Source organism: Grampus griseus (genome assembly GCF_964374135.1).
Source record: "Grampus griseus genome assembly, chromosome: 14".
In the NCBI taxonomy this organism is placed as follows: Eukaryota; Metazoa; Chordata; class Mammalia; order Artiodactyla; family Delphinidae; genus Grampus; species Grampus griseus.
In genome coordinates this window covers 49,784,957-49,929,135 of record NC_139008.1, presented here as the reverse complement: position 1 = coordinate 49,929,135, position 144,179 = coordinate 49,784,957, and positions in this window count along the sequence as shown.

Below are 144,179 nucleotides of genomic sequence, written 5' to 3'. Positions count from 1 at the left end.
ACTAAAATAGTTAAGCGTTATTAGACGGCTCACACAGGTGTGTTGGTAACTCACAGAAAAGGCTGTCTCAAGGGGTTGTAAAAGGCATCCTGAGGAATGTGATTTCTGAGAGGAGGCAAGAGGTGTTAAGAGAAGTGAGACAGGACAGTGGAATGTGGGGCAAGAGGAAGGGGCTCCCCAGCTGAGGGCACATCTTAGGAAAAGGGTCTGTGCCAAGAGCGTGGAGCTCTGAGTGAAGAGCATGGAAAGCCCCAAAGGGTGTGAAGAGAACAGAGGTGCCACTCGGCCTGCTCCCAGCCCACCACCCACAATAAATGACCAAGGAAGAGGAGCTGGAAGATGGAAGATGGGCACCAGCCTGAACACAGCAGTGAGAGAAGTGGAGTTTGGTGGAGAGCTAAGACTGTACTTAGCTGTACTGCAAGCAATCAGGTAGAGGGCACAGAAACTGCCAGTGAAGAGCGGACTGCAGACGGACATAGTCAGGTAAAGCAGTAGAAAGTAACTTCCTCCTGAGGCACACCAGTGCCCAAAGGAGCTACAATCCTGCTCCTAATTCCAGCGTGTACCTCTTCTCCCCACACCAAGCAGTTCTCCAATACCAGCTAGGTGTCCAACAATTCAGTTCTGACACCATCCACCTGGAGACAGTGTCAGATCCCACAGGCAAAGGGCTCAGTCCCACAAGACTGTCCCCTCCCCCAACTTGCCAATCGCAAGTCCAGGTTGTTACCTGTGCTTCTGAGGGACTGGCTACAGATCTGATGTTCCAGTGACCTCCCTCCTCGGGTTCAATTAATTCACTCACAGACCTCAGAGAAACATTTTACTTACTACGTTATTAGGAAAGGAACTCAGGAACAGCCAGATGGAAGAGAAGCCTAGGCTAAGTTAAGATGGAACGGGCCCAGAGTACCCACTCTCTGAGAGCACCACTCTCCCTGAATCTCCCTCCGTTCACAACCCTGAAGGTCTCTGAAGCCAGTCCTTTTGCATTGTTATGCAGGCATCATTACACAGGCATGACTGATTAAATCATTGGCCATTGGCAATTGAACTCAACCTCTAGCCCTTCACTGCCCCCCAGAAGGTCTGCAGGGTAGAGTGGGACTGTAAATTCCCACCCTCTAATCACGTGGTTGGTGCTCCTGGCAACCAGCTCCCATCCTTAGGTGTTTTCCAAAAGTCACCTCATTAACAAAACAAAAGACACCTTCTATTGCGCTTATCAAAGGAAATTCTATGGGTTTTAGTAGCTCTGTGCCAGGAAAGGGGACAAAGATCAAATATGTATTTCTTATTATGAATCACAGCATCTCAGGAGCCCTGCAAAGAAACCACAGGTCCCAGATCAAATTTACTTGACAACATTTCTGAGATCTGTTAGATATAAGCATATGTAAAGATAATTTGTCATGTGTAATCTGACTTATTACACAGAAAACTCAAGGTAATCTTAAAAGATTTTCCTCAAATTCCTCTGGAGTTCAAAGAGTACACATTATCAGAGTAGTTTATGTTGACCAATTATAAATTTAGTATATAAAAATATATTACCATTTTTCAGCCATATTCTACAAATATTTTAAATAATAGTGACCCAACAATTAAAAGATCCCACTGGTCTTCAGCTTTTGTTTTAACTACCAAGAAACTAGACTTGAACAATTCATTAGGGAAGAAAAAAAGAAAAAGATAAACAACTTGAAGGTCTCAAGAAGTCATTTTGAAACCATGCACCTCAGACTGGGACTTGAACCCCCGTGCCGGGACTCAAACCCGGCCAAAACCCACAGTCTTCCAACTGAGATCACACACCTGGTTTTAGGACTTAATGAAACTCAGGTTCTTTTTTTTTTTTTTAATTTATTTTTAGTTTTTTTTGGAGGTACACGGGCCTCTCACTGTTGTGGCCTCTCCCATTGCGGAGCACAGGCTCTGGATGCGCAGGCTCAGCGGCCATGGCTCACGGGCCCAGCCACTCCGTGGCATGTGGGATCTTCCCGGACCAGGGCACGAACCCATGTCCCCTGTATCCACAGGCGGACTCTCAACCACTGCGCCACCAGGGAAGCCCAAAACTCAGGTTCTTGATGTCTCATCGCAGAAAGAATTCAGTGACAAAGTGATAGGTAAGAAGTGGATTTATTTAGAGAAACACAGACAGACTTTGGGCCATCTCAGAAGGTGAGAGCAGCCTAGGGAGAAACACATTCCACAGACAGACTGTGGGCCATCTCAGAAGGTGAGAAAAGGCACCAGGGTAAGGGATTGTCAGTTTTTATAGGGGTGGGTAATTTCATAGGCTAATGAGTGGGAGGAGTATTCCAGCTGTTTCAAGAAGGGCGGGGATTTCCAGGAATCGGGCTTGCTGATGTGTTTTAGTGAGCATATACTAATGCTCACGGTCTAGTGGAAGTTGATTTGTCAACTTGGACCCATCTTTGATCCGTTCGGTTCTAATCAGTTTATGTCATGTCCTTGGGCTATGTCATTCTTTCAAAGGTTGTGCCCTGCCCCCTTCCCTCCTGTTTCAATTGTGTTTATTTTTGTATCTCTTTATGGAACCTGGGACCAGCAAGGAGGGTTCCAACTTTCCAACATTAAGGGAGGAGAACCATAATTCCTGGATAGCAATCCAATTGATTAATTCAAGAAGATGACCGGAACTGCAAGAGCTGGAGAAATGTGGAGTTTCTGGCCATAAAATTATTTGCCAATACCAGCCCAGTGCACCCTGCTAATGGGCATGTGTCCAGGACTAGACATGAAACAGGAGGGAAGGGGGCAGGGCACAACCTTTGAAAGAATGACATAGCTCGAGGACATGACATAAACTGATTAGAACCAAATGAGTCCAAGATAGTGGACAAGTCGACTTCCACTAGACCTTGAGGAGCCTCAGTATACGCTCACTGTAACACATCAGCAAGCTAAATGACACACCCACAGCAGGCATGACAGTACCAAGGCAGACCATAAGGATCAAAAAGTGGGCAGTGGCCCAATTCCTGGAAATCCCCACCCCTTCCCAAAATAGCTGGAATACTCCTCCCACTCATTGGCCTATGAAATTACCCACCCCTGGGCTTCCCTGGTGGCGCAGTGGTTGAGAGTCCGCCTGCCGATGCAGGGGACACGGGTTCGTGCCCCGGTCCGGGAAGATCCCACATGCCGCGGAGCGGCTGGGCCCATGAGCCATGGCAGCTGAGCCTGCGTGTCCAGAGCCTGTGCTCCTCAACAGGAGAGGCCACAACAGTGAGAGGCCCGCGTATCGCAAAAAAAAAAAGAAATTACCCACCCTTATAAAAACTGACAACCCTATACCTTGGTACCTTTCTCACCTTCTGAGATGGCCCACAGTCTGTCTGTGGAGTGTGTTTCTCTTTAAATAAATCTACTTCTTATCTATCACTTTGTCTCTCACTGAATTCTTTTTGCGACGAGACATCAAAAAAACCTGAGCTTCATTATTCCTGAAGCTCACAAACCTGAAACTAGGTATGTGATCTCAGTTGGAAGACTGTGGGTACTGGCCCAGTTCGAGTCCCAGCCTTGTGGGTTTGAGTCCCAGTCTGAGTTTTGGCCGGGTTCCACTCCCGGCACGGGGGTTCAAGTCGCAGTCTGAGGTGCACGGTTTCAGCCAGACTAACCAAGCAAGGGAGCCTACAAAGCTCAAAGATCTCACCTGGATTACAATGGAGCAAGCGTACCACATATATTCAGCTGGTTTGCAAACTGAAAAAAAAAAACCAAAAAACATATATATATATATATATATACACACACACTCACACACACGTATATAAACTTCTTCATCGTTCCTATTGTAAAAAGAAATCCAAAAGGGGAGTCTTGGCAAATCTAAAATATTATGAGTATATGACTCAATGTACTGTAAGAAAATCAAGTGTTTTAAGTGCAAAAATATCACCCTAATGCCATTTGTTGCAATGACAACTTGGAGAAATGCCGCCATGGGGGATGGGTAGGCCACAGAAGCACACTGGAGAGATGAAGGGCAAGAGTCGCCCCTCTATGGCTGAGCAATGGGAAGCCAGCCAACACTCTGTAAAGCGCAAGGTGAGTTTAGGGATTAGGCTTCTATCTTTAACACACAACTGAATACGACATAGTTTTCATCTTCTTGGGAGATTTTGTTTTATGTGGGGCTAGACAAATGAGAAGCTCTATACGGGCTGATCTGAAGGCCCTCCTTGCCAATATCATCTCCCTCTACCTCTTCCCAGAGAGCCTGGATCTCTTCCTCCAGACTGCTCCTTTACATCCACACGTTGTCCCAGGCAGGTCCTCCTTTAAAGTGCTAACATGTTTCTAAACTAGAGTCTTGTGCACATTATTTTTTTCTCTACAGGAAAGAAAAAAAATCGTGTAGGATACCTGACTTATGTTCCAATCTTTCTAAGAACTTCCCCTGGGGAGTCAGAAGTTATTTGGGAGCCTTCTCAGCAAGTCATTCTTACGTATTTTGGACCAGTACTCACAGCAGCCTGCACCCCACAGTACTTGATGGATTCACTGTGTTCCCTGGCCAGGAGCTCTCCTAGCCAGTGGGGGCATCTGGGCATGGATTCTCCTTGGTGCTGTCCAATCTGGAAGTGAGGCCAAAGGGAGGAGCGGCAGGGGGCAGAGGCTAAAGTTTCACTCTGGGGCATTTTCTCCACTGTAGATCAGTGCAGGAGGATGGAGAAGGTGAGGGACAGCAGCCAAATGGTAACAGAAGCAAAAAGAGGAAGGAGAGGGTCTGGGAATTGTTCAGGGGGAGCGGGGGTGTGGAAGTTAATAAAAATAATACCATGATGACAGAAACCGAAGGTGTCAGAGGCTCATATTAATGGAAAGCCATCTTGAGACTTGAGAATAAGCCTTGAATTTATTTTTAAAATTGGAAAACAGCCATTTCATGTTTCAAGAGAATTCTGCCTTGAGACATTAATCGTGTTAAGAGTTATTTCTTTTGTGGCCTGAGAGTCACAGCTTCCAAAGTGATTAAAAACCACCCCTGGCTGAGCAGTAACTAAAAGAAGAAAAAATCCATCACTTCTAGAGCACACGGGAAAGAGGAAAAAAAGTTGGGGAAATTTCCTTTGTCATTGAATTTCCTGCTGGATAGAATTACTTCTGCATCACGGTCTTCTAGGTATCACGGCAAATTTCCTTTGTCATTGAATTTCCTGCTGGATAGAATTACTTCTGCATCTTGGTCTTCTAGGTATCACGGTGCAGAACAGGGACCAGCTCTCATTAGTATAATGGCATGCTGAACCAATTAACTTGGATTCTTGGATGATGGAAATCTAAAACCTCTAAGCCTGATTACTGTACAAAATTTCCAAAGGAATAGTTTTTCTTCATCTATTTCTGGTAATATCCAGAGCATTTAAGGCAATCTGCTCATGTTTCTCTAATATACTTGACTTTTTACCAAGAAAGTAAAAGGCAGTTATCTCCTCAAAAAGTCATCTTGAATCTGAAGCTGATTCATTAGTCACCCAGATGTTAGAAAAGGAATATCTAAATGCTGTTGTTCTCATTTAACCTGTAGGCCATACTGAAGGCAATGACCAGCATAATTAACAAATGTCATGAAGATAATTAGTGCAATTTTAAATGCAAGTGGTAATTTTATGGAATTATTTTAGGTGATTGAGAAATCATTATTTTTGTAGAATCACATAAAGCTTTCTCTTAATGTTCTATCCAAATATTCGTATGCAAATTTCTAAAGAAAATAAATGCTTAAAATCCCCACTTAAAAGAACTCAACAGATATTTCTTAAATTTTAATAATTTGACTAAAAAAATATGTTTAAATCCCAAAGAATGGAAAACAGCATGCCTTGGTTTGAGGAATGCTAGTGTTCTTTCCACACCAGCCTCGCTTGGGCCAAGTGAGTATAATTACTTCAGTGGAGCCCGTCTTTTATCAAAGGCTTGATACGTCTCCATTGCCTCCTGGAATTGCTGAAAACTACAGTGATTCACTTGGGTACAATTAGAAGCACTGTTTTTCAGAGAGTGTTATATAAATACTACTTGGAAGAAAGAAGTTAAAAGGATAAGTCAGTAACTGAGGAAACTCAGAGATTTTATTTTCACCATTTGTGATTACTTGGTTATGGACTTATAGGTAAAAAAGTACATGCTTCTTTTGTTTTAAATTTTTATTGAAATATAGTTGATTAACAATGTTGTGTTAGTTTCAGGTATATAGCAAAGTGATTCAGTTATACATATATATATATATACACACACCCACATATATATATATATATATATTCTATTTAGATTATTTTCCATTACAGATTATTACCAGATATTCAGTATAGTTCCCTGTGCTATACAGTAGGTCTTTGCTGAAAAATCACATGCTTCTGTCGCTACTGTCTATAGCAAAAGTCAAACAAAAATACTGACATGTGAGTGCATGCACACACAGACATGCATACCACTAACATCTGTAAGAAAAAGGTAAGTGAGACCCACGTGGTTATTCTGCTGGCTAGATCTGATCCCTTGTGAGAAGATAGGAGAAGTTTTGTCACCAGCAGGGTTTTAGGAAGGTGGTTAGGGTGTTCCCTTTTCTCCCCAGAGCCAGGTTGCCTCCTGATCCTCCTCGTTTTAATGTGCCCCAGTGATAATCACACTGACTCATGAAAAACTACTCTTACAAGAATACCAGGACCACACAGTCAGGCTCAGCATCCAGAAGTCAATTATTGGCTGGGAAAAGCCAAATTTTGAGAAAAAAAGAAAGCAGTTCTGGATTTTCCTACTTTTCTCTGTGGCCAGAACCTACCATTGGAGGGAAAATCCTGCAGATACTTCAGCTTACTCTCTGGAGTTCTTTAAACAGATCTCCACCCTTTTCTCTTTTATTCTAACATGTTTTGTGGAAGGGCAACATTCCAGTAGTGCCATTTAAACATAAAAGCAAAACCACAAAAATGCTCTCCCTCAATTTGAATTCCAGAACATAAAATTGATTCTCAGTTTACCTTCAGACCTTCGCTGTCTGTGTATCAAATATGCCTATGTAATTCCTGCTGGTGGACAGGTACTAGAGCTCTCTCGTCCAGGACCGGGGCATCTCCTGTTACCCTCCTTTTCTCTAATCACTATTTTTGGTTGGTTGCAGTGGAAGCTCAGCTGAGTTGGAAGCATTCTACTGGATTCTCAAAAAATAAACCCAAGGAACATTCTACAGCAGTAATTCTCAAACTAGGGTGCATCAGAATTACCTGGAGGACTTGTTTATTTTTTTATTTTATTTTTTTATTAATGTATCATCGCTGTATAGTACTAGATAAGTTACAGGTGTACATAACAGTGATTCACAATTTTTAAAGGTTATACTCCATTTATAGTTATTGTAAAATATTAGCTATATTCCCCATTCTACAATATATCCTTGTAGCTTATTTTATACCTAATAGCTTGTACCTCTTAATCCCCTACCCCTATTTGGCCCCTCCCCCCTCCCCTCTCCCCACTGGTTTGTTCTCTATATCTGGGAGTCGGCTTCTTTTTGTCCTATTCACTAGTTTGTTGTATTTTTTAGATTCCACATATAAGTGATACCATATATGTGGAGGGCTTGTTTATACACAGATTTGCAGGTCCCACTCTCAGATTCTGGTTGGTGAAGGGTGGGGGGTGGGAGGAGGAACAAGAATTTGCATTTCTCCAGGTGCTGCTTTTGCTGCTGTTCTGAGATGCACACTTTAAGTAGCACTTGTCTAGAACTGTTCAGACACAAAGTCAGGCAATAAAAGAACTCATTGATTCCTGCATTCATTTCTCCAGCATTAGTCATGTACGGCCATATCCCAGGTCCTCTGCCAGGCTCCAGGATGCACACTTGAAAAAGCCCAGGGCAGTAAGCCAGGCACATAGGTTTAATAATAGGTAATGGGTCATACAAATAATGCACAGAAAAGGATGGAGTGGACACAAGGCTCAAGGCTACCTGGATGCATGGGTGGAGCCAGGAGCTGGCATTAAAAGTTTGAGAAGATGACATTTGGACTGCGTCTTGAAAGGGGGTCCAGAATCACCAGGACAGCAGCACCATGAACAGTGGCCTGCAGCAGTAGTAGAGAATATTATATGTAGATCTATCAGGACATACAGCCTGAGGAAGAGGGAGAGAAGGTTGCAAAAGAGATACAAGATTTGAAATGTCTCAGACAGTCAAGGCTTGGTTAGAACATGAACACTAAAAGAAGCAATGGCCTAGAGGATAAGAAGGAAATGAGAGTGCTAATAAGACAGATTCACAGGAATTATATGATCACATTGAATGAGGAGAGTAAAGGAAGGGAGAAAATCAATGACGGAAAATCAGAATAGATGGGGGAACAAAAGGGGTTCATTTCTGGACACATCAAATTCGAGGTGTCTGTGGAGCACAGAGGAAGCTCTCTCTGCTAGGCAGCTGAACATATAAGGCCTGGAGCCTAGGAGACAGATGTGGGCTAGAAGTCCCCAACTTTGACCTACGAGTAGTTGAATTCTTAGAAGCAAATGAGATTGCCCATTTGTCCACTCATTCAATGTTTACTGAGCACTTAGTACCTGTCAGGCACATTTGAGGAGTATATTAGCTTTCTGTGCTAACAAATTGCCACAAATTGAGAGGCTTAAAACAATACACATTTATTATCTTCCAGTTCCCTTAGTCAGAAGTCTGGGTTGGTTGGGGATGGTTTCTCTGCTCCAAATTTCACCAGGCTGAAATCAAGGTGTCAGCAGGGCTGTGTTCCCTACTGGAGCCTCTGGGGATGAACCTACTTCCAGGCTCATTCAGGTTATTGGCAGAATCCGCCTCCTTGTGGATTCTGAAGGCCCCAGTTTCCTTGCTGGCTGTCAGACAAGCTTTCGTCTCCACCCAGAGGCGGCCTGCATTCTTTGTCATGCTTTCTATGGGGCACACTCAGCATCTGTAGGTGGAGTCCCTCTCCCTCTCATGTTTCAGATCTCTCTGACTTCCTTTCTGCCACATCTCTCTGCTGTCTCCCTCTTCTGAGGTGTCTCTTGGAGAAATGTCTCTGCTTTTAAAGGAGTCATGTGAGTAGACTGGGCCATAACCTTAATTAAAACTGCAAAGTTTCTTTTGCTGTGTAAGGTATTCACAAGATCCAGAGATCAAGGTGCAGGCATCTTCGAAGGCTATTCTGCCTATCACAGGTAACTGGAAATTTGGTATTAGCAAAGCAGACAAAATCCTTGCCTTCATAGCGTTTATAGAGTTGGGGGACATTTAGATCTAAATCAAATGATTATCCAAAGAATTATATAACTATAAAATATGTTGAAATCTCTGAAGGAACACCATAGTATAAAAGGTATGGTGAAGGAAAATGCAGGTTGATCTGGTCTGTGGAGAGAAGGAATGTTTTGCCAAGGGCATGAAATTGAGTTGAGAGCTGAATGATGCATGGGAGCTACCTAGATGAAGAGGGTTAAGGAAACAGCATTTCAGAAGGAAGGAACAGCATATACGAATGTCTTGAGGTGAATGTGGTATTAAGAACTGGAAGAAGGCAGGAGTGTCTGAAGCAGAGGGGATGAGGGACATGGTGTAGGAGGGAGAAGTCGGACATGGAAAAAAACATGGGAAAAGTTTTTGTTTTTACCCTAAAGGGCAATAGGAAAACATTGAAAGGCTTTCTGCTAGGAAATGCCATGTTCAGATTTTCTTTTTACGTGATTATTTTGACTGCAGTTTGAAGAAAGTAATGCAGATGCCAAGAGAGCTAGAGTATTATGGATACAGTTCTGTGGTCTCAGAATGAGATAGTAGGAGCTTTACATTGTGGCAAGATAATGAAAAGAGAAAAGTGAATGGGTTTAATAGATGTTTAGAAAGTCTATTAGTCAGGATTCCTTGGTTACATGTAACTTGAACTGTCATATGGGTGAAAAGAGAGAGGTAGGGAGAGTACTATTATCTCACAGTTTCCCCAAATTCAGGAAACCCAGGGATGGCACTGACTGAAGCCAGGGACACAGTGCCCAGGGCCTTCTTGCCATCTATCTCTCAGTACAGTGGGGTCCTTGCCTGCAAAAATAATAGACTAACCGAGAGTGAGGACTGAGGCAGGGGTCGGGGGAACATCCTGCCAGCAGTCCAAGGTTCCCATCTTTACAGTCAGAGAAGAAAGAATCTTCTTTTAAATTTAACTCCATTTAAAAAAATTCCCTGATTAGTTAAACTTCAATCACTTGTCCATCCCTAGAAAAAACATTATGGTTAGGGGTTAGGGCCTACTGGGAGGCACTGCTATTTTCTAGGCATATTTCTCAGCAAAGAGGGCATGCTGTTCTGATAAAACAGAACAATAAATGCAAAAAGCAAAGTTGATAACGTGTTAGCATATGTAGGACATGGTACATGATAGAGAAAGGGAGGTCCAAAATAATTCCTATGTTAATGGCTGGACCATCTAGATCAGTGACAGCCAGACTATGGCAGGAAATCCTAAGTCCTGGGCTATTGCCTGTTTTTGTAAATAAAGTTTTATTGGAACACAGCCATGCCCATCTCTTTATGTACTGTCTATGGCTGCTTTCATACTTGAATGGCAAAGTTGAGTAGTTATGACAGAGACTGTGTGGTCCACAAAATTTAAAAGGCTTATTATCTGGCTCTTTACAGCAAGTTTGCCAACTCCTGATCTAGATGGATAGATGCGTCTTTCAAGAGAAGAATCAAGTTTGCGAGGAAGAACACGCCTTTGGTTTTGGGCATGTTGAATTTAGGTGTTTTTGAGATATCCAAATCGGAACAACATATACACGTTTGGAGATTTGAAGTTCACTTTTGTTTCTTGTGTTTTTAAATAGTTCAAGGAAGAATTTAATAATTCCCATACTCGTTGGAATAGACTCATTGTTTTGTAGCTATGGTAACTAGTTACCATTACAACCAGTCTTAAATAGGCTTAATCAATCAATGAAAACATGCTCAGAGAACAGGTTTTTGAAAGCAGGCCAATGAGCAACAGGGCCCCTCTTTTGAAAGACAATCAGTTGGCAAGAGCTTCAGCCCAGTGAACACACTGAAAAGTCAACCAGTTTCAGCAGCCTTACCCAAGCAGCCATGCTTCTCCAGCTGATGTCAGCCCATTCACTGAACAGGATACTTCCTAAAACTCGAAGGTAAAATCAGTAGTCTGCTTTGTTTGGAGAGACTGTGTCTAAAAGGATCATAACTCTCCCTTATGAGTGAGAAATACATTCAGCTTTGTGTTGCCATTAATTAATGGTGAGTTCTTCCTTCAACTGAGCCTGAGATTTTAAAAAAGTAAATGTCTCCCATGGTAGTTGTGGCCATGGGAGAGGGAAAATACACTAAGTGAGAAGTCAAAAGTGGCTAGGGTGAAGCTACACAAACTCCAACATTTCATGACTATGTAGAGAAGAAGACTACAAAGGAGAAAATGAAGGCCATGAAGGTGGGAGGATAATCAAGACAATCTGTTGCCACAGAAGCTGAGGCCAGAAACTGTTTAAAGAATTAAGAAACAGTCAAGAGGGACTTCCCTGGCAGTCCAGTGGTTAAGACTCTGTGCTTCCACTGTAGGAGGCACGGGTTCAGTCCCTGGTCAGGGAACTAGAATCCTACATGCTTCGTGGTATGGCCAAAAAAAAAAAAAAAAAAAGGCTGAAATAAAGAAAACTATTTGAAAAAGAAGGAAGAAAGGAAGGAAGGAGGAAGGGAGGGAAAAGAAAAGAAAGAAAGGAAGAAAGAAACAGCCAAGAGAGTAAAATGTCACTGATAATCTACCTAAGATAGGAACTGAAATTTGTCTACTGGGTTTAGTAACAGGGAGATCATTGTGACTTTGGTGAAATCTGCTTGCTTGTACCAATGAGACTGAAATTAAGGTTGGATGTTGAGATGTGAATGGAGATTAGGAAATGGGAATGAAATGTATAAACAGTTCTTTGGTAGATAGAGAAGAAATAGTTTAGTGTCATTTTGTTTTGTTTATAAAATGGGAAAGTCTTAACCATGGTGACATACTGATGTCAAAAATTCAGTAAATACACTGAAGACATAAGAAAGAAAAGACATAATCAATAATATGGTGAAACAGTAAGAGGGGAAGAGACCAGGGTGGTAGTGAAGGAATTGGGTTTAGATAAGAAAATAAGAATCTATAACAAAACAAACTAAAAATGGAAGCAAAAATGGGTACAGATAAGATTAAGTTATAGAATGCATAGCATAAAGTTGCAGGAGAACCCATCTGATTATTTCTTTTGTCTCTTTGGAGGAGGAAGGCAAAGTTATTTTCTGAAATTGAAAAAGAAAATGGAAAAAGTTGGTTCGATGCTGAGGAAATTTAGGACATCAATAGGAAGAAGACAGGGAGAACCAAGAATAAGACATTGATAAAACCATATTTAAAGAGACAGGCAAAGAAGAGGAACCAGCAATTTGGACTAAGAATGACTGAAGAAAAAGGAAAAAGGGAAAACCAAGATGGTGGTTTAATAGAAACCAAGAGAGAGGAAAGTTTTATGAAAAGAACAGACACTAGTTGCAGAGGACAAGTAAGAAAAACGGAAAACAGTACATTAGATTTAGGAACTAGGATGTCATTGGCTTTTACATGGAGACTGGGGCCAGAAATCTGACTATAATAGATTAAAAGGTGAATTGGGAGATTTCCATTTAAACATAGTGGATTGAACATTATTTATTTCTGCTTCTTTGATAACTGAGAGTATTTACTCTCTGTTATATTTAGTATAATGAGCGTAAAGAAGTTAAAATTTCCATACTACAAGAGTAAAGGACAGGAGAGGACACAACAGATGATAGTTGTCAACAAACTTTTAGAAGGAAAAAGTCAGCAGAGATCAGAAACGTAAATAGCAACTGTCTGTAAGTACCAAAGAGAAAAAAATTATTTCAGTGCTATGGGCTGAATGTTTGTGGCCCCGTAATATGCATCTATTGAAACCCTAATGCCCCATATGATGGTATTAGGAGGAGGGGCCTTTGGGAGGTGACTAGGTCATGAGAGCAGAAACCTCAGGAATGGGATTAGTGCTCTTATAAAAGAGACCCCAGAGAGCTCCCTAGTCCCTCCCACCATGTGAGTATTCAAGAAGTCTACTACCTGGAACAGGGCCCTCACCCAACCATTATGACACCATGATCTTGGACTTCCAGCCTCCAGAACTGTGAGAAGTAAATTCCTGTTGTTTATTAGCTACCCACTCTGTGGTATTTTGTTATTGCAGCTCAAATGGACTAGGACAAATAACCGTGAAAGGGTTCAGATGCCAACCATGAAAGTTGGCATCAAAAGGTCATGACATGGGCAAAAAGCCCCATATACGTTAAACAGCTAAATCATTATACTAACTGCTGAGCTCTCTGGGTCCCTTGACTGTTTATGGGCCCTAGAATGCTAGGGCTTAGACATACACACAATTTAGAGTTTGAAGGATTCTGTTCCATAAAATGTCAGATACACTAACATCTGATCTTCCTCATCACCCCAAATAGGCAGGCTCCGGCCCAATCACTGACCAGTTGACACAAGTCTGTCCATGCCACAAAATTTCCAAGGAGCTGATGGGTGACTCTTTCTTAAATGCAAATGAATAAGAAAAGACCACCAGTCATGTGAGGAAAGCCCCTAACACAGCAGAGAGAGACCGACACCACGAGGAAAGGTCAAACAACAACACTAGAATTAATAGTTTCAGAGAGATAAAAAAAATATGTAGTTAGGGCTTCCCTGGTGGCGCAGTGGTTGAGAGACCGCCTGCCGATTCAGGGGTCGCGGGTCCGTGCCCTGGTCCGGGAGGATCCCACATGCCGCGGAGCGGCTGGGCCCGTGAGCCATGGCTGCTGAGTCTGCAGGTCTGGAGCCTGTGCTCCGCGGCAGGAGGGGCCACAAGAGTGAGAGGCCCGCGTACCGCAAAAAAAAAAAAAAAATGTAGTTAGACATAGATATAGATTATTTCCAAGAAATAACAGGGACATGAAGGGTGGCTTAATGCGAGCATAGTTTTAGAGAGGAATATTTGAAGAAAAAGATAAAAATGTTTGAGAATGGGAAAACAAGGGTGGGGGGTTGAGCAGCATTCAAGAGAATAGTAATTTCATCATTATCTATGGACACTATTCAACTTTTAAGTTTTTGCGCACATGTTTGATAAGAATAGTAAACAGTAAAAATAAGCAAATTCGGCATAGGACATGTGGACAAAGAATATAAATAATCTTCTTTAAAATTCTTTACTCTAAAGAGAAGGAAAGATAGCACAACAGTAGTAAGAAAAGTGTAGGATCACGGAAGGTTTTCTATTTTATTATCTTAAGTAGGAAATATTTGAGTATATTTGTAGGTTGGAACGAAGAGTGAGAAGGAGAGAGAGGATCAAAACACAGATAACAGAGAAAATTAAGGGAGGCGATGCAGGGAGGTAACAGGGTCCACAATGTAGGTTAAAGACTGATTTCAGGGACAAGTTCTTCTCTTCTCTGAACTGCAAGAGTGGAACACTGATGGAGTTATGCCTGGTGGCTCTCATTTTCTCAGAAAAGGAGAACCAAGGTCACCATCATTGATGCCAATGAAGAGTAAGTGGGTAGGTGAGCATGAGAAGAGTGCTAGTGATTTGGCATATCCTTGTGGGTAATCGAGGAAGCAAGCAAGCCAGAATTGTGTAAAAGAACTTTCAAACCAGTACCTACTGTATAGCAAAGGAAACTCTACTCAATACTCTGTAATGACCTACATGGGAAAACAATCTAAAAAAGAGTAGATATGTGTATCTGTGTAACTGATTCACTTTGCTGTACAGCAGAAACTAACACAACATTGTAAATCAATTATATTCCAATAAGAATTAATTAAAAAGAAAAGAACTTTCAAACCAAATGGAGGCTCATTAGAGATTGGAGACCATGAGCTGTAGTAACAGAGCTCTATACAGCTGAATGACTGGGGGTGAGGGTGGCATTTATCAGCTAATTTCTAGGAAGGGTAAATGAATGGCTGGATTGACACTGATTTGCAAGGCCATGAGAATGCTGAGAAGACCAAAAAGTATAATGAAACATTAAGTATTTCATCGTGGAGAGGCTGGGCTACAGAAGGAAGGAAGTAGTGGACTGAACGAAATAAAAGGAGTTGATAATTAGAAGTCTTAGACAACCTGCATATAGGGAACAGGGGAAGGAGAAAAGTGTAGGGATAATTATGGTCAGAAGTAGGAATATTGGAGTTTAAGATTTCCCAACTTGTGCCAATGTCCTGAGTGTGATCCTGTAGATAGTGACTCAGGGGGTGGGACAGACATTGTTGGGGTGTAAGAAGGCAAGAATCTCTCCACGTGGAGAATGAAGACAACCAGGATGGTGGCTGATGACAGAGGAGTAGAAAGAAGAGAGTATACCGGTACCAAAGCTTGAGGAATGATGAGGTGGTGTGGTTACATGGGGGCACCACCGAGGAAGGAGGCTGCCGAAAGGTAGAAGTTTATGGATCTATAGGTAATAAAAGGCACCAATGTCCTTCCAAACAGTTCTAAATCTTTCCCTGTCTCTTTACTCCAATGAATGTGGTTACCTGGCCATACCAGCCAAAGAATCCAGTGTCAGTAAAAAAGCAAGTTGGATTAGATTAAGAATTGCTGCAAAAGGAAAAACTATCAGAGAAAAACGCTGGAGGTGGTGCAACAGAAGGGAATCCAAGTCAGCCATAAACAGGTACCTGCCCAAATGCTTAGGGCCAAGACAAAATCAGGATGGGCCCAACAGAAGGCAATCAGGATACCAGGGCCAAGTCAAAGAGAACAGCTCCTTTAAATTCCAATTTTTATATACCTGTATATTTGAGACATATGAAAGCTCCCTATTAAATTGTCAGCATACAGTGATATTAAGGGCATGATAAATAGAAGGATGTAGAGAGATAAGAGTGGACAGTGAGGAGCTGATTCTGGACAGCGTGGAGAGGACCAATACAAACCTGCTCCAGAATGACTAGCCCACGGATGTTGGTGAGACGACCATTTGGGGTGTAGGACACTGGCCGTTGAGGTCTCTGTTTTGCATTTGCCCATGAGCACAGCATGGAAGCCTTTGCTATAGGTGGTAAGGTGATTCTCAGAATGTGTTCCCTGCCTTCTCCTCTTCTCTAATATCAAATGTGGAATGTTTTCCAGCCCCTGTGGTGTGTCACACCAGGGCACCATGATGACTCCTCTTGTTTATTACTTCCCTCTTCTGTCTTCCTGCTCCTTGTTTCTACTTTTATAATGGCAGGCTCTTTCTTGGCAATTTTTATCTCTGAGCTTAGAGCCCCTCCCCATTTCCTCTGCCTTTTTACTCCCCATATGTGCTTTGATTTATTAACAAACCTACAGGGAGCCTTGGAATGAAGAGAACTAAAAAATGATTGCTGCATTCCTCCAATCTTCCTGAGCCCACAGGCTCGAGGCATCAACCGCCTAAGTATTCACAGAAAGTTATTTTAGGGAATGAATCTGGGGCCATTGTAAAATTCCAATGGCTTTAGTTTCCTCACAATTTTCTGATATTGAAGCTTTTTAGACAGGATTGTCTGAAGCTATGTAGTTTAAGGGTCTCTAAGTTATAATTATAATCATGGATCTACCTCTAATGCCCTGTATTAGAGCAAGACTCCATACCTCTCTGTTGTATAAAATAGGGAGCACAAAAATAACCTTCCTTTAAGAGCTGTGGTCAATAAAAACTAATAAATACTGCCATGAAACAGCCAGGATTTGGATGCAGGAATGGGGTGCTTGAGAAACACTAAATAAAATAATGTAGTGAACAATGTAAGAATTGAGAACTCAGGGTACTCTGCCAGCTGAAAATATTAATGTCAAACATGAATAAAGTCAGGCTTCTCAGAGGCAAAATTCTGCTTTAGGAACACAGTACCACTACCCGCCTCCACTTTTCCTCCATTTGGGACCTTGTTCCTGACCTCCAGGGCAGCAATGCCCTTTTCATTCCTGTTAATTGCCTGGACCTCTCCATCTCTGTATTACCCACTCTGGCAACCATCTGCACAGTGTTCTACCACTTTCCCCTACTTCCTTCTCTCCAAATTTGATCTGGCCTATGCGCAAACCTCCAGGACTTAGTTATCTGCTGGATGACAGTTGATAGCAAGGGGATGAATAAGGGCTATCTTCCTAGCAAAGTGTTTGATTGGGTCTAAGTAGCAATGCCTCCATCAGTACAAATGCATAGACTTTCATAAACTGCCCTTAATGTGTTCACTAGCCCTGGAAATTTCAAGCCATGTATCTCACCGTGTGGAGGAGAGATTTTAGATTATTTGGGGTTTTCAGCATATTTCAGTTGGCATTATGAAAGCAGTTGCCAATTCTATCTACAACCTTGAAGGAGGGCCATCTATTAATAAGAGAAATCAATATCTCAGGGCAAAGTTTCTACCTCACTTCAAGAGGTAGAAACTACCGATTACTAAGACAACTTCATCTTCCATATCCAACCAAGCAAGAGGAACCTCTTTGATCCTGACCCAACTCCTTAACATTTTAGGTAATGCAGATAAAGCTGACTTCCAATAACCCCCAGGTGGATTATCTGCAAATATGGTTTTTACCTTCTTATGTTGACATTGTCATTTATTTTGTCTATTTAAGCCCTCTAAAAGCATTACTGTTGCTTCTGTTTACTCTTATCCCCTGCATGCAATAACGATAATTCCTAACATTTGTTTGGCATTTCATGGTTTTGAAGCATTTTCACATGCATTATCTTATTTGATGTAGTTTCTAACTAATCCAAAGTTGGAAGGAAAGTCTCCGAAATAACATTTTGTCATTAATTTTTTTCCTTGGGAAGATATATGCTAACATGTTGCAAGTCAATTAAAAAACAAAACAAAACATAACATGTATGAGATAGTGCTGATCTTTTGCACAAGTCTGAGTAGGTTGCACTGAGTATGCCAGTGACCATCCCAACAAATGGGGAAGGGGGAGGAAGTAAGCAGATAGATGATCAGAAATCTCCAGTTCCTTGTCACACTGTCTTATTGTTGGGCTCAAAGGCAAGATCAAAGTCACACTGGAAAGTGGATTTAGGCCCTTGTATTTATGGTCAATTGACTTTCAACAAAAGTAACCAAGCACATCAATGAGGACAGGATAGTCTTTTCAACAAATGGTACTGGGACAAATGGATATCCACATGCCAAAAGTTGAACTTAGACCCTTACCTCACACCACACACAAAAATTATCTCAAAATGGATCAGAGACCTGACTGTATGAGCTAAAACTGTAAAACTTTTAGAAGAAAACATAGGATAACATATTCAAGACTTTGGGTTAGATACAGCTTTCTTAGATATGACAATAAAAGCAGGATACATAAAAGAAAAAAGCAATAAATGGGACGTCACAAAATTCAAAACTTTTGTACGTCAAGATATCATTGAGAAAATAAAAAGACAACCCATAAACTGAAAGTAAATATCTGCAAATCATATCTGATTAAAAAATCTTATATTAAGACTATCCAATGAGCTCTTACAGATCCATATACAGATCTTCCTTGATTTACGATGGGTTTACATCCCAATAAGCCCATCGTAAGTTGAAAATATCGTAAGTCGAAAATGCATGTAATACACCTAACCTACTGGACATCACAGCTTAGCCCAGCCTACCTTAAATGTGCTCAGGACACTTACATTAGCCTACAGTTGGGCAAAATCATCTAACACAAACTCTATTTTATAATAAAGTGTTGAATATCTCATGCAATTTATTGAATACTGCGCTGAAAGTGAAGAAGAGAATGGTGGTGTGGGTACAGAATGGCTGTAAGTGTACTGGTTGTTCACCCTCACGATCGTGCAGGTGACTGGGAGCTGTGGCATCAGGAGAGCGTGTGGTACTGCCTATCACTAACCTTGGAAAATATCAAAATTCAAAGTACAGTTTCTATTGAATGCGCACTGTTTTTGCAGCATAGTAAAGTCAAAAAATTGTAAGTCTAACCACGGTGAGCTGGGGACTGTCTGTATAAGACAAACAACTCATCATAAAATAGGCAAAAGATCTGAATGGACATTTCACCAGAGAAGATATACAAATAGCTAATAGTACATGAAAAGATGGCCGACACCATTAGTCATTAGAGAAATGCAACCATAATGAGGTACCATTTCACATCCACTAGAATGGCTATGATTTTTTAAAAAAGAAATAATAACAAATATTGTTGAAGATATAGAGAAAAAGAAGCCTTAAATGTTACTGATGGGGTAAAAAAAAATGGAATAGCCACTTTGGAAAACACTTTGGCTGGGTCTTAAAAGTGAAACTTTAATTTACTACATGGCCCAGCAATTCCATTCCAGGGTATCCACCCAAGAGAATTACAAGCATATAACCACACAAAAACTTATACTCCAATGTTCATAACAGGATTATCATAATGGACAAAGTGGAATCAACCTCTTTTCCACCAACTGGTGAATGAATTAAACAGACTGTGGGATACAGATGACCCTTGAACAACACAGCTCTTATACACAAAAATTTTTCAGTAAATTTAGTACTGTGTTTATGGTCCGAGATTGGTTGAATCTGTGGATGCAGAGCCCGCAGATGAAGAGGGACAACTATGGGACTTGAGCATCCACGGATTTTGGTATCCATGGTGGGTCCTGGAACCAATCCCTCACAGAAACCAAGGGACAACTGTGTCCATACGACAGAATACTATTCAGCAATAAAAATGAATATAGTTCTGATAAATTCTACAACATAAACTTCAAAAATATTATACTAAGTAAAAGACAACAGATGCAAAAGACCAAATACTGTGATTCTATTCATGTGAAATGTTGAGAACAGGCAAATCTATAGAAACAGAAAGTATATTAGTAATGCCTAGGTCTAAGGCAGAAGGAGGGATTTAGGAATGGGATGCGGGTTAACTGTAAAAGGATATGAGATATCTTATTGAGGTGATAAAAATGTTCTAAAAGTGGATTACGATGATCGTTACAAAGCTCAGTAAATTTACTAAAAATCATAATATAGGTAAATTTATGTTGAAAATTATATCTCAATAAATTTGTTTAAAATTCATTTAGGAGTTATAGTCAAATCTCCATTTCCCATCTTGATTTAAGAGAACTGTAAGCAAAATCCCAAACTCTAGATTATCCAAGGAGATTTGTCATTGCATTTTGCTTTAAAGCAAGCTTTCTGATTTATAATTGAATTTGAATTTGCTCTAGATTTAGTTAATTCACTTCCAACAAATTTATGATGGAAAGAAAACCTCATTCAAGAGGAACTTGGAATTAACCCTGTTTCATCTTTCTCTGTCTTTCCTACTCAATTGTTTTCTGCTCCCAACTGCAGGCAGACTTTGTTTTATTGCATTCTGCTTTATTGCACTTCACAGACACTGTGTTTTTTACAAAATGAAAACTTGTGGTAACCCTCCGCCAAGCAAGTCTATCAGTGCCATTTTTCCAACAGCATTTGTTCACTTTGTGTCTCTGTGTCACATTTTGGTAATTCTAAGAATATTTCAAGCTTTTTTATTATTATTACATTTGTTACAGTGATCTGTGATCAGTGATCTTTGATGTTACTATTATAATTACTTTGGTGTGCCACAACTGTGCCCACATAAGACAGCAAGTATAGGTGATAAATGTGTGTCCTCTGACTGCTCCACTGAACAGCCGTTCCCGTCTCTCTCCTCCTCCTTGGGCCTCCCTATTTTCTATGCTACAATATTGAATTTAGGCCAATTAATAATCCTACAATGGCTTCTAAGTGTTCCAGTGACAGGAAGAGTTGCACATCTCTCAGTTTTAATCAAAACCTAGAAATGATTAATCTTAGTGAGGAAGGCATGTTAAAAGCCAAGATAGGCTGAAAGTTAAGCCTCTTGCAACAAACAATTGGCCAAGTTTTGAATGAAAAGGGAAAGTTCTTGAAGGAAATTAGAAAGTGCTACTCCAGTGAACACATAAGTGATAAGAAAGCAAAATTATTGCTGATATGGAAAAAGATTTAGTGATCTGAATAGATCAAACCAGCTACAACATTCCCTTAAACCAAAGCCAAATCCACAGCAAGGCCCTACCTCTCCTCAATTCTATGAAGGCTGAGAGAGGTGAGGGAGCTGCAGAAGAAAAGTCTGAAGCTAGCAGAGGTTGGTTCATGAGGTTTCAGGAAAGAAGCTGTCTTGATAACGTAATAGTGCAAATAAGGTGAAGCAGCAACTGCTGCTGTAGAAGCTGCAGCAAGTTATACAGAACACCTAGCTAAGATGTTTGGTGAAGGTGGCTACACTCAACAGATTTTCAATGTAGATGAAACAGCCTTCTCTTGGGAGAAGATACCATCTGGGATTTTCATAGCTAGAGAGAAGTCAATGCTTGGCTTCAAAGCTTCAAAGGACAGGCTGATTCTCTTATAAGGGGCTAATACAGCTGGTGACTTTAAGTTGAAGCCAATGGTCATTTGCCATCCCCCAAATTCTACGGCCCTTAAGAATTGTACTAAACCTACCCTGCCTGTGCTCTCTAAATGGAACAGCAAAGCCTGGATGACAGCACTTCTGTTTATAATATAGTTTACTGAATATTTTAAGTCCACTGTTGAGACCTACTGCTCAGAAAAAAGATTCCTTTCAAAATATTACTGCTCATTGACAATGCACTTGGTCACCCAAGAGCTCTGATGGAGATGTACAATGAGATTCATTTTGTTTTCATGCCTGCTAACACAACATCCATTCTGTAGCCCATGGATCAAGGAGTCATTTTAACTTTCAAGTCTTATTATTTAAGAAATATATTTCATAAGGCTATAGCTTCCATAGATAGTGATTCCTCTGATGGATCTGGGCAAAGTCAACTGAAAACCTTCTTGAAAGGATCTATTATACCATTCTAGATGCCATTAAGAACATTCATGATTCATGAGGAGTCAAAATATCAACATAAGCAGGTGTTTGGAACAAGCTGATTCTAACCCTCACAGATGACTTTGTGGGGTTCAAGACTTCAGTGAAGGAAGTCACTGCAGATATGGCAGAAAGAGCAAAAGCATAGAATTCGAAGTGGACCCTGAAGATGTGACTGAATTGCTGTAGGCTCATGATAAAATTTTAATGGGATGAGGAGTTGTTTCTTAAGCATGAGCAAAGAAAGTAGTTTCCTGAGATCGAATCTACTCCTGGTGAAGATGCTGTGATGATTGTTAAAATGACAACAAAGGACTTAGAATATGACATAAACTTACGTGATAAAGCAGTGGTAGGGTTGAGAGGATTGACTCCAATTTTGAAAGAAACTCTACTGTCGGTAAAATACTGTCAAACAGCATCGCATGCTACAGGGAAATCGTTCGTGAGAATCAACCCACGTGGCAAACGCCATTGTTGTCTTATTGTAAGAAAGTGCCACAGCCACTCCAACCTTCAACAACCATCACCCTGATAAGTCAGCAGCCATCAACATAAAGGCAAGACCCTCCACCAGCAAAAAAGAAATGACAACTTACTAAAGCCTCAGATGATGGTTAGCATTTTTAAGCAATAAAGTATCTTTTAATTAAGGTATGTACATTGCTTTTTTAGACATAATGCTATTGCACACTTAATAGACTACAGTATAGTGTAAACATAACTTTTATATGCACTGGGAAACCAAAAATTTGTGTGACTGCCTTTATTGCAGTGGCTTGGAACTGAATATCTCAGAGGTAAACCGGTACTGTGTAGAGAGTGTGGTTTCTCAAACACAACCAAGCAGAGAGGATCTATTAACTTGCAGAGTTTCTCTGAGCAGAGACACTTAGATGTTTGTGGTTCAAAGTTTAAGCAGCGTGACATGTTCAGAAATTTCACAGGCGTGAGAGATCTTTATTCTAGTTTCATTTTTCTCTTCAACCTTGGGGCTATGAACCTATCTCAATTTCTTTACAGTTTTATTTAATGATACACCCGTCATCTATAAACTAGAATAGATCAATTCTTCTCTAGGCAGCTATAGATGTATTGCCTGAGGTTATAAAAATCTGTGTGTTTCAAGAACTGCTGATAGATGGAATAAATTAGATTATGTATAATTATATATATATATAAAACTATATATTATAAAACATTAGGTTTTATATATATCACACACACACACATACACATCTCATACACTACTAGTTCTTAAATGTCTGTGGATATTTGTGATTCATAAAATACAAGATTAGAATGTTATTGAATTCATTGTAGATCTATGCTTTTTATTTTTTCAATTAATAGTTTTATGTTTGTGTGAGATGATTATACATATTTTTTTCTGATGCCCCCAAATTTGGAACCACTAAATATTTCTAAAGTCACTTTTATCTCTAATCCATGCCTTTAGGCTTCTCTGATATGTACAAGTTAGACTGAATCAAGGTGATGTGATATTAACAAAACTTACAATTAAGTGTAGAGCTATAAAAGTATTCTCAATGAATGTGACATGCCAGTTGAGGAGTTTCTAGTTTGAATTTCTTTCATTACTGGACAAACAACGAAATGCTTATAATACCTCGTTAGGATATCCAAACCAAAGTAGCAACCTGCTGATTAGAACATAAAAATTTTCACTAGGAAATAAAGGGAGAGTTCTAATCAGTGTGGCAGGCAGAATTCTCCCAAGAGCCCTAGTCCCTGGGGTACATGCTCTGTATAATCCCCTCCCCTTAAGAGTGCACATGTCATGAAGAACCTAGGGGCAAGACGGGAATAAAGATGGAGACCTACTAGAGAATGGACTTGAGGATACAGGGAGGGAGAAGGGTAAGCTGGGACAAAGTGACAGAGTGGCATGGACATATATACACTACCAAATGTAAAATAGATAGCTAGTGGGAAGCGGCCGCATAGCACAGGGAGATCAGCTCGGTGCTTTGTGCCACCTGGAGGAGTGGGAGGGAGGGAGACGACGTAAGAGGGAAGGGATATGGGGATATATGTATAACTGATTCACTTTGTTATAAAGCAGAAACTAGCACACCATTGTAAAGCAATTATACTCCAATAAAGATGTCAAAAAAAAAAAAGAGTGCACAGGACCTCTGAATAGGATAGGATATCATTCTGTGATTAATTATATTATCTGGCAAGAGTGAAGGGATTTTGGAGATATAACTAAGGTCCCTAATTATATGACTTTAAGTTCATCAAAAGGGAGCTCATTCTGGACCTTTCCTAATCAGGTAAGTGCCTTAAAAGGGGTATACAGGTCAGAAGAAGAGAAAGTCATCAGAGACACACTGCTGCTGGCTTTGAAGACACAAATGGTCATGATGTGAAGAAGGTCACCTGGCAGGGAAAGTTCAAGTCCTCCAGGAACTGAGGGCCTCAATTCTACACCTGTAAGGACTGAATTTGGCCTCGGCTGTGAACTTGAAAGAAGACCTTAGGTGAGACTGCAGCCCTGTCTGACACCTTGATTTCAGCCAGGTGAGAACTTGAGCAGAGGACCCAGTTAACCCATCTGGACTCCTAACCCATGGAACTGACTTAATACTTTCACCTTGTTTTAAGCCACTATTTGTTAGAGAGTGAAAATGACTACAGTCAGATGTGGTAAAACAAAAGGAAGAGTCGTGTTCCTGAAGGGACCCCAGCCCGATTCCACTCCCCGCAAACCCACTGTCCCCTGTGCACTGTCAGACGTCCTGGTTGACCGAAGCCCCGTCTATGGCCAACCGTGGACTTGACTGAATAAGGCCTGAATTCTCAATGTCTCAGCTCTTAGACAGATGCATGGTGGGGAGTTGGCGTGGGGGGCATGGAGACTGGAGATAGAGTCCTGCCACCCTCTCTGATAGCCTCTGTCACAGGGAGGTGAGAATACTTTCTATCTGCCTTTGTTCACCTGGAACCACCCACCCCCCCCAAAAAAAAGAACTCCCTTTACATGACTGTCCAGAGGAACAAATACCAGTTTGTCCCCTTACAAAGAGCAAATTTGGGGCTTATTCCCGAAAGAGCTGAGTTTTCTATGTTGACTTGGTTACTTCACTCTAGAAAGACCAGCAACTGGCAACTTGAAATAACTAAAAACAAAACAAAATTTCTGCTTGAGCTGACATCCTGATTTTATAATATGTCTACCCCTTTGGCCTCACTCCATGCTTTGTTCCCTAAAGGTCATGGGCAATGCTTACTCCAGTGTCTCTAAAGAAACTCAGCCCAATCACAAGTTTCTGACTCAACACCTGATCCAAAGAGCCATCCCTCCTACCCTTCCCCTGGCCCCTCAGTAGTCCACAGCCACACTGGCTGGGGCAGCCTTGCAGGGTGACAGCTTTCGTCCTGAAGGATGGATGCAGTGCTCTGGCTGCCGGTCCACTCGGCATAATTATCCCGCCTGGGGTTTTGCCCATCATATTGTAACGAATTGCTTTGGAGAGAAAGATCAAACAGCAGGGAAAGCCTCAAGAGGAAGAACACATCTGTTAAGAACTCCCACTGAAAATGTTATAAAGCATTTTTGCTTACTAAATCTTTCAAGTCTGAAACTAAGGGCAACTTAGCTGCCTTGCTTTAAGGAAAGAGAGAGATTGGGAAAGAGAAAGGTGGTGGGGCCGGGGTGGGGGTGAAGATTGGAAAACAGACTTAAGAAGTCACCAAAACTAAGTGAAAAATAATACACACACACACAGAAAGCCATACGAAATTAAAAGTGCTTTGTGCAGCATAAATATCTAAAACACGCTTTTAAATATTATAAATACATACCTTTAAGATACCTCAAAGGTACCTTAAATATTATAAATACGTACCTTTAAGATACCTTTTGTGTATGCATTTAAGACACAAAGGTGTCAACAACGCATAGGACTGCTTTATACACAAACACATGTGATCCCAATTTACGAGTGTTTCTGAAGGTTTTAATTCTTGGCTCTGTACCTGATTGCAGAGATTCAAACCAACAAGGTCAACAATTTCTTTTTGTTGTACATCCTTGGAATTGTCTCTGCCCTCTAGCAAATACTCTGTAAGTTTCAGCAATTACTAGACCTTTGTGTCACTCACTGTGATTTTATAAAATAAAATATCCATTAGACTAAGGAGGGGGAAAAAGCCTGAAATTTCACAAGGTTTGGGGGTCCCAGATTGGGCACCTGCTATATCATACATCACCATGTGTTAATGCTTTTATTCCTCTGCATGATTGTAATGATACTTATGTAGGACACGGTTGTCTATTCTATGACTCTTCCACAGCCACCGAATGCGTATTTGCTTAAGCTGTGAAATGAGACTGGAATTTATAGGAAGTACAGCAACTACCTCACAAACCCATAACCACGATGTCTGGGTCCTAATAGTGTTCTCCAGAAGGCACAACTGTGTTTTCCTTTCCTCTCCTCTCCCTCACCCGCCCCTCCTCCTGCCCCCTTCCTCTCTATGCAAAAAGACAAATAGTTGTGGAGACCCCCGCAAAAGCCCAGGAAACTGGACAGAAGAGTGACAGGCTAGGCGCAGGAAGGGGGGCCCCTGCCACAGAGTTGCAAATAGGTCTCTTTCTTGGGTTTGCACAGAAAGTCCTCTGAATGAGCTTGCTGCTCCCTGTCCCCTACCTTCTCCCCGATTGTTAATACAGGCAGGAAAAGTACACATTGAGGAGTTTCGAAGGGTGGTGGAGGGGGGGACTCTGGGAAATTTGCTAGAAATGAGTGACTCTCCATTTGGTGGAATACAGTCAATTCCTAACTGTCTGCACCAGTGCTGGAGACAGTGCGGGGATGGTCCAAGGCCCAGAGGAGGTTTCCCTGTAGCCACAGTATGGAGGTCAGCTGCCCTCATCAAAGCCAGCCCCTCGTTCCTAACTGCTGACTCACTCACGGGCTCGTTCAGACCAACCAGCCATCCACACCAGGCCTCTGCCAGGAGCAAAGCGTGGCTTCTCTGCACAGGGTGGAGAGGATGAAGGTACAGGAAGATGTCCCGAGATGCCTGCCATGTCTCAGGGCCACGGTGTTGGTGCTGAGCCTTGTGAGGCCACCCTGTTTCCCCGGAGGCACAGACCATGCTGACCTGGGCTTATTTGTGTTTTTGTTTGTGAGCAGGATTGAGTGGGTGGTGATCAGTGTTCCCTGAAAACCACCTGGGGCTGAACTATGGGGAGAGCTTCCCTTCTCTTAACTCTGGCCCTCCTCCCCACTGGGCACATTTGGTCTGAGAACTCTTGCGCTGCTCTTTATGATTCAAAAATCTCAGGAGAGCTGGCACTCTAGCAGTCTCCACTTTTACTTTCAAGAGGAATTCTAGAGGCCAGCATTTTAGCCAAAAGGAATAACTCTCTAAGGGTCCCAAGTCAGACATGGTGCTATTTTACAGGAGGGGAAAGCTCTACTCTTGTATCACCAATAACACGTTTTCTCGCTAAAAAAGAGTCTTATTTTAATAACAAAGCTACCAAAAAGCCACCTCTAAAATTCATATAACTCTTATTAGTCGCTTTAAGTATTTAAGTACTTTTTTCTTTTTTAATACTCCGAGGGTTGTTATGCTACAGAGCCATGGGATACGATAATGCCTTCATTTTGAGAAAAAATAAACTGAGGCTGGAAACACAACTATACACAGCTTAAACTGTGCATCTGTACGTGTCTTGTATGTTTCTTCCTAATCAAAAGTACAGAGCCATTAAAATTGCAGCGGGGGGAATAATAGGGAAAAATTTTTTAAACTAACCAAAACACCACTCCTAAGTGTTTCTAGTATGGAAATATTAGTACATTTTCTTCTAATTTTCTATGAAATTATTTTAAAATCTATGGTGTTTTAGCATTCATACTGTTTGTACAACTCTGTATCCTTACATTTACAAAAATATTAAGAACATACATGATCACGTCAATTACCTATTCTAACAATAAAACATCTTCATGAATGAACATGCCTTCATTTGCTAAATGATTTCCCTAATTTTTAACCTTTATATGGTTTCTAGTGCCACATTAATATAACAAGTACTGTGTTCAAATCTTTGCTTTTTTTTGCTTAAAAAAATGCTTAAATTCAGTCAACCAATGGTCTACAGAATATTTTTTTAGATTCCGATTTTTTAAAGATATTTGGAAGTTAGTTTCAAATCAGATGCTTTGAAATTATCTATGTTTTATATTGATTTTCTTCAGTTTTTTTTCCTTATGTAGCCACATCTATAGTTTTCACACTTCCACAAATAAGTAGATGTTACAGGTATATTGTTTTATGGCTGGCTGCTTAAAAACTTACTCAGGATATTCAATGAAGACATCAGCTGGAATAAAATTACAAAGAATTAATCCTAAAACTTTTCATTACAAATTTGTTTTGGGGTTTTGTCTGTTGTTTTGTTTCTCGATACCTGCATTAACTGGATGAATATAACTAGCTAGATAACTGGAAGGATTTTGTGAGGGGACACAAACGTCCTTCATTTAGATCGCGAAATAACAGCAAGCTTTAGAGTGGAGCCAAAACCTAGAAAACTGCCAGGCGTATAGGATCTGTGACACAAAGCGAAGATAAGAGGGTGGGAGGGAGGGAGACGCAAGAGGGAAGAGATATGGGAACATATGTATATGTATAACTGATTCACTTTGTTATAAAGCAGAAACTAACACACCATTGTAAAGCAATTATACCCCAATAAAGATGTTAAAATAAATAAATAAATAAATAAATAAATAAATAAATAAATAAAAAGCGAAGATAAGAATATTCTTTACACACACACACACACACACACACACACACACACACACCACCCTTCCTCCACTCCCTGTCTCTGGCCTTCCAGCTTGACCTTGCCTGACTGGAAATACAAGCATCCTCTCTCTCTTGTGTTATCATGATGCTGAAGCAATGGAACACTTTAAAATACTAATACTCGGGGAACGGCTAAGGATCTTCCATTTTAATGTCATCTTTAAAAGTGAGGAAATATGTAGTCAGCGTGTGGACAGTTTTCATTTGCTGTCATTGACATATTTTGTAAACTTCCCCGATCTTGACCCTGACCTTCACAAATAACTATATACGTGGTTTATATTATTAATTTTTCCTGTGTTCTTCTTAGCCCTTCTTTTTGCTCCATGGACAACTGTGTGTCCCAGCATTACAATACATTTCTGCACAAGAAGTTTATGTCTAGAGAGAAATTTAACATTCCGATGGTTTTTCTTCCCACATCCAGACACAGAGTGTCCCCTGCATCCCATCTGCAGGCACAAGATGGTGGACAGATAACCGGGAACAAAACTCAGGCCTGGAATTCACGCGGCTTTGTGAAGCTCTGAAAAGAATTAAACATTAAGAACATTCATGACCTGTAAAACATATCCTCTAGGGGCCCGGCCTGCAATTTTTGGCCAATAATTGTATGTGACAGCAGAATACAAAGAACACAGCTTGGACGCAGTGCCTCTGAGCACTCCAGAAATGAACAGTGATTTTAATCAGACTACCTACATTGGGCGATTGTCCAAGGTATTTGGCCCTTTACTCCTCTCCCTTCTAAAACTTGCTGTTAAAAAGTGCTTGAAAGTAAATATAACAATGTTTTTGAGGGCCTTAAACCCTAGTTTGAGTTGGTATGTTTCCTTACAATCACCTTCATGATTGCTTTTAATTCCACTGAGTCGCAATCTTGACGTTATTGACAAGAAGAAAAGAACAAACAAAAAGTAACTGAGGAGAGCATTGCTTCCAAACACTCCTTAAAACCTAGTTTACCTGTAGTTTAAATACGATCAACTGTCGCCATCTGCTGTCTACATGTTGGATTTTTTTTCCCCCCAAAAGAAAGAACTAAGACACAGGCATACTCGCTGTCATGGAAATGTTTCCGTGTGTGTGTGTGTGTGTGTGTGTGTGTGTACGCATGCGCACGTATGCCAAAGACGGGCAATAATTTTCCAGCATTCTAACTAATTTAGTATGTTTTTAAGAACCTATAGCTAGTTGAGCCCCCATAGCCTCTAATTTAACACAAGATTTTTACTTATGGAGTTACCATCACAGACAAAATGAAGTTGGAGCCCAGGACAAATAAAAGATTAAGAACTTGTGTTAAAGGACAGGGCACAGGTGATGGTTCATAGGGAATGACCTGAGGTCTCAGTGTATTTCTCCACCTTGAAGGGACCACAGATAACCCCACGAATGTAACTGTCTCCCTCTAAAATCTAATTTTCTGAGTGTCCAGGGTTCCCTGATGGCTTCTGGTTAACACAGGAGATTTTAATGAATATACTCCTCCTCACAGGGGCACGCCTCAGCTAACCAACCAAGGTTCCCCCAAATATAACATTATCCAACCTATTTGGAGGGTATTCCCCAAACACATGTATTTAAGCCTCACAACAACCTTAATAGGTAGCTATTTAAATCTGTTTTATAGATGAAGCCATTGAGACCCAGGGAAGCTGATGGCAGAGCTGCTAAGTGACAGCCAGGACAGAGCTGGACTCGAACCCAGGTCCCCAAGCCACATCTGGACCACGGAACCACACTGTTGCCCAGGGAACAACTCAGCAGGCAGCTAAGAGGATTCCCCCTTTGCAGCTTGCAGCCAGGAATGATCAACCCATTTCCCACTCCCAACTCATCTCCACCAAAACTTCTCCTTTGGAATTTGTCTCCGGCATCCCTTATCAAAAAGCTCTGCTGAAGTCTTCTTTCTCCCTGACCACTCGGAATATGCTTGCCTAATAAAATTTCAGTTGGCAGCCCATCTGCTCTGTGTCTCCCTACTGTTCCCTAAAAAAATACATTTATTTGACTTTCCACTGTCAGAGTATACTTTCCGGGGACAAAAAGTGATTTTCTTTTCCTGATGCTTCCATAGAAACGAAGCTCCACGAGCAAGTGGCTCTCACACACAGGATACGTCCAGGTCTTGGGAAAGCCTCACATGTGTATATCTGTGTTATTGGACCCTGCAGGCCAACAGTTTCTGGTCTGTAACACTGCAGACACTAGTCATTCAAAGTAGCTTCCCAGGGTTATAAAACATTTTCTAAGAAACCAACACATCTCTATTTATTTTTATTTCCTCATCTGCTGCAAATTCCTTTTCTGTGAATTCATTTATATGCTCTCTTTTTTTTCTTTTCTTTCACATTTACACTCAGTGCCTGATGCAGCTTGGATTCAAAGCAAAAGGAGTTTGGATTTCCAGATGCTTCTCCAGGACCAAGGCTTGTAGAAGGCAGAGGGGAAGTTGAACTTGCAAGGAAGAGCCAAGGAAGCAGCGAGCAACCCAGAAGGGAGCTCTGGAGTGAGCACCATCCATCAGAGTAGTGCCTCGATAGGGAAACAGGGCCAGGTGGGCGGTCTGGGTGCCGCACGTCCCTGCCAACCACAGTGGCACAAACCCTGTCTGCACTCACACACAGGGCTGTTTCTCTCTCACAATCCATGTCATACAAGCTGTGCTTTTACATGCAACCAGCACCTCACCTATCTACTGATGCTGAGGCTCATTTTAGAAAATTTACTAAAATACGGAGCAGCTGCCCAGTGAGCATGGTCTAATGTATGAGGTTGATCCTCTGCGGAGCTGACCAGAAAAGGAGGCATGCAAATTAAGAGCCCTTCCTCTCCATTTCTCCAGGGAAATTTCCAAAAGGCTTCCTAACTTCAAAGCTTTTGCACAGCAAAGGAAACCATAAACAAGACCAAAAGACAACCCTCAGAATGGGAGAAAATATTTGCAAATGAAGCAACTGACAAAGGATTAATCTCCAAAATTTACAAGCAGCTCCTGCAGCTCAGTAACAAAAAAACAAACAACCCAATCGAAAAATGGGCAGAAGACCTAAATAGACATTTCTCCAAAGAAGTTATACAGATTGCCAACAAACACATGAAAGAATGCTCAACATCATTAATCATTAGAGAAATGCAAATCAAAACTACAATGAGATATCATCTCACACTGGTCACAATGGCCATCATCAAAAAATCTAGAAACAATAAATGCTGGAGAGGGTGTGGAGAAAAGGGAACACTCTTGCACTGCTGGTGGGAATGTGAATTGGTACAGCCACTATGGAGAACAGTATGGAGGTTCCTTAAAAAACTACAAATAGAACTACCATATGACCCAGCAATCCCACTACTGGGCATATACCCTGAGAAAACCAGAATTCAAAAGGAGTCATGTACCAAAATGTTCATTGCAGCTCTATTTACAATAACCCAGAGATGGAAACAACCTAAGTGTCCATGATCAGATGAATGGATAAAGAAGATGTGGCACATATATACAATGGAATATTACTCAGCCATAAAAAGAAATGAAATTGAGCTATTTGTAATGAGGTGGATAGACCTAGAGTCTGTCATACAGAGTGAAGTAAGTCAGAAAGAGAAAGACAAATACCATATGCTAACACATATATATAGAATTTAAGAAAAAAAATGTCATGAAGAACCTAGGGGCAAGACAGGAATAAAGACACAGACCTACTAGAGAACGGACTTGAGGATATGGGGAGGGGGAAGGGTGAGCTGTGACAAAGTGAGAGAGAGGCATGGACATATATACACTATCAAATGTAAGGTAGATAGCTAGTGGGAAGCAGCCGCATAGCACAGGGAGATCAGCTTGGTGCTTTGTGACCGCCTGGAGGGGTGGGATAGGGAGGGTGGGAGGGAGACGCAAGAGGGTAGAGATATGGGGATATATGTATATGTATAACTGATTCACTTTGTTATAAAGCAGAAACTAACACACCATTGTAAAGCAATTATACCCCAATAAAGATGTTAAAAAAACAAAACAAAACAAAACAAAAGGCTTCCCAACATTCCTTAAGCTCCTTGTAAGAGGAGAAGTGCCCAGGAGATACATTTCCATTTTTTTGGAAAAAAGAGGACAGACATCTGCTCTCCCCTCACCACCATAAATGAATTCCTTGGCTCTGTACATATAGCAGTTCAGGGCTTCTGAGAAGCAGATGCCTACAGAGAAAGAGGTGTGCAGAAGATTTGTTGGGGGAAATTCCTGGGAAGGAGGAAGTAAAATGGGAACAGCAGGAGGGAGGGAGGGAAAGCCTTTGGACCACAATGCAGGTCTGTCTACCTGTGAGAGGAGAGAGGAGGTGGGAGGGGCCTCTGACCACAGCATGGATCTGAGAAAGTCCTGGCTGCGCCAGCAGGCAGCCCCAGAGCAAAGACAGCCCCTTAGAAGGAGTCTTGCTTTGGGCAAGGATGACCCGGCTCTGCTTCCTCACTATCCTCAGTGACAGGCTAGGGATGGGGCCGGGAAAGTGCATCTCTGCATGAATGACACTGTGGATTCCAAAGGAGGCCAAAGGGCAGCAGCTGGCCTCCTCATGGAAGGTTCTCTCTGGAAGGGAGATCTGATGAGGACATTACCTTACCTACCATATGTGCTTACCTCATAGCCCTAAATCCTCAAGAACAAGCTCAGAATGAACTTTAAAAGGAACGTCACCAGGTTAATTCCTCCGTTTCTCTTGCATTCCTACTTCATTCCTGATTCCAAAGGATGGTCTCCAAACACACCCCCAAAACTGACAGCTGATTCAATTGAAACTCAAATTAATAGACCAATAAAGAAACAGCATCTTAACCACTGGAAATATCTAAGTATTTTTTAATGCTGTGAGATTCCAATGTCAGCTCAATGTCACAAATGTTTAATGAATCTGAATACCTACTATGGACCAGATACTCTGCTGGGCCAGCAGAACCCAATTAAATCAAGAAAAATCTTGAAAGGTCCATAGGGTGTCACATTCCGGAAGAACTGAAGAATAATATTTTAGTGCTGATTTTTGCACTTCTGATCATTACTATCTTTTCATTTAGTGTAAATTTTTAGGTTTTGTCAAAGCAAAATTCATACGTCAAATTGAAGTAACGCATAAAATCCTCAATTGAAAACCATCCTCTTCTACTTAATTCCATTCTTGAGATGCCTGTTTCTAAGCTTCATTTCTGAGGTGACTATTTCTATACACTTCTGTTGTATCTATACTGGTGCTTCATTCAAATCTCCAGATACTACATTTCTACCCCGGTCTGTTGAATTAGCAACTCGACCTTATCTTCTGACTTTTTGCTTTGTTGAATTCCTCCAGAATATTACCAAGCCATAAATAAAGCAAAGCTAAAACTTAGTGCAATAAGGGAGAACGCCAGCTTGGTAGAGTTTCAGCAGTGTCTGAGAGAGAAGGTCAGAACATAAGTTTATAGGTTCTTGAGCCTATGCTTGGGTGGTTGGAGCCACTGGAATGGGACATGAATTGTTACGCAGTGAAGTGAAGGTTTTAAAAATGAGACTGGATAAGAAAACGTTCGACAAGCGAGATGTTTTCCCAAGTGAGCTGTTGTCTAAAAAAAATGTGATCTGCTGGACTTTCCTGAAGGTGATGGTAAAGTTATTTATTGATGAATAATCTTTCTTTTCCAGGCAAAGGTTTTCTGGTACAAACAAGTTGGTCATGTGGACACAGGTTGTCATTGCTTTTTGTCCTAACTGCCAGGCAGTGTTCACGCAGGTGGTCACTGTTCTCAGCTCCACAAAGATTAAGCCCACTGCCTTCTTCCTTTCCTATCCCTTCTCAATAGTTACATCACTGTTTCTAATGTTCCTTGTGGTTATGTTGGTAGCTTTAAGTAGCTTTCTTTGTTGTTGTTGTTGTTGTTGCCTATATTTTAATTACTTTAAAAAAATTTATACAACTTTTAAGGTTACTTTCCATTACAGTTATTACAAAATATCGGCTATATTCCATGTTGTACAATACATCCTTGAGCCTGCCTTACAACCAATAGTTTGTACCTCCCTCACCCCTCTATTGCCCCTCCCCCCTCTCCCCACTGCTATCCACTAGTTTGTTCTCTATATCTGTGCATCTGCTTCCTTTTTATTATATTCACTAGTTTCTAGTATTTTTAAGATTCCACATATAAGTGATATCTTACAGTATTTGTCTTCCTCTGTCTGACTTATTTCACTTAGCATAATGCCCTCCAAGTCCATCCATGTTGCTGTAATGGCAAAATTTCATTCTTTTTAACGGCTGAGTAGTATTCCATTGCATATATATATACCACATCTTCTTTATCCATTCATCTGTTGATGGACACTAAAGTTGCTTCCATATCTTGGAGATTGGAAATAATGCTCCTATGAACATTGGGGAGCATGTATCTTTTCAAATTAGTGTTTTTGGTTGTTTCAGATATATGCCCAGGAGTGGAACTGCGGGGTCATCTGGTAGCTCTATTCTTAGTTTTTTGAGAAACCTCCATACTGTTTTTCACAGTGGCTGCACAAATTTACATTTCCACCAAAAGTGTACAAGGGTTCCCCTTTCTCCACATTGAAGTAGCTTCTTGACTCTCCCTTTCTTATGCTACCCACTTTAGCCTTGAACTCTTGTTTTGCGAGATGAGTAATTAAGATGGCTACTCTCCCTACATCTCTTCCCCTTCCTTTTCCACCAATTTCTGTCAGCTGGGCTGTGCTTCAGGGTTTAAAACATTTGCATTATGCTTTTAAACATAATTAAGTGTTCCGAGCTGTCACTAATGATTGAGTCAACAACTTAAAAATAACAAGTTGTGTTTACATGAATATACTAAGAATAATACATTTGTAAAATAATTCATATGTGCAGGACAAATTTTAAGTTCTTTTTATTAACTGATGTCAACCTAGTAGCAGATATTATTAGCTCGATTTTATGGATGAGGAGACTGGGACAGAGAGAGGTTTCAAATCTTGCCCCAAATGATTTGCTGATTACTCTTCTAAAATGTTGCACCTTAGTTTCCCTAGCCTAAAATACACACTGTGATTCTGCCATGTCTCTCCATTAGTCCACTGCACACAGCTTTTCCTAACTCGGGGCCATCCCAGAGGCTGTTCTCTTTACAGCTTCCTTGCCCAGACCTTCCTCGCCCAGACTTTCACCTTATTATGCAGATTTCAGCTAACATTGGTTCCTTAGAGAAGCATTCTCTGACTGCCATATAGCAGAAGGTCCTTCTGCCTTTCTCTCTCATAGCATCCATTCTGTTCTTTCCTAGAAGTTGCCACAATTTGTAAGTACGCAGTCCCTTTTGTGTGTATCAGTGTAATGCCTATCTTCCCTTCTGTACAATAAGAGGCATGACGTTTTGCATCTTAGGCTCGCCTAGCACAGTGCTTGGCACCTAGGAGGTAATTAATTTCTCCATATGTAATGGACTATAATGGTTGATAAATATAATTTTATTTTCAAGTTAAATACAAGGTTATTAACATGGAAATCTTATTGGTTATTCAGTGTAGAACAGTGGGATGAACTTGGATTAAATCTAAGACCTATAATAGAAATTAATTTTTAATACATCTACAATATTCACTAGCTTTCTTGAAATTTGATTCATATAAGTATAATGAATAAAGGACAGAGGAATTATCCTCCAAGGCATGGAATAGCAATAATAATAATAAATAGCACTTTGTAAGGCTTTCACAACCCACAAGCATTATGCCATTTTCTTCTCCTGACACTGTGATATCATCAAGTCACTTACTCAAGGTTACACAAACTATACATGGCAGGAAGCAAACACAGCTTTTCTTCCCTAGGTCCAGGGTGCTTACTCAGAGCCCCTCACTTCCCCTTTCTCGATTCACATACTAAAGTGCTATTTTCCCTAAGGACTCTTTTGCCTTTAACAATGGGATTGTTTTCATGTTATTATCAGTCATTTTGACTTGTCTGCAACATTCAAAACACTCTTATTTCAGCAGCAGTAACTCTGATCTCTTAGACAGGTGTTTGATAAAAGTCAAATAAATTATTCAGACAACACAGTGTTTGCTGGAGAGCAAAATCCCTTCCAGGGGATTTAGCCAACTTCTAGAAGAAACGTCATGGAAGAGGAATTGGAGTCCAGTCTTGATGTTGCAGAATAATGTTCAGATGAGGGAGAGGCTGACTTTCCAACTCTCTGCTTCATAATGGACTTTCACCAAAGAGCAGCGGCACTTGCGTGTACTTCTGGGAACCCCCACAGCAGGTGTTCACGGTCCCTGTAGATTTTTAGGATTCATTCATTCATTCATTTATGCACCCACTGATGCACTCCATAAAAAGCTGCGTAGAAAGGATTTTTCACTTGAGAGATTCAAACTCTTTGATGCTAGCTTTGCATTTATTATTATACTGCATGAGAGTGTGTTAGATAACTGAGGTTTTGTTGCAATTCTTGGCTGATCTTGGACTTGGGCTGTAAGGACTGGTAGTAATAAAGTTTGGAATTCTGCCTGGCTTAGGTCACATTTCCTAGAAGCAGGGTCTGAGGTGGGAATCTGAGGATGAGTGATTTCTTGGGGCAAAGGAAATAGTGTGAGGGCAGCAGATGGGGCAGGGAAAGGAGCTGAGTAGGATGTGGTCTCAGCCGGAGCCTGGCTTCCGCTGATCCCAGAGGAAGCCCTGGACCCTACTGCACCAGAGAGTTGTCCCACCTTAAGCACAGGGACTGGATTTTTGTATCTCTTTGTCAGTCACTCTTCAGCTACAGGCTGTTGGGGAAGAGAGGACAGGTGTAAGCCATTAACAGTCAATACTCTATTTTTAATTTGTTGAGGAACCTCCATACTGTTCTCCTTGGTGGGGTGGCTGTGACAATTTACATCCCCTCCAGCAGTGCATGAGGGCTCCCTCTTCTCCGCACCCTCGCCAATGCCTGTCGTCTCCTGTCTTCTTTTTTTGTTAACATCTTTATTGGAGTATAATTGCTTTACAATGGTGTGTTGGTTTCTGCTTTATAACAAAGTGAATCAGCTATACATATACATATATCCCCATATCTCCACCTTCTTGTGTCTCCCTCCCACCTTCCCTATCCCACCCTGCTAGACGGTCACAAAGCACCGAGCTGATCTCCCTGTGCTATGCGGCTGCTTCCCACTAGCTATCTGTTTTATATTTGGTAGTGTATATATGTCCATGCCACTCTGTCACTTCGTCCCAGCTTACCCTTCCCCCTCCCCATGTCCTCAAGCCCATTCTCTATGTCTGCGTCTTTACTCCCGTCCTGCCCCTAGGTTCTTCAGAACCATTTTTTTTTTAGATTCCATATATATGTGTTAGCATACAGTATTTATTTTTCTCTTTCTGACTTACTTCGCTATGTATGACAGACTCTAGGTCCATCCACCTCACTACAAATAACTCAATTTCATTTCTTTTTATGGCTGAGTAATATTCCATTGTATATATGTACCACATCTTCTTTATCCATTCATCTGTCAATGAACGACTTAGGTTGCTTCCATGTCCTGGCTATTGTAAATAGAGCTGCAATGAACATTGTGGTACATGACTCTTTTTGAATTATGGTTTTCTCAGGGTATATGCCCAGTAGTGGGAGTGCTGGGTTATACGGTAGTTCTATTTTTAGTTTTTTAAGGAACCTCCATACTTTGATAACAGCCATAATAACATTTGTGGGGTGTTACCTCTTTGTGGTTTTGATTTGCGTTTCCCTAATGATTAGTGATGTTGAGCACCTTTTCATGTACCTGTTGACCAATTGTATGTCTTCTTCAGAAGGTTCAGGTCCTTTGCACGTTTTTTAATTGGAAAGGAAACAACAATAGGATATTGAAGAGATATCTGTACTCACACATTTATTGCAGTATTATTCACAATAGCTAAGATATGGAAACAACCTAAGTGTCCATCAGCAGAAGAATGGATAAATAAGATGTGGTGTGTATATATATACACAATGGAATATTATTTAGCCATGATAAGGAATTAAATCTTGCCATCTGTGGCAACACAGATGAACCTTGAGGACATTATGCTAAGTGAAATAAGTCAGACAGAGAAATACAAATACTGTATGATTTCACTTATCTGTGGAATCTTAAAAAGCCAAACTTGTAGAAACAGAGAATAGAACAGTGGTTACTAAGGATTTAGAGGGTGGAAGAAATGGGAGAAATGTTGGTCAAAGAGTACAAACTTCCAGTTAGAAAATGAATTAGTTCTCAGGATCTAATGCACAGTATGGTGATTATAGATAACAATACTGTACTATATACTTGAAAGGTGCTAGGAGAATAGATCTTAAATATTCTCACCACAAAAAAAGAAATGATAATTATGTGACATGATGGAGGTGTTAGCTTAGATTGTTCTGTTAATCATATACTGCAATATATAAATGTATTAAATCAACATGTTGTACACCTTACAGTTACACAATATTATATGTCAATTATATCTCAGTTAAGTTGGAGAAAAAAACAGCCAGTACTCTCAGCAGCTAGGGCCTGGTTACACAGGCCAGTAAGTAGGAGAATAGGCTCCGGGTTGGACACCAACATAATCTATCAGACTGGCCATGTATGTATGTGCAAGGATTAAACCTTCAAAATGTGAAAAATCCCCTTTCTGAAATATCAGTCATCACCCTCTTAGAACAATAATTATAAATCTGATAAGTATAAGCTACATTTAGGATAAATTTTTATTCATGCTTGAGTGACAGCAAGTCACACATGTGTCAAGGCATTTTTACACAAGCTTCCTTATGTAATGAGTTTTGTTTTTAAAAGTTCAGATGGTAACACCCACGTGCCCCTCCCATCTCCAGCTCAGGAGAAAGGTCATGCTCCACACATGGATTTTCTAGTACGCTAGAAATGTACTAGAGAAATGTAGGAGCACACATGATTGCAGGAAGCTGGGGAAGGAAATGGTACAATTCAAGACCTTCCAGTCATCCCAATCCCTAGAGCACAGAGTTCATTTGGGTAAATGATGAGAGATTAGGTTAGAAAATGAAGCCAGAGCCCAGATCATGAAAGGCCTTGGATAATATAAAAATAGTTTGACCATTTTTTAAGGACAAGAAGTCCACTAGTTTCCTGAGGCTGCTGTAACAAATTACCACAAACTGGGTGGCTTAAAACAATAATTTATTCTCTCACAGTTGTTGGGGGTCTAGGTGTCTACAGGCCACACTCCCCCTGGAGGCTCTAGGGCAAAATCCCTTCCTTGCTTATTCCAGTTTCTGGTAGCTGCTGGGAACCCTTGGCTGTGGCCCCATCTCTCCCTGCTCTGTCTCCACATCGTCTTCTCTTCCACAAAGTCTGTCTCCCTCTGTCTCTCTCTTACAAAGACATATGTGATGGCATTTGAGGCCCACCCGGATAATCCGAAGTAATCTCCTCATCTCATGATCCTTAACTTAAATAAAACTGCAAGGATCCTTTTTCCAAATAAGGTAATATTCACAGGCTCCAGGGGTAGGGATGTGGACATAGCTTTGGGAGCCATGATCAGCCTTCCGGGATGGGATGCGTGGAATCATTTAAATCAGAGGATCAGCATGATCAAATTTATGTTAGAGAAAATAACTTATAAATATGCATTTAAAAGCATTATAAATATGGATTAGATAGAATTAATACTAGAGGCGGGCTGCCTTACTGGAGGCTTGGTCAATAGTTCAGATGGTTAATGGTGAGGAACAGTATAAAGGCATTGGTGGTAGGGAAGAGACAACTGACAGAATTTAAGGACAGATTAGATGTATGGATGAGAGTATTAGATGTATGGAATGATGTATGGAATGATTCCAAGATTAGATGTAGGGAATGATTCCAAGAGCTCTGGACTAGGCAACTGCATGGACAGGTCCACCTTTCATTGAAGTAGGTCACGTATGGAGGAGCAGGCTTGATGAAAAGGATTGTGGGTTCAGTTTTGACAGAAGTGCAGGAGGAGGAATGTAGTAGAAGAGATGCACTGTCCAGGATGGTTGTTAGCAGATCTCTCCACGAGATGGCTCTCATGCCTTTTCTTTGCTTTCTATTTCCTTCTTGGTTGGAAAACTAATTGCCAATTTACAATGACACAACACATTGACATATGACTTAAATGTCTCTCTACAGACTGATGAATTCATGTCCTCTAATGTAGAAATTATCTCCTATACTGACTCCCTGGGGTATCAGCACATTACGTCTGGGTGCCAGAATTCTAATCAATACATGTAACAATCAGGGAGCGAGGCATACTGCAGGGTGTGGTGCACAGCTGTACTGATCCTTGGCAATCTGCTTACGATTTCTGAATGTGTCAAACTGAGGTGTGACTGTAAGATAAGCAGGTGGAGTGTCTAAGAGACGCCTAAGTGCTGTAACCTGCTAAAGACATCTTGTAAGAAAACATGTCCCATTACGGCAATCTCAAAGGATAAGAGATACATATTTAGAAGCATTTAAGGAGATAAAAAACAACAACAACAACAAAAAACCCTCATGGGAAAGATGTAGGGATCAGTCAGATGGAGATCAAAATATCAGTTCTATTACCAGTAAGGCTGTATTTGAAAATATTATTTATGTGTGAGTTAACAGATTTCCCAATAGTTCTCCTCAAGCTTGTTCCTTTGGAAAACCCTAACACCAAGGGAGAGTTTGGGTCTTGAAGTGGACAGGCTGAGTTCCCTTAGGGACACTTGTAACGTGTTTGCTGTGTCCCTCTCCCAGCTTTAATGTGCTTTACTTGTAACTCCCAGAACCTGTGAGCACACGTGTGGGCCACTGGAGCACCCTGCACGTTCATTCAGAGCTTGAGTGGCTGGGGCCGCCTTTGGCCAATGGCTGACAGATGAATCAAAGGGAAGCCTAGCTTCTTCAGATTCAGAACAACTTTGAGACAGACTTACAGTCCGCAGTTCCCCTGTGGGCTCAGATGAAGCTCCCCTTCTTGAGGCTTGACTCTTGCTTGACTTCCTTCTGCCTCTGTTCTGCTTCCCCTCCCCCCTTACTGGCTTCCCCCTGGGAGCACCACCTATTTAAAATGCTGTGCATGCATCCCTGCCTTGGGGGTTTACTTCTGAGGAATGCAGCCTAACCCGGGGGTCTAGAACAGATGCAGTTAGTCAGAGATCCTCTTCAACCTTGGCGTCTGTAAGCAGCCCTACTTTTTCTTGCTAAGCCTTTCGATTCCAAATCCTTCCAGATGTCATTTCTAAACTGGCAAGATCTCCTCCCTTTCAAGTTGAGTGCCTTCTCTTTTGGAAATCGTGAAAACGTCACAGATGGCCTATGATATAAATAATGAGTTATGAAGACAATTATTACTCATCTGTGATGAATCAAACTTTTTTTTACTTAGTCAACAACAAGCTGGACATAGTCATTATATCACCCTTGGGTCTCTGCAGCCACACATTTCAGAAAGTTGTCCTATATTTTTGCCTTGTGGGGTCATGAGCTGAATACTTATCTGAAATGTCACCATTCATATACTCTCAGACAGTTTCTATGTTAATATTTTTCTTGGCAGTGGGCCACAGGCTCTGCAACCAAAACTACAGCCTTTATTTACAATAGCTTCCAATTTCAGTGCTTTTCTTAATATCCTTCATGAAAATAAATTGTTCCTCTGATGATTTAACTAAGATACCTAAAAAGGCAAAAGAAGTCCTTGAACATGCTCTTTCATTGTGAAGCAGATGACCTCGTTTTCTGTGTTCGGTTTTATGAAAACCTCTAACTTCATCATCCTCTCTGACCTCTAATGATTCAAGCCGGGATGATTATCCTTTTTAAGTCAATGATAATTTTGCCCCAGGAGCACATAAAGATGAATGATCAATGGGGAGCACCTTTGACTAGGAGGCAGGAAACCCCAGCCATCTTCCTGCATCTGCTTTGAGCTGCCTAACGACGGAGGCCAAGTCACCGAACCTTTAACTCACTTGTCAAAGGAAGGAGCTGGTATCACTACCGCCAAAGTCTACTTTAGCTCCTATGGCCAAGTCCTATGACTCTGGGAATTTTAGTTAGACTTGATTAGACCAACCACACATCTACCTTTGAAAAATATTACAAATTAGTATTCATATTACTGGTTCTCAAAGTGTGATCCTCTAATCAGCAATGTCAGTATCAGATGAGGACTTGTTAGAACTATAATCAGAAACTCCAGAGGTGGGGCCCAGCAACCTGATGCCTGCTAAAGTTAGAGACCCACGGATTCATAAAATACAAGTCAAAAACCATCATCTTGGTACAACAAGGATCAAATTTTACCAAACAAGAGCCAGTGGTCTGCAGAATTACCAAGTGTGGTTTTCAAGGCCACCCAAGAGATTTAATACAATAGGTCTGGAAGAGCTTACATGAATCTACCTTTGAAATAAACAACCAGGAAGATTTCAGGGATCAAACTTCAGACAGTATTCATTAAATGTTAGTATTCCATCAACAGCCGGAAGCAAGCTTGTTGTTGGAAGTTAGATACACACACATTACGGTTTAGTATTAATTATGTTTTGTTATTACTCATACCCTTGAGTTTTGTGAAATACTCACATATCCTTATTTGAATTTGCTGTTTGTGCTTTAGCTACCGTGATGATTATTTGCCTATTTGCTCTCAATTCCCATTTCCACCCATTTCTGCTCTGCTCTGCATTGTAGGCGGCTGAGGGTCTTCAAACTACGTTGTTTCAGGCTTCCTCACCAGTGACATCTGGTGTTTCTGCGGATGGAAGACCCTGGTGAGATATTCAAAGCTGAGAGGGAGGGAGAGGCGAATGTCCTCCGGCTTCTGATTTCTGTGGTGTCCCCAGTAGCAGCAGAGGCGAGGGCCCAGGGTCCCCGAGCTCACACCAGCCCGCGAAAGCTTACTGGGCTCCAGCCCGGGGCCCGAATAGCCTCTCGTTCTGGTGGTCACCCCGCCACACCCCCGCCTCTGGACTCCTCCAGCCCCTTTTTGTTTTGTTTTTCTATCCCTTCCAGAATCTGTGCAGCCAATTCTCTTTATTCAATTTCTTCTGTTTGAAATACTTAGAACATTTCTGTTTTCCTGACTAGAGATTATCAGCTCATTTAGGGACAGCACCCGTGCTTGACACTATATGCAAAATGCTGTGGGTGTGTGAATTTTCAAGGAAAGAAGTTCTAAAGCTTGTGTTACATTTCTCAAAGGGAACACTATCCTTCAAGAAATTAAGAATTACATTATTCCAGGGTCCAAATTCTGGAAAGTCATTCCTTTTCAGCTGTCACTGCTCCACGCAGTTTATGAACTCCTGATTACAGGACCTTTGCTCCTACCTTCTGAAAATGGTGCTATCTATAGCAAGCAATTCCTTCATGGCTAGGGCTGGACACATTTTGTTCCTTGAGCCTGCTCAACATTTTTCCAATTCACCCATAAAATGTAACCATTTCTTTAAAGGGAGCAATGTAACAAAGTCTAGATTCTATATGAGTGATAGTAAAAGACGGCACATTGTGTACATTTAAATTATGTTACACCTCAAAAGTTTAGAAGCTCCCTCAGAAGGAAGTTCTGAAGTACAGCCAGTCACAAAATTAGGACTAGCAGACAAGGAGTCCAGTCTCATCCCCATGTCTAATAAGCTGTGTGAACTTGGGAAAATCACCTAGCTTCTCTGGGCCAGAGTCCACCTGTAAAATGGAGGGTTTGGACTAGTTAATCTCTAAAAGATGACTTTCATTTATCACATTCTGATTCAAAATTTGAATGTGTAAGTCAATTAAAAGCCTCCAATTATGCATCCAAGACACAGGTTCAAGTACCATGGCGCATGTCTGAAAAATTCAGAAGCGGACGTGAACAGAAAGGTAGTGGGATGTTCCCTTGAAGAAAATGACATTTTTCCTCAGTAGTATTCATACCTTTGTTTATAGTGTGTCAGTTGTGTATGTGTATGCATGTGTCTATAGTGTGTGTGTGTGTGTGTGTGTGTGTGTGTGTTTCTACGCAGATCAGTTGCGTTAATGACTTCAATTAATGGCCTCTCTGCATCCATGCTCTTTGGCATGTTTTTGAGAGGAAAACAGGCCTTTTGAGTCCAAAGGCTGGTTTTGAATATTAAGATCCAAGGAGGCTGGAGAACTCACAGCATAACATTTATACCATAAGCTGTAGCACAGGGAGGAAAGCACAGGAACGTAAAAGTAATTTCCTGAGCTAGATTTAATGGAAATTGTTGTGGGAGGAATGAGAACTGAAAAAGGAAGTAAGAGAGTTGGGTATTAATCTTCGAGAGAGGCCTGAGCTTTTCCCCACCTATGGTGAGATCGATTTCTCAGATTATATGGGATGTGCTGGTGCCCCGCTCAGACCCGCTGAGTTGTTTGCTAAGTCGCAACTGCCCCCTTCTCAGAGAACTGCCTTCCTCTGACGGGAGTTGCCTCCCCAGGTGTATTACACTCTTCCACCTCTGCCTCCAAGAAGCAGCCCACAGCCAATGATCAACAGATCAACCCAGCCCTCTTGCCTCAAGATGAAAGAAGTCTGAGACACCGTTTACTTTCCAGAGCAACTCGTGAGATCACAATGAGGCTAGACTTCAGCTGGAACTACACCACTTTTTTTAACTTTCTCTTCTCCTGTTTGCTTCCTTCCCCCCCTTACAATCCTCAGCCTCCATCTCCTGAAAGCCCTGAGTCCCTCCTATTCACCATCCATTAATAAGAGCCAAGCTCCAGGAGTTGCCAATACAGCACCTGCATGTCAAATGCATTCCCATCTCTCTCCTCAACTCTCCGTTGCCTTAAATAAGAACGCCTGCTTAAAATCCGAGAGCTGCTCTAGTTTATGAAAATCTATTTCTTTGACTCTGGTTGAAAATGCACGAAAGGTAATCTCATGTATTTACATCAAATGTTCCATCTTCTTTCTTTAGGAAATCTCTTGCTCATCTTCAGGTGAAAACATTTTTGATTGCTTTTTTTTTTTTTTAACTGGTGTGGAAAAAAGAAAAGAGAGATAAATTTTCCACACTGTCAGTTTCATAGCTCTTAGTTACATCCGTGAGTCAGAAATAAACATCTTTAAACTGTTTTCCTGCATATTTACATCCAACAAATAAAAGACAAGAAAATTATTTTCTAGGCCAAAGTCAAGTGAGTTAACTGGCGTCAATGGCTTTTCAGATACTGGTAAAAATCTATTTGATTCTTAACTCTATTAAAGATTTTAAATGGGTTTCCTGTCTTGATTATCAGTTTGGATCTTACAGACAGGTGATCAGGAAAATGCCTGAATGGGCTTGAGGTCAGTGGACTTGAAAGCCTGCCGGAGTTTCAATACTATGTCTTCACACCTTCTGGGGTATCAGTAGCTTTTCAGGAAACTAGGCAAAATCCGTATTTTTGACGTGGGTTGTTTTTTAGTTTTTCTATGTTTTTAATGATTAAATAACTCAGGGAGACAGAACTATAAAGAGTAAGTTGATGGATACTTGTTTGCCCACCAACTTAAAGTATTAAATATTCACCCCTTATCCCATTTCCTTTATGCATCCCTTCCTCCAAGGCAACTACTAGCTTGTGACAATTATCATTCCTACTTATTTTTAAATAATTTTTCTACCTATGTATGTATCGATAAAAAACAGAATTCTATTTTATGTTTTTAAATTTAAGTGACATCTGTATACGCTATTTTTCGTCAGCATCTCCACTTTGTGATTTTTCACATCACTAGACCTAGCACTTGTTGTCTCATTTCCATTTCGGGTGGTGCTTTATCATAAGATTAATTCTCTTGATGAATATATTGATAATTCTTGTATCGATCTCCTTGTGCTTAGTGTCAATTCTACTGTACTGCCAAAATTTTCCAAAGTGATGGTACCCATGTATCCCATGACAATTAGTATAAGAGACTGTCACTACTCCATCTTCTTAGCAAAATTTGTCATACTCTACTTTTTATTGAACTGGTTGGCATGAAACTGCTTTCACATCTGTTTTAAGTTTAATTTCCTAGAGTACACCTAAGATTGGGCACCTTTTTAGATACTTATTGAACACTACCTTTTCCTCGCCTATGAATTTGTTGTTCATATCTTTTCCTAATGCTTAATTTTTTTCTTATTGAGTTGTCAACATTTTTATATATCTTTGGTAACAAGTCTCTGACAATTTATATTCCTTCAAATGTTGTCTCAGTCTGTGGCTTATGTTTTACTTTGTGTAGAGTGTCTTATGAAGCACACGTTTTTACTTATTTTATCAGTTATGTACAAATCACCCCAAAATTCAATAGCATCAAACCGCAATCATTTGTTTGCTAAAATTCTGTGGATTGGTGATTTGAGTTGGGCTCATCTCTACTCTCTGTGGTTTTGGCCGCTCTCACTCACGTGTTCGTGGCCATTTGGCAGGTCTGCTGGAGAACAGCTAATCCCAGATGGCCTCACTCATATGTCTAGCTGGGACTTTTGGATGGGGCCCCTTGGTTCTCCTCCACTTGTCTCCCCCAATGGCTAGTTCAGGCTTCCTCATATGGCAGCTTAGTTCCGAGAGAGTGGAGGTACAAGCTTCATGTCTCTTCAGGCCTCAGCTTAAAAGTCATTAGCATCAGTCCTACAGCTTTTTGTTGCTCAGAACAACCCACAAGGCCTGTCCAGATTCAAGACAGTAAAGCTACAGACTCTTAATTGGCAAAGCATGGACACCACACTGCAAAGAGGAGTCATGGTGGAATAGGAGGAATTTGCAATCTACCTGTAAGTCACATTGTAATGTATTTAACAATATTTTAATTCAAATTTCTGTATCTTTTACGTCTTGAATAACAAACCCTCCAACTCTGATTTTGAAAAGATATTTACCTGTATTTTCTTCTAAATTTATTAGAGTTTTTCTTTTTACATTTAAGGTATCTAATCCAGCTGAAATTGACTTTTTGTGTATGGTGTGACTAATTTCATGTCTTTTCATATCTATAAAACCAATTTTTAGGGACTTCCCTGGTGGCGCAGTGGTTAAGAATCCTCCACCTGCCAATGCAGGGGGCCCAGGTTCGATCCCCGGTCTGGGAAGATCCCACATGCCGCGGAGCAACTAAGCCCACGTGCCACAACTACTGAAGCCCACGTGCCTAGAGCCCGTGCTCCACAACAAGAGGAGCCACCGCAATGAGAAGCAAGCACACCGCAATGAAGAGTAGCCCCCACTCGCCGCAACTAGAGAAAGCCCGTGGGCAGCAACGAAGACCCAACACAGCCAAAAATAAATTAATTAATTAAAAAAAACTTTTTAAAATTAGCATTCATTGACTATTCCATCATTTCAGCACTGATTTGTGATGGTACTTCTGTCATGTTCAGCAATTACATTGATTAAGTGGAACTCATGAGGCAACAGCAGACAAGAACTTTATTATTTTCCTCTAATCCTCATTCAAACACTTTCTCTTCCCAGCCCAAGGTGGGAACCAACCATAGAAATATCAAGAACTGAAGCAGATGGATCTCAAAATGCCAACTTTCCCACTGGGTAAAAGCTGGATTAAAGGACATGACCTTGATGTTTAGCAACAATGGGCTTCTTAACTCTGAGCCTCAAAACTAGACCTGCCAACCCATCCAAAGCAGCTCTGAACAACTACAGCAGTAACTCTGAATGACATTTGGAGCTTACACTCATGCTGGGCTACTGGGGAGTGAGTGACCAAAATGCCTGCAGACAATTTAATTTCTTAAATGTAAGCAAATAAACTCTAAGCCTTTCCCATATTTTGTCCAAGGAACAGGCTATCTGCATTTTGCCCTATGTTACTGGTGCTACGGCAACTGAGAATCACAATAGCTAACAGTTCTGAACACTTACACCATACAGTAGGCCCCTCACATGCCTTGAATCATCAAATGAAGTTTATGAGGTGAATTAGTCCAGGTCCTCTAAAAAGCAGACACCAAAATGGGATTAGATGTGCAAGAGAATTGTTAGGGGTATTTCCCTTGAAGGAAAAAACAGAGGAAGCAGAGCACCATCAGCCCCAGGCAAAGGAGAGGAGAGAAAAGGAAGATTTAGCCGGAAGTGTCTTTGTCTGCAGTGCCCATTCTAATGCATTATCTCAAGGCCATGGGGGGTCTGTATTGGATTTCTGTTGCTGCTGTAATAAATCACAAATTTTGTAGCTTAAATAACACAAATATATTATCTTACAGTTCTGTGGGTCAAAGTTTTAAAATCGAGTTGATGGTAGGGCTGCATTCCTTCTGGAGGATCTAGGAGAGAATCTGCTTCCTTGCCATTTCCAGCATCTAGAGGCCACCTAGATTCCTTGGCGTGTGGCTCTCCATGTTCAAGGCTGGCAGCAAGGCATCTTCAAATTCACCCCTTTCTGCTACCATCTCTGACCTCTGTTCTGTCATCACATCTCCTTTTTCTCACATTGACTCTTAGAAGGACCCTTGTTGATACACTGGGACCACTAGGATAATCCAGAATAATCTTCCTATCTCAACATCCTTAACTTAATCACATCTGCAAAATTCCTTTTGCCATTAGGATGTGGACATCTTTGGAAGGGGCCATTATTCTGTCTACCACAGAGCCTTCAAGATAAATCACCCAGAAGAGGATCCTAGCATCTTCCTGGAACGGGCTTCCCTTAATATCCCTGCTATTCTCTCTTGCTGACTGGGAGCAGCCCATGGGAAGTCTCACTGAACACACAGTCAGAAATCCAAGAGGTTCATTTTTATGGCTGCCACATGAAGCAAGTAGAGGAAACGAAGACACAGAGAGGTTGTGTAACTTATACAAGGATACAGAGCCAGAGGGGAAAATGGCAAATATAAAAAATAATCTAAAATAATAGGGAAGTAGGATAAAGAGTCCCCTCCATGGACCCAATTCTGCCCCCTTCCACCAAGGGCAATTCCTAAAGATAATGAAAATTAACAACTGAAATCTTGGTTACCATGTAACTCTGGCCTGTCCTCGGTTGCTCCCTGAGTCCACCACAGGCAAAGAACTTTGAGATGATCTTTCTCCAAACATTAGAGAGCTTAGGTCTTGCAAGGCAGATTCAAGGATATCTTTAAGGGTCAACATGTATGAGAATGCAAAAATATGTTGGTTCCAAAAGAATTTGGCTTTGATATAGGCTGCTGTATATAAATAATCCTACTTAAATGCCATATTGCAATAAATACATTTACTCTGCCAAACCCAAAACATTATATACTAATGTGACATCAATACTAGCTATTATTTATCTTAATTCTAAAGAAGAAATCATTAGAATTCTAAATAATAGCTATGTAAGAAGCCATTTCCCCCCAAGAATCCAGGGAGTTTATGAAACAAAGCATCAGACAGATAAATCCAAATCAATAAACTTTCCCTCCCCATCACTAGAAAAAGATCAAAAGGATAGTTTGTCAAAACAAACAAACAAACAAAAAAAACCTCTAGAGAGAAATAAAATGCTGAATGTTCTGAACATATGGTACCCAGGGGTTGATCATTCTCAAACACAGCCTCACTGTTAAGAAAATTGGCAGGAGACATTATGAGGTTATTAGACCTACACTATAATATTACCTTCTTCCATATTAAACTCTAATCAGTATTACAGGACCAAATGGGTTATTCTATATCCACCCTATCGCTAAAAATCTCAACAAAATTTAAAGACTGTAGCCAGTTACATGTCCAACTCATTAACCCCACTGCTATATCAGATAGTTAAAAATTATGCTTTTCAGTGCATTTATTTTATTTCAGAAAGACAGAAATCTCTAAATCTGAATGACCCCATTTTGGCATTTTGGGGAGAAGTTCCAAAACAATGAGTGACTACAAATGTTTCTATGTAGATGCTCAAAGGGTTATTTCCTACATTAATTTATACACCTCAATAATAAGAAGATAGGGATTTCAGATCATACAAATTAAGAGAAAAACAGTCCATCTCATTTCTGGGAAAACCTACAGTGTGTTTCTCACGAGAAAACAACAGAATATGGATTTTGGCTTCCCTCCTCTCTATTCTTCATGGGGATGCAAGCTCTTTCTTTATTCGAAGACCTTTCTCTACTTTGATGTCCTTGGTGCCTGACCTCGACCTTTCCTGACAGAAGGATTGCCCGGGGACTGAAAGGATTCTATTTCCCAGTGGAGGCTGCAGTGTCTGCTTCCTTCTTAAACCATTAGTGAGACTAGAGAGGGAAAGAGGAGCCATGGGTTGAATTTACCTCTTTGACTCACGCCTTTTCTTTCACTGTGCACACAAATTGCTCCTTTAGAACCTGGGAGCTGAAAGAAAATATTTTAAAGGAGTTCACTGAGCTTTACAAAAGCCATTACTTTGCTCCACGTGCTATTTCTTCTCAGCGAAGAACATTCATTGACTCATTAACAAACGTATCCTGTGTCACTTTTCATGCAGTGATATATTTTTTTTTTAATTAGTCATTTCTGTTTGATGTCCTGTGTCCTATTGGAGGTACATCAGAAAGAAATTTCTGCCCACAAATGTTGCTGAATCCAAAGAGGGAATCAAGAGACCTGTATTCGAAATACATGGTAAAAGAGAAATGTGATGCTCAGAATGAAAGGACGTGATTTTTATATTTTAGTCATCAGTATTTGTAATCCTATTTTTTAAAATATGTATAATATGCCATCAACTCACACTGACCCGTTCTATAACTGAAAAATATCTTGGGGCATTATCATGTTAGGTATACTTAAATTTATTGGGCACTTAGCATGGAAGGAGCGTGATACTATGTGTATTACATGCATTCCCTTTTTTAATCCTTTCAATAATCCTATGACATAAATGCTGCTTAGTTTATAGGTAAATAAACTGACTAGAGAGATGAACTTGCCCACAGTCTCCTGGTTTGTAAACAGTGGGGTAGAAGTTCACACCAGATCTTTTGGGGACCCACCATAATTTTATACAACCCTGGTGAATGTTACTAGATTTCCTCAGAGCAATTCCAAGGAAGTTTATACAAGGAAAGGGACTGTTGTGATAGTGACCAAGGAGAACATGCTCACAGCTGTTCAGATATGTGACAACTTCCCTTTATTCTTTAGTCAAAAATCAGTAATGTTTGTACCATAGATATCAATTTCAGGTCATATGACACAAAAAGAGCAGAGGAAATGCAAGGAACCTGACACACCACTAACGATAGCGCTAAGACCTTTCCAGCCTCTTTCAGCTCAGTGCTTCTCAAACATTCACACACAGAAGAATCATCTCAAGGGTCTCATCAGCAGAGATTCTGATTCAACAGGTCTAGGGCAGGGCCTGAGAACTCGAATCTCTACTGTGGACCCAGGTGATGCTGATGCTGCAAGTTTGCAACTTAACCTTGAGTAGCCCTGGCTTAGTTGATAGCAATAATAACCTCCCATCTGTGAGTTCAGTTTTGCCAAAGATGGAAGGTCAAGATCTTTGGTGCACATCACTGGGGAGCGTGCTTGAGATGGAAGCTGCAGAATGCCACCACCATCAATCCTTAGTCGTTCTGTAGACTGAGGCCATGCTGTGAGAATCAGTGCTGGTCTCTAAATCAGTGAGTGAGAAACTCGGATGTATAGATGGAGTTTTCTTCCCCCTTTACCAAGGCGGGTCTAGAGAAATATCTGAGGTTTTCTCATTTGCTGTCCTATGAACCTATAATAGTTTAGTCCTCTGGGTGCCCCTTGCATCGGGTTGTAGTCTCTTCCTAATGACTCAACAAATATTTACTTCGTGTCTGCGTGTACCAGACATGGTTCAAGGTGTTGATAGCATAGCAAAGATCAAAACAGAAAATGCCCATGCTTGCATCAACTTACAATTCCCTCCCCAACTCCCATTCCAGAACTCCAGTTAGCTGGGGATCTGCAAATTTCTAGCTTCATGCCTGCAACCCCTTTCCCTGCAGCAGATCCCATCTTCAGCATCCTTGACAACATGCAGATGGCATTATTATACAGCACAGACATCTCATGAGAGGGCAAGGATGGTCCTGCCTAATGGTCACACTCTCACCTCCCATTCTCTTGGAATCAGCATTCACCAGGCCTCCTTGGACTTGAAGATCTGGAATTCTGGCCCCTCAGATCCCCTTGTAAAAGGTTCATTTCTCTCTGGTCACCCTTCATCCTGTCACGCATTCCCAGGCCAGCTGTGGGAATCTCAGACCACACAGCCTTCTCACCTCCCTCTCCAGATTCCTGCTGTAGTAGAGCTGATTGTTACAACTGGTAAACTATTTGGGGGACAACTGGGAACCAGTGATTCAGGGAACCAGTGTGAGGGACAATGGCAAGAGCACATGCTTTAGGAAGTCAGAACGGTGTGATCATGCACCATTTAACATCCCTGAGACTCATTTTCCTCATCTAGAAGAACTGTGGTAATCAGTAACAAGATCAGGTTGGTAAAGTCCCTAAGACAGTGGCAGCCATGAAGAAGGCATGGATAATGCTTGCTCACTGGGGCAGATGACTGCAAGGAAGCCCTGGTTCTCCCTCCCTACATCCACGCCCCAGGTATTAGTTACTTGGGTTGTCATAATACAATGCTACAGACTGCATGGTTTAAACAATAGAAATTCATTTTATCACAGTTCTGGAGGCTGCAGGTCTGAGATCAGGGTGCCAGCATGGTTGAGTTCTGGTGAGAGCTCTCTTCCTTCTTTGCAGGTGGCTGCCTTCTTGCTGTGTTCTCACATGGCAGAGAGAGAGCAAACTCTCCAGTGTGTCTTCTTATAAGGGCACTAATCCCATCATTAGGGTGCTCAACCTCATCCAAACCTAATTATTGCCAAAGGTCCCATCTCCAAATACCACCACATCAGGGATTAGGCCTTCAACATAGGAATTTGGCAGGGGGGACACGATTCAGTCCACAGCACCCCATGTGCTGTGATTTTGCAGATCCTTCCATCAGGAGGCCAAATGTATTCCTGCAACTCTTGAATCTGGGTGGTCTGAGAGTTGATTTCACCAAAACAATGTGGTAAACATGATGGAAGCCAGTTCTGAGCCTTGGCCTTGAGAAGCCCTGTGAGCTTCTTCTCACTCTTTGGAATCCCTGCCCAGTTGCCATATGAATAAGTCTGACCTTGCCTGGTAGATGACAGAGACTTTGTGGAGCAAGGCTGTGTCAGCCCAGTTATCTGGGCCAATTCCTCAGCTACACGAGTGAGCCCAGAGTAAGGCAGCAATCGACCTTGTTGACCCTCAGCCGATAACAGAGGTGTGAGTGAGCCCAGCCAAGATCAACCTGCCTGGCCTGGATTAGCAGAACCACCAAGACAAACTATAGATTTTTGAAAAACAATAAATGGTTATTATTTTAAGCTACCAAGTTTTGGGGTGGTTTGTTACACAGTGTTATTATAGAAATAGATAAACTTTACAGTCCTTTCTTCCAGTTCCTTTAATTATTTTGTTCAATGTTATTCATCAAAAGTCAAAACAACCTCTTTGTCCATTTTAACTCCTTCCTCTCTGCACACTCCAATGCAAGGCTCAACGATCACCAGTCCAAAATACCCCAGTGACTTGGGCAAAGGTATGCTGTGGATCTCCTGGAAAATTTTCTTCTCTTGGGGGGTGAATGCTCTTCCCCATGTCTTTTTTCAGGGGATATGGCTACAGGAAGAGTCCTTCTATTACCAGTTTATGTCCAGCCTGACATAAGTTGACAGTTGGACAAACGTCTAGAACTCTTTCGGGATCAGATCACAGTTTGGGTCCAGATCTGATCTACATGGCTCTTACCCTTCTTAGACCAGTGGCTACTAGAGGCAGGTTCTCCTAATGATAAAGGGCAGAAACACAAGAAATCAAGCACAACCACAGAGCACATTTAAACCTCTTCATGCAGCAGATCCACCAACATTCCATTGGCCAAAGTACTTTGTAAGATCAAGCTCAACATCAATATGTTGGGAAAGTAAAGTCTATTTACTCTAGGAGGAGAAGCTATAAATGCAGAGTGTATGTGATTCCAGAAATAGGTTAATAATGGGGGACAGTAATATAACACCTGTGGTTGGGAAATTAATGAATGGCAAATAGAAGTACTTGGAGTTCACTAGAACTAAGACAAGTATTTCAATTCCAAGATGCTGCTTCATCAGTGAATATACATAAACACATCATTTTATCTATGTATATTCCAGGCTATAGGAATATCACTTGAAAAGAAATGCGGCATTATAATTAAATCCATCAGCAGTATGTATTTTAGGTGGCATAGAGAAAACACATTCCTTCCCCTTTTTCTTCTGTTCAGCTGAATTATAATCACCAAAAAAGCTGTTTAATTTGGAAATGGCACCAGTAACTGGAAACAGCTTTGATATCAATTTATTATTGAAAGAAAATTTCTGTTCATGCATGCATTTTCTGCTTTAAGAATTGCCTTTGAAATTAAAACCAGTCTTTATTTAGTTTAAGTAAAATGTATTATTGGCTAATATACCATAGAGTATAATCTTGAAAATGTGTAGGTGGTATGAATTTGCTACCACTACAGTTCAAATCAAAGAAACGTCACATTTCTTTATGTCTTTCAATCACATTAAATCTAACTTCAAGTCTGAAGAGAAATTAAATCTTATTCATTATTAGAAACTATCCCACAACTTTCCCTTCACCCTGCTGCATTCTCTCCACCCTTACTTGACAAAGCCTTGAATGGTAGCGGGGTTCTCAGGCAGAACAGAACACTTGGGGAGAATATGCTGATTGCCAGCACATACTAGTAACCTTTAAATTCTTCATCTTCCAGGTCACCTGGCCCCTGAAGCCTAAGAGCTCAGCAGTTTTCCAGGTACCTTGGACAAGAATCTTCATGAGCTTTGGAATCCTATCTACTCTGTCCAGCCTCCTAGGGGCACCACCACAGCTACCTCCTCTGTGGTCCTGATGGTCTTTGGAGCATGTGGGGATGGGAAGGGAAATCTTGGGTTATACTGCTTCTTGCTGGACACACAGATTTCAGTTTCCTCCCCATTCTTGGGGAAACATCTTTTTTCTTGACTTATTTATGACTCTCCTCTGTGACAAGCACTCATCCGCCTCTCTTCTGATTAAAGTACCTGTCAACCTTCTTGGGAAGTGGCTCACTTAATCTTACTGAGTTTTAGCTTTTGAAACATAAAACAAGAAAATATATTTTCTTCAAGGAATTTTCTTTGTGCTCTAAAACAAAAGTTTCGATTGAGGCAAGGGAATAAAGGGAAAACAATGTCTACTTGCTGGGAATGGAGGTCAGTTGGGATGGGGTGGAGAGTGATGGCAACCGTGAGTATGAGATGCTAACAGCCCTCATTGTGTCTGCTTATTGCATAGCAGTGGACCCAAAACACAAATTAATATATCTGAAATTATCCTGACACAAAGCTATTTGTTTTACTATTATTTTATGTCAGATTTGGAATGAAATTACTTCATGTACTTGTATTGCATCCATGTCCTAATATTTTATTCAGTGGAATTGTTCATTAGAAGACTATTAATATGGAGATATTCTTAGTTCATTCGTTTCCTTTATTTTTGTGTGTTTCCTTTATTTTTCCTCTTGGCAGCTGCAATCTAAAGGGTAGCATTTAGAAATAAATTTTAGCAGCTTCTGGGAAACCCTGTACACAGCAAAAATGAGAATGTCAATATCTCACAAGAGGATACCTCACAGCTTTTTAATTTCTTTTAGAATAAACTATTGGGCACTAACAAATGAGAGCATATTTGAATCTTCTTGCAATAACTGGATTTACGGTAGAGGAAAATCTTATTCTAATTCATTCTTAGAAGTGCTACCTTTTAATACTTATTCCTTTAATTACTTTAATCCTATATATAAAGTGCTGGAAAGTTTTCTTCATCAGTCAAAATAAGAGTTAAGTTTTTCTTCAATGCCCTCCTATCTCAATCACTACATTTTATCTAGGACCCATAATATACTATTGTAGGAGACACATGTAGGAGTGCAACTATGGTCTCCACTATGTACAACTGTAACTTTAGTTATCATCAGTGATCTAAAGCAATAAAAAGTAATAAAAAGCAATAAAAAGCAATAAAAAGTCTTCATTTCCATCCACCCCCAATCTAACAAAATATTTGAGTAGTGTTTGTAAAATTCATTCAGTCAGAATGTATTTATTTAGCACTTACTATGTGCCAGGCAAAAAATTTAAAACTAAAATACATAGAACAAAAAGCACTATGTAGTTTCACTCTTATTGATTCAAAGAGTTGAGATAGAAAATGTATTTTAACTACAAAAAAAGACTGACTCACTGTTATGTTTGTCTAAAAATATGCAATGAAAAACCCTCTCCTTAGTCTGCATGAACCAATCAATCAGTCATTCAGTTATTTCCACATTTTCTTGATTCAATTCAATTTTATTGAATGCAAGACATTGTGTTAAATTCTGAGAATAGAGCCAAGAACAAAAGAGGCATGGTCCCTTGCCTTCAAGATGTTTGCAGTCTTTAAATCATATGTGAATATAAACCACTGAAATACAAATACCAGAAAGCATACATCCAAATAAGGTATCTCATTTCAAAATGCCCACCATGGAATTTTATAATGGGGATACTTACCTCCTTTGGGATTTTTTTTCACAGCCAAATTATGCTTAACCGAAAACAATACTGCCCAATTAAATTCCACGGCATGCTATGCAGACTTTTGCATTAGTTTGGTAAGTAACCAATTTCAGTAATTCAACACCCCAAAAAAGTTTCTCACTCCCTCAAAGCCCACACTGAATTTCTGATTGGATGGCAGGCTTGCATGCTCATTCAGGGCCTAGTTTCCTTCTGTCCTGTTCTCTCTCCTTCCCTGAGGGTGTTAGATGGAGAAGAGAGAACAGAGGATTATGGGAGGTTTTCATGGTCCAGGCTTGGAAGATTGCAGATTACTGCTGATCACATTCCTCTTACCAGACACGGTCAGATGATCACAACTCCTGCAAGGGAGGCTGGGAAATATAGTTTAAGGTTGAGCCCAGAGCAAAGAGGAAACTGGTTGCAATGAACACAGCATTCCTCTGCAACAACTTGTTTCTGGATGCATTTTAGCTGTTCCCAGAAAAAACAAACCTGTTTTCACAGAGCAAATGTGTGTCCCATAAAAGGCTACTAAAAAACTATGTCACAGCCTCTCCGGCTCTTTCTTAATTCAATACTTTCAAAAAACTCTTTATTTTGATATAACTTACATTTATAGAAGAGTTGCAAAGATAGTACAGAGCGTTACTGTACACCCTGCACCCAATTTCTCCTAATGTTTAGATCTTACATAAACATGGTAAACTGTCAAAAATTAAGAAATCAACACGGGCACAATGTTACACAGAGGTCAACATATTTTGCACTTCACCATATTTTCCACTATTTTTTTTCTATTCCAGATAATTCCAAACAGTTCTTTTAACACACACACACACACACACACACACACACACATACAGAGGCTCCATTCCTTCTTTAAGTTTTCTAATCCTTCAAGGAAAAGATGTTTTTGTATCCTCATAGGTAATCATTGTTCAGATCTGTTCAGATTTGTTCAGATTACAAATTGTTCAGAATTGTTCAGATTACCTCATAGGTAATCATTGTTCAGTTTTCCAAAAGTGAAATCCCACATAGACCATAAACATTATCAGGAGTTTGGCAGTCATCTTTGGAAATTTACTAGCTCTTGATAACAATGGTAAGAATGGTGGCATAATGGAGTTTTATTGAATCTTCACTATGACTTTTCTTGCAATAGTTCTCTGAAACCTCACAGAAGCTATATGAGCAAGACATTATTTTAACCATTTTTTCCTGGTGAGGAAACTGAGGCTCCAAGAGGTTATGTAATTTGTCAGTCCCACAGCGAGTGAAGAAAACCTGGACTCGACTTCAGTTTATTCTAAAATCACCAAACTTCATTGCCTATGATGTAACAGAATCTAATCATCTACATTCTCTTCTTTCTGCAATAAATGGGAATAACTATGGAAGACTGTTTGTTGTGGTTGCCAGGAAGAAAAGATACAACTTCCTAACTAAGGGTCTCTACATTGGCTGTTCACTCTTTTCTGCCAGATAAATATTACCTCTTCAGAGAGGTCTTCCATGTCCACTGTATATGAAATAACTTCATGCTTCATCTTTCATTATATTACTTATCACAACCATAAAAGTAGGTATATTTTCATAATTTGTCTCCCAAAGAGAGAACAAACTCCACATGTGCCTAGTTAGCTATATTTCTGGCATTGAGAAATGGAACTAGCACATATTAAGTATTCAGTTTGTTAAATTATGAATAAGTGAACAATTTAATTTTACAAGAGAAGGAAGAAAATAAAACAAAGAGAGAAAGATTTCACATTTAGCAAAGACCTATGTCATCTCAATCCTCACAGCAATACACTTTTGAGCTAAACTATATTATTCTCATTTGAATTAGATAATGTTACGGACTGAACTGTCTCCCTAGAGTTTATAAACCCCAACATGACTGTATTTGGAGACAGGGCCCTTGAGGAGGTAATTAAGGTTAAATGAGGTAGACGGAGGTAGAACCCTAATCTGACTAGACTGGAGTCCTTATAAGAAGAGGAAGAGACACAGAGCTTGCTCTCTCTCTCTCTCCCCACTCAGGCAGAGAGGAAAGGTCATGTGAGGACACAGCAGGAGGGTAGTCACTGCAAGCCAGGAACAGAGCCTCCCCAGAAACCAAATTTGCCAGTACCTTGTTCATAGATTTCAAGCCTTCAGAACTGTGAAAAAATAAATTTCTGTCATTTAAGCCACCCAGTCTGTAATATTGTTATGGCAAGTAAGTAAGCTGAGTAAGACAGATGAGAAAAACAAACTTAAGGAGATTTAGTAACTTGATCAAGATTCAAAAGCCAGTAAATTGCAGGGGTAAGATTTGAAAATCAATTATATAAAATTCTGCAGCTCAACATATTTGCATTAAATTCAATCTGCACCTACTATTAGTGAATGGAGGTGTTTTATTTAAATAAAATAGGTGGGAAAGACCTTCTTTTCAGAATTAAGTTAAATCAACAGAGGTCTGGAGCAGAAAACAAGAAGAGGATACAAGAGAGGACTGGAAAAGATGGGGGAAAAGAGGGTTTCCCTGGTGGCGCAGTGGTTGAGGGTCCGCCTGCCGATGCAGGGGACACGGGTTCATGCCCCGGTCGGGAAGATCCCACATGCCGCGGAGCTGCTGGGCCCGTGAGCCATGGCCGCTGAGCCTGCACGTCCGGAGCCTGTGCTCCGCAACGGGAGAGGCCACAATAGTGAGAGGCCCATGTACCGCAAAAAAAAAAAAAAGAAGAAGATGGGGGAAAAGAGCTCGGCCAAAGGCATTTCTGGAGTGGGGTTATACCCATGCATTCATCAGAAGTAACCAACAGGAGGATCATTCAGATACAGGGATTAGAGGGGAAAAAAGAACTATATTAATTTTGTACTTTTATTCCTCACAGTTCAGCATTTACCTAGGATGACAAACTCTCTTCTCCCCTGTTGTCAGAAGCCAAGTAGAAAGCCAACTGATTGGAAGCACAAGAGTCATACTTTTGAACCTTGATACTTTCTGGGCTCAGCGCTTCTAAACTTCAGTCTTATTTCTACCTGTGCTTCTTACTGATTTTTGCAAATCTGAATTCTTGTTGGCAGCCTAGTTTTGAGACCTAATTCCTTGGCATTGCACCTCTAACATTCTTGGCCCAGGCCGGAAGGTTAAGCCTTTTGCTTCCAGCAATAGCATTCCCCGGGGTCTACCAGTGGGATGGGCCAGGCTCCTTGCACAAGTACCATCTGAGATCCATTTTAGAATAAATCTATTCCACTAGTGCAATCATTCTCAAAATGTGGTCCCTGGACTAGCAACGTCAGCCTCACCTGGGAACTTGTTAGAAATGCAAATTCTCAGTGCTCCCCATTCCAGCCCTACTGAATCAGAAATTCTGGGTGATGGAGCATGGTGATCTTGTTTTAACAAGGCCCCTGGGTGACTCTGATGCACACTGAAGTCTGAAATGTCTGCTTTAGTTCTTAGGTCTTCTCACTCCTTGAATGCCTGTTGGTACAATGGATTAGGACTGAGAGGACTTAGCGTTTGACGGCTCAGCAGTTTCGCTGGTTGCATGACCCTGGGTCCTTGCTCAGTCTCTGTGCTTTTCTGTTTTCTCATTTAAAAAAAATACACCAAAGAGCTATAATCCAGCTCTCATTTTTTCTGTGCCTGCTGATGAGTAACTAATGGAGGGTTGTGCCATCCCATGGTAATCTTAACTGCCTGACTAACGCTTAGCAGTGGCTTTTGTCCTAAGGTTGTCCTTGTGATTGCTGGGCCTCTCTGCTGCTTTGGATTTAAACAGCAATATTCCAGCACATTTGTATTCCATAAATCATTGGGGCATGGATTGGAATGCTATACACTCATCTATTTGTAATTGAACTTAATACGGATTTAACCATTAGTTAAACTCTCATGCTTCAGGATTCGCTTTAACTGAAGAAAGCATGACCTTTATTCTAACATGAAAGGGTTCACTCTTGGAGTATTTGAGGTCATGGAATGAGAGAGAATGTTTCTGTAACATACACATATCCCTCATAGGAAAGTCAAGTATAAAACTAAACCTTCCGAAGCCAGAGTCCTTCAAGCAATTAATCCGGATAAAAAACATGAGGTGAAGACAGTGGTCACAGAAAATATTAATCCTGCAAAAATATCTGGTCATGCATATGCCAACTTTTCAGGAACAATGAAGGAATCTTGAAAGTATCACAGAGAAACCACTCTTTGGAAGTTGTTTTTTTGGACCAGAACAGAAATTAAGGAAATGAAATGAAAGGAGAAAAAATAGTGCAGATGAGTGTCTTAGTTTGGGATCCCCCAAGGGCAGATCTTGAGCAAGATTTTAGTGGTTACTTTATTTGGGATGACGATGATGCTGGAAAATACTGGTAGGAAAGTATGGAATTGAGACAGGGAAGGGAAGGAAGACAACACAGTGTGTATCATCAAGGATGTTGTCCCAATCAGCAACTGAAGTATAGGGTCAGAGGTTCAAGTTCAAGTCCAGGATCTCTGGCTTATCAACTTGGTCCCTTGAAAAACATATCATCTCTTTGTACATCACATCCCTCTATCAGGAAATGGAGGTTAAAAACGTCCGGCGCCTGGGATGATGCACTTTCTATTACGAATATGTAACTACCATCTATTGAACACTGGTTCTGTACTAGGCGCGATGCCAATCTTGCCCCCACATCAAAATAGATCAATGTTTTTGCATTTTTACTGAGAGATCACAGAGACTACATAATTTTTAAAATCATAAAGGGATTTTGTAAGCTACAAGATAATGCTAAAGAGAATTTTATACAGCTTTTCATGAGTCATTAGAAGCCTGTACTTTAGTTCTCAACCTGTAATTCATTAGCTGTGAGGCTCAACCAGATCACTTTGCCTCTTATTAAAAATAAAAAAGGCAGATTATGCAAGATGTTAACACTAGGTCCTGAAGGGTGCTCAGGACCTCCCTGTGCGTGTCTTTGCAACTTCCTATAATTATTTGAAAATGAGAGTTAAGAAAAACACGAGTCCATAGTGTCATGGACTGAATTGTCCACCAAAGTTCATAACCCCCAGGGTGACTGTAACTGCTACAACCACTTTGGAAAACTGTTTGGTAGAATTTACTAAGCCAAACACGTGACCCAGGAATTCTACACATAGATAGACACACAACAGAAACAGTAGCTTATATGCATCAAGAGATGTATACTAAAATATTCATAGCATAATAATTTATGGCAGTCAAAAACTGCAAACAACTCAAGCGACCATAAACTATAAATGGATCACACTGTTATCTATTCATGTATTGGAATATAACACAGTGATGAAAATGAATGAGCTACAAGAACACATAACAACGTGAATGAATCTCACAGACAGGATACTGAGTGGGCAAGCCAGATGCAAAAGACCACTTATGAAAAGTTCCCGAAGAGGCAAAACTTAACTATGCTTTTAGAATCAGGGTAAGGCGGGAGGGGTAGTGATCGGAAGGGAGCCTAAGGTGGGCTTCTGGAGTGATAGAAATTTCTATTTCTTGTTCTGGGTACAGGCTACATGGTGAACTTACTTTGTGCACTCACTGAGATATTAAATTATCTATGTGCTTTTCTGTGTCTGTTGTATTTTTTTTTAAGTTTACCTAACAAAAAGCTCTGAGAGTTGAGTTTGATGAATTCAAATGTTTCTTCTGGCTCTAAAATCCTGATCCTGAGATGAGGCTCAGACATCTCCCATCACTATTGAGATGGGGCTGATGGGAGGGCTGGAAACTTGACAGAACTAGGTATATATACTGGCTCTGTTCAGTTCTGCCTCATGGAAATGTCTCTTTGCCTGGTGCAGTTCATTTTACCCACACTGGGGCCCAGCACAGAAATTTACACAGAGAAGTGCAAGTAGCCATATTTTCTGTGCTTTGGGATAATGCAATTTCAGAAACTTCCACAGGGTGGCAAGGATGCTATTTCTTGACTGCCTTTATACACTTACTCCTTTTTTTCTCCCAATCTCTTTCACAATGTGCAGGTTTCCCTGTCAGTAGCTATTATAAAAATTGAAGAATACAACTTTATATGGTATAACATTTCTAACAAATTCTCCATAGTTCAATTAACTTAGGAACCTAATCTGCAGCTTGAGAACACTAAATAAAATAGAAAAAAAAAATTAGTGGGACATGTGGACACAGCGGGGGAAGGGGAAGGTGGGATGAATTGGGAGATTAGGATTGACATACATACACTACCATGTGTAAGACAGATAGCTAGTGGGAACGTGCTATAAAAGCACAGGAAGCTCAGCTCAGTGCTCTTTGAAAACCTAGATGGGTAGGATGGGGGGCGTGGGAGGGAGGTCCAAGAGGGAGGGGATATAGGAATACAGGTAGCTGATTCACTTCATTGTACAGCAGAAGTTAACACAACATTGTAAAGCAATTATACTCATAAATAAGTGAAAAAATAAATAAATAATTAGTGGACTGGACACTAGAATTTCTGAAACATTAGAAAACTATCAGAGGAAGTAGCCATGGGGAGGAATAACAGAAAATGGGTTTCAGGGTGACTGAATAAAGTTATGTGGTGGTTAATGTGGCACCTCTCCCCCTCAACTTTACAAAATGCCCTAGGCATTGATAAGCACAGAATGCTTTTAGATCCACACTAGCCAGAAGGTGATAGGTTGTTTGCAACAAAAATGGGTGCAAGTATTTCTTTCCAGGTATCCATATCCTTTCACAATGTGATGTTACAAGAACTCCCATCAAGGGGTGGAGCTATTTCTCCACCTGCTGAATTTAGGTTGGTCTTACAACCTGATTTAACCAAGAAAACAGTATAGGTGATTCTCTTCTCGTTCTGAACTTAGGACTCAAAAGTCCTTCCATGTTTCTACTTTCCCTTTTGGGTTCCTGACGATGTCATGTGCACAAGCCTGACCTTGTAACCTGCTGGAAGATGAAAGGCTACATGGATCAGTCACTCCCCCTGTCTCAGCCAGACAACTGCCAGCATTTAGTCTACCCACCAACTGATCAAAGATACATAAGACTTGCCAAGATCAGCTGAACCTCACCCAGGTCAGCAGAACTACCCACAAGACTCATAGACGTTGGCAATAATAAATGATAATTGCTTTAAGCCACTAAGTTTCAAGGTGCCTTGTTATGCAACAATGGCTACAGCCATATCAGAACTCTCAACTGAACCTGCTTATTTGTTGCTAACCCTCCTTCTGATGCAGCTTCACTATGGGGTGAGAGCCTTAGCCTGGAAATCAAGAACTTTGGATTCAAGTTTTTGGATTCAAGTAATAGTAGAAAAAGGAAAGACTTGGAAAAATCACATTTAAAGTATGGTTCATATACACACACACACACACACACGTTTGTGGGTTTTTTAATCTTGCCATGGGTACACACTTTGTGTGTTGGTTTTAAAAAGTGAATTTGGTCTGAGTAACATTGGATGAGGTGACTGGGAGGTCCCACTGGACTGTCCTTAAAGACATAAATTTTGGTTTATGAGGATGGACAATGTCTTAAGTTGGGTCTTCCCAGAGACAGACCCTGGAGGAAAGACTCAAGTGCAAGTAGCTTATTTGGGAAGTGATCCAGGATCCTTAGGGAATGGCGAAGGGACACAGAGAAGGGTGTATTGTCAAGAGTTACCACTGTGGACGACTAGATTTTTATCCTTCTCGGGAACTCTGGACAAAGTTTCTAATACCCACCTTAAATTTATCCTACCACAAGGGTAAGAGAACTGGGGTATTTATCCCACAAACCTCCATCTATCATCGGTTGCAAGCTGCTCCCAAGGGGAGTTTATCTCTCAGTACTTCCAACCACATGCATGGACAGAGCAGGCTCTGGTAAAGAGAGAAAACACTCAGGCAAAGAAAGAGGGGGCTGACAGTGGGAGGGGCTGGAAATGGTAAGGACTGAGGGGAAACAGCAGGACACCAACAGCACGTGCCACCAAGATTGTTTCTTACACCTAGGATATTCTAGACATGTAATTAATGTTCACACGTATAGTCTTTTCTTGACCTAACACTTTTCTCTTCCAGAAATTAACTGATTTTCTTCCCAAGCTTTAGTATATATCAATAAAATGGGTCCCAATTTCACTCCCTGCATACAGTTACCTCCTCTATGGCTGAGCTGTGAAATGTAGAGATTATTCTCAACTACCAGTGTTGGTGAGTTGCTTTTGAAGGGATTCAGGGCATTTTGAGAATATTATCAAAGATGTGGGGCAGAAAAAAATGGAAAACTATACAGGACCAGGGACAGTTGCATTCATGCCAATGTCAAAGTTCATTGTACAGATGTTTTAATTTGTCATTGTAAGATGGATGTGGAACTACTGAACACATCAAGAGAAAGATCTGTTGGGATGTGATGCTTTTTTTTTCAGAGCTACATATACCATGAGAGAGCTTCTGTCATCCAAGTTACTCTAAGACTGTTTTGTGTTCCTGCTGTGGTTGTGAATGACAGCTCAATACAATGCGTGTGGAGGAGAAAAAAGGGAGAAATTCTTGTTCAGAATCAGGGCTTCCATGTGCCTAACAACAGCCATAAAGAATAACTGCATCTTCAAACAACCCTGAAACTCTAACTTAAGGTGATGAAGCACCCACATTCACTCATATATAAGTGGGTGAGATGAATCAGGTTTTTCCTATGAAAAATCAAAGGCACGCCAGGCTATTACCTTTCAGAAATTGACTTCTCACAAGGATCCTTTACCTCTTTGTCTGCCATCATGGAACTGTCCTTTGCCTGCCTTAATAAACTTTAACCCTCTGGATCAAGAAAACATTAAAAATAAAACAGTTTTGCCCATGAGATGCTATTATCTCTAACAGAAAGAGACATTTCAGAATGGATGCCAAGTACAAAAATGTTTTGTGTTAACTGTTTATGTTTTTTGCTTTATTGAAAACCTTCTACGAAAGAAAGATTCCAGGCAGAAATCAACCGTAACTTTGTCCAGAGGTCAAAGGTAGTATTTTTATTTTCTAATGATACAGCTTCCAGTCTTAGTCCATGCGGGAGGGAAATTCTCCCACTGGCTTTGAAGAAATAATTTGCCATGTTGTGACAGGACAACGTGGCTAGAATCTGAGGGTGACCTGTAGTAGTTGAGAGCAACCCCTAGCTGATAGCCAGGGAAAAAAATTAGGGACCTCAGTCCAACAGTTGCAAGGAACTAAACTCTGCTAACAACCTGAACAAGCTTGGAATAGTACCTCAGCTGAGCCCAGCTGACACTTTGATTCTACTTTGTAAGATGCTGAGCAGAGAACCCAGTAGTGCCACATCCATATTTATGACCTAGAGAAACTGTGAGATAATAAAAGGGTGTTGTTTTAACTGCTAAGTTTGTGGTAATTTGTATTGGCATCAATAGAAAATGTATACATAATCATTTACATACATATAGAGGTAACACTGCTGTTGTTTGTAATAGGATGTTAAAATGAAACTCTAGCAGACAAATACACAATTACAGTCAGAGATTTCAATACCCCTCAATCAATAAGATAGAACAAGTTAATACAATAAGGAAATTGAATATTTGAACAGCACAAACAACATCCTTAACTTGATTAAACACTATACCAGCAGAATGCATATAGTTTTCAAGGGCACATGGAACATATCAAAATAGATGATATTATGGGTCACAGAACAAGTCTAAATGCATTTAAAATAATCTTAAATTGAATTAAATTAGAAATTAAAAACAGAAAGACTCTAGAAAATCCCCCAAATATTTGAAACTAAATAACACACTTCTAAGTAATCCCAGAGTTTAGAGGAGAATTTTAAAAGGAAATTATAAAGTATTTTGAACTAAATAAAATTGAAAACCAAAATATCAAAATATGTGCAATGCTACTAACATAGTAATTAGGGGTAAATTTATAGAAATAAATTCTAATGGTAGAAAACATGAAAGATCTCAAATAAATGACTACAGCTTCTACACAAAGAAATTAGAAAAAAGAAGAGCAAAAGAGAGCCAAATTAAGCAGAAGAAAGAATTATAATGACTAAAACATAAATAAATGAAATAAAAACAAGAAAATAGAGACAAATCAATGAAACTAAAAGCTGGTTCTTTAAATACACCAGTAAGCATGATAAACCCAGCCATACTGATGAGGAAAGAAAGTGAAAGCACAATTAACCATGTCAAGAATGAGAGAAGTGATATCACACAGTTCATATATATATATATATATATATGTATATGTATATATTCATATATATATGATTTCTATATATATATCAAAAAGACATAAAGAGACTATTATGAAAAATGTCATGCAGATATGTTAAACTTAGAATTAAACAGAAAAAAAAATCAATGAGAGATACAAACTACCAATATTCAATAAAGAAGAAACAGATGACCTGAATAGCCTCACATCTATTAATGAAATGAAATTTAAAGATAAACACTTTCTCAACTAGAAAATTTCAATCACAGGTGGCTCTACATTGGTGTTTTCTTACTCATACAGGAAGAAATCATACTAATTCTGCAGAAAATTCTAGAAAATTGAACAGGAAGAATATTTCAAAAGTCACTATATGAAAAAACAAATTACTCTATGAGGTCAGCATTACCCTGACACAAAAACCAGAATGAGATATTACAAGAAAGGAAAACTATAGACCAATATCTCTCATAAACATAGATATAAAAGTTATAAATAAAATGTTAAGAAATTGAATCAAAGACTATGTGAAAAGGATATATATCATGATCAAATGGCATTTACACCAAAATGCAAGATTGGTTTAATATTCAAAAATTAATCAGTGTAACTCACTATTTTTTTTTTATTGGAGTATAGTTGCTTTACACTGCTGTGTCAGTTTCTGCTGTACAGCAAAGTGAATAAGCCATACGTATGCATATATCCCTGGTCTTTTTGGATTTCCTTCCCATTTAGGTCACCACAGAGCACCGAGTAGAGTTCTCTGTGCTATACTGTAGGTTCTCGTTAGTTATCTGTTTTATACATACCAGTGTATATATGTCAATCCCAATCTCCTAATTCATCCCACCCCCCCCTTTTCCCCTTGGTATCCATACATTTGTTCTCTATGTCTGTGCCTCTATTTCTGCTTTGCAAATAAGATCATCTATACCATTTTTCTAGATTCCACATATATGTGTTATACAATATTTGTTTTTCTCTTTCTTGACTTTGCTCTGTATGACAGTCTCTAGGTCCATCCACATCTCTGCAAATGACACAGTTTCATTCCTTTTTATGTCTGAGTAATATTCCATTGTATATATATACCACATCTTCTTCATCCATTCCTCTGTCGATGGACATTTAGGTTGCTTCCATGACCTGGCTATTGTAAATAGTGCTGCAATGAACGTTGGGGTGCATGTATCTTTTTGAATTATGGTTTATATGCCCATGGAATTATATCAGAAACTCAACTCAACCTATAACTCAGCAACAAAACCAACAACTCAATTTAAAAATAACCAAAGGGCTTAAATAGACATTTCTCCCAAGATACAGAAATGACCAATAAGCATATAAAAAGATGCTCAACAACACTAATCATTAGGGAAATGCATATCAAAACCACAATGAGATAACACTCTTGCTCTAAAAAGTGTACCTGGAATCTATCAGGTTGGCCAAAAAGTTCATTTGGGTTTTTCATGTTACGGAAAAACCCGAACGAACTTTTTGGCCAACCCAATATTTTAATCAGGTACAATAAGATACATAGACATGAAAACAATTGTCATGAAGAAGTTTTTACTCACAGATTTCTAGAAACAGTAAGTATGTCAAGCCATTCAGGACCACATGGGGAAGCATGGAGGTGAGTCAGGAGGTGGGAGGAGGAGAGGACAGAGCATAGCCCAGAGTCTTTATTGGAGTCTTCCTGGGGAGAAATGGGCCAGGTGGCTGAGTTTAGGATTGGATATTTTGAATGATTTCAGCAGGCTCTAGACTATAGGGGTGGTCCCTAGCTGTCTAGTGCCTGGCCATGGGGTGATTTAGAGCAGGAAGAATACTGGCTTGGTGTGTGAGACTTTCATAAAGGAGATGGTTGAGGCTGTGGGCTCTGGGTTAGTCAGTTTGTATATCAAAGATGCACTCACAGGGGAGTCACCTGCTCTCTCTAGGAACTGTCTAGCCCTGGGAAAGGCAGTTTCTCTAGGATCAGAAGCCAAATACCAAAGCATCAAGAATACAGAAAATATACTTGATAAAACTTCACACCTATTAAGATGGCTATTATACAAAAAACAGAAAACAAGTTTTGGTGAGGATGTGAAAAAATTGGAACCCTTGTGCATTGCTGGTGGGAATGTAAAATGGTACAGCTGCTGTGGAAAGCAGTATGGCAGTTCCTCAACAAGTTAAACATAGAATTAATATGAGGCAGCAATTCCACTTCAGGGCATACACAAAAAAATAATTGAAAGCAGGGACTCAGATATTTGTACACCCATTTCATAGCAGCATTATTCACAATAGCCAAAAAGTGAAAACAACTCAAATGTCCATTGACAGATGAATGGATAAACAAACATGGTATATACACACAAGGGACTAATATTCAGTCTTAAAAAGGAAAAATATTCTCATACATGCTACAACATGGATGGCCTTGAAGACATCATGCTAGAGGAAATAAGCCAGACACAAAAGGATAAATGTTGCAAGATCCCACTTACATGAAGTACTCAGACTACTCAAATTCATAGAGACAGAAAGTAGAATGTGGTTGTTAGGAGCTGCGAAAAGGGGAAATGGGGAGTTATTGTTTAATGGGCACAGTGTTTCATTATGGGATGATGAAAAAGTTCTGAAGATGGATAGTAGTGATGGTTGCACAACAATGTAAATGTACTTAATGCTATAGAACTGTACACTTAAAAATGGCTAAAATAGTAAATTTTATATAATATACATTTTACCACAATAAAAAAAATTAACAACAATAATACAAAATGAGGCAGTTTCTCTCCATAAGCTGTGCTCTTCACCATTTTGTTGTAAGTAATAACACGGAAGTGCTTTAACCAACGTGTACATGTATGAATATACAGGGATATATAGATATATAAAGTACCATTAACCTAAAATTAGGGAGAGAGCATTTGGGTATGATTGTGATATGATATTTCATAAAGCATTCTTTAATAAGAACCTAACCAAGAGAAAATACAGTACATATACATTTTGGGGAAAAAGTTATAATCCATTATTAATCTTTTCTCAATTAAAATAGAAACCTCATTCTGTAGTCTACTTCTATATTCAATTATATTCTTCTCCTCCTCCTTCCTCTTCCATTTTCCACATAATCTATAGTTCAGCCTCTGCTGTGAGCACACCAAGCAGCAAAAGGGAGATACTGACATTTCCATAGACTAATAGGTTTGAAAATCTCCAGTAAGTACACTAACTGTTTCTGTTGCAAAGACACCCGCAGAGAAAAATAGAGGAGCAGAGCAGGAAACTATCCTTCCATAGAGAGGTCATAACTTCAAGAATTTGCTAACCTAAAAGCAAAAGAACATGGCCTAAAAAAAGCCAGCCTGTAAACAGAACCCAGAAATCCCTGTACTGTCATTTTGACCAAGGACCTTAGTCTTACGAGAAAAAGACTTGAAGATTAACTTTACTATTGGTCAGATGCTTCAGTTAAAGCAAATAAAATCCACTTGACTAGATTAACTAGAAAAGTATGAAAAGATATTAGTAGCTATCAGAATGAGTGGTTAGCTGGAGGAACAGACAAGGTTGAGCTTCCAGAAACACATATCCGCACACACAGGCACACAGCAATGCTGCGGAATAGGTTGGATTTAAAAAGAAAAGAAAAGAAAAAAAACAATGCCACTGTCACATCACACACTAAAAGGAAGGAACTTGGCTTTTCTACAACAACTTCTGCCACATGTACTAATGCCAATTTTGTTGGATTTTTTTAAATATGTCAACTGGGTTAGGCTCCAGTCCTGAGTTATTTAATTAAATACTAATCTAGATGTTGCTATGAAGGGATGTGGGGGATGTAATTAAAGTCCCTAATCAGTTGACTTTAAGTGAGGGAGATTATCAAGGATAACCTGAGTAGGCCTTACTGAATCAGTTAGAAGACCCAGAAAGCAGGGATGAGGCTTTCCTGAAAAAGTGAGAAGAAATTCTGCCTGTTGATAAAAGTTTTGGCCCATTTCATGGAGTTCCATCTTGCTTATGATCTGCCCTTCCTGACTGCCCGTCCTACAGATTTCAAACTTGCTCATTCAACTCACACAATTGCATAAGTCAATCCCTTGTAACAAATCTCTCCAGTTAGCTAGATAGCAGTAGAGATAGGTAGAGATACAGAAATGGAATCCCACTGCTACATCACTCCATGACAAGAATCTGACTCTGAAACCACTACCATCCCCCAAATCCAGAAGCTACCTGTGAGAAAAACTGAATTCTACTCAAAATAATTTTCTCCTGTCCCCCACTTCCAAACCTATATCTCCCATAGGTATATGTAAGTCAATCACCTATATCCAAGCTACAAGAAAAGCTAGGAACTCAGTTCTGATTTCTACTTTGGAAATACAGAATTCCTCACAAGGGAATTTTCCCAAATACAGAAAGGCTATTCAAAAACTAGAAAGCAGTCATGAATACAATCACTGCTTCCAAAATGTCTGGCTTCTCAAAACTTCTCAAAGGAAGTTTATTCTTTCTTCTCAAAGGAAGAATTCACTTATTTATCCCATTTAGTTACACACTGAGCTTTACATAATTGAGATCATATTGCCTTTTGTTACACAAACCCATGTGATGACTATTTTGCTATGTTAGTACACATAGGGCTATCAGTCAGGATGGTCTAGATTACACAACTGTAACAAATAACCCCCGGCTCTCAGTGTCTTAATACAACAAACAATTTTTTGTTCATGGTACAAGCCCTATGTGGTTAGGCAAGGGGATCTTTCATGGCAGTCCATTCAGAAACCCAAGATGACGATACTTTTCCTTGAAACCTACTTCCATAATTGCCAAGGCAGGAAAAGGACACACGGTATATTGTGCACTCTACCTTAAAACGTCTTTAAGAGGTGACACAGGTTATTCTGCTCACATTTTATCAACCAAATGTAGGACGTGTTGGCAAGTGTAATCCTCCCATATATTTTAAAGAAGCAGAATATTTCTTAATCTTCTTGATTACTCAAGTTTTTAACACCTGTAAAAGAATGCCTGTGCTTCATATTTAAAGGGTTACTTGGTGGTGATTAAAAAGAAATTTATCAATTCTAAAGTTCTCATTATATAACAGCCAGATACAGTAGGGAGTCAGAGCAGGACAATTTCATGATAAACCCTAGAAGAGGAATGTGACATAAATATATGAAGTATCTTCATATCAGGGCATAAATTGAGAGATTTCTGGGGCACTGAGAGGATTTCTAGGACAAGAAAGAAGGAACATGAAGAGTTTAAAAGCACCTGTCTGTGCTGCTCTTCTTAGGTTAGAACACCAATCCTCAAGGTGGGAAGTAGGGAAACGAACCTGCTAAATATGTCAACTCCTATAGAGTTACAGGAGAATCTGATAACATCAGGAGAAAGATGAATGGATCTATTTCACAGTGCAGCCTTAGGGGGAGGGCAATTCTCTAAAAGAAGCCCCATGCACCCCATGGTGTCTTATCAAATGTACACCGGAAAAATAGCATTTGCACAAGGTAAGTCTGAAGATCATCTGTTTCCTCTTGGTCTTCTAGAGAATGCCAAAATTCCCCTGTGCCTCAGAGATGGGGATAAAGATGTGTGGCAATGGCCTGAACATGTGATAAAGAAGCCAGTGTGCTCTACGGCAGGGGCCAATGGTTAGACCCAGTCAGCAGTGGATGCCTGAAAGACAATTCAGAAGGCAAGGCAAGACCAGTCACACCTCAGCAGGTACCAGTACAGGAATCAGAAGAGACAAGTCACCCATGGCAAAGACCGCTGATGATTTGAGTATAGTGTCTCTAAGGATTTGGCCAATATGCCACAAAGCTCTTTCCTTGGTGCAGTATTTGAGGAGACCCAAAGGGAAGTGGGAAAAGAGAAGAGACTGAATCATGAAAAATTGAGAGTTTAAACCAGGATAACTGAGAGATGACAACTAGCAGAAAGAGCTCCCTGCCCTGCCTGAGGGAATATTGGGACTGTTAGAGAAATAATAAGGTTTATCTTATAATAATAAGGAATATTAGGACTGTTAGAGAAATTAATAAGGTGTATTTTATTTGTACAACTATTATTTTGTGTAAATGTGTGATCCAACAACAAACACCTTCAAATGTGTGATCCAACAACAAACATCTTCAAAATCTAGTGAATTTGAGTCTATATTTCCATGGAAAAGGTGACCATTAATGAAAGTTGAAAATAAGTACTCAAGAAATGAAATGTCCTTAAGATATTCTTAGAAATTGTACTCTATGGTAGCTTTACGGATAAAATTATTCTAGAAATCTCTCAATTAAAAAATAATTTGGACTGGGGGGGAAGATGGCGGAAGAGTAAGACGCGGAGATCACGTTCCTCCCCACAGATACACCAGAAATACATCTACGCATGGAACAACTCCTACAGAGCATCTACTGAACGCTGGCAGAAGACCTCAGACCTCCCAAAAGGCAAGAAACCCCCCACGTACCTGGGTAGGACAAAAGAAAAAACTAAACAGAGACAAAAGGATAGGGACGGGTCCTGCACCAGCGGGAGAGAGCTGTGAAGGAGGAAAAGTGTCCACACACTAGGAAGCCCCTTCGCGGGTGGAGGCTTCGGGAGGCGGAGTGGGGGAGCTTGGGAGCCGCGGAGGAGAGCACAGCAACAGGGGTGCGGAGGACAAAGCGGACAGATTCCAGCGCAGAGGATCGGGCCGACCGGAACTCGCCAGCCGAGAGGCTTGTCTGCTCGCCCGCCGGGGCGGGCGGGACTGGGAACTGAGGCTCCGGCTTTTGTCGGAGCGCCGGGAGAGGACTGAGGTTGGCGGCGTGAACACAGCCTGCAGGGCGTTAGTGCACCGCGGCTGGCCGGGAGAGAGTCCGGGGAGAAGTCTGGAACTGCCGAAGAGGCAAGAGACTTTTACGTCCCTCTTTGTTTCCTGGTGCACGAGGAGAGGGGATTAAGAATGCTGCTTGAGAGAGCTCCAGGGACGGGCGCGAGCCGCGGCTAAAAGTGCGGAGCCCAGAGACAGACATGAGACGCTAGGGCCGCTGCTGCCGCCACCGGGAGGCCTGTGTGCGAACACAGGTCACTAGCCACACGCCCTTCCGGGGAGCCTGTGCAGCCCGCCACTGCCAGGGTCCCGGGATCCAGGGACAACTCCCTCGGGAGAACGCACAGGCGCGCCTCAGGCTGCAACGTCTCGCCGGCCTGCCTCCGCAGGCCCGCCCCACACTCCGTGCCCCTCCCTACCCCCGGGCCTGAGTGAGCCAGAGCCTCCGAATCAGCGGCTCCTTTAACCCCGTCCTGTCTGAGCAAAGAACAGACGCCCTCCGGCGACCTACACGCACAGGCGGGGCTAAATCCAAAGCTGAGCCCCTGGGAGCTGTGAGAACAAAGAAGAGAAAGGGAAATCTCTCCCAGCAGCATCAGAAGCAGCGGATTAAAGCTCCACAATCAACTTGATGTACCCTGCATCTGTGGAATACCTGAATAGACAACCAATCATCCCAAATTAAGGAGCCCTGTGGATGAAAGGCTCTTGGTGCTGCAGCCAGGAGTCAGTGCTGTGCCTCTGAGGTGGGAGAGCCAACTTCAGGACACTGATCCACAAGAGACCTCCCAGCTGCACATAATATCAAACAGCAAAAATTTCCGAGAGATCTCCATCTCAACGCCAGCACCCAGCTTCACTCAACGACCAGCAAGCTACAGTGCTGGACATCCTATGCCAAACAACTAGCAAGACAGGAACACAACCCCACCCATTAGCAGAGAGGCGGCCCAAAATCATAATAAGTCTACAGACACCCCAAAACACACCACCAGACGTGGACCTGCCCACCAGAAAGACAAGATCTAGCCTCATCCACCAGAACACAGGCACTAGTACCCTCCACCAGGAAGCCTACACAACCCACTGAACCAACCTTAGCCACTGGGGACAGACACAAAAAACAACAGGAACTACGAACCTTCAGCCTGCAAAAAAGGAGACCCCAAACACAGTAAGATAAGCAAAATGAAAAGACAGAAAAACACACCGCAGATGAAGGAGCAAGATAAAAACCCATCAGACCTAACAAATGAAGAGGAAATAGGCAGTCTACCTGAAAAAGAATTCAAAATAATGATAGTAAGGTTGATCCGAAATCTTGGAGATAGAATGGACAATAGAATGGACAAAATGCAAGAATCAGTTAACAAGGACCTAGAAGAACTAAAGATGAAACAAGCAACGATGAACAACACAATAAATGAAATTAAAAGTACTCTAGATGGGATCAATAGCAGAATAACTGAGGCAGAAGAACGGATAAGTGACCTGGAAGATAAAATAGTGGAAATAACTACTGCAGAGCAGAATAAAGATAAAAGAACGAAAAGAACTGAGGACAGTCTCAGAGACCTCTGGGACAACATTAAACGTACCAACATTCGAATTATAGGGGTTCCAGAAGAAGAAGAGAAAAAGAAAGGAACTGAGAAAATATTTGAAGAGATTATAGTTGAAAACTTCCCTAATATGGGAAAGGAAATAGTTAATCAAGTCCAGGAAGCACAGAGAGTCCCATACAGGATAAATCCAAGGAGAAATACGCCAAGACACATATTAATCAAACTGTCAAAAATTAAATACAAAGAAAACATATTAAAAGCAGCAAGGGAAAAACAACAAATAACACACAAGGGAATCCCCATAAGGTTAACAGCTGATCTTTCAGCAGAAACTCTGCAAGCCAGAAGGGAGTGGCAGGACATATTGAAAGTGTTGAAGGAGAAAAACCTGCAACCAAGATTACTCTACCCAGCAAGGATCTCATTCAGATTTGATGGAGAAATTAAAACCTTTAGAGACAAGCAAAAGCTGAGAGAGTTCAGCACCACCAAACCAGCTCTACAACAACTGCTAAAGGAACTTCTCTAGGCAAGAAACACAAAAGAAGGAAAAGAGCTACAATAACAAACCCAAAACAATTAAGAAAATGGGAATGGGAACACACATATCGATAATTACCTTAAATGTAAATGGACTAAATGCTCCCACCAAAAGACACAGATTGGCTGAATGGATACAAAAACAAGACCCATATATTTGCTGTCTACAAGAGACCCGTATGCTAACACATATATATGGAATTTAAGAAAAAAAAAATGTCATGAAAAACCTAGGGGTGAAACAGGAATAAAGACACAGACTTACTAGAGAATGGACTTGAGGCTATGGGGAGGGGGAAGGGTAAACGGTGACAAAGCAATAAAGAGGCATGGACATGTATACACTACCAAACGTAAGGTAGATAGCTAGTGGGAAGCAGCCGCATAGCACAGGGAGATCAGCTCGGTGCTTTGTGACCGCCTGGAGGGGTGGGATAGGGAGGGTGGGAGGGAGGGTGACGCAAGTGGGAAGAGATATGGGAACATATGTATATATATAACTGATTCATTTTGTTGTGAAGCTGAAACTAACATACCATTGTAAAGCAATTATGCTCCAATAAAGATGTTTAAAAAAAAAAAATTCACTGGGTGGGATTAATAACATGTTAGACATTGCTGAAGAAAAGATTAATGAACTTAATGGCCGTAAGAGAAACTCTCCAAAATGAAACACACAGAGAAAAAAGACAGGAAATAATGGAGAATCAGTTAGCTGTGGGACAATTTCAAGTAGTCTAATATATGTGTAATTGGATTCCCTGAAAGGGAAGAGAAGTAGGGAAAGAAAAAAATAAAAATAAAAAAATAATTTGTTTTTATTTCTCCTTAAAGTGGAGATAATACTATAATGAAGTCCCATATGCCCATCATCCATATTCAATAATTATCAATGTTTTACCATTCTTGCTTCATTTTGTTTTTTTTCTCTTCACTCTCTCTCTTATTCTTTCTTTCTCATTTTCCTCTCACTCTCACTTCCATCCTTTTACCACCTCTCTCTTTTCCTCTTTATTTTAAGGCTGATATAACCTTAATATGTAAATTTAAAGATAACAGTACAAAGAAACTTCAGACCAGTATCAACATACGGCCATAGCCACAAAAATCCAAATAAATTATAAGCTTCTTTGTACACAGACACTTATACACCCATATAAAAATACCATTTAGGAAGAGTTGGATTTATTCTAGGAATGGAAATATCTTTTTTCATTAAAAAAACCTAATAATGTAATTTAATATAAGCTGACTATGAGAGGAAAAAATCATTTTCAACAGACACAGAAAAATCATTTAATGAAACCAATTTTTGTTTATTAAAGAATAAATACTTGCAAATTAAGAATAGAAATGAACTTGTTAAAACCTCACTGAGCAATATATTCATATAGATAAACAATGATACCACTTCCTTTAAAATATGCAACAAGAAAAAGACACTCACTGTGGACGTTCATTTAATATTATACAAGAGATCCTAAAAGGAGCCTATGAAGATGAGAAAGAGAATTTAAAATATAAATACTGTAAATAAACAAAATATTCATTGTTCGTAGATGTTATAATTGTTATAACTGTGAACAAAAAAAACTCAACACAAGGGCTTCCCTGGTGGCGCAGTGGTTGAGAGTCCGCCTACCGATGCAGGGGACACGGGTTCGTGCCCCAGTCCGGGAAGATCCCACATGCCGCGGACCAGCTGGGCCCGTGAGCCATGGCTGCTGAGCCTGCACGTCCGGAGCCTGTGCTCCACTATGGGAGAGGCCACAACAGTGAGAGGTCCGCATACCACAAAAAAAAAAAAAAAAACCTCAACACAAGTTAATAGAGTTAATAGAATAGTTCAGAAATATTAGTAGGTAGAAAATCTTTATTAAAAGTTGCATCCCTAGATACCAGGAATTAACAACTTGGAACATACTTTTTTTCAAAGAATTATATAAAATCCTCATAAATCTTATGTAAGATAGGTAAAATTATAACATATTATTCAAAGACATAAAAGAAGACTTCAGTAATCGAGAGACAAACCAAGTTCACGGATGGTAAAACTCAATATTATAAAAACGTCAGTTCTCCCAAAATTAATCTATAAATTCAATGCAATCCAACAAAAATACCAACAGTGTTCTTAAAAACCTAATTTTAGAACTTGAAAACTAATTTTAAAATCATAAGGAAAAGTAAAGGACCAAGAATAGTCAAGATAACTGAAAAACATGGTAGGGGGTCTCAGCCTACAAAATAACAATTATTAAAATACAAGTATTGTAATTAAGATACGATATTACTGGCTTAGGAATAAACAAAAACGATAAAAATAACAAATAATGAATGAGCTCAGAAACGGAACCACAGACTGGTCAACTTGATCTCTGACTGAGGTGCAGGTTAGTGAAGAAAAAATGGACTAGATAGTAAATGATGCTGAGGCAATTATTATCCGTTGAAAACAGATATGAAAACATATGAAACACAAAACATATTAAAAAATTTTTCCATTTGGATTAAATGTCTCAATGTTGAGGGTACCATGCTGAGTGCCTGTACCAGTCCCTTTTTCTCCAGCACTCATCCCCTCTGGGGCAAGGGAGCTGGTGCTGGGAGGGGGAAGAGCACACACTTAAAGGGAGCAAAGCTAGCTTGGACCAGACCCTCAGGGCTTCTGCTCCAGCAACTTGGGACCTGAACCTGCACCCAATACGGTGGTGTGGCCACTGAGCAAAGGAGAACATCAATAAGGAAACAGTGGTCTTAAATGACATATTAGTCCAGCTGGACTTAATAGATATCTACAGGACATTCTATCCCAAAACAGCAGAATGTACATTCTTTTCAAGAGCACATGGAACATTCTCCAGAATAGATGACATACCAGGCCACAAAACTAGTCACAACAAATTTAAGAGGAAAGAAGTATTTTTTCTGACCACAACAGTATTAAACCAGAAATCAATTATAGGAAGAAAAATGGGAAAAGCACAAAGCATGAAGACTAAACAACATGCTACTAAAAAACCAGTGGGTCAATGCAGAAATCAAAAGTGAAATCAGGGCTTCCCTGGTGGTGCAGTGGCTGAGAGTCTGCCTGCCGATGCAGGGGACATGGCTTCGTGCCCCGGTCCGGGAAGATCCCACATACCGTGGAGCGGCTGGGCCTGTGAGCCATGGCCGCTGAGCCTGTGCGTCCGGAGCCTGTGCTCCACAACGGAAGACGCCACAACAGTGAGAGGCCCGTGTACCGCAAAAAAAAAAAAAAAAAATGAAATCAGAAAATACCTCAAGACCAATGAAAATAAAAACACAACTTTCCAAAATGATGGGTTACAGCAAAGCAGTTCTAAGAGGGAAGTTTATAGTGATACAGGCCTACCTCAAGAAACAAGTAAAGTTTCAGGTAAACAACCTAACATAACATCTAAATGTATTAGAAAAAGAACAAACAAAGCCCAAAGTCAGCAGAAGGGAGGAAACAATAAAGATCAGAGAGGAAATAAATAATAGAGAGATCAAAAAAAAAAAATCAATGAAACCAAGAGCTCTTTTTTTTTCTTGAAAAGATAAACAAAATTGATAAACCATTATTCAAGCTCATCAAGATAAAAAAAGAGAGAGTACACAAATAAAATAATAAAAGAGGAGAAACAGCCCCGGATATCACAGAGATACAAAAAAATCGTAAGAGAATACCATAGTTATATGCCAACAAATTGAACAACCTAGAAGAAATGGACAAATTTCTAGAAACACTCAACCTTACAAGACTGAATCAGGAAGAAAAACACAATCTGGGCAAACCAATCACTATTAATGAAACTGAATTTGTAATTAAAAAAAAACAAAACAAAACCTCCTAGCAAACTAAAGTCCAGAAGCTTCACAGGAGAATTCTACCAAACATATGAAGGAGAGTTAACACCTATCCTTCTCAAACTATTTCAAAAACTGAAGGGGAGGGAACACTCCCAAATTCATTCTGTGAGGCCATAATTACCCTGGTACTAAAACCAGAAAAAGACACTGCAAAAAGAGAAAATTACAGGCTAATATATCTGATGGATATAGTTGCAAAAATCCTCAACAAAATATTAGCAAACTGAATTCAGCAATATACAAAAAGGATCATACACCATGATCAGTGGAATTTATTCTGGAATGCAAAGATGGCTTAATATCTGCAAAAAGAATCATTTTTATACAGCACATTAACAAAAGAAAGGACAAAAATCATATGACAATCTCAATAGATGCAGAAAAAGCATTTGACAAAATTTGACATCCATTCATGATAAAACTCTCATCAAAGAAAATATTGTGAATATTGTAATATAATATGGGAAATCAACTATACTTCAATACACATTTTTAAATGTTGACAGCAGAAAATGTCTTTATGACTGTAGTATATAGGAAGAACTTATTTTTACAATGCACAAATAATAGAGAAAAAAAGATGAATCTAACTTTCATTGTATTTTAAAACTTCTGTGCATTAAAAGACACCATTTATAAAGTGTGATGATGCTCCACAGATTCGGAAAAAATATATGCAAGCTGTATACACAAACAAGGAATAGTACCCTCTGTATGCATGTACACCTGTCACTCCCTATCTGCTGATGTGCAACCCTGGGATGGGGAGGCCAACTGTACTACACAAATTTAAAAAAGGGACTTGAGCATCCATGGATGTTGGTATCTGCAAGGGTCCTGGAAGCAAGCCCCCAGGGATACCAAGGGAAGACTGTATTAGTTTTCTATTACTGCCGTCACAAATTACTACAAACTTGACAGCTTAAACAACATAAATTAACAATCTTACAGTTCTGTAGTCTCACAGGCTAAACTCAAGGTGTTGGCAGGGTTGTATATTTTTCTGGAGGCTCCCAAGGAGATCTGGTTTTTTTCTCCTTAAGGTTATTGACAGAATTCAGTTCCTGGTATTTATAGGACTGATGTCATCATTTCCTTGCTGGCTGTCAGCTCAGGGAAGCCAGCTAACAGATGCCACACACATTCTTTCCTCCATCTTCAAAGTCAAGGGTGGCCTCATGCTTTGAATCTCTCCTGCTTTCATCTCATCTCTCTGACCTATGCCTGCCTCTCTCCTCTGCTTTTAAAGACTTGTGTGAGTATATTGCTTCCATACAGATAATCCAGGATGATCTCCCAACCCAAGGTTCTTAATTTAATCACATAATCAGAGTCACATTTTTCCATGTAAGTAACATATACACAGGTTCTGGGTGTTAGGATAGAGACAACTATGGGGGTCATTACTTTGCCTGTGGGTATATCTTTTGATATGCATATATAACAGTCAATAACAGAAATACAAATTACCTAGTTAAAAAATGATAAAGGGATGGAGGGGAAGATGGTGGAAGAGTAAGATGTGGAGATCACCTTCCTCCCCACAGGTACATCAGAAATACATCTACACATGGAACAACTCCTACAGAACACCCACTGAACGCTGGCAAAAGACCTCAGACCTCCGAAAAGTCTGAGCCGTGTGGATGAAAGGCGCTTGGTGCTGCAGCCAGGAGTCAGTGCTGTGCCTCTGAGGTGGGAGAGCCAACTTCAGGACACTGCTCCACAAGAGACCTCCCAGCTCCACGTAATATCAAATGGTGAAAATCTCCCAGAGATCTCCATCTCAACACCAACACCCAGCTTCACTCAACGACAAGCAAGCTACAGTGCTGGACACCCTATGCCAAACAACTAGCAAGACAGGAACACAGCTCCACCCATTAGCAGAGAGGATGCCTAAAATCATAATAACTCCAAGGATATCCAATATCACACCACCAGACATGGACCTGCCCACCAGAAAGACAAGATTCAGCCTCATCCACCAGAACACAGGCACTACTCCCCTCCACCAATAAGCCTACACAACCCATTGAACCAACCTTAGCCACTGGGGGCAGACACCAAAAACAACGGGAACTACGAACGTGCAGCCTGCAAAAAGGAGACTCCAAACACAGTAAGAAAAGCAAAATGAGAAGACAGAAAAACACACAGCAGATGAAGGAGCAAGATAAAAACCCACCAGACTAACAAATGAAGAGGAAATAGGCAGTCTACCTGAAAAAGAATTCAGAATAATGATAGTAAAGATGATCCAAAAACTTAGAAATAGAATAAAGAAAATGCAAGAAACATTTAACAAGGACCTAGAAGAACTAAAGAGGAAACAAGTAACGATGAACAACACAATAAATGAAATCTAAAATATGCTAGAAGGGATCAACAGCAGAATAACTGAAGCAGAAGAACGGATAAGTGACCTGGAAGATAAAATAGTGGAAATAACTACTGCAGAGCAGAATAAAGGAAAAAGAATGAAAACAACTGAGGATAGTCTCAGACACCTCTGGGACAACATTAAATGCACCAACATTCGATGTATAGGGGTCCCAGAAGAAGAAGAGTAAAAGAAAGGGACTGAGAAAATATTTGAAGACATTATAGTTGAAAACTTCCCTAATACGGGAAAGGAAATAGTTAATCAAGTCCAGGAAGCACAAAGAGTCCCATACAGGATGAACCCAAGGAGAAACACGCCAAGACACATATTAATCAAACTATCAAAAATTAAATACAAAGAAAACATATTAAAAGCAGCAAGGGAAAAACAACAAATAACACACAAGGGAATCCCCATACAGTTAACAGCTGATCTTTCAGCAGAAACTCTGCAAGCCAGAAGGGATTGGCAGGACATATTTAAAGTGATGAAGGAGAAAAACCTACAACCAAGAATACTCTACCCAGCAAGGATCTCATTCAGATTTGATGGAGAAATTAAAACCTTGATGGACAAGCAAAAGATGAGAGAGTTCAGCACCAACAAACCAGCTTTACAACAAATACTAAAGGAACTTCTCTAGGCAGGAAACATAAGAGAAGGAAAAGACCTACAATAAAAAACCCAAAACAATTAAGAAAATGGGAATAGGAACGTACATATCAATAATTACCTTAAACGTAAATGGTTTAAATGCTCCCACCAAAGAAACAGACTAGCTGAATGGATACAAAAACAAGACACATATATATGCTGTCTACAAGAGACCCACTTCAGACCTAGGGACACATACAGACTGAAAGTGAGGGCATGGAAAAAGATATTCCATGCAAATGGAAATCGAAAGAAAGCTGGAGTAGCAATTCTCATATCAGACAAAATAGAGTTTAAAATAAAGATTATTATAAGAGAAAAATAAGGACACTAATAATGATCAAGGGATCAATCCAAGAAGAAGATATAACAATTGTAAATATTTATGAACCCAACATAGGAGCACCTCAGTACATAAGGCAAATACTAACAGCCATAAAAGAGGAAATCGACAGTAACACATTCATAGTAGGGGACTTTAACACCCCACTTTCACAAATGGACAGATCATCCAAAATGAAAATAAATAAGGAAACACAAGCTTTAAATGATACATTAAACAAGATGGACTTAATTGATATTTATAGGACATTCCATCCAAAAACAACAGAATACACATTTTTCTCAACTGCTCATGGAACATTCTCCAGGATAGATCATATCTTGGGTCACAAATCAAGCCTTGGTAAATTTAAGAAAATTGAAATTGTATCAAGTATCTTTTCTGACCACAACACTATGAGACTAGATATCAATTACAGGAAAAGATCTGTAAAAAATACAAACACATGGAGGCTAAACAATACACTACTTAATAACGGAGTGATGACTGAAGAAATCAAAGAGGAAATCAAAAAATACCTAGAAACAAATGACAATGGAGACACGACGACCCAAAACCTATGGGATGCAACAAAAGCAGTTCTAAGAGGGACGGTTATAGCAATAAAATCCTACCTTAAGAAACAGGAAACATCTCAAACAAACAACCTAACCTTGCACCTAAAGCAATTAGAGAAAGAAGAATAAAAAAAACCCAAAGTTAGCAGAAGGAAAGAAATCATAAAGATCAGATCAGAAATAAATGAAAAAGAAATGAAGGAAACGATAGCAAAGATCAATTAAAATAAAAGCTGGTTATTTGAGAAGATAAACAAAATTAATAAACCATTAGCCAGACTCATCAAGAAAAAAAGGGAGAAGACTCAAATCAATAGAATTAGAAATGAAAAAGGAGAAGTAACAACTGACACTGCAGAAATACAAAAGATCATGAGAGATTACTACAAGCAACTCTATGCCAATAAAATGGACAACCTGGAAGAAACGGACAAATTCTTAGAAATGCACAACCTGCAAAGACTGAGTCAGGAAGAAATAGAAAATATGAACAGGCCAATCACAAGCACTGAAATTGAAACTGTGATTAAAAATCTTCCAACAAACAAAAGCTCAGGACCAGATGGCTTCACAGGAGAATTCTATCAAACATTTAGAGAAGAGTTAACACCTATCCTTCTCAAACTCTTCCAAAATATAGCAGACGGAGGAACACTCCCAAACTCATTCTACGAGGCCACCATCACCCTGATACCAAAACCAGACAAAGATGTCACATAAAAAGAAAACTACAGGCCAATATCACTGATGAACACAGATGCAAAAATCCTCAACAAAATACTAGCAAACAGAATCCAACAGCACATTAAAAGGATCATACACCATGATCAAGTGGGGTTTATTCCAGGAATGCAAGGATTCTTCAATATATGCAAATCAATGTGATACACCATATTACCAAATTAAAGGAGAAAAACCATATGATCATCTCAATAGATGCAGAAAAAGCTTTCAACAAAATTGAACACCCATTTATGATAAAAACCCTGTAGAAAGTAGGCATAGAGGGAACTTTCCTCAAAATAATAAAGGCCATATATGACAAACCCACAGCCAACATCGTCCTCAATGGTGAAAAACTGAAACCATTTCCACTAAGATCAGGAATAAGACAAGGTTGCCCTTTCTCACCACTCTTATTCAACACAGTTTTAGAAGTTTTAGCCACAGCAATCAGAGAAGGAAATAAAAGGAATCCAAATCAGAAAAGAAGAAGTAAAGCTGTCACTGTTTGCAGATGACATGATACTTGACATAGAGAATCCTAAAGATGTTACCAGAAAACTACTAGAGCTAATCAATGAATTTGGTAAAGTAGCAGGATACGAAATTAATGCACAGAAATCTCTTGCATTCCTATATACTAATGATGAAAAATCTGAAAGTGAAATTAAGAAAACACTCCCATTGCAACAAAAAGTATAAAATATCTAGGAATAAACCTACCTAAGGAGACAAAAGACCTGTATGCAGAAAATTATAAGACACTGATGAAAGAAATTAAGGATGATACAAATAGATGGAGAGATATACCATGTTATTGGATTGGAGGAATCAACATTGTGAAAATGAATATACTACCCAAAGCAATCTACAGATTCAATGCAATCCCTATCAAGCTACCACTGGCATTTTTCACAGAACTAGAACAAAAAATTTCACAATTTGTATGGAAGCACAAAAGACCCCGAATAGCCAAAGCAATCTTGAGAATGAAAAACGGAGCTGGAGGAATCAGGCTCCCTGACTTCAGACTGTACTACAAAGCTACATTAATAAAGACAATATGGTACTGGCACAAAAACAGAAATATAGATCAATGGAACAGGATCGAAAGCCCAGAGATAAACCCACGCACATATGGTCACCTTATCTTTGATAAAGGAGGCAGGAATGTACAGTGGAGAAAGGACAGCCTCTTCAATAAGTGATGCTGGGAAGACTGGACAGGTACATATAAAAGTATGAGATTAGAACACTCCCGAATACCATACACAAAAATAAGCTCAAAATGGATTAAAGACCTAAAAGTAAGCCCAGAAACTATCAAACTCTTAGAGGAAAACATAGGCAGAACACTCTATGACAGAAATCACAGCAAGATCAGTTTTGACCCACCTCCTAGAGAAATGGAAATAAAAACAAAAATAAACAAATGGGACCTAATGAAACTTAAAAGCTTTTGCACAGCAAAGGAAACCATAAATAAGACCAAAAGACACCCCTCAGAATGGGAGAAAATATTTGCAAATGAAGCAACTGACAAAGGATTAATCTCCAAACTTTACAAGCAGCTCACGCAGCTCAATAACAAAAAAAAACAAACAACCCAATCCAAAAATGGGCAGGAGACCTAAATAGACATTTCTCCAAAGAAGATATACAGACTGCCAACAAACACATGAAAGAATGCTCAACATCATTAATCATCAGAGAAATGCAAATCAAAACTACAATGAGATATCATCTCACACCAGTCAGAATGGCCATCATCAAAAAATCTAGAAACAATAAATGCTGGAGAGGGTGTGGAGAAAAGGGAACACTGTTGCACTGCTGGTGGGAATGTGAATTGGTACAGCCACTATGGAGAACAGTATGGAGGTTCCTTAAAAAACTACAAATAGAACTACCATATGACCCAGCAATCCCACTACTGGGCATATACCCTGAGAAAACCATAATTCAAAGAGAGTCATGTACCAAAATGTACATTGCAGCTCTGTTTACAATAGTCAAGAGATTGATGCAACCTAAGTGTCCATGATCGGATGAATGGATAAAGAAGATGTGGCATATATATACAATGGAATATAACTCAGCCATAAAATGAAACAAAATTGAGTTATTTGTGGTGAGGTGGATGGACTTAGAGTCTGTCATACAGAGTGAAGTAAGTCAGAAAGAGAAAGACAAATACTGTATGCTAACACATATATATGGAATCTAAGAAAAAGAAAAATGTCATTAAGAACCTAAGGTTAAGACAGGAATAAAGACACAGACCTACTAGGGAATGGACTTGAGGATATGGGGAGGGGGAAGGGTAAGCTGTGACAAAGTGAGAGAGCGGCATGGACATATATACACTAGCAATCGTAAAATAGCTAGTCGGAAGCAGCCGCATAGCACAGGGAGATCAGCTTGGTGCTTTGTGATCACCTAGAGGGGTGGGATAGGGAGGGTGGGAGGGAGGGAGACGCAAGAGGGAAGAGATATGGGAACATATGTATATGTATAACTGATTCACTTTGTTATAAAGCAGAAACTAACACACCATTGTAAAGCTATTATACTCCAATAAAGGTTTTTTAAAAAAATGATAAAGGATCTAAAGAAGCTCAAATTGACAAAAAATACAAAAGATACTTTGTATCACTAGTAAATGATGGAAATAAACATTAAAATTATTTATTATTTTACCTGACAATACCTAGTGTTGGTTAAGATGTGAAACAATGGAAACTCTTATATTCTATTTGATAGAACATGAATGTGGGAAACCACTTAGGAGAGGAATTTGGCAAAACTGGTTAAGTTAAAGATCTTTCTCTCTCAATCCAGCAACTTCACTTCTGTGTAATTAAGCATCCCTGAGAAAATTTCATCCACAGACAAAAAGAGACAGGTACAGTGATGTTCTTGCAGTTGCAATAGGAAAGTAAGAGAAATAAATGTCCACCAAGAAGAGAATGGATAAATTTTGTTCATACAATAAAGCATTAAACAGCAGTGAAAACATAAGAACTAGAAATATACTCATCAACATAAAAGAATCTCAAAAGATATTAAGTAAACTAAAATCAAGCTACAGAAGATACTCAGAATATAAATTTTTCAAACATAATGAATATTCAAATACTGTTTAGTGATACAATTAGATGTAGTAAAATTGTAAAGAAATGCATGAGTGTGCTTAACATTGAAATTCAGGATTACACTTTCAAGTAGGGGAACAGAGAGGGATCTGGACTATACAGGTCCATGAGTATATTTTTTAAAACAGATGATGAGTTCAAGAGAATAGCTGACCCCTAAACTACATAGGTTTGAACTCCACGGGTCCACTTATACAGGGATTTTTTCCATAGTAAATACTACAGTGCTACTCTGTCTGCAGTTGGTTGAATCTGCAAATGTGGAACTGCAGGTACGTTGGTACCTCGTGTATATGGAAGACGGACCATAAACTATACACAGATTTCCAACTCCATGGAGGCTCGGTACCCCAATCCCTGTGTTCAAGGATCAAGTGTACTTCTTATTTTTATATGCGTTGTGCGTGTGAAGAATTTTAAAGTTTTACCCAAAAAAAAGTATCACTGGGAGAAATATGGAGGAAAATTCAGAAGGGGTAAGTGTAGCTGCTATACAAGTAACATGGCTACTGCAGCGACCAAGAGGAAAGGTGCTGAGAACCCAAGACAACATGGCGGTGGGAGATAAATGGGCGGGGATTCCAAAGATATTTGGGGGAATTAATCTACATAACCAATTTTTTTTTTTTTTTTTTTTTTGCGGTACGCGGGCCTCTCACTGTTGTGGCCTCTCCTGTTGTGGAGCACAGGCTCCAGACGCGTAGGCTCAGCGGCCATGGCTCACGGGCCCAGCCGCTCCGCGGCACGTCCCCTGCATCGGCAGGTGGACTCTCAAGCACTGCGCCACCAGGGAAGCCCTACATAACCAATTTAATAGGGGTTGTGATATTATGATATAATAAGAAATATATATTAGGTCTTTGTCCCTGGTTCCTGGCACAGAGCTCCTATAACCCTTATAATTTCCCGAGAGATAGAAGGGAGAGGAATGTCTTTCTTAATCATAATAAGCCACTTTCAACCACACCTGAGTTTACCTTTAGACGTGCTTTAGTGGGAGATTCTAGGATGAATTTAATTTTCTGGCTTGGGGGACTTTTTCTGAGTAATGAGCCTGCTCCACTGGCATAAAAGGGAAGCCAAAACAGCTCCCGGAAGCAGCCGTTGACCGTGCAGCACAGGAAGTTGATGGTGGTCCAGCCCCATGCCTTCTCCCTCATGCAGGTTAAACCCTTTTACTTCACGGTCTCTTAGAGATTCAGATGGAGCTCCCGCTGCCCCCAGTGTGAACTTGCTTGTTAACATGGCCTCTACCCTGTACTGACTTTCTTCCCTGTCCGATCGCAGGCCCCTACGCCCTTGGTATTTCCTGTATCTCCCAATCAGACAATTTGCACTCAAGCCCTTAAGGCCTTCTCCTAGGGAAACTCAAGCGAAGAGAGAATGATAATCAAATGATGGTAGGCTGTGGAGAGAAGAGGGGGATCCCAGAAGTGGTCTCGCCCAGATATTGTCCACCTAAGCTACAGAAAGGTGGATAAATGTTCCCAAGATAACTGGCACTGGAGTAGACACCTCTTGTCTAGTCACCAGCATCGTACCCCTATACTGATGGAGTCTTCACGAGGGTGTTCTTGTTTTGCGCTGTTCAGTGACAACACCACAGGTGTTGGTAAGATTTGCTTAATAAAACAGAATGACACATTAAAGTTATATTGTTGTTACTCTGATTAAAAGAATTACTACTGTGCCGGAAGAATTTCTCCTTGTGGAAACACTGTTAATTGACAGCTGGGAAAAATTGTGGTGATAAAGTTAATTAACTTTACCGGGTTTCTCTGGATTTTACAATATATGTCTTTTTTAAAGGCCACTGCCAGCTATCTTGGTGCAACAAAACAAAGAGCTCTGCAACAGTAACTCAATCTTCCTATTTCACAGCAAAGTCTGAAGTGAACATATGGCACTAGGAAGAACGACATTCAAACAGCTCTCCGGGAAAAACGGCCATCATTGGCTTGCTTTCAGATAACTGGAGCTTCAAGACCAGTATTTTGCAAAGTATGATGCATGTACAACTTGTATCAGAGCCCCCAGTGGTGCTCTGAAAATATATAATATTGGGATCAACCCCAGATTTACTGAATCTGAATCAATGAGCATGGGGCCCAGGACTCTGCATTTTTTAGCCAGCTCACTGGGAAATTTTTCTTAGGCTCATTTATACTTCCTGCAACGCTACCAATGTGAGCTTTATTTGGGTTAGCAAGTATCCTTTTATTTATTTATTTATTTATTTATTTATTTGTGGTACGCGGGCCTCTCACTGTTGTGGCCTCTCCTATTGCGGAGCACAGGCTCCGGACGCGCAGGCTCGGCAGCCATGGCTCACGGGCCCAGCCGCTCCGCGGCCTGTGGGATCCTCCCGGACCGGGGCACGAACCCGTGTCCCCTGCACCGGCAGGCAGACTCTCAACTACTGCGCCACCAGGGAAGCCCAGCAAGTATCCTTTTTTAAGTAAGCAAATTAATGTATTTTGGGCTATTCATACATTCAATATTGAATTTAACAGGAGCTCAGCTGCGTGAAAGCAATGGTTGTCAAACTGCATTTGAATATGCTGTAGGGACCCAGCATATGTTTGATTCAACTTCTCTTTTTAAAATATTTTAAAGCTTTAATTTGCATACTCAAATGTGTTGGAGTCCAAATTTTTAACACATTGGAGACCACCAACTTAAGCCATGTTGCCAATTCAACTAGATTTTGTGCTGACGTCTAGTAGTTTCCTACTATCCCCTTGCATATATTCCACTTGTATACATGCAAGATGAGGTTTAAATTCTGCCCTCACAGTTTTCTGTAGGAGTGAGCATGTCTGCACATACAAAACTGTGCATGTGAACTCCAAACTGCAGCTAGGGCTCACCACATTCCACCCCATCCAGAGGGGTCCATGCATAGCACAGGCTCTGCACCTACATGGGAAATGATGCGTAAGTGAACACAGAACACATTTTGCCATGATGATGTCAGAGTTTTAGCCTTTACAAATTTTAAGTGTTTGTGTCTATCATTTATACTTATAAATGTTGTCATAATATTTCAAGTGAGGGTAATAAAATTGCCCTTAAAACCAGAAATGGATCACAGCATAAATAATGAAAAAGCAAAAAGAACTGTGTTGTTAGAATGGAGATCTGAGCAGGCACAAGAGGAAATGACACACTATCCTATGTGACTGGCAATGGGTTTTTCAGCCAAAGGGGGTCACACTGGGGACAGTGCAAAAGTACTGTAGTGAAAATTCTCACGAGTCTCCAGGAGACAACAGAGCACAAGATGGCAGCTGGGTATTTGGCTTCACCTCTGTAAGGCAGAAAATTGCCCAAGTGTTCACTGTGTTTTATGTGCTGAAATTTTTCTGTTTTTTCATATAGCCCTTCTCAAGTTACAGTGCCAAATTTAAAGCACACACAGAGTCTAAAACTAACGATTTCAGCCTCTTTTCAGCAAAAAAAATTGCACAAATGTGTATAAAAAATGTATGCAAGCAACGTTTAGACACGAAGATTAAAATACACTATAAGGGGCTTCCCTGGTGGCGCAGTGGTTGAGAGTCCACCTGCCGATGCAGGGTACACGGGTTCATGCCCTGGTCCGGGAAGATCCCACATGCCGCGGAGCAGCTGGGCCCGTGAGCCATGGCTGCTGAGCCTGTGCATCCGGAGCCTGTGCTCCGCAATGGAAGAGGCCACAACAGTGAGAGGCCCGCGTACCGCAAAAAAAAAAAAAAAAATACACTATAAGTACATTTAAATTTTTTTAAATACAATACACTATAGTGTCATTAAAAAAAGTTACTGCAATGTGAGTGAGGGGAGGACGTGGTCAAAGAGCAACAGCACACTGTCAGCATCTTCACCTGCTGAAAACAGGGAGCATGAGGCTTTGTCCTACAATGAGCTTGTGACCATTTTAAATTTAATTTAAGTGAACACAAAGATGACCGACCCTGTGACCATCTCAGCTTTAGTTTTTAAAAGTGTATTTCTGCAGATGAACATCAGGAAGATTGTTGTTGCAAAATATTGGACATCCAGGAGGGGGATATATTGTTAAATGTTGACACCTGTTGTCAACTTGCCATCATATAATTCGGCACTTTTGGTCAGACTACCTATGCTGCTGGTGCAAAGGCAATGGCACCAACAATGGCAGGAGTGGAAGCTCTCATCTAAACATCGCTGAAAAGTCAGGTGAGCATTGACTTTGATGCCAATATCTGTCAAAAGTGTTGAATGATATATAGCACCAATGTTGTCATTTTATGACAGGTGGCCTTCCAATTAGATTGTGAGTTCTCTGAAATAACATGAATGATGATTTCCAAACATTGTCACTACTTGAAGATGTTTATAGGGAGCCCTAAGGTAAGAGATTCCTAAGATTCTGTCTGTTGAAATATACATCCTGTATATCTTTATCCATAAAGTATGACTAGAGGATGAGAAGGCATTGCCTTGTGCATGCAGACAGGTGCTCTGTTGCTTGGAATAAGTTTATTTGGATGATCTACTGCATAAAATAACAGGGTGAAGCCAACTGAGGCAGAGCCTCACATGACCAAGACTTAATGGACATGGGTGAGAAGAGCGGTGCCTGAGGAGAGGGTAGAGGTTATGAAAGTCTGGAAAAGAGGAAAAGACTGAAGTCCGGGGTCTGCACAAGCCGGGTTCCCTCACCTCTTGATTCTTCCTCAATTGATGGAGCTCGGCATTGGCTGCCCCAGGCGGAAGGACACTTAAGAAGGAGCAAAATGAGAGCAATTCCTTCGAATTTGACTACTGTGCTTGACTTCACATTAACAGTCAGAGATCAGCTGGATGGGGTCAAAAATTCCTGACTCTGTAAGCTAATAACCACAGCTCAGAGGGAACTCAGCTGCCCAACCTTGCACACCTCGCTGGATTTTTTTCCCTGAGCTGAATGACCTCAATCTGGCTCACAGAAAATCATGTGGCATATGAAACATTTCTTACAATGTCAGCAAAAGGAAAAAAATTGGCTTTTCTGAAATTTTGTGTAGATTGCCGAAAAGATGAGCACTGAGAATTATTTTAAATGAGATTGCTGAATATCTTATGTTACTAAGTATATATGAAAGGAATTTTCTCTCTCTCCCAAATGAATGCTTATCAAAATTTGATACATAAAGTAATTAGATAAGTATTTTAAATAATTCTATTTTGAAACAAAATATTTTATTTCATTTTCAAATTTGCGGACATGCTTGAAGTGTATTTTGATAGGTCAAGGTGAATTGTTACAAACTTGTTAGCATGTGCCACAACTTATTTGTTTAAATCGGGGCTTTTGTTAAAACTCTAAATGCGAAAAATATTTTACAAAATGAGAAAAATTATATGACAAGGTTGGTGTAAGACTCCAAATGCCGCCAGTAAGCCCTGATTTTGGATCTGTGTTCAGGCAACATCCTTTAATAATCTCCTCATTGAATTTATAGTAAGTAAATCTAATGAACTGAAAATTGCAAATAAATATATATTAAAAAACACCCACTGCTTTTATCTGTCTATTGGAGGAGCGTATAAGACTCAGTTAGGGTCTTGCTATAAAGAGCATTTGCAAACCACAGCACTGAGGCAGGAGGAATTTGATAGGAAGATGAGGTCAGGAAGCATGGAGCTGGGGTCCAGATGAGGCCTGGGAAGGGCTGAAGGGTGATGTGGAAGAAAAGAATCCTGAAAGGAAGGAGGGACCAAGAGAGGACTGGAGAGGGGGCATAAAGAAGATGGCAAGATAGTTGTCCTGCCAACTTCTGCCACATGGAACCTCTGCCCAGGAGAGAGACTGTTAGTACATTAAAATTTCACAACAAGTGCCAACTTGGGGTTGTCACTGTAAGAATTTTTTTTCATGCAGGGATCACACGTGATTGGAGACTTTTTTATGGCAACAATTATCCATGAAAATTGCATCCTAATCCGTATCACTCTATAGAGTGGAAACAAGCACACGGATAAGCTTTCCAAACAGGATGGGAAATTTAAAACTGTTAATAATTTTCATGCACTAAACACAGCTTTAACGAAACCTCAGTGTCTTTCTCTCAGTATAATTTTTAAAAGATTAAAAAAGACGCAAAGTTAAAGTTCCAATTAAGGAAGAGTCAAATTAAGATGAGAAAAATGTACAGAACCCAATAAAAAAGACATAAAACTAGTTGTAACTTCATGAGCGACTTGGCAAAGGTGGAAAGTGAACTGTGTGCTCAATCATTCAGGTGAAAGCCCGGACACACTGGGTTTTGAACACACCTTGTGGTCTCCCCAGGAAGACAGAGCAATTTCTCATCTAGACCAGATCTGAAGAGGTGGCCTGAGGGGGCAAAGAGCTCGCTGCAGCATTAGCAACTCATGGGGCAAAGCTCATAAATGTCTTTCATGACTCCAGGGCTAGGAAAAGCATTCCAGATGATTCAACCACAAAATAATGTACCGTGATTAAACAAAATCAGTTGCAAGCCAGGATCATTAAGCAAAACTGCTCTCTGACCTGGAGGAGTAGGTCAGCACATTATTGAGTGCTGTTTGGCAGTGACGCAGTGACATATCGGAGGACTCACAGGTTAATACGACTTTCCTTAGCTTTTGAGTCAAAAATACTTTTAGGTATGCAGCAGACCAAAGTAAATGATAGTTTCAAACTTCGATTGATCATGAACAACCAATGAAGGGCATAAACACTGCATGTATTAGTTTGTCATTGCTGCTTAACAAATTACCCCAAAACTTAGCAGCTGAACACAACCATATGTATTTATTATCTCATGTGGTTTCTCTGGATCAGGGATTCAAAAGCCACTTAGCTGGGGAGGGCTACAGTCCTTTGAAGGCTTGCCTGGGGTGGAGGGTCCACTTCTCAGGTGCTGGGTGTTGGTGAGAGACCTCACTTCCTCTCCTCATCCTTGAGGGCCTCTGCAGTGGCCTCCTTGAGTGTCCTCACAACATGGTAGCTGGCTTCCCTCAGAATGAAGGATCCAAGGGAGCAAGGGCAAAGCTACAGTATCTTTTATGACTTATCTTTGGAAGCCACATATTGCCACTTCTGCCCCACCTCCCTGGGCATCTCTGTTCACATAGGAGGGAATGACGCAGGGAATAACTAACAGATAGTGGAGACCACTGGGATCTTAAAGGCTGGTTACCACATTCCCCCAAAAGAAATTTTTGTGGAAAATCTAACTCCTGTTCCTCTTCTATTTTAGAAGAATAAAAACTCCCTAACACCCTCACATTTAGACTGCTAACCAGATAGAGCCCATAATCCACTCCTAGTAGGAAAACCAAAGAAGAGATTGTTGAGCAGTCACAAAATTTTAGATCTGTATAGATTCTGGAAATTCTGAGACCAAACAGATGCCCAAGAGAATCTGTTAGGAAAGCTGTGAGTTCCTAGACTGACCACAAGGAGACAACCTGCTAGAGTGAGCTGAGGGAGGGCCCCATCTCACAGCAAATTTAGTAAATAGCGCAGACCAGTATAGAAATAAATTTTTTTTTAAAATGGAGGCAGATCCCAGAGATCATACGTGGCCACAAGAGAAAGATTTTGTATTTAAAAAAAATTAAAATCACTGTTTTAAGAGTGCTTTCATATGTACTTGGGAGATCTCAACCTGTTTTCCTCTTGCCTTCCATTAAAGAGTCTTAACTCTCTGTACCATGCTAAAGGGTATAAGACACCTGGCTTAGAACCAGTGGTGTGCTGGTAAATACTGAACACCTGGCTTTCCAGGAAAAAAATAATCTGTTTTGTAGAATTTGCCAATTTCCATTTGGAAATATTCCCATCTGGAAATATTCCCATCATGGCTGATTTCAAGCAACCAAAGTGATGTAGAGCTGGAAAGAGACATGCATAACTGGCTCCAGCAACACCACTGCTTCTAACCCATGCTTAATACATGGTAGAATCTTTGTTCCCTTCTAGCTTTTGTCCAACTGATCTTGGCTAATGTCTTAGGTGGACATCAACAAATTTTTCCTTAAAAAGCTAGATAGTAAGTATTTCAGAATTTGTGAAATATACAGTTTCTGTCGCAACTATTTAGGTCTGCTACGGTGGTGCAAAAGCAGCCATAGGCAATATGTAAATAGCAGGCATAGCTATTTTCCAATAAAACTTTATTTGCACAAACTGGTGACTGGCCTGCAGGCCACAGTTTTCTGACCCGTGATTGTAGGTGAGCAGATTCTCTGGAAGCAGAGCCTAAGACAAGGATTGGGTGCATGTGCTGTATTGAGGGAGGACTCCTTATAAGGGAGTGAAAGAGCAAGACAGGGAAGGGCAAGGAGATGAGCAAGGATGTGGTGTCAAGTAAAGTGTAACATCAGCCTGATCCCACAGAGGAACTCTGCAGTACAAACCATGCTACAGAGTCATCCTGCCTTGAAGTAAAGGGGCTTTGGTATGCCCACATCAGTTGCTGGTTGGCCAGGCTCCACAGTGGAGGTTGGAGCATAACCCCTGAGGTGTCTCCGTGTCTGGGCAAGGGGTTTCAACCAAGGACAACTGTTTGGCAAAGGTTGCAGCTGTGGGCTGTTAGCTGCCCACAGATACTCACAGGTGAAGGCATCAGCAGGTAAAAGGAATCTGGTCCAGAACCAGCAGTGTTTACACAGCACAGGTTCTCCCACTTTAACACGTGGGGATTATTCTGGAGGGCTTGTTAAAACATCAGTTCCTGGGCTTCCCTGGTGGCACAGTGGTTGAGAGTCCGCCTGCCGATACAGGGGACATGGGTTCATGCCCCGGTCCGGGAAGATCCCACATGCCGCGGAGCGGCTGGGCCCGTGAGCCATGGCCGCTGAGCCTGCGCATCCGGAGCCTGTGCTCCACAACGGGAGAGGCCACAACAGTGAGAGGCCCGCGTACGGCAAAAAAAAAAAAAAAAAAAAAAAAATCAAACAAAAACATCAGCTCCTGAGCTTCACCGCCAGTGTCTGCTTCAGTGCCTGGGGTGAGACCCAAGAATTCGCATTTCTAAGTCCCCAGGTGAAGCTAGTGCTGTGACCCAGGGGCTACACTTTGAGCACCACTGTATTACAATATTAACCCCTTGAGTGCAGAAAGCTCGCATGATCCACCTGTGTTATTGTGGCTTCTGATTATGATCTGAAGGATGGGAGGGCAAGGATAGGGGAAGGAAGGAGTTTTTCAAGTGGTTTTTATCCTCTTTGGCTCCAACCCATCCCTTATTTGATAAATCTATCTTTTATCTGAGATACATTTGTAGTATACTGCATGGATTTAGTGAAATGATTGACAATATTATTTAAAGAAAATTTAAGAATTCTTTTCTGAATTATTATTATCCTACTGATAATAATAATATTAATATAATACACTATCCTATATCCTATCCGACTGCCGACACCTTCTATATTCCATGAATCACCCCACAACATCTTGAAGATGGTAAATTATCCAGAAGTATAACTTTTAACCAGAAGCTGATCTTTATCATCCAACTTGCATGATGCCAGGGCAAAGGTAGACGATCAGATTATCCCCAGGGCTTGCTGGGACAGCTGTATGAAGTGTCTTGCCTTCAGCAACACTGACAGTGGAAACTGAGAACACAGCTGCTCTTGCCACACCTTGTGCAGGTAGAAACAGTGCTCCTTGTGACAGCAAGCAAACCCAGGGGCATAACTGCAAACCATGAGAGGAATACCAGGTCTGTGCTCCTGGCCAGGCCAGTTAGTCCCATCACTTTGAATTTGCTTTCCTCCAGCGAGTCCACTGTTGGCAGCTTCCCAAGATCATTAGCTCCTCTTTAAGAAAAAGGCAAATGATGACAGTACGCCTGACATTCTCCAAATTATAAACCTTTGTATCTTTATTTGTCCATTGTCATCTCATAGGAAGTCCATGGCTGGGCTTCTGTAAAAACAGAACTGCAAAATCTCAGTACTGGAAGGATTATTAGAAATATCTGGGGCACTTGTGATATCTTGACACACCAGAATGACAACTCAGTTTGAAGTGTGGCCGAATAATTTGTTCCTAATAACAAACAGCAACATTTGCAAATAACTAACTTTTTTAATGACTTGGAGAGGACTTGAGTTATTTTTATAATGTCAATGTCATGAACATGCAGTCTAAAATTTTCTTAAGCAAGTGAGAAAATCGTGATAATAAAGCTAATGTTTCTGGAACTGTGCATCTCCCTGCCTATTCCTATCGAGGTGTTTCACTTGGAAATATCAAGGCGAATGTGGGTGAAGAACTGTTACTACAATCCAGTGGAAATATCACGTGAGCCACAACATAAGTCTCACATGGAATTTTAATGTTTCTAATAGTCACATCAGAAGAATAAACAGGTGAAATTAACTTTAATATATTTTATTTCGCCCAGTATATGCAAAATATTATCATTTCAACACATAAACAATATAAAAAACACTAGAGGGACTTCCCTGGTGGCACAGTGGTTAAGAATCTGCTTGCCAACGCAGGGGCACGGGTTCGATCCCTGGTCTGGGAAGATCCCACATGTCATGGAGCAACTAAGACCATGCACCACAACTACTGAGCCGGCGTACCTAGAGCCCGCGCTCTGCAACAAGAGAAGCCACCACAATGAGAAGCCCCGCACACCGCAACAAAGAGTAGCCCCCGCTCGCTGCAACTAGAGAAAGCCCGTGTGCAGCAACGACTCAAGGCAACCTTTAATTAATTAATTAATTTTAAAAAAAGAACACTAGATAATTTTACATTCTTTTTTTTCATACTTAGGCTCTGAAGCCTGGTGTGGGTTTTACACATAGGGCAATCTCAATTTGGCCACGTTTCAAGTGCTTGGCTAGGGGCTACCTAATGGACAGCTTGGGTCTAGACTAACCCCTTTAATTCATGGCAAAAAGCAGAATCCTAAGGCCCAAAGTGACTTTCCCAAGGTCATGAAGCTGATTACAGAAGAAAAGGAATTTAATCTACGCCCACTCTGTCCCACACCAGCAAACCACAGCACCTCAATCCTCCAGAAATTGTTGTTTCCCTCCTAGAAGAAGCCGAATAAGGACTTGACCTCAGGGCAATATAGCATAGTGATTAAGAGGACAGGCTCTGGGGCCAGAGTGTTGGGATTCCCACCATGGTTCTTCCATGCAGTGTAGTTTTGTCAGGTTACTTATCTTCTCAGTGCCTCAGTTTCCTTATTTGTAAAATGGGAATATTACTAACAGTACCTGCTTTCCAGGGTGGAATAAGGATTAAATGTGTGAATGTATATGTATGTGTACATATACATACATAGAGATACCCATACAAAACTCAGAAAAGTAAATGGGGCACAGAAAGTACCATGTAAGTGTGAGCTATGTATTACTAAATGTTTTTCAAAATCTTGAGGCATATTTTAGTTAAGTATAAATTAAGCCCAAACCCATATGCTTTTACCTGACAATCCTGCACTATATTAAAAGGAGAGGGTCTAGTGTGTCATCACAATATACTTATTAAATTAACAGATTTTAGAGCATTTTTTTAATTTAAAAAATGTTGAGGGAAAAAAAAAGGATTTCTTGATTGACTTTTGTTTAGCCCCAAATCTATATATAAATCTCTCCAGTAATTGAGTTAATTGAGGTGTTACTCTGCTGTTTTTGTAGTTTTCGTCCTGATCTGTAAAAAGAATGTGGATGTATTTATCTATCCTTTGCATAAAAAGAGGCATACATAATCCTCTGAATTCTAACTGAATGCACAAAAATTGTGACTGCCCAGATTCAACAGGGATCAAAACAATATATTCACTGCCAGGTCAATCCAAATAAGAACCACAGCCAAAAGTTCCCTCAAAGTCTGGTTTACAGCTAGAAATAGGACAGTTGTGTTTTTATATTTTTTTAAACAAACGTAGGTGCACAAAGGTCAAAATAATTTTCTTTATTGCAAAAACACAGAAAATTGTTCAGTAAAACATATCCTGAAAATAACAGCATCTGATTACCAAAGAAGGTCACTTTATCTGTCTCTCTAAGGGGTGTTAGTAGCTGCTGTTGTTTGGGTGAAGTTACAAGATGAATTTATTGTGGGTAGGTTGTGAAATGGGGTCATAGCCCCACGGTTTATTCTCAAAACGTTCCTGCACTGAACCAAGCAACAGAAATATGTAATTTCACCTCAGCTGGTGACATTTGTTCTTGGAATCCAGAAAGTTTTTATGTGCTAAAAGTTGGATTATTTCTCAGAGACTATTAGTTGAGATTTATATATAGTGCCTGTTCCCTCAATAGGCTAAAGATCTTTTACATTAGTAATGCTATCCTTTGAGCTCAAAAGATAAGCCCTTGACTGGTGGTGCTGTCAAGAATGGGGATATTTGGGGTGATTTATGGAGGTCCAGAAGTCTTTTTTTCCACAGCACATAACTGCCGAACTATGCCTCTGAGTTATAATTGGACCTGCTGGTCTGATTCCCATTGCTCATCTGGACTATTTCTTTGTCTCAAGGAGTCCACGGTTTCCCGTAAAAAAAATAATAATAATAAAGTGGACAGTGACTGGTCACTGCACACCAGATTTTTCCTCCTCTGGCTGAAATTTAAACACATTTCATTACAATGCTGTATTATTTTTCTTTGCCCCCCAAATGAAGCTCTTTTTTCCTTCTTGATTTCAGTCCAGTCAATTTGCCTTGACACAGACTGTAGTGACCTTTTAACATCCCTTCTCCATACTCACAGTAGTGTCACTATAATGTTTGTTGCTGTCAACATTTTAGAGCCCAGTTGGAAATCTCAGTACTTACCCTTCACCAATAACTTGCACAAGATTTGGAAAATCAATAGCTTATTTTCTCTGCAAATCATTTGAAGCAAAATGGCACAAAAAAGAAACAATTCACTTATGTCAGCAATTCGAGGATAGGTACATTAAGTACACTTTCAGGCTCGTATGTGCACTTAGTGCCAAATCATGACCAGTACTCTTTTTTTCTCCACTAACATTGTAAAAGGATCTAGAATTAAAGGAGATGGATACAATGCCTGCCCTAGTTGGCTGTGTAACTTTGGCAAATCCCAGGATCTTTCTGAGCCTCCGTTCCCTCACACATAAAACAGGGCTTAGGGTTTCCCTGGTGGCACAGTAGTTAAGAATCCGCCTGTCAATGCAGGGGACACGGGTTCAAGCCCTGGTCCAGGAAGATCCCACATGCCGTGAAGCAACTAAGCCTGTGTGCCACAACTACTGAGCCTGCACTCTAGAGCCTGCAAGCCACAACTACTGAAGCCCACGTGCCACAACTATTGAAGCCCACATGCCTAGAGTCCGTGCTTTGCCACAAGAGAAGCCACAGCAATGAGAAGCCCTCGCACCGCAACAAAGAGTAGCCCTCGCTCGCCGCAACTAGAGAAAGCCCATGTGCAGCAACGAAGACCAATGCAGCCAAAAATAAATAAATGTATTTTAAAAAAAAAAACAGGGCTTAGAACTCCAGGGGGGTAGTCAATAAAGCCAGCAAAGGTTGTGTTAACGACCCACAGCTTCCTAATGGACAGTGTGAACTGTAATTTCTCCGAGGACCCCAAATTACGAGTGAAACCATATACATGGTCCATGTGAGTGGATTTTTGTATAGTTTTCTTTTTTATGATAGTGTCTACTGGAAATCGAGACCACTTTTATTTTGGGGTCAACATGACATGGGGCGTAAATACTGTAGATGAAAACAGAAGCTCAGAAACAGAAGACACCATAAGTTTTTTAGGACTCACAGAAATCATGGGGTAAACTTTGAGATTTCACAGGATGTGCAATAGCTGAGAATGTGGAATTGGGAGTTGCATGGTTTTTTTTTCTTCTCTACATTTTAAAGATCTGGCACACTCCAGATAATAACTAACTTAAGTAAAATAAGCACAAAGTCACAACTGTCCAATTTTCATGATTATCATTTATTCAAGTTTTGGGTCATAGTAAAGTTTAACTTCTGGATTTAGATTGATTCTCAAGAAAATATGCTCTACCCTCAAGGCCAACACTGGGATGTAAGTTCACCCTAAATATTAAATAGCAGCTGGTGCCTCTATAATTTGTATTTTCTTCCCTACGTTGCCGCCTAGTAATCCACAGCTTTGCCAAGGATTTGAGCTCCTTCAAGTAGGAAATCTGAAATCTGAAATTCAAATTCTATTTTATTTTTATATTTCAGTGCACAAGATGGATCCCAGGAAGGAAAAAAACTGACTTCATTTTCTTTCCACACAGAAAAAAAAAGGCTTTACTCGGCAAACAGGCTGAATACGTCCTGACTACATCATAACTTTTTCCAACAGTGTCTTAAATCCAAGTTATTATTCTAAGTTGTTTACCTAGTACTTTGTATTGCTTAACACTTGCCACTGACAGATTTAGGACACAGTACAAGTCTTGCTTTGTGCTTGAATCCTTGAATAACCTGCAGATGGATAACAGTAAGGATAGAGTTAGTTCTGAGGTGCTTGCAGGAAACACAGCCCCAGTGATATGAAATGAGGCGTACATTTCAAGGGTGTGGTCAGGTTCTCAAACTTGGCTATCCACAGAAAGTGAGCACTGTTCTCGTTGCTGTCAGAGAATTCACATGCCTAGACCTAAAATTTCATATCCTTTTCAGAAATGAAGATAAAGATTCAGTCAAGGCGAGTCAACAAGCAGCAGTGAACTCTTGCTTTGTGGTACCAGGATTGGCACAAGAATTGTGGAGCCAGATGTCATCTGGGGTGTCCCTAACTCTTCAGAGCTTGGAAAGTTTGCTCACGTTCCCAGTCTATCCTCACTGGAATATCAGTCTTCCCCCAAGACATCTGAGGAGTCCAGGGATGCTTCCAGTGTTAAATCCCCCCTCTGAGCCACCACATCTGCAGAGGAAGATGGCCTTCTCATCCTATATAGATAGCACCTGTTAACCTACATACCACCAGCCACATAAGCCTCATCGACATTCAAGAAACAAACACAAAAACAAAAAACACCTACAATGCATGTCTGCGTGTGGCTGATTTCATTTAGGATTTAGAAGGATCAGTTTGGGGGTATACTGTAGCCATGGAAACAATTCACATGGAATATTAGGTATCACTGTTCATAAAATTCTTTTACATTCTGCACTGCCAGTTAATTGTCCACTGGCCACTCCCTTTCACAAATCCCCCTGCCCCACACTTTAGTCCTGACGCTTCTCTTCCTTTTCTCAATGATCCTCAGACTCCGATTTGGCCAAGGAATTCAAAGATTTTCTACTTCCCATGAGTATAATAGTGGCTCTTACACCTTGGGGTATGTAGCACACATTTAAAATGACAAATCTTAGGGCCAACCGAAGACTGATAACCAGATATCGGGTGAGGTCCTGGAATCTGCACTTTTGACCAATATATTACATGGCTGATTTGCAACTGCTGCACAGAACTCAATGTGACCATTTGTGTATTTATCGACTAACATCCTTTCAGGGGTCTCTTTTCATGTTTTAACATGTCTTCTGTAGAGAACATGTAGCTGGAGCAGTGGCTCTCAAAGGGCTTGTTAAAGCTCCTACCATCACAGACTCTGATGGTCTGGGATGGGTTCAAGAATCTGTATTTCTAACAATTTCCCAGGTGACGTTAATATTGCTGGTCCAAGGACCACACTACAGGAATCACTCAGATGTTTACCTTTTTTCTCACATCTGACAATCATTGTCTGAAACGTTTAATCAATTTTTATCCACTAAAATCTATTATACTTAACGTCAATGTCTACTATTATATTTAGGTTTATTTCCATTGTTGTGTGTGTTTAATGTAGGCCATCTTTTCTATGTTACTTCATCTTTCCTTTCTGACTTTGTTTACATTGATTTTTTTCATTTCATTTCCACTAGCTTCAAAGTTACACATTGTGCTTCTCTCCTTTTGTTGGTTTCCCTAAAAACGGAAAATGAAAACTCACTTATCAAACACAAAAGTTTATCTTTGGTACACATAAAATAAATTGATAATCTATGAAATCGTTCAATGGATAACATGCATTGATCAGTACACAAAGACCAGTAATATTTATTGAAGTCAAACTATTTACTGTTGTAAACATTTAATAAAAGCATTATGAGATCTAAATGCAGTCTTTGACAATTCCAACAAAATAAGTGGTATGTTTAAAAAATAAGACTGATGAGTAATAAAAAATAAATTTAAAAAATCTCAAGGACAATACGAGGACATTAAACATGATAAATCCAATATCACCTCCCCTCTTTTTGTTATCATGTATTATGTCTCTTAAAAAATACTTTTTTTGCTAATGATTCCTCCTTGCCTCATAAAATTTCTATCTGGAATCATTTTCCTTCTGTCTGAAATACATTGTCTAGAATTTCCTTTAGGGATACACTACTGATGATAAACTATGTTATTTTATTTTATTTTATTTACCTATTTATTTTTGACTGCATTGGGTCTTTGTTGCTGCACATGAGGGCTACTGTACCTTGTGGCGCGCGGGCTTCCCCTTGCGGTGGCTTCTCTCATCGCAGAGCATGGGCTCTAGGCGCGCACACTCAGTAGTTGCTCCGCGGCATGTGGGATCTTCCCGGGCCAGGGCTCGAACCCGTGTCCCCTGCATTGGCAGGTGGATTCTTAACCACTGCACCACCAGGGAAGTCCCAAAATTATGTTTTTATACTTTTGAAAAAGCTTTGTTTTCATTATGAAAAATAGTTGGTTTTTGATTTGTTTGGATAGGAAACTCTAGGTTAGGTATTATTTTCTCCCAAATTATTGAAAATATGGTTTTACTATCTTCCGGTTTCCATTGTTATTGCTGTTAAGTTGACAATTAGTTAATTGACCTTTTGGGGGCAGGGTTAATTCATCTTATTCACTAAGTAACTTTGAATAGCTTCTCTCTGGCATAGATTTATTTTATATTATTCTGTTTCAAATTTGCTGGACATCCTGAAGCTGAAGCTTTTTATCTTTAATTCTAGAGAATCCTCTAGTAATATTTCTTCAGATATTTCCTCTACTCCATTGTCTTTCTGTTTCATTCTAAATACATTCTTTAAGTCTATATTGCAGTTAAAAAAATAATTTTCTCTTCAGCTTCATTTAATCTGCTATTGAACCCATCCATTAATTTATAAAACTTTATAATTATGTATGTATATTTTTCATGTCTATAAGTTCTTTTCCACTTTTCTAGACCTTATCAGATATTCATGTAAGTTTTTTTCTCCTTGATCTCATTTTTGATCTCATAAATTATTAAAATGCATGAAGCAACCATTTTATATTCTGAGTTGGATAATTCTAATATCTGAAATCTTTGCTGGTCTAATTCTCTCTCTTGTTCCTGCTGGATTTTGCTTTCTTTTGTCTTTTAAAGTCATGGATTGTGACTTCATATCCTTCGGATGTTTTCTGTGGACCTTCTTGGAGACCTCTGAGTTGAAGGTGGGCTTTTTCGCTCAAAGTGTGATCCATGGACCAGCAGTAGCTGCTTCACCTGAGAGATTGTAAACTTGCAGAATCTCAAGCCCCAAACCTACCGAATCAGAATCTGCATTTTAATCATAACCCCATGCACAGCAGAATTTGAGAAGGTCTGGTCTAGGGAGGATTTGGATTTGTGGGATTTTTTTTTTTTTTTTTTTCTGCCAGGTACCTGGAAGCATCATCATACTTTATACGAAGGTCTCAGCTGGAAGCTTTTTCGGAGCACACAAATCAGACTAATTCAAGATTCAAGCTCATGTGTGGGCTGGCTATGAATTCTCTAAGATGACTTTTTTCCCTTCCACCCAGAGCCAAAGCTCAAGAGGGCAATTTCCTTGCATTAGGAAGCAGGAGGTGGGGCAGACTTACTCCCCCTTCACCCTTATAGCTAGACACAGTCCTTTGTGGTCAATTTGAGGGGCAGAGGGCACCCCCCAAATACACTGCCCACTGGTGGGCTGTGAGCTGAAAGCTTTATCACCTAACTCAAGCACGCCCAGGAAGCTGTGAAAACCCAGGCTCCACATCACATGGGTTCAATAGATGCTTTCTGGAAACCACCCCCTGCCTTCCTCTGACCCACTGGATTCCTGCCTTCACCAAGTCTGGAGCTCTCAAAGACTCTTTGCTTTCTTGTCAGCTAAGTAATAAATTTGAACAGTTTTTTTTTAAATACCCTTGGGTATTTCATTTTGCTCTATTAATATGGTCATTTAGAACAGTCTGACATACCCCAGGAAACAGAAATGCAAGCCTTAAGACTTCTATTTCATCGTGAAGGAGAACACACAACTAGGACATAGATGGAAAAATGCTTCATTTGTTGATCAAAAGAAAAAAAATGATCCCTATCATTTAATACAAGTTCCCATCAAGCCTCTATCCGGGGTCAAGTATAGTACTTTTCCTGTACTACCTCATTTAAATCTCACATCACCACACATTAGGTACAATTATCATTACCCCCTCTACAGATGAGGAAACAAGCTCAAGAGGGATAGAATTTTCTCAAGGTCATCCATCTACAAAGGAGTAGAATTTAAACCCACGGTCATCTGAGTCCAATGCTCTCTGTCCCTCCCGCTGAGTCCTCAAGCTGATGTTCCATCTATCCAACCTCCAGGATATCCTGCTTATGACTCAGCTGAAAACAGTTCTTCTACCAGCCTACCTCCTGCTCAAGAACTTGTAGTGGCTCCCTTAATACTTCAGAGTGGTTCAAAACCCACCAACCCACCTAATAATGCCAACTCCACACCTAAGTCTTCCTTGAAGCCCCACCCGGTTCCTCCAGTCCATAAGGATTTCTTTTTTTCCCCCCATACTGCGCTGTGGACCCAGAGTCTAGTAACTGTTTATCATTTTTACATATAAGCTTGATTTCATGACTAAATTGAAGGCTACTCTTAAGGCAAAAACAATGGGTTGTTATTTTGCTTTATTTTATTGTTTTCACTCTTCCCCCTGGAAGTACATGTGGCACTTAGTAGGTATTAAATAAATGCTTAAATGCAATTAATTGACTGCAGGGCAAACCATATTTTTATTCTGTTCATCTTTTGTTTTTGTTTTGTTTTGCAAATAGCGGTAAGAAGCAAAGAAAGCAGGGTGATTAAAATCTTAGGATTGCAATTAATGTAAATAAAGAGAAAACAGATGGCCAGATTATGAAGTATTTTTGTCTTCAGATGTTTATTCCAAGCACTGCTTTGGTCAATGCAGTTTAGGCAACAGGTAAACCTTAGAGATGATTAATTCCAGGTGGATCAAACCTTAATATCTTTTTGAGGATGATTCACTTCAATTTGCTGCATCATTACTTTTAGGAGGCAGTAAAGGACAGCAAACACTATATACTCTTCCATGTTCTCTGCAACTTCCCTCAGAAGTTGAAAACCATTTAAAAATAATTTGAGATTAAGTTCAGTCAGTTAGCTAGTTATAGCATTCTCTTAGGGTAGCATTAGCATTAATTACCATTTGTGGACTGCTTTGAAAATCACAAATGCTATGGAAGTGCTGACAATTAATTTAGTAAAAGCACAAGCCATGAAAGCTGAAATTTAAAGGTGGTTGCACACTGCTGAAATGTTTTAATATTTAAATGAATCAGCCTGAAGAAAGTCTCTGACATCCCATGTTTATAAATCAGGGAGGAAAGAAGTCTGCAGTGGAGGGATTTTAAATGATTTAGAAGAGAATACTGAGGTGGGAGTGAATAGGGATGACTGTCGACTATTAGAGGAGGGTAACTACACTCAAGGACGATCAAATCATGACTGGGAGCTTACATGTCCATCAGTTTGGAGATTATTCCTTGTGCTGGGGATTGGCAGTGACTTGGGAAGTGAAACATGGGGGAGGAAGAGAAAGAAGAAAAGGAGAAGCAAAAAGAGAAAGGAAAGGAGGAAAAAGAAAAAGAAGGAAAAGGAGATCTCTTGACTGAGATTAAAAATAATGATAAAAAATGATGAAACTGGTGTTTCTCCATTGCAAGTCAGCCCAAGGAGCAATTATAGCACAATAATGACTCCAAATTGAAACTGCCTTCTGATTCCTTCCTAATGGTCATCTCCAAATACCCCTCTGTCATCATTGACATGTGACCTTAGTCAGCAGATTCTGTCTCCCCACCCTCCCCCACCCTAGGCCATCTGCATCCTTTCCCTTTCATCACATGGCTTCCTGAGATAAGGCTGACTTCCTACGTCCCTCTCACCCTCATCCTCCACTGCCACCAAGACAACTTCTTCTTCAAGACTGTCCTTGATATTCAACTTTTCCAGTAAAGTCACATTAGGTCTTTGGGCCCATATATCTGCTATTCCCATGACTAAAACCTACAAGCTCTTCCCAACGAAACTTTCCAGGAGAGTAGAATTCCATAACTGTGAAGGTTGTTGAACCATTGAACTTGTTCCTTGGAACTTTCTGGGTAACTTTGCTGTGGTATTACTAGAAGTTAGGGGAACGAATTAAATGACGGAGAGAACAACCTGTGATGTTATAGGAAGAGTCCTTATAGAAAAGACAAGATGGAAGCCTTTCTTCCCTCCTTCCTTCCTTTTTTCCTTCTTTCTGTTAACTTTTTTAAGCATAACATATATTTACACTGAAGGATATTTGGAAAATAGAGAAAAGCAAAAACATAGTAATTGTAGCTCATCTGCCCATATATAGCCACACCTTACATTTAATCATAGTCCCTGAATAACTATTATTTATGTTTATATAATATATTGCATCAAATAAAGTTATATATAATTTTATAAATATGTATTATGTAAATGTAAGTAACATTGATAATATACCTAGCATATTTATTATATTTAAGCATCTTATAACATATAAAATATATAATAAAGTTCATATGAATACTTATATATTTATTGTATTTTCATTATAAAATATTTTCCACATCTTTATAATAGATGTTTAATATTCTGTCATGTGGATATACCAGAACCATCCTCTAAATTTAGAATTATACTTTTATTAGTCTCACAGTTTGTTTTATAAAGAATGTTATAATAAATATCTTTGGGCAAACTTTTTGTCAGAATTTTTATTGAGTGAGGCAAGGCCTATTTTCAACAAGGTCATTCAAATTTCATGTTTTCTAATTTTCTTACCATGACTTTTCCTATAAATTGTTAAATATGCAATTTTTAAAAGGTTTCTCCTAGTCAGAGTAATCAGATAGTCTCTGTATGGTAATCATCACATTTTAGCAGAATTTTGATTCTGATCAGAGATTTCAAAGCCTATTTAAGGAGCAAACCAAAACGAATTAAACTGTTTCTAAGACACCTGTTAAATGCCCAAAAGTGTCAGGTGCTGAGCACACCAAGATGGCGCTAGAGAAATCAAAGGAATGAAGCAGGGTCCCTGCCTGTGGAAGTCTCCTGATTCTTCATCTAATGTGTGGTAGACCGACTGCAAAAATGGGCACAGTTCTCCCCTTCCCTGTATTCACAGCAGTTGCAGTAGTATACCAAAGCATTTTGTGTCTATTCCCTAACCCTTGGGTCTGGGCTGGCCATGTGACTTTGGCCAATGAAATGCACTATAAGTGACTATGTGCTGGTTCCAGACTGGGACACAGGGACTTCACATACCTTGCTTGCGCTCTTGGAACCCTACTACTGACATATGAACAAGCCTGGGCTAGCCTGCTGGAGAATGAGAGACCACCAAGGCATAAACGAAGTGGCCTACAGAGGTCACCTTGAACAGCCAGCCCCCAGCCAAGCCAGCAGCTGACCACAAACACATGCCAACTAAGGCCGGAACTGCCCAAATAAGTCCAGAATCCTGAGCTAAATAAATGTGGTTTGGTATGGTGTGTAACAAAGGAGATGCTATTTATACTGCCTGTAAACCAATCCCAGCAACGTGCTTAGTATCATAATAGAGGAAGAGGCAAGGAGCTGTAAGCAGCTGGCATCTTTCTTCCTCAGCTGCTTTTGATCTTGACTCTACAGTTTAAAGTAATGCGTGTTATGTCCTTAAAGAGGTAGCTTTCTACAAAGGAGTGAAAGCACTCTGAAGAAGGAGAAAGATAACTGCGTTTTGTTTTCCTTAAACAATGTTAACTCCCCATATGTACCTTCCCTGGGCTGGGATGCAAGGTTATCCAAGTGACAGAGGTGACTGCTGTTGGACTGAGCTGCAAATCCTCTTGTTTCTGGATCTGGTAATAGGTGGTCATTGATGCTGCCAGGAAAGTAACTGCTTAGGCATTCTGGCCCTGAGAGGCAATACTCTGTGCATTGCTTGATGTGTCCAAGTTAATAGTGTTATCCAAAGAGCTCTTTTCTGCTCCGAGCAGTAGCTTTAGATTTGCAGCTCTGGTTTAGTGAAGCCAGCATCCTTGTGTCCTCTAAGCTTCCTCTCTTTGGTAAGCCCGAAAGTAAAAGTCAGTTTTCTTTCCCACACTCCTCAGTGTTATCATCAAAATCTAGCAGCCAATCCAATCTTTCTCCTAGACTCCTGCTTTTTGCTATATCAGTGCATCTCAGACTTTAAAGTACATAGGAGTCACTTGGGGGATCTTGCTAATCTGCAGATTCTGATACAGTAGGTCTGGGATGGGGACCAAGAATTAGCTTTTCTAACAAGTTCCCAGGTGAAGCTACTGCTCCCAGTATAACGTTTTGAATATTAAGTTACTACATGACAAATGAACTAATCCCTACTAACCAAAGTCTGGTTGATGGATAACCAGAGTTAGAGAGTGCCTGATCTCAGCATCTTCCTGCTCTCATTCATTGTCAGGTGAGCAAATTATAGTCTCTGCCCTCCAGGAGACAGAGAATCAGACTAGTCTTGATAGTCTTGTGTGATGAGTGCTCCAATTAAGGTGTATTCTTAGGTGAGGAATCTTTTATTTTTAAGAACTCATTTACCAGAGGCCAATCGTTAACAGGGTGTGAAGGTGGTTCCCCATAACTTCCACTTGTCTCTTCCTTATTTCATCCCTGACTGTTCTATTTTTGACCATCTCTTATTCCTTTGCTCCTGCTTTGCATAGGCTCACCAAACTAAAATACCTTTGGACACGTCTCCCACATCTCCCAACTCCTATTTAATTTTGTGAGTTCCAGGAGCCTGTACACCTAGAATACTGTTTGTTGGCAGCTCTATAGGATATGGTTGATTCCTGACACCTCTTCTCCTCAAAGCGGTTGTCTATTTCAAAGAGCAGTCATTCTCTACCTGACCATGCATTTAATTGTGTAGACCTCTGACGTTCCAGATGGGATACATGGGTCAGCAGCATCACCTGCGAGCTTGTTAGAAATGCAGAACTTCCAGCTCTATTCCAAGAAACTGAATTAGAATCAACATTTTAGCAAGATTCCCAGGTGACTTTTATCAAAATCTGAGACATACTAGTGTAGGAATTTCAAAACATCTAGTTATTCGTGCAGTATGCATTTCAGGCAATTCTTATACTATGAAAAAGGAAAGACTTGGCTCCAGTCACTAGGTGTATATCTGAGGACAGACAATGGGGATTACAGATACTTATAGGGTTGTGACAATGTTATAAGATATACAAAAACATTTTGCTCAGTATCCAGTACATTGGTGGTATGGAATAAATAAATTTTGTTTAATGAAAGATAGATATGAAAAAATTTGAAAGATGCTGATTTGATATTAATGCATTTAAGACTAAAATGTGACAATAAAGTTGGACTTCGGTAAGTAGTACTTTATAAGCACAAAGCAATATATGTATAATTCTTAAGAGTCTGCGTATTAGCTTGGAATGATATGTTTTATTACTCAGAATGTATATAAATACATATACTTTGAAAATGAATACTACCAAATTTGTTTTTTTTTAACATCTTTATTGGACTATAATTGCTTTACAATGGTATGTTAGTTTCAGCTTCACAACAAAATGAATCAGTTATATATATACATATGTTCCCATATCTCTTCCCGCTTGCGTCTCCCTCCCTCCCACCCTCCCTATCCCACCCCTCCAGGCGGTCACAAAGCACCGAGCTGATCTCCCTGTGCTATGCGGCTGCTTCCCACTAGCTATCTACCTTACGTTTGGTAGTGTATATATGTCCATGCCTCTCTCTCGCTTTGTCACCAAAATTTATAAGCAGCTCATGCAGCTTAATAACAAAAAAACAAACAACCCAATCCAAAACTGGGCAGAAGACCTAAACAGACATTTCTCCAAAGAAGATATACAGACTGCCAACAAACACATGAAAGAATGCTCAACATCACTAATCATTAGAGAAATGCAAATCAAAACTACAATGAGATATCATCTCACACCAGTCAGAATGGCCATCATCAAAAAATCTAGAAACAATAAATGCTGGAGAGGGTGTGGAGAAAAGGGAACCCTCTTACACTGTTGGTGGGAATGTAAATTGATACAGCCACTGTGGAGAACAGTATGGAGGTTCCTTAAAAAACTACAAATAGGGGGCTTCCCTGGTGGCGCAGTGGTTGAGAGTCCGCCTGCCGATGCAGGGGACACTGGTTCGTGCCCCAGTCTGGGAAGATCCCACATGCCGCGGAGTGGCTGGGCCCGTGGCCATGGCCGCTGAGCCTGCGTGTCCGGAGCCTGTGCTCCGCAACGGGAGAGGCCACAACAGTGAGAGGCCCGCGTACCGGAAAAAAAAAAAAAAAAAAAAAAAAAAACTACAAATAGAACTACCATACGACACAGCAATCCCACTACTGGGCATATACCCTGAGAAAACCATAATGCAAAAAGAGTCATGTACCAAAATGTTCATTGCAGCTCCATTTACAATAGCCCAGAGATGGAAACAACCTACGTGTCCATCATCGGATGAATGGATAAAGAAGATGTGGCACATATATACAATGGAGTATTACTCAGCCATAAAAAGAAACGAAATTGAGCTATTTGTAATGAGGTGGATAGACCTAAAGTCTATCATACAGAGTGAAGTAAGTCAGAAAGAGAGAGACAAATACCGTATGCTAACACATATATATGGAATTTAAGAAAAAAAAATGTCATGAAAAACCTAGGGGTGAAACAGGAATAAAGACACAGACTTACTAGAGAATGGACTTGAGGCTATGGGGAAGGGGAAGGGTAAACGGTGACAATACTACCAAATTTGAATAGCCTTAGAGATGACACATTTGCTTTACCATTGTCCAAAAATTCACACGGCTACTTTGCGCTCACAAATACAGCATATCATTCCAATACAGAATATAGATGTTTAAAGATCCAAATTACTGTTGACAATGGCAAGATTTTTGAGTGGAAGTTACTTTCTAAACATTCAAATTCAATGGCAAGTTATACTGAATAAAATCACTGGGAGTTTGATACTTCCATAGAACGCCCATTTATGTGGCTACAGAAAGGTCAGTCTCCTTTCAAACTGGGAGGGTACTTGAGCAATATTAACTGCCCACAGAACTGGTTCCGTGTATCTTGAAATCAACAATAACCTGAAGAGCTCAGCACGACTGCCCACTTTAGTGCATAAAAAAACAACACAAAGATTTAAACAAACTTTGTATATCTTCAAATCAATACAAAGATTTATAAACAGATATTTTTATATCTTGAAATCAACACTGAAAAGTTCCTCAAATGATCATCCACTTCAATGTATCTCTCTCAAATGTCATTTTGAATGCCAAGATAAGGAATCACATTGCTTTCAATGGCCACACCTAGAGCTCATTAAACCACTTCACTCACTATCCCTAGATGTTCTTCTCGATACTAACAGGATGTGACAGCTAAATCTGTTTTTTTTCTTCTTTTTTATAAGCAAATCCATTTTAATTTCAAAATATTAAGTAAGACTGTATGGCAAATCTCAGGCCATCTACCAAAAGTATCCAAGCTGCTCTTTTTAGAATCATTTCAGACTCAAACCTTAAGAAGTCTAAAAACACATGCCACATCATCTGTTAGGGTGGACCACATGAAATTGCCAATACCTGACAATTCTTGACCCACAATAACGGCAATTTCATATGGTTCGAAGTAATAGTTACCTCTCCAAGCTTTAAAAGGACATCTTCTATTTATTGTAATGTCAGTTAGGAAAATATATTTCTTAAATGACCAAGAACCTAAGTTGCTTTATGGCAATTCCCTGGGTCACATAAATTAGAAGTCCCTAATTTGCATATATCAACCACCTGGTGAGTAGACCATTTCTGCTCTAATTCTTGGTATTGTATCAACAGCCATGAGGTTGGACGCTCCCTTATAATTAGAAAAGGAGAAAAAAAATTAGGAAGGTTTTTCTAAAAGCTTCTTTTGGAAAACTTTAACAATAAAATGGCTTAAAAAAAATGTCCCCTACAGGTAAATGCTTTAACCAAAAAGTCTTACACATGGACCAGTAATAATACAAAAGCTTGAATAACCACTCTTGCCGCTAACTCTACAACTGTAGCTTTAATGGTTGAACGATGGACAAAATTATCAGAGTTTTGCTCAGTAAACAGCTAGAGTATGTCACAGAATAAAAGAGAATCAGTCTGTGCATCCATTCTTTTATGTTTCCTGCCCAGCATTGTGAGAAGTGTTGTTTTTAATGATTACACAGAGGAATGCGAAAATCCTGACTGCCTTCAAAGCCATTAAGGAGATTTAGTCATGTTCAGTAGAGCATCAGACATTGATGTATTTCATTGCTTCTCAATATCCTGAAAACTTGTAAATTGCTGATTCTCACAGAATGATGGTATACAGAATTAACTTTGATGTGGGCTAAGCAGAAGTCTGTATATGGTAATAAAAATGCTTTTGAAAAGAGGCTGTAATAGCCCACCTTTTTTCAGATGATAAATTAAATCCTTGGCCTTCAGAGCATGTGTCTGTGATCCAATGTCTCAAAAATTAGGATGCACCACCAGAAAGTACGGTGACTCACCTGCCAGCCCCACAGGTAGCCTGTGAAGCTCCTCACTCTGATTAATTAGACGGCATCTTAGCCCACTCTTCAGTGGGAGGGAGTTTTCTTATATTCAGTGACGACTGTTATCCTAAGCAAAGACTTTCCACTAAGTGTCCCAGAGGGAGGTTCAATTTCCAGGGGAACACACCACCAGGCAAGGCCCAACCAGCTACAGGAAACTAGTCCCAATCTGGCTACTTCAGCTAAACACAGCATTATTGGTTGGGGTGGGAGGGGAAACGGAATTTATCAAAGGTTCATCTGCCCCAAGTCCAACGTATTCAAACTGAACACAAATGCAAGCAATGTACCTATTAGCACCTATTCTTTTAGGGAGCAGTAAATCGTATCTCTGAAGCAATAAAGTATTCTTGGAAGAATACCTAAATATGTCAGAGGCGTAAGTGGATCTGACCTGAGAAAAGGTTTTACGAATTTATGGACATTTCAAATCTCCATAATGAAGCGGGAAGATATATTATAAAACAATTATTAAGCAACAACGAACTGGAGAAAGTGCAGACTGATGTTAAGTTGGCTTACCTGGTCCAGCTGTATTCAAAGAGGGGTTCATAGAGCAGCATTTCTTTTTTTTTCAAAGAGGGCGCACTGGGTGTGTTCCGGTGTGTGGTCCTGACGGATGGACAGGGAGAGGATGGGCTGGAGGGAGCTAAGCATCAGGGCAGGCGCAGAGCATGGCGGAGTCAAGCCCAGGCGCTGCAGCCCCGACCACTCTTCCCAGAAAAAGCTCACCAGATCTCAGCAGTTCTACAGGTGCGGAAGCGGGGTCCTGGGATGAGAACCACCTGGGTACCTGGAGTGTTGTAGGCCCCTCCTCCCAGGCTCCTCGTAAGGAGTCGGTTCACACCACCCGTCGCGTAAACCCCAATGCTCATGGACTCTTACCTCCCCTGCGACTTCTAGCCCTTCAGAGTCACAGTGCAAGGGAGCCTCGGCCAAAGGCCTGGCAAGGTCAGAGGAAGGGCTCTGCTCCAAAGGCCGTGAGGGAAAAGACCTCCACCGGAATGAACGCGGAAGTGGACTGCGCATGCTCCAGCGGCAGAGCTGGACCCACCCCCGCCCCCCGATGGGCGGGGCAGCCACGCCGGTGTCTGGTGCATGGAATTCTGCGGCCGTGATCCCACTACTTCTCAGGGCTCTGCGCAGGGATTACAACAGAAATTGAAAAGAAATACTTATCAGCTTATATAACAACTGTATATAAAACACTTAATTATTTTATGTCTGTTTAACGTGATGTTGAGCTTTATGTCTTTTTTAATTTATTTAGTAACTCATTTATATTGTATTTTACTAAAATACTGGTGCATGACGGATTGGAAATTAAAAAAACAAGCCGCAAACGAAAACAAGGGAAAACAGGCCCTTCCTTATGGAAATTCTAGTCAATCTCTAGCTTCCAAATAACTTTTCTTTCTTTTTTGGGGGGGCGGGCACAGCAGTTTAAGTCTCTTTGCCATGTCCATAATAGTTTCTTGCTTTGAGCTCCTGAATCTTTAAAATATACCAGTAATTTTCTTTCACTAAATTCTTTTGCGTGAAGTAGAAAATGTAGACTGATTTCTTTTTGCAGTACAAGATTGAAAGTCAAGTGAGGGGAGAAAGGAGATTTTTCTTTTTCATGTTGCTATCTCATTTTCATTTACTATCTATGTTGTTTACCAAATAAGTTCTTAATAAAGCCAGCCATTGCTAGATGCTTTCATCTTGTTTTAAAAAGATACCAGAGAAAATAATTTTATAACCTACCTTTGAGTTCTTTTCATGTTTGCATTCTTTCTGGTCCATTCTCCAATATTGAGAAGAATTTTGCCTCTATTCTCTGTGCCCATCTTCCTACCCACCCCATTGCCCCCTTTATACAAGGGAAAACATAAGAACCCAGATAAAGTGTAGTTGATTGATTGTTACCTGAGCTAAATATTAACGTAGTTTAGAATAAGCAGCACCAATACATTTATTTTTCTTTGTTTTTTCTAACTACCATGAGGCTGGAATCAGACTTGCTCTATCCAAAGCTCACAAGGAGTTCCCAAACATGTGGATTAAGATGTGCTCTTCTAAACAGGTCAAACCAAGGGTGTGGCCCCTACAGTGGAGACAGAGTGTGTCTTGAAATTTGGCTTATTGTGATTGCTTTCTCCTTCTGTCTAGACATTAAGGGTTCTCATCACTTTATCACTAGTGGAATCTTTTAAGTCAGCAGCCGCCCTAATTATGCACCAATTAACCTTAATTAAGACAGTTCTTGTGTAACAGCACACCCAGAGAGTTCACTAAACAAACAGCTTGACAAACACTGTCATTTAAAATCTTTTCCAAACATGTCAGTTTCTTAATTAGGAAATCAGGTTGTGAAGACTCTATATTCACAGACATTGTTTGGGAAATTAGAGTAGAGAAGATGGGGGCCAGTTCCTCTTCACAGTCCTTAAATGCATTGGTTACGCAGAACATGCTGCTTTGGATGGACCCATAGGGCAGCACTGTGAAGATCACCGCTTTCTGTATGCATTTGCTCCAGGTGGGCAATAAAATGATATCCAATTACTGAAGTTTCACTTTTCAAGGAAAGATTAGAAAATGAAAGGAGGCATTTCATGGAAATAATGAAAGAACTTAAGATTGATCCTTTGTGAGACTTCCCTGGTGGCGCAGTGGTTAAGAATCCGCCTGCCAATGAAGGGGATATGGGTTCGAGCCCTGGTCCGGGAAGATCTCACATGCAGCGGAGCAACTAAGCCCATGTGCCACAACTACTGAGCCTGCTCTCTAGAGCCTGCAAGCCACAACTACTGAGCCTGCGTGCCACAACTACTGAAGCCCGCGCACCTACATCCAGTGCTATGCAGCGAGAAGCTACCACAATGAGAGGCCTGTGCACCACAATGAAGATTAGCCCCAGCTTGCCGCAACTAGAAAAGCCCGCGTGCAGCAACGAAGACCCAATGCAGCCAAATAAATAAATAAATACATTAAAAAAAAAAAGATTAATCCTTTTTCTATTTGTATTAATCTGGAAGACACACAGACACTATAAATTGAGTTAGAAAATGCTGACAAATTTGGTCTTTTAAACTATATCTTTAACATCTTTATAATATTGGTTCTTATTTATTTATTTTTTTGTTTTTTTTAAATTTATAAATTTAATTTAATTTATATTTTTATACAACAGGTTCTTATTAGTCATCCATTTTTATACACATCAGAGTATACATGTCAATCCCAATAGCCCAATTCATCACACCACCATCCCCACCCGCCCGCAGCTTTCCCCCCTTGGTGTCCATACTTTTGTTCCCTACATCTGTGTCTCAACTTCTGCCCTGCAAACCAGTTCATCTATACCATTTTTCAAGGTTCCACATACATGCGTTAATATACAATATTTGTTTTTCTCTTTCTGACTTACTTCACTCTGTATGACAGTCTCTGGGTCCATCCAGGTCTCAACAAATGACCCAATTTCGTTCCTTTTTATGGCTGAGTAATATTCCATTGTATATATGTACCACATCTTCTTTATCCATTCGACTGTTGATGGGCATTTAGGTTACTTCCATGAACTGGCTATTGTAAATAGTGCTGCAATGAACACTGGGTTGCATGTGTCTTTTTGAATTATGGTTTTCTCTGGGTATATGCCCAGTTAGTAGGATTTCTGGATCATATGGTAACTCTATTTTTAGTTCTTTAAGGAACCTCCATACTGTTCTCCATAGTGGCTGTATCAATTTACTTTCCCACCAACAGTGCAAGAGGGTTCGCTTTTCTCCACACCCTCTCCAGCATGTGTCGCTTGTAGATTTTCTGATGATGCCCATTCTAGCTGGTGTGAGGTGATACCTCATTGTAGTTTTGATTTGTATTTCTCTAATAATAGTGATGTTGAGCAACTTTTCATGTGCTTCTTGGCCATCTGTATGTCTTCTTTGGAGAAACGTCTATTTAGGTCCTCTGCCCATTTTTGGATCGGGTTGTTGTTTCCTTAATATTGAGCTGCATGAGCTGTTTATATATTTTGGAGATTAATCCTTTGTGTGTTGATTCATTTGCAAATATTTTCTCCCATTCTGAGGGGTGTCTGTTCGTCTTGTTTATGGTTTCATTTGCTGTGCAAAAGCTTTTAAGTTTCATTAGGTCCCATTTGTTTGTTCCTCTAGGAGGTGGGTCTAAAAAGATCTTGCTGTGATTTATGTCAAAGAGTGTTCTTCCTATGTTTTCCTCTAAGAGTTTTATAGTATCCGGTCTTACATTTAGGTCTCGAATCCATTTTGAGTTTATTTTTGTGTATGGTGTTAGGGAGTGTTCTAATTTCATTCTTTTACATGTAGCTATCCAGTTTTCCCAGCACCACTTATTGAAGAGACTGTCTTTTCTCCATTGTATATCTTTGCCTCCTTTGGCATAGATTAGTTGACCATAGGTGCGTGGGTTTATCTCTGGGCTTTCTATCTTGTTCCATTGATCTATATTTCTGTTTTTGCCAGTACCATATTGTCTTGATTACTGTAGGTTTATAGTATAGTATGAAGTCAGGGACTCTGATTCCTCCTACTCTGTTTTTTTCCCTCAAGACTGCTTTGGGTATTCGGGGTCTTTTGTGTCTCCATACAAATTTTAAGATTTTTTGTTCTAGTTCTGTAAAAAATGCCATTGGTAATTTGATAGGTATTGCATTGAATCTGTAGATTGCTTTGGGTAGTATAGTCATTTTCACAATATTGATTCTTCCAATCCAAGAATATGGTATATCTCTCCATCTGTTGGTATCATCTTTAATTTCTTTCATCAGTGTCTTATAGTTTTCTGCATACAGGTCTTTTGTCTCCCTAGGTAGGTTTATTCCTAGGTATTTTATTCTTTTTGTTGCAATGGTAAATGGGAGTGTTTCCTTAATTTCTCTTTCAGATTTTTAATCATTAGTGTATAGGAATGCAAGAGATTTCTGTGCATTAATTTTGTATCCTGCAACTTTACCAAATTCATTGATTAGCTCTAGTAGTTTTCTGGTGGCATTTTTAGGATTCTCTATGTATAGTATCATGTCCTCTGCAAACAGTGACAGTTTTACTTCTTCTTTTGCAATTTGTATTCCTTTTCTTTCTTTTTCTTCTCTGATTGCTGTGGCTAAGCCTTCCAAAACTATGTTGAATAATAGCAGTGAGAGTGGACATCCTTGTCTTTTTCCTTATCTTAGTGGAAATGGTTTCAGTTTTTCACCATTGAGAATGATGTTTGCTGTGGGTTGGTCATATATGACCTTTATTATGTTGAGGTAGGTTCCCTCTATGCCTACTTCCTGGAGAGTTTTTATCATAAATTGTGTTGAATTTTGTCAAAAGCTTTTTCTGCATCTATTGAGATGATCATATGGTTTTTATTCTTCAATTTGTTAATATGGTATATCACATTGATTGACTTGCATATATTGAACAATCCTTGCATCCTTGGGATAAATCCCACTTGATCATGGTGTATGATCCTTTTAATGTGCTGTTGGATTTTGTTTGCTAGTATTTTGTGGAGGATTTTTGCATCTATATTCATCACTGATATTGGTCTGTAATTTTCTTTTGTTGCAGTATCTTTGTCTGGTTTTAGCATCAGGGTGATGGTGGCCTCATAGAACGAGTTTGGGAGTGCTCCTTCCTCTACAATGTTTTGGAAGAGTTTGAGAAGGATAGGTGTTAGCTCTTCTCTAAATGTTTGATAGAATTCACCTGTGAAGCCGTCTGATCCTGGACTTTTGTTTGTTGGAAGGTTTTTAATAACAGTTTCAATTTAATTACTTGTGATTGGTTTGTTCATATTTTCTGTTTCTTCCTGGTTCAGTCTTGGAAGGTTATACCTTTATAAGAATTTGTCCATTTCTTACAGGTTGTCCATTTTATTGGCATAGAGTTGCTTGTAGTAGTCTCTTAGGATGCTTTGTATTTCTGCAGTGTCTGTTGTAATTTTCTAATTACATCTAATTAAATTTCTAATTTCATTGATTTGAGTCCTCTCCCTCTTTTTCTTGATGAATCTGGCTAATGGTTTATCAATGTTGTTTATCTTCTCAAAGAACCAGTTTTAGTTTTATTGATCTTTGCTCTTGTTTTCTTTGTTTCTATTTCATTTATTTCTGCTCTGATCTTTATGATTTCTTTCCTTCTGCTAACTTTGGGTTTTGTTTGTTCTTCTTTCTCTAGTTCCTTTAGGTGTAAGGTTAGATTGTTTATTTGAGATTTTTCTTGTTTCTTGAGGTAGGCTTCTATAGCTATAAACTTCCCTCTTAGAACAGCTTTTGCTGCATCCATAGGTTTTGGATCATTATGTTTTCATTGTCATTTGTCTCTAGGTATTTTTTTGATTTCCTCTTTGATTTCTTCAGTGATCTCTTGGTTATTTAGTAATGTATTGTTTAGCCTCCATGTGTTTGTATTTTTTATGTTTTATTCCCTGTAATTCATTTCTAATCTCATAGTGTTGTGGTCAGAAAAGATGCTTGATATGATTTCAATTTTCTTAAATTTACTGAGGTTTGATTTGTGATCCAAGATGTGATCTAACCTGGAGAATGTTCCATGTGCACTTGAGAAGAAAGTGTAATCTGCTGTTTTTGGATGGAATGTCCTATAATTATCAATTAAATCTATCTGGTCTAGGTGTAAGTGAGGTGTTAAAGTCCCCCACTATGATTGTGTTACTGTTCATTTCCTGTTTTATAGCTGTTAGCAGTTGCCTTATGTATTGAGGTGCTCCTGTGTTGGATGCATATATATTTATAATTGTTATATCTTCTTCTTGGATTGATCCCTTGATCATTATGTAGTGCCCTTCCTTGTCTCTTGTAACATTCTGTATTTTAAAGTCTATTTTATCTGATATAAATATTGCTCCTCCAGCTTTCTTTTGATTTCCATTTGCATGGAATAACTTTTCCCATCCCCTCACTTCTAGTCTGTATGTGTCCCTAGGTCTGAAGTGGGTCTCTTGTAGACAGCATATAGATGGGTCTTGTTTTTGTATCCATTCAGGAAGCCTGTGTCTTTTGGTTGGAGCATTTAATCCATTCATGTTTAAGGTAATTATCGATATGTATGTTCCTATTACCATTTTCTTCACTATTTTTGGTTTGTTTTTACAGGTTCTTTTCTTCTCTTGTGTTTCCCACTTAGAGAAGTTTCTTTAGCATTTGTTGTAGAGCTGGTTTGGTGGTGCTGAATTCTCTTAGCTTTTGCTTGTCTGTAAAGCTTCTGATTTCTCCATTGAATCTGAATGAGATCCTTGCTGGGTAATCTTGGTTGTAGGTTCTTCCCTTTCATCTCTTTAAGTATATCATGCCACTCCCTTCTGGCTTGTAGAGTTTCTGCTGAGAAATTAGCTGTTAACCTTATGGGAGTTCCCTTGTATGTTATTTGTCATTTTTCCCTTGCTGCTTTCAATAATTTTTCTTTGTCTTTCATTTTTGCCAATTTGATTACTATGTGTCTCGGCATGTTTCCCTTTGGGTTTTATCCTGTTGATCCTGTATGGGACTCGCTGCACTTCCTGGGCTTGGGTGGCTATTTCCTTTCCCGGAATTTTCGACTATAATCTCTTCAAATATTTTCTTGGGTCCTTTCTCTCTCTCTTCTCCTTCTGGGACCCCTATAATGCAAATGTTGTTGCATTTAATGTTGTCCCAGAAGCCTCTTAGGCTGTCTTCATTTCTTTTCATTCTTTTTTCTTTATTCTGTTCCACTGCATTGAATTCCACCAGTCTGTCTTCCAGGTCAGTTATCCGTTCTTCTGTCTCAGTTATTCTGCTATTGATTCCTTCTAGTGTAGTTTTCATTTCAGTTATTGTATTGTTCATCTCTGTTTGTTTGTTCTTTAATTCTTCTAGGTCTTTGTTAAACATTTCTTGCATCTTCTCGATCTTTGCCTCCATTCTTTTTCCAAGGTCCTGGATCATCTTCACCATCATTATTCTGCATTCTTTTTCTGGAACGTTGCCTATCTCCACTTCCTTTAGTTGTTTTCCTGGGGTTTAATCTTGTTCCTTCATCTGGTACATAGCCCTCTGCCTTTTCATCTTGTCTATCTTTCTGTGAATGTGGTTTCTGTTCCACAGGCTGCAGGATTGTAGTTCTTCTTGCTTCTGCTGTCTGCCCTCTGGATCTTATACTTTAAGGTCATATTTCTATTCAAGTCAAGACATGCTATGCAACAGATTTTTTATACTAAACTTGCATGTTTCCTATTATGTATTTCATGCTTTTGTTGCTTTTGTAAATGGAATCTTTCAACATATTTAATTTTATCTTAAAATATTTTAGTGTGAAATCTACCTTACAAAAAAGGACAGATTATGTGTATGTAGTGTTTTAAGAAAACTTATAATAATTACCAGCTTAAGAATTAGAACATTAATAGTAGTTTTAAATCCCTGTGTTCCCCTCCCTAATCACACTCCCTTCCTCCCCCCACTCCAAAAATATTTTCTCCTAAATTTGTGCTAACAATTTCCTTTATTATGTTTAGAGTTCCACCACCTATGTATAGTATAAACCTAAACTGTGTGTAATTTTGCACATTTTTAGCAGTTATATAAGTGGAATCATACTATGATATTCCATGATTTAATTTTTTTCTATAACATATGTTTATTTATTCAAGTATAAGCATGTAATTCTCAACTTCATTTGTTTTCACTGTTGTAAGTTATTCTGTCATATGACTCTATCATAAATAAAACATAGTGATCTACTCTAGTGATGTTTTTGTGAAGAGGTTTTCTTTTTCTTTTTGTCTGATTTTTTCATGAATGGTAAAATTTTATCAAATTTTTTCTTAATCTATTACAATTATAAAGTTGTTATATTTTTCTGTTTTCAATGTCCTAATATGGAGAGTTATATGACATCATAATTTTAAATATAAGTAATAAGTCCAACTTTGTCATGATGTATTGGTATGTATGGTGTTTATTTTACAGTGCTGAATGAATTTTCTTATTGATTTTGAGGGGGACTTTGAATAAATCAAAGCCATGCCAATGACTGATTGAATTATAATTTCCATTTATCTTATTGTCCTACGCTGATTTTGGTATCAAGATTTTATTAGCTTCAGGACATACATTTCAAAGTATCCTCTCTTTCTAGTCTCTGAAAGATTTTTCTTAAATTTAGAATGATCTATTCTTTGGCTATTTAGTATAATTTTTCTTTAAATGTAAGTAAGATGATAGTAAGACAGCTGAAATTTTCTATTTTCTGGAATTATTCACATTCCTAGGAATTTTCCTCAATTTCACTAAATTTTCCAATACGTTGGTGCACATTTCTCCAGTTATCTCTATTATCATTTTATTATCTACTCGACATATGCCCTTTATCCTTCATATATCCTGTTAGAAGCTTAGAGGTTGTTAGAGGATTATAAGGTGTTGTCTACAGTACATTTATTTTATTTTTAAGAATTCCTGTGTTTTATTACTTACTTCCTATTTTTTTAGGTTTAAAGTGCTTTATTTTAGTTTAATTAGTTTTATTTTTTTGTTGTTGTTGTTTTTGCTTTTTCTTAAGTTAAAATCTTAGCTCATTAATTTTCAGTCTTCTTTTCTGGCATAGGCCTTTGAATATTGTTTGTTCTTTAAGAACTATAACTTGTGTAACACAAATTTTAATGAGTGGTAGTTTTATTATTATTTAATATTACTAATAAATTGTTAAATAAAAATAAACTCTTTTGCTTCTTCTTTTGGTCTGTGTAAACACAAACTCATAAAATGGGGATTATCCTGTGTTCTAGTTTTTTTTTTTTTTTTTTTTATGCTGTGCTTTACTTCTGTTTCAAGACTTTACCTTCCATACACAACTAATGATGAGTCTCAAGGCTCCCAATTCCCCAAAGACATCTCTAATTTGTCTTTTGGCCACACAAGCAAGATTTATCTTTTTTACATATTCCTTTCTAGCTGAATGATTACTTGAACTTTGGTAGATACACTTCAAAGCTACCAATAACTGGACTAAGAAAGTGCTGATCTTACCTTAACCATTCTATATCACTTTATTCTACTCTCAGTATGCTTTGATCTGAAAGTCTTTGGATTATGTCTCCACACAATAAGGAAAACATTTATTTTATTCTTGAACTTCTGATAAAAAGTCATGTCTTCTGGACCAAGTGGAAATGACCGTTGCTTTGGGAAACAACAGACCTCCTCTTGCTTTGCTGTGTCTGCCTGACAGGGATTTAGATTTAACAGGCTTCATGAACATCAAAGGCAACACGGAGCTGAAGGAAAGTCTCCTAATGCCTTTTAAATCCGTTATCTTTCTTTTTCAAACCCGCAATGTGTAAGTATTCATTATATGCAACTGGCATTCAAATTTCTGCTGTTCAAGCAGAAAAATGTATTTCATCAATTTTAAATTCTTTAAATATTTCCTAATCCTCTACATGTAGGTTAGAGTGAGCAGCTATTCAGAAGACTGAAATAATTCCTCCTGATACCTGGACTTAGGCAAACTATTTTGACCGCAAGTTACAAAAACACAATTGTACAAACATAAACATAAAAAGAGAATTTAATAGTAATATACAGGGTTTTTTGTGGACTCTGTGACCTGTTAGGTCTGAGAAGGGTCTAGAACCAAAAGTTGGAAACTATAGGATGTTAAAACCCAAATATCATTCTAAATCCCAGTTATAAATTCTCAAGAGAAAGAAAACTCTATTGAGCCTGGCTTGGACAGATCCTGTTCATTGTCTAGTCCATCATGACCATAGGGTTAAGGACAGGATGAAAAGGAGTTTGGAGATCATTGCTCTATGTGGGGTCAACAATTCTTGGAGGGAAAACGGTAGTTATTCCATAAAGAGGAGAATTGATCCTACATTAAACACTTGGGAATTTCTGCCAGAATTTCGAGGAAAAGGAGTCAAAGCTAAAAACAGTTGGAGAGAATATAGTGTAATTTTATAGCAGGAAATGGAGAGTAAAAATATGAAAAATCAGTGTTTTTTTAAAAAAAGAAGGAGCAAATAGTTGATATCACATCAAACTAATCAAACACAATGAAAAAATATCCTGAGATAAATGAAGATCTGACCCAGGAAACAGTAATTAAATATATTATTCTAACACATAGTGAAAATATTAAATGCAAAGAAACAATATATGGATACGAGAAGTACTCAACAGAAACAATATAAAGGCAAAAAAGTGATACGTAAACAAGAAAACTTGGCTGACCTTTGATTTCTTTTATGAAATCTAGATGCCAGAAACATTCTAAAGATTTTGAGTAGAAAATTTGGGACTCCCATAATTTCAAATAAACCAAGTTTTCTTCCATGTGTATAAACTAAACAAAGATATTCTCCTCCCTTCCTGTTGGGGAAAAAGTGCTCTGCTAACACCTCAGCCTGTAAAGCCCACACACTTCTCCTTACCTGGCAACTCCTTTTTTGCTCATCATCCTTCAGAATCAGCTTCATGGCCGTTCTTTCCCTGGGCCCTCAAATCAAACCCATTGCCATGCTATTCTCTCTTTCACAGAATAAAATCCTTTCCTTTTATAACACATTTCAGAATTTGCATTTACATATTCAGCTGTGTTCATTATTAACTATCAATCTTCCACATCAGGTTATAAGACCCATGAGGGCAGGCCCAGTCTCTATTTTGTTCACCACTGTACACACAGTACATAGCAGTGTTGGGTAGGACATAGTAAATGTGGAGGGAAGGGCAGGGATGGAGGAGAAGGTGGTTGTACACCTTACTTGAACTGGGAAGAGGGGAAGGCAACAGGGGGCAACAGGAAAAGAGGAAAAAAGTCGGGGAGAGTCTGAGTCAGCTCAGGCTACTCTAACAACATGCCCAGAAACTAGGTGTCCTATAAACAACACATATTCATTTCTCATGGCTCTGGAGGTTGGAAGTCCGAGATGAGGGTGCCAGCAGGGTCAGGTTCTGGTGACAATCCTCTTCTGGGTTGCAGGCTGAGACTTTTCCCTGTTATCCTCACATGGTGGAGAATAGAGCAGTGGAAGCAAGCGCTCCAGTGACTCTCACAAAGGCACTAATCCCACTCAGGAGGGCCCCACCCCCATGAGCTCATCTAACCCTAATTACCTCCCAAAGGCCCTGCCTCCTAATACCATCACATCAGGGTAGAGTTTCAACACATAAATTTTTCAGGGATGCAAACATTCAGTCCCTAAAAGGTAGACGGCTGGGCACAGGGTATGAAGAGGGGTGTCAAAAGCTGCTAGAGAAGGCCTCATTCACATCTGAGTATGTGAGCTCAGTAGTTACATATGGCTGTGCAGAGTAGAGGGACAGACAGATGAAGGAGTCTCTGAAAACATGGAGAGAGAATGGATGAAAGAGGAGACAAAAATATCCTTTCCTAGTTCCCAGTGAAAATCCCTCTCTTTTAGATGAATTTTTATTAAATAAGTAGTAATTGGTTGTGTGTTCTCTTCAAAGAGTTGACAATGAAAGCTATTTTTTCTCTGAAAAAAAAATTATTCATATTGTCTGTTCCATTTAACTTCAGCCTTAGGAGGAAAACTGTAACCAGTAAACAGTAGCATCTGAAAGTAGTAGATTCTCTTCAGCATCCTTTGTAATGGAGGAGTTTCCACTGTGCAAGTGACCAGTTCTGGGCTGTGCCCTTCAAGCCACAATTCCTCTGGCCATTAAGGATTCCATTGTTTGTTGAGGTCACAGGGTAGTATGTTTGTGCTTACAGGTGTCACAGAATATTTGCACAGGGTATTGTGCACACCAGGCAATTCAAACAGGGTTAAGCAAAGTCCCAAAGCACAAGTGGCATTCCACTACTAGGATGTCTATGGGTGCTGTCCTGATGATCACTGATGGAAGTTCCAATATCCATAGTGAGAGATGAGCAACTATTATAGCTCTTCCACCTGGGAGACACAGCGTTAATACCAGATGGTGGCTTGAGTTAGCTCTCAGGGCTGAACACTAGCCGGGCATGGATCTCTCCTACTGCTGATTCCAAGTATTTCCTGTGGTTCCCTTGGGAACTCTTACATCACACTTCCCATCCCAGGCAATGTTCCTCTAGCTTGGCTTTTCTTAAGTTTTTGTTCCTCAGATCTTAAAAATCACCTCTCCCTTGCAGATTCCACCGTATCGTGATAATAAATTCAGTGTTTATAATTCTCATGGAAGTTTTTAACATATCAGTACATGTTTTTTTTTTTTTAATCCAAAAACATGATGTGTAGAATGTGAAACAAAGAAAAATATGTCAGGAGTCACATTACTAATCAGTGAGTAAACAATACTATATAATAGATCAATATTATAAATTTTGTGGTTTAAATGTGTTATATGCATCTTATTTTTGTCATCTTAATTTATCCATTTTTGATAGAGTTTTGTTAAAATCTCCAATGTTACTGTGTTTGTTCATTTCTCCTGGTAATTCTGCAAGTTTTACTTTTATTAAGCTTAAAGGTTATGTTGTTGAGTGCCTACAAATTTATAATCAGCATGGATTCCTATTGGCTTTTTTTTTCATAATTATATGGTATCTTTTTTATGCTAATAACATCTTAAATTTTATTTTATCAGGTATTACTTTTCTTACACTGGTTTTTTTTTACTAAGAATTTGTTTTGTTTTTCATGCCTTTATTTTGAATCTTTCTATGTGGAATTGTTTTAGATTTTTTTTGTTTTATGGAAGCAGCCTATTTCAAATTCAATTTTACAAACTGTGATTTTTAATATGAAAGTCTAATCTATTTACATCTTCTGTGAGTCTAGTGGGGTTTATTTCTGTCACCTTATTTTTGGTTTCAGATAACCATGCTTTTTCTTTATTGCTGTTTTCTCTTCCTCTGCCTTCTGTTGGTTTGGCAAAATGTTCTATTTTCCCTTTTTTATTTGCTTTACAATGAATTATTTTGCTTGTGTGTTTGTTTTGGGGCCCATCTGGGCCCTAATCTGAAGCTAAGTTCTATTACCAGCAGTCACACTGGGGACGTGGCAGATCCAGGCTTAGATCAATGACCCAGTTTTCACAGCTCCTGGTCGTGCAGATGTGACTATGTCCCCACCTTTCTCAGGCTTCGGCTCCCTAGGAACCCTATTCTCAAGAAAAGACCTTCCTAAGTGGAGGTGTTCATCCAAGCATCATCATCTTCTGTGGAACTCTTCCGGTCCTCTTGACCTGGAAGTAACAAAAACCCCTTGTGACTACTGCTTATTTCACATTCAAAGTGCCACAAAGTCTTACCTTCTGCTCTGCTCATCATTTCGCTTTTCTATTCATTTCCTTGATTAGGGAAATGTTTGGCTTTTATCTGAGTCCAGCCATGTCTTTTTAAGTACATATTTTTTTCTCTCTTGCTGTATGATTTGAACAAAGATGCCATCTTGACCTGAAGACTCGCTATTCTCTTTCTAATTCTATGATTATGGCCAAAACATCATCCCATCTCACTCAAGACATCCCTTCTAATTCTCAAAAGACTGTTTTGGAAGTCAGAAAGCTGAACATTGACTGTTTCTTCTTTTCATTTTCTCTCTAATGATCTACTTATCCTCAAGGCAATGGAGATGTGTCTTACTGAGAAGATGAAACGTCGTGATAAAAATGAAATGATAAAAAGTGAAAGCTCAAAAATTACTACTTTGAGATGTTTTCTATATATGTCCTTAATAAGGCATGTGCTTCAAAGCCTAGCTTAAGCCATTCATGTGTGCATGGAATTAAACATAGACCGTTCTAGAAACAATTCAGCTGAGACTGAATTAGTGTGTCTTATTGACTTCCTCTAGCACTTTCTATTCCTGCTGGTGTGTCAGCTACAGGAACCTGGGAAAAATGAGGAGGAGAATGCAGCATTCTTTAGGCTCTGGGGAGTGAGGAGCAGAGAGGAAGAAGAGATGCTAGAAGTGGATTATCCCCTGAGGACTTTGAACACAAGACCAATTCTTGGCTTTCATGGGTGTGGGTAAAGAGATAACACCCGAGTAGCAAGATAGGAAACCCTCAGATAGGGGAGGGGAGTAAGAGAGAGTCAGAACAAATGTCCCAACGTTTTGAAATACACACTTATGAACCGGTCACTGTGCTTACGTCCAAGATCCATTCCCTCTCCATTCTCTTCTGGCTGAACTTTTGTGACCCTGTGCTCTTCCAGGGCATGCCGAGTGCTCAGGTGAACCAGATCCCATGTGGATTTTATTTTTTTTAAAGTCAGTTCCTTGATCAGTTGAAGATTACTTCTCTTTTTTTTTTTTTTGGCCTCTCCCGTTGCAGAGCACAGGCTCCAGACGCGCAGGCTCAGCGGCCATGGGTCACGGGCCCAGCCGCTCCACGGCATGTGGGATCTTCCCAGACCGGGACGTGAACCCGTGTCCCCTGCATCGGCAGGCGGACTCTCAACCACTGCGCCACCAGGGAAGCCCCCATGTGGATTTTAATGCCTGTGAAACAAGACACACACAAGGTGGTACCCATGGCTGATGTGAACACATCAATAACAATCAGTGACTGTGGACTCAGCTTAAAAATTCTATCTCAGTATATATTTTTTAACGTCAGTACACTAGAAATAGGGATAACAAAAACTGAAGCGAATCAAGAACAGAATTTTACTTTTAAAAATCATCTTTGGTGGATAGTATGATGACCAATCTTTTTGTTTTGTTTTGTTTTTAAATTAATTTATTTAGTTGCTTTGGGTTTTAGTTGTGGCAGGCAAGCTCCTTAGTTGCAGCAGGCTGTCTCCTTAGTTGCAGCTCGAGGGCTCCTTAGTTGTGGCTCGCTGGCTCCTTAGTTGTAGCATGCAAACTCTTAGTTGCGGAATGCATGTGGGATCTAGTTCCCTGACCAGGGATTGAACCTGGGCCCCCTGCACTGAGAGTGCAGAGTCCCAATCACTGCACCACCAAGGAAGTCCCATGACCAGTTTTATGTAAGCTTGGCTAGGCTATACTCCCCAGTCATTCAATCAAACATTAAAGGTGTTGCCATGATGGTATATTATAGATGTACTAATGTCTACAACCAGTAGATTTTAAGTAAAGGCGATTATATTCAATAATCTGGATGGGCCACCCCCAATCAGTTGAAAGGCCTTAAAAGCATAACTGATGTTTCCCTGAGGACGAAGAAATTCCGCCTGTGGACTGTAACTTCAGCTTGTGCCCAAGAATTTCTGGACCTCTCTTCCTGATGGGCCACTCTATGAATTTTAGAGTTGCCTTGCCAGTCCTCATGATTGCAAAGGCTAATTCCTTATGATAGATCTCTTGATACAGAAGTATGTGAGTTTGTGTGTATGTGTGTGTGCCTGTCTGTCTGTCTGTGTGTCCTACTGGATCTTTTTCTCTTGTGGAACACTGACTGATACAGATTTTTATAGTAGAAGTGTTTTGAGAGGGATAGAATCTTAAGAACGAGGTTTCTAAATTGATTCTGAGTTTTCTGGAATAAATTCTCTAGTTTGATTAGACCTAAAGACACTAATGAATATTTCTAGTGGTAAAGAGGGTACTGATAATACACAGTATGATGTGGCAGTAGAGATAGACAAAATATCACCATTGGATACTATCAAATACCTATAAAGGGTAGGGTTCTGGGTAGCCATGTGTTTGATATTGTACAACATTTTGGACAACCTAAGGAATATAATGGATTTGGCCAGTTGCTCCTACTTGCGCTGGAGAAAGTAGGGAAAGGGCAAATGACTTGAAAGGTTCTACACCTTCCCTGAAAGAAACCTTTATCTCCTGTAGCTGCAGTGCTGAGATTTCTAAAAACAAAATCCACAGTCTCATCCTGAGAGTGGCTGAATTATAATGCAGATTGAATTCTCAACCTTATGGATGTCCTCTGTTAAGGTGAGGCCATTGATTAAGAAGGAAAGGGATCCTGAAAATTAGAATCAGGACATATAGAAGATCCCAGTGAACCTGGGTGCACTGAACCCGTAAATTCTGCTGAATCTTCTTTGGCAATAGAAGAGGCCATTTTACTTCTGTTGGAGGAGGTTCAACCGGCTTTGCCTGAAGAAGCCGTAATGAGGCTCGCCTGAGGTAGTTGCCTTGAAAGACACTCTTGATTCCTCTCAGGAACTATCCCCACCATTCATTTTTGCTTCTAGACCTATAATGAGACTCAGTTTCCAACTGGCTCCAGAGAATGAGATGCAAAGTGTGACCTGTAATGAAGTACACTACACACCCAAAAAACAGCATGATTTTCCAATTTATACAGACAGATATTTGGGTAATATGTGTCAGGATGGATATTAAGGATGTGGGATAACAGTGTAAGGAATATATAGTTTTATCAGACCTTATTTATTGATATGGGCCCACTAAGTAGAGTTTCTTCATTTAATGTTGCAGCTGAGGGGTTAGAAAATCTCTATCAGTTTGTTTGCTGGTTTGCTGAAACATGGACCAAAAGGTAACTTACATTAAATGAGGTGGAAATGCCAGGACTGCCTTTTTATGCTGTAGAGGAAGGTATCCAAAGTCCTAGGGAAATTGAAATGTCAGAATGGATTCATCATTTAAGACCTACTCACCCACCCTGGGACCATCCTTTCACCAGATGTGAGAAATAAATTTGTGAGGGGAACCCAGCATCCTTGAAGAGCTCTGTGACTGCTCTTCTCTGCAGGTCAGAAATTACCTTGGGAGCTGCTGCCTGCCGCCAAACACTGATCCTTAAATGAAATGGGGATAATTAGATCCCGGGGTGGCAGGGCCAAGTACCACAACTTAATTACCAAATTAAAGTGGGCATGGTTACCATAATGGACCGTGGAATCAAGGCAGTAATAAGAATAATCTGACTGTCTGATGCCTATGATGTTGGCTAATTGATCATGGTGTCCCTCAAAAAGAAATAGATAGGCAGTCTATTAAATTCTTACTTGATTTGTATAAGTGGTTGGTTCTAGGTGAAGTGAATAGAAATCTAATTTATATCACCAAAACAGAGATTCATGTCTCCTCAATCAATTCCCAGATTTGATTCAATTTTAAGACTCAGAACCCCTTGAATAAAGAGGAGGGCCTGTCTCCTTGAGGAATGACTTCACCTCACTGCCAAAAATTTATACATTTTACTGCAACAGACACCTATGCCAGATATGATTTGCTTTTCCTGAACACAATAGTCCTGCCAAAACTGTGGATGTACAGAATGCCTTATTCACTGTCACTGTATTCCACACAGTGTATCATCCAGTCAATCAAGGAACTCACTTCACAGCAAATGAAGTGCAGCCCTAGGCCCAGGATTATGAAATCCATCATGTTTCCCATTATACTGAAGCAGATACTTCAAAGAACACTGGGTTGGCCTTTTGAAGATTCAGTGACAGTCCCAGTGAGATGGAAATACGTTTCAAAGCTGTGGTTAATATCTAAATCAGCATCCAAAATATGGTGCTGATTTTCTCATAGCCAGGACTGACAGGTCCAGGAATCAAGAGATGGAAATGGGAGAGGTATCACTCACTGTTACTGCAAATGACCCAGTAGCAAAATCTTTGCCTTCTATCTCCATGACCTTATGCTATGATGGTCTAGAAGTCTTAGTTCCAAAGGAAGAAATTCTTCTACTAGGAAACATAAAAAGGATTCCATTGAAACAGAAGTTCAGACTGCCACCTGGCCACTTGGGGCTCCTCCTGCCTCTGAATCAACAGGCAAAGACAATATTACTCTACTGACTGGGGTGATTGATCTTGATTACCAAGTAGAAATTGGGTTGTAATTGGAAGTGCAAAGGAGAATATCTGGAATACAGGAGATCCCTTAGGTTGTCTCTCGGAGCTACCATGCCCTGTGATTCAAGTCAATGGAAAACTACAACAGTCCAATGAAGGTAGGACTGCTAATGGTCCAGACCCTTCAGGAATGCAGGAATGATGGTCTGAGTCACCCCACAAGGCAAAGAAACATGACTAGCTGAGGTGCATGCTGAGGGTAGAGGGAATACGGAATGGGTTGTGGAAGAAGGTACTTTAGCTATGTGGCTAAAACCATGTGGCCAGTTGCTGAAATTAAGACTTTAACAGTTATAATATGCCTTTTTGTTTTGTTATGCACATGTTTATGTGTGTATGAATAGCAAATATTTTTTGTCTTTTCTCTCTTACCCCCTTATCTTATAAGATGTATTAATAATAGTTAACTTTGCTCCATTGTATTTAATTTACAGGATACCAAGGAGAAGAGAGAACATCACCCAAGGACTTTGGATTCTCTTCTGGGGAAAGATTAGAACACTTTCAGTTGTAATAGGATAGTTAGTTACATCATTTTAGATGGAAGTGTGCCTCTGTTACTGTCTTTATTTGGTTATTAAATATGGTTTAAGGAGATGTATATGGGCACCAAGTCCATAAGGGGTAGACTGTGATGTTTCATATGTCAAAACTTTGCTAGGCTCCAGTCCCTAGTTATTCAACCAAACAGTAATCTGTGTGCACCTGACTGTTACAGACAGGCAGAGAAAAAATAAAACCCAACCCCCCAACTTTTCATGTTCCCTTCTAAAAAGCATTCGTCTTCCAAAATAAGGGTTATATATACTACTGATTAGTAATAGTTAGATGTTTTATATATAGTGTCTCATTTAATCCTCACCTTGGCCTGTGAGAATGAATAATTGGAACACAGAGTGAATAACTAGCTTGAAATCTTTCAGCTAGTGAATTCAAGATCAGGATTTAAATTCAAATTGTCTGACTCCAAAACTCAGCGTTTTCCACTGAGACACATAGACACTACTATAACTACAAATTTCATAAACACTAAGAAACAGCATATGCTTCTATACAAACTGCTCGACCTTGAATTCCAGACTTCTTTTTCATGAACCCTTATCTTACTCACAGAGAATAGGAATTTTTTTGTGAACTAAGTGATAGCCTTTAACAGCCTTAAGACTCTTTAAAAAAACCTTCTGTTTGTTTTGTATTTGAACACTTGCTGAAAGGAGACTGCCTAATTTAAAGAAAACAGGGAGTCAAAGCTACAGCCCAGCCATCTCCCCATTCCTTGGTTGTGTACTTGGGCAAATCACTTAAATCTGCTGAGCCTCTTTTTTACTCTTCAATAATTAAGATATAATAATAATAATGAAGAGGTAATAATCCTTATCTAAAATTTTCACAAATGGTTCTGAAGACTCTTTGAGACACCATAAGCGAAGCTACTGTATACATTTAAGAACTGAATTCAATATTTATCTTTTCTACTGTCTTAGACTGTTTGATAATAGTTCTATATCTTGCTCACTTTTGCACATGACCTTATGCAAAATAGTTGCACAATAAATACAGGTTGGATTAGGTGAATAGTAGGTACTAAATAAATAACAGGTGATAAACTCCATAAAGGCACTGGTTATGTGTGTTGTTTTCATTGCTGTATCTCCAGTATCCAATATTATACCAGCATATGATAAAAATAAATGAATGAAAATTAAAATAGCATATTGATCAATAGATCAATTTCCAGGGTCTTTCACTGGTGGATGTTGGGAAAGAAACTCTCCAAGCCCATTTACAACTTCCCTTTCCTCACTGTCCCTTTCAAGCTTCCATTATTTATGTTCATCCTTAAATGACCAAACTTCTTAAACGTATAGCCTGAACCACAGCAATCCTTTTTTTACTACCCCTTCTTCCCTATCTTCTCCTCCTGAAAATGTGCCCTAAAAGTCAGCAGTAGTCACTGGCAGATGCATTATGAAAGTGGGAGATCCCATTTTACTCTTTTTTTTTTTTTTTGGCTCTATTTTCCCACCTCAAATCACTTAGATATTCAGATCAATCAGTTTTCCTTCATCGAGGGGATGTGCTGATGACTTGCTATGAAAAGAATAAACATTTGGAATTACTGTTGTGACAATCAAGTAACAAAAAACTATTAAATATTTGCAAAATGAGTGCATAAAAACTTTAAATTTTTTAAGGCTCAATTATCTTCCCTGCCAAATTAAGTTTTAGTGAGAAATACTCAGAAAGGTCTAAAACATAGCAAATTTAAATCGCATCATCAGACAGTTTGCTGGTAGCATTCTTGTAAGAAAGAGGAACTTAGATGTTTTTCCTCTAGTAGTTTACAGTCTCTGATTTCCCTTTGCTCTTTTTCAGTGCTTTCCACCTCATGGGTTGGCCTATTGGTCAGCAGGGGGATTGAGATAGAGCTACTTGGTGCATGGTAACCGTGTTATCTTCCCCAGAGCTCATCGCTGCCAACCCATGTACTGTGGCCAAGATGAAGTTAGAACTCTAATGAACCCAGCAGTATCCTTTGAAGGAAGGAAGGAAGGAGGGGGCAGGGCGGAGGGAGAAAAGCTGAAAGAGGAAATATTTAATTCCCATGAAGATGTTCATATAATATTTAATAGCAGAAGAGATTCTCACAAAATTCTAAAATACCAAGACATAGATTACTCATCCTAATATTTAAGACTTATGCTTCAATGTTAAACTCATAATTTTCAGGGTGAAGAAGCAGGAAATAATGGAAACTTCTATCAGGTCAATAAGGTGTTTTTTTCCTTTCCTTTTCTTCTTGTTTAATATAAACAGCCCATGACTCCTGAGATAGTTAAGTAAGACCCCTCGCCCCCAGTAATTGCCTAATGAGCCACAGAGTTCTCTCTGTCAAGAGCTCTTGGAAGAACATGTAGGGTTGAGAAGCACTATCCTGGGCCTGGTGGCTCAGCTCCCGAGACGTGAGTTCTGACGGCAGAGGAACCCGTGGGGCCGGAGAGAACCCAACGTGAGCCTGAGCAGGTTAGCCTTCACTTTGGAGAAAATTCAGAAGTTCCAGGAGAATTTTCACCAAACGCAGGCTCTAGATACGGGGTTCCCTTCTCCTGTGCTAGACCCCATGTGAAACTGCTGCGGTGGAACAAAAGAGATCTCCAAACTTACTCTTTTCAAAATCCATATCTCTGATGGCTGGAGGAGCCAATGCTAGGAGCTGCATCTTCCACCTTAGACTGTAGGCGCTTGTCACTGGAAGTTACAATGCCTGCAGGACTGCTGTCCCCGTCACTCAAACACAAGAAAGAGGCTCAGGTTTCTGAACTTGAGTTTTCTCATCTATAAGAAGGTGAGTGGGAACAGACAGGTGAATTGTAAGAGCACTATTATGTGACAGCTCTATTTTTGACCAAAGACAAGCCTGCTGAGTTATTATTTTCCAGCACGTTCACTCCTGGGAGTCCAGTGGTTTGGGAGGGAGAGTAGGAATACGTGGATATTCCTTTGTCTGAGTCCAGGGGGCAGCAGCGTCTCAGGTAAAGAGAGGCCAGTGAGGATAAACGGCATATAGGAAATACTGTATCTTCCACCTCTTAAACCCTGAGGTGAGGAGACGTGTGTCCACCAAAATGAATTTTTTTAAAGAAACAAAATCTTCTGAAATCATGCACTAGTTCTAAAGAAACTCTGGCTCCCAGGAGATCCTCAGAACATAAAACTCACTGGTGCAATGATAATATTTCTCCTGAAGGGTTTCCCTTTGATTTTCTTGGGTGGGTTTTTGGTGAGAGCAGAAACCTCTTTCTTGGCATCCTCTTTCTTGATGACAAGGACTTTTTATTTTTCCAAGATGTGCCTGGCAAGCCCCAAAGCCAGGGAAACAAGATTGGGAGGCCTGATGTTACACAATGCGTTACAAGTGAGACCCAAAGCTGTTCTGGTTTCCTGGTTCCTCCTGACCCAACACAATGTGTTGTCAGCACTCAGGAGTTTCCCACCTAGTAGCAAATCTGCATCTTGACTCTATTTTTCCGTTTTCATTAGTGCGAAGGAAGGAAGGTAACTCAGTAGCTGAAGACTCAGAGGATTCTAAAGGAATTGCCAACTTTTTTTCCCCCGTGTGGCTTTAAGCCCAGTGCTTGCAGCAGAAGCCTTTGAAATCCTTGCAGCTCAGGAAGCTGAGGTTTCTGAAGGAATGAATATGCATGGCGCGCGTAATCTACAATTTATTAGCCTGCTTCGCTGGTCATTATTGAGATTTGACTGTAATGCTCAGTGGCACTAACATCCTCTCCACATCTCCCTAATAACATTTACGGTCAGTAATAATATTAGCTCAGTCCTTGAGCTGTGCTCTGCGGAATGAATCTGCCCAGTCTTATCTCGTCTCGTTACTCTTAACAGGGCTCCCGGAGTCATATCACACTCCAGTGACACGCCATACAGAGAGACATCTTTTAAATGTTTTCTCTGACAGATTTCACTTGAGATGCTAGCCTTTTCATTAGTGCGACGCACCAGGAAGTGACAGATTATAGTGGAAGCGCTGATTCTCCAGGCGAGCATGGTAGCCATAGGACGTCCCAACAGTACTGAGGGATTCGAGAAGACAGCCATGAGTATGTCCAGGGAAGGCTCTTTGAAGATGTTCCCTCAGCCCAGGTGGGCACTGTGGGTGCCCCTTCCAGATGCTCTCCTATGACTCTTATCAGCATTGTGCACCCATTCCCCAGCTCTGCATGCTTTGCTAGTCATGGTTGTCTCCTGTCTCGGTGGGCAGCGCAGCTGCGCAGACCTGCCTCGAAAAGGAGCCCAAGCTGGTGACTGACAGGTACAGAAGCAAAAAAGCCCAACCTCCTTGCCTTGAGTTGACACTTATGCTCCAGAGCCCCTTGCGGGACCCAGCTGTGGCTAGGGTTTCACTTGCAATCACACCCGTGCTTGGCTTCCTCCCTCTCCCTTTCCTGTTTCCCATTACTTACTGGCCTCTCTAGGGAGCCCTTCCTTGATAAATCACTTTCACAGGAACGTTTGGCTCGGAGTCCGCTTCTGGGAGAACCTGATCTCAGATGCATCAGGCAGGCCCTGACTCTCCAGCTGTGCGCAAGCCTCGTGGCCATTCTGCTTCTGAATGTGTCCCTCTACAGCAAGAAAATCTCCTGGCAGCCCAAACGGTGTGTCCTCCCAAACCTCTCCGCCCCCACTCAAGGCCCAGGGCCTGCCAGCCTTCTGTCCAGAACGGCCTAAAGGAATCTGCATTTTTTGGATAGCTCACCACTGTCATTTATGTAAATACTTCCATTTATCTCTTTGCACCAACCATTTCAAGTACATATTAGTAGAACCATTTTATAGTTTTAGGAAACTGAAGTTCAGAAAGGTTATAAAAACCGAACAAATTCCCACACTCAAAAGATGCAAGGCCTTTAACCCAAGCCTTTAACTCCAAGTCCAGTGAATTTTTCACATCCTACAATGGCCCCGCTACAGCCAGGACACAATGTTCCCAACTGAGAGTATCAGTAATGTTGAGATGACTACATCATGACCATGGTCATCCATGTCCCCTCTGTTGACTAACACGAGTGACTGTTGTTCTTTACCAATGACAATCCTAGCTTCACTTTGGTCCTCCTGCCTTCTAGACAAAATTTACCCTAATTTCTTGGCAGTATCTAATCTAGAACCAGCCCCTGCTTCCTAAATTTCTCCTTAAATTTATCATAAGCCCAAACTGTATCAAGAGCCTTCTCCCCACCCCCGCTTACTGCAATGCTCCCAGGCTTTCTCTGAATTCTATTCTCCTTTGCTGCAGCTGCCTAACCAAACCTAACTTTGTTGACTTTAGGTATGTTCTTTATGGTATCATCATCCAGATTTCATCACCCATCAAGTTATTTTCCAAAATAATTTCTTGTGAATAATTATGCTGTTGACTAGCACGATGTTTCATGAAAGTTTACGTGTTATTGATTGCAAAATGCACATGTAACACTAAAAAGAAGAAAACAGCTGCCAGTTAAATTATGACACCATGCCTTTATGATAGTCTTGTACAACACATGAATCAATCACATCAGCTTCATGTGGCTTTGTTTATTTTTTCACATATTCCAAGAGATGTGATAATTTCCCCGACTTTAGTTGCATTGGTTGGCTTGGGATAGGTCCCATTTTTTTCCTTGTACCTCAATAACAAATCTTCACTACTTTACTTGTGAAAATCTTCCTTTCTTTATTCACATAAAGCAATTGGTGTGGCTTTGCAAGAAAATATGGAATTGCATTCATTCTTCTAACATCAAATATTTGCTTCATTAATATATAATTTATACCCCAAAGCTCTAGTATGCATTTCTGCCTTCAGAATATTTCACTTCAAGATCAAGTTATGGAAGACAATTAAACAGAACACAGATAGTACCAACATGACACATAAAGTAAATGAATGGATGACCAAGTTTTTGTAGGCACACGCAATGCTGCTAGGTCCTAACTTTGACCTAACTCCCAGGGATTATAAGAAGAAAGATGTATCATGATTCTGGCAATATCAGAATGTGGAAAAGCATGCATCGTAGTATTGATGAAATATATGAAGGTAGCTGCAGTTAATTTTTATCTTGAATAGAATTTCCATCCTACTGATTTACAATTAAGTATAAAATAGAAAAAGACCATTTTTAAAAGGAGCAGAAGCAAATAAGAATGGTGTTAAACTTTCTCTCAACTAAAGGAAACATGTGAAGTCACATAGTTTTTCTTCTTTTAGAAAAGGAAAACATATTTACATCGATAGAGACTAAATATTCCTAGGACCTACACCTAAGTAGTGATGTTAGTAATATTGCCTTTCAATACATATTCAATTATGGTTTTGAAGAAAAATGATCAACTCCCAATAAATGATGTAATGAATGTAATGAATATTCATATACATAGACAGGTGAAAAAGGGAGATGTCTGGGTTAGATGGAAAAGGATTTGCCTTGATTCCAGCCCTTGCCAGAAGTCAACTGCTTACAAAACATCCCAACCCTAGTGACCCACTCCATCGCACTCAGTACTGGGTGACCTACTCATTCCTTGTAAGAGGTCAACCCTTAGCATATATAGTAGGTACTATTGGTGCCTCACCCAAACCTCATTTTATGGCCTGTTTAACACCTCCCTCAGCTGCTGTGAGTACTGGATGCTAATGGCTCAGAGCAGCCCTCTACTTTAATTGTCTTTCGACAACTGAAATCACTTCACCTGTATGTAGGTAGACTGAGAGGTAAGTAGGGAGGTTGGTCATTCCCCCATCCCCTGAAATGGCCAGCAGCCAATGTTTTCAGCCAAGGGCAGTAGGGGGCAAGTACAAATCGACTCTCCTTGCCTCAGGTGGAAATTACTCTGTAGTGCAATTTATGCTCTAGAACTCCCCAGGCAATGAGGCTTAAAGCTAGAATCATATTCTTACTTGACCCCATCCCCTACCTTAAATTGCTGCCTTTATTCCCCTCACCCATGTCTCCTTTGAGAGCCCCCCTCTCAATAAATTGCCTCCACAAGAATCCCCATCTCTAGCTCTAGACCCAACAGAACCTAAGACACAAGTAAACCCCATCCCAAGGTTCTCTGCATTTTCATATTGAACTTATTCCTTTCGCTCTCTCTCTCTCTTTCTCTCTCTCTCTCTCTCTCTCTCTCTCCATGTGCACTTAATTCTGCTCACAGAACCTAAATCAGGAAGAAAACCCTGGCTTCACCTACACTAACTCTGCATCTGCTCTTACCTCGTCTCATGAAGAGGAAGAGAAACTTCAAGTTACAGTCTCCATCCATCCACCCTGGAGTAAGGAAATAAAGAGATGGAAACTTCTCAGGCACTGACTAGAGATCATTCCAGAGCTAATGGAGATATTCCTTTGGAAAAGTCAGTTTTGAAACACTAGGCTTTGCTGACATTCATCCACGCCCTTTAGTAAGTTTCATCCACCCCCCCCCCTTTTAGTAAGTTTCATCCTCATGTGTTGTTTTCCAAGGAGGCTCTTTTGAGTCCCGTCATCTCTCTCTCCACTTCCCCTTCCCTTAGGCCAGGTATGCTGTCATTGGCAGACTTACCTGTGCAAGCTCGGTTCCCCCTGGGCCTCCTCCCCTCCTCACTGTGCTTGTTTTTCATAAGTCCTTTCTTTTTCCACATTCAGCAATGATATGTACGTTGCTTTTGCTATGGACAGTTCTGAAAACAAAGCCCCAAAGAATTTGAATCAAAATGTCACTGTGTTGGAGAAAAAAAGAAATATCTTTTTGAATCAGAGACCTAGAAATTTCTTTGAGGTAATGTTTAAGCTTATTTATCCTCCTTTCCTAATACTTTATTTCCATCAAAAACATACTTTCTGCTGATTTAATTATCATTGTCTCACAGTCACTTAATAGATAGATGTTCAGCTTACAGCACTCTATATTCAACTCCTTAAGATTTTTCAACTCTTTAAATTCCACTCTGTTCCTTCCACATCATTTATGCTGAAAGGTTTATCTTTTTCTTATATTCGGTCCCTGATTTATAGTTCCCAAACTCTCTTAGGAGATTTATAGAAATATAGATTTTATATTTAAAAAGAGCTTAGAAGAAATAAATTCTCTGAAACCCACTGGGTTGGGAGTTCTTTTTCATCCAGCTAGTTTCTCTTCTTTTTGATTTTATAAAGGGTAGAGATTTTGGTAATATCTTCAACTCCTAAATAAGCAGAAGGGAGCCCAGTTGCTCAGTCAATGATGAAATCATGGACCTTGGACCCAGATCAGCTCAACTAGGGGATCACAGCCTCCGACCAGCCTCTCCATCCTGTCTCCAGGCCATTTGAATCTTCTTGCCTTCTCCCATATCCTCAAAGTGTCAAGGAGAGACTAGAAGTGGGTTTAAATCAGGAGTCAACGACTTTCTGTAAAGGGCCCCTGGATAGAAGAAAAATGGGGGGGAGGGCATCAAGGGAGAACATCGATCATTAAGAAGCTAGATCAGGGGAGGGGAAGGGAACTAACATTTGTTTGACCACTGGGTGCCAATCACATCATTCTTTCATTCTTCTCAAGAGCCCTGTAAGGTACAGGATACTATTATTGCTTTTATCATTTTCAAAATGTGGAACTGAAGCTTAGAGTAACTGAGTAACCCACTCAGGGATGATGAGTTGATAAGCGGCAGAGCTGAAGCTCAATCCTACATCTCTCTTTTCCCGAGTCTGTTCCGTACTCTCCAGTGGCCATTCTTCCTTTTACTGTAGCTCCAAAGGGGTCTGAGATCCCAGACCTCTTTGAGATTCTGTTGCAAGCTATGGATCCCAGGGGGAAAAAAATACTCCTGTGCACTTTTGTACACAATTCCAGGAGCTTCACATTAATTTGCATGAAAAGTCAGGGCCTTCGCAAATCCCTCCAGGTCCTATTAGCCAGAGATATATTCCTTCAGAGAGAGTTGCTTTAGAAGCCTGAAATTATGTTAGGTACCAGCTGTCTACAGACCCTGAGACCCAGCACATTAATTCTGGGTGGCCCCCAAGACACCAAGCCAGCCCTGCAGTTGTGCTGGATGGAGAAAAGGAGGATGAGAGAGGGTAAACCTTTTCTGGAAATTTGCTTTTATGATTTTTTAGATTTTATTATACAATTGCCATGTGCTAGACAGTGGGCTTCATATCTTAGATGCACTATGTCACTCATCACCACTCCAGGAGGTAGACTGATTACTACAGCAGTGTATGAAGGAGGATATCATGGTCCATTAAAGAGGCAAAACGACTTAAGTCACACCCGTAGCAGACAAAGGATTCAAACCAAGGAAGTTTATTCTCTAGGGTATGTGCTCTTAATCACTTACACTTCCAGAAAGCTTTCCATAGACCTGTAGGTAGAGATAGGCAGAGTTCTCCGTGTCCTACATAAAAACACTTGCAACCTCTGTGATGAATATTTATAATTTAAAGTGCCTGGTACTTTTGCTGTAGACATTGTTATTATTAAAAATGTGAAAGTAAATATTTATAAACA